The sequence below is a fragment of the Panthera uncia genome, chromosome B1 (assembly GCF_023721935.1).
Source record: "Panthera uncia isolate 11264 chromosome B1, Puncia_PCG_1.0, whole genome shotgun sequence".
Classification (NCBI taxonomy): Eukaryota; Metazoa; Chordata; class Mammalia; order Carnivora; family Felidae; genus Panthera; species Panthera uncia.
The window spans coordinates 197984062-198128240 of NC_064811.1; positions in this window are offsets into that span (position 1 = coordinate 197984062).

Consider the following 144179-nt stretch of genomic DNA (forward strand, 5'->3'; position numbering starts at 1 on the left):
ATTAGTGCCACCTTCTCAGATTTCAAAGGTGCAGCCACGGAGCCCGTCCATGCAGCTCGCTTGTTAGGCCAGCACAGAAGGTGGTCAAGACTCGGAGAAAAACTATGAACTGCCATAAGCTTCAGCAGGCGGGATTCAGTAGCAGGTGTCTTTCCATACATGACTTTACTGAAGCAAATCGACACAGCTCCTGGCACCTGGGGCAGCGTCGTGGATTTGGCAAACGTCACAGTTTGGCCTCTGCCCACCTCTGCAAGAACCAGCAGATGAAATTTTCTTCCACTTCGTGGAGACATTGGTGCTTCTTCACGGTTCACCCAGGAGGGCACAAACTCTTCCGCTCTGTGTCACAATCTAGACTAGGGGTCGACCAACCATTTCTTAAAGGACCAGATTGTAAGTATTTTGGGTTTGCCGTCTATACAACCTCTGTTCTAACTAATCAGCTCTGACACTGTAGCACAGAAGCAGCATAGACAATGAAGAGGCCTGGCTGCATTCTAATCAAACTTCATTTACAAAAGCAGGCAGCCGGAATGTCCGATAATTGGCAGACTCCTGACCTAGACCAGAGAAAGGTGATCATCTAATATCCTACAGGACACCAGTCTGACCTACCCATTGAAGATCTCAAACTGACTGGACCTCATAAACGGAAATTGGCACATTTTTAGAGGCTTTAGGAAGGCTTTTGTTTACAAGGATAGGAGATAAACCTCAAACACTCCTGGACTAGCTAGTTAATAAAGTTAATGGGGATCTAGTGTCTCGGAACGTGTTGGAATATCCACTCCAAAGTGAATCACATTTTATATGAATTTCTGGTAACAATACGTACCACATTTGGATGGCAGCTGATAATCTGTAAACACGTCCATGTTTTAGTAAGGTCCACAATAAGAAATTACTTTGTAGGTATCTGCTGGGAAAATAGTAGGAAACAGGATTTAGAAACAAAGGCTGTGCTCGATCTGTGCTTGAAAAAAACATAAATAATGTTTCTTCTCTACTTACTGGTGGAGGATTCTAATAATCTCTACTAGATCAAGTTTGATAATTGTGTTTTAAATACATCTTTGATATCAAAACTAAATATAGTTGGTCTATCACTGGTCTATCACTTAACGAGAGAAGCATAAATGTGTCAAAGTTGTTTAGACACCAGATTTATTTTTTAAATTCCATTTGTAACCATCAGGTTTATTGTCATGGATATTTCTTTGTACCACACATGAGAACGCCCTGTTGCATACTTTAAATTTTCTGATGCTTTGTGTCGTGTGTTTCTTTAACTCTGGCCCTGGCTAGTTTTGCATCTTTGGGCCAATCCAGTTTCTAACTTTTAATTGAATTTTCTTTTGTGAAATTAGGTCTTTACTCCAGTTCCATGTGTTCTTTTCATTTTAATCCATTTGAGAAATACTTTTAAAATACTGAGTTTTATGTGTTAAAAGCATGCGCTCTGTAGAGAAAGGATGCATTTACCACTGACATCTATGAAAAGTTGAAGCAAGTTTTAAAACCTTATTAAAACTCTCATCTTGACTGAAATGTGGTAGTCACATCATCACATGCTTTACCTCCATGATATATTAGTAGGAAAACTTTTAGAAGTACCAAATCGCACCAGGTGAAGTATTATATTTATATTTATGTTTATGTTTATATATACATAAATATAACAAAAAGAAGCACAGGGAGAAAAAAGTAGGAATTAAAAAAAGAGAGATGGAAAGAATTGCAAGCAACAAGCAAGGTGGGATTTTGATCCAACCATATAAATAATTCCATTAATTTTAAATGGTCAAAGCCTATCAATTAAAAGGCAGAAGTTGTCACTTTGATTAAACATGTAATATCCAATTATATACTGTGAAACTCACATTATGTTAAATATGTAGACATGTTAGAAATAAGTGGATGGGAAAATATTGCAGGTAAACACTAATTAAAAAAAACTGGTGTATCTATACTAATATGAGACAAAACAGATTTCAGAACAAGGAATTATCAAGGGTACAGAAAAATACTATGTAAGGAAAAAGATGGACGTTTACCAATAATTCTAAGTGTGAAAGCACTAAACAATACAGCTTTGAATAATTAAAGCAAAAACTAAGAACTCAAAGTAGAAAGAGATAAATCTATAATTAAATTTGGAGAATTCAGCAGATCCCTCTTAGTAATTAATAGAGCAGGTGGACAGGAAATCAATCTGAATAATCCTATTAACCAACTTTTCCTAATTAACATTTTTAGAACTGCTTACTGAACAAAAGCACAGTACACTATTTGTTTTCAACTGTACATGGAACTTGTAACAGAAGAGGGAAAAATGAAATAAAATAATGTATACTCTTTTTCCAAAAAGAATGAAATTGGCAATGAGTTATAAGGAAAAATCTGGAATATCACCAAATATTTATAAATTAAAAAGCACGAAGTACTTTTTTTGTTTTGAATTGTTTTGAAATGAGTAAAAAACTAAAATACAAAGTACCAAAATGTTTAGGACATAGTGCAGTGTTTAGAGGGAATTTAAAGCATTAAATTTAGATCATATGACTGTATTGGTCAGGGTTCTCTAGAAAAAAGAGATCAACAGGAGATAAATGTGAAGATATTAAATATAAAGAATTGGCTCCCACAATCATGGAGGCTGACAATCCCCCCAAACCGTCCTCTGCAATTGAAGAGGCCCAGGAATGCTGGAGGTGTGATTCAGTCCAAGACTAAACAAGAGTTCAATGCCTCATCACGAAATCAGGAAGGAAGTGCTGATTTTTTCCTTCTTCTGTCTTTTTGTTCTGTTCAGACCCTCAATGGATTGGAGGATACCACCCACACTGGGAAGGGCAATGTACTTTATTGAGCCATCAGCTCAAATGCTCCTCTCATCTGGCAACACCTTTACAGACACACCCAGAAATAAGGTTTATCCGAATATCTGGGCACCCTCTGATCCAGTCAAATTGACATAAAATTAACTGTCACATTATAAAGAAGAAAAGCCTTGAATCAATACTCTAAGCTTCTATATTGTGAAACTAGGTACAGAAAATTCAAGAAGAGCAGAAGTCAATGAGACAGGAATGAGAAAAACAATAGAAAAATCAATGAAAACAAAACCTAGTTATTCTAATAGAGAAAAAAGAGAAGAGATACACATTAACATTTAGCACTAGAGATGAGGCATCACTACACTTCCTACAGACATTCAATGATAGCATACTGTAAACCAATGAACAAAGTCCTGTAAACACTCATTCAAAAAGAAATAACCCAAGTCAACCATTAAAGAAATGAAATTTTAGTGAAAAACCTTTCAAAACAAACTCTAAGCTCAGGCGGCTTAGCTGGTGATTCTATCAACTACTTAAGGAGTAAATAATACCAACTCTATACAAATTCTTCCAGAAAATAAAATAGGAGGAAACACTTTGCAACTAATTTTATGAAACCAGGTAATTTGGCAGCTAATTTTATGAAAGGGTAATTATCCTTTTATGAAGACCAGACAAAGATATTCTGAAGAAAGAAGGCTTCAGATAATTTCCCTCATGAATATATATGCAAATTTCCTTAATAAAATATTATCAAATGAAATCCAGCAACATAAACTAGATACTATGTCGTAACCAAGGGGGAGGTTATTCTAGAAAGGTAAGCTTTCATTTAATATTCAAAAACCAACTGATACTTTTTTACCATATTAACAAACAATATAAATTGATTATTGCACATATGCATATATATTATCATCTCGATAGATGCTGAAGAAAACCTCTTAATAGAATCAACAACCATTCATATAAAAATTGTAGGGAATCATCCCAATTTAATACATGTATCCACATGAAATCTACGGCAAATATCATATTTAAATTAAAAGCTTTCCTCTGATACTGGGAATCTTGAGGATGCCCACTTTTGCCATTTCTATTCAACATTGTAGCAGATGTTCCAGACAGTAAAATAAGGAAAAAATAGACTAAAATTGCTTGCACTCTAAAGAAATAAATAAAATAAACCTTATTCAGAAATAACCTATTTTTCTTAATATTTCTTAATTCATTAGAATTAATGAATGAGTTAGCAAAGTTTCGGAATTTAAAAAATTCTATCTGAGAGACTCCAGAATTGGACCCAGAAAAGTATGGCCGACTAATCTTTGACAAAGCAGGAAGGAATATCCAATGGAAAAAAGACAGTCTCTTTAACAAATGGTGCTGGGAAAACTGGATGGCAACATGCAGAAGAATGAAACTAGACCACTTTCTTACACCATTCACAAAAATAAACTCAAAATGGATAAAGGACCTGCATGTGAGACAGGAAACCATCAAAACCCTAAAGGAGAAAGCAGGAAAAAACCTCTCTGACCTCAGCCGCAGCAATTTCTTACTCGGCACATCGCCAAAGGCAAGAAAATTAAAAGCAAAAATGAACTATGGGGACCTCATGAAGATAAAAAGCTTCTGCACTGTAAAGGAAACAATCAACAGAACTAAAAGGCAACTGACAGAATGGGAAAAGATATTTGCAAATGACATATTGGACAAAGGGCTAGTATCCAAAATCTATAAAGAGCTCACCAAACTCCACACCGGAAAAACAAATAATCCAGTGAAGAAATGGGCAGAAGACATGAATAGACACTTGTCTAAAGAAGGCATCCAGATGGCCAACAGGCACATGAAAAGATGCTCAATGTCACTCCTCATCAGGGAAATACAAATCAAAACCACACTCAGATATCACCTCGTGCCACTCAGAGTGGCTAAAATGAACAAATCAGGAGACTATAGATGCTGGAGAGGATGTGGAGAAACGGGAACCTTCTTGTGCTGTTGGTGGGAATGCAAACTGGTGCAGCCGCTCTGGAAAACAGTGTGGAGGTTCCTCAAAAAATTAAAAATAGATCTACACTGCTAGCAATTTACCCAGGGGATAGAGGAGTGCTGATGCATAGGGGCACTTGTACCCCAATGTTTATAGCAGCACTTTCAACAATAGCCAAATTATGGAAAGAGCCTAAATGTCCATCAACTGATGAATGGATAAAGAAATTGTGGTTTATATACACAATGGAATACTACTTCGCAATGAGAAAGAAGGAAATATGGCCTTTTGTAGCAACGTGGATGGAACTGGAGAGTGTTATGCTAAGTGAAATAAGTCATACAGAGAAAGACAGTTACCATATGTTTTCACTCTTATGTAGATCCTGAGAAACGTAACAGAAGACCATGGGGAGGGGAAAAAAAAGTTAGAAAGGGAGGGAGCCAAACCATAAGAGACTCTTAAGGACTGAGAACAAACTGAGGGTTGACGGGGGGTGGGAGGGAAGGGAAAGTGGGTGATGGGCATTGAAGAGGGCACCTGTTGAGATGAGCGCTGGATGTTGTATGGAAACCAATTTGACAATAAATTTCATGTTAAAAAATAAAAAATAAAACAAAAAAATAAAAATAATAAAAAATTCTATGTGTATAGTGGCATAAACATTTTTATATTGAACCCAAAAAATAATGACACTATATAATCAAATACATGATATGCATAGGGATAGATCTCAATAACTATATATGAGATTCATATGCTGAAAATTACAAAATATTGATGAGAGACATTAAATGCGACAGAAAAATCCAGAGATAAATTTTGTTTATGGATCTGAAGACTTCAAGCTTCTAGTAAGTAAGGTATCCTCAAGTTGCTCTATACTTCCCCATATTGTAATAAAAATTTCAGCAGGTATTTTGAGCAAATGACAAGTAAACTATAAAATTTATCTGGAAAAGTAAACATCCTGAATTAACCAAAATAGCCTGATTTTTAGATGGAACATGACGTGGAACATGTTAAGAGGAACATGACACTTACCGAGAGACAGTGTGACACCCGTGTTAGACGTGTAAATGGAACGAGATCAAAATTACAGAAATATACATAAAATCTCATTGAGTTCATTTTTGTTAATGTTGTCCAGGTAATTCAATAGAGAAAGGATAATCTTTGCAATAAATGAAAAACAAAAAGAAATTATCATAAGTGAAAACTCTATCCTTCTCTCACACCTTAGACAAAATTAACTTGACCTAGATCATCTCATGGATTATAAAGATTTGCAAATTAAAAATTCTCTCACAAAACATTTAAGAATGTATTTTTAACCTTTACTCTTGGGTTAAATATGCATTTCTTAGAGAGGACACAATAAACACATCATAAAACATCATGAAAAATTTAAATAGGACTAATAATTAAAATTTTCTGCCCCTTGAAAGACACTATTAAGAAAATAAAAAGACAAATGCATACTTGGATAAATTATTTTTAAAACTCATATCTGATAAGGTATTTAATAATTCAATAATTGATCAAAAGAAAAAGATTAATTAAGAAGAAAGTGGCATAATATTTGCAGGGATGTTGCACCAGAAAAAAAGTAGTGAATGACAAAAGAAGTACATGAAAAGAGGCTCACCATCTCTATTCAATAGGGAAACTCAAATTGAAATCTCAAAAAATTCCTACTTCATACCTACTGGAAGAGCTGATTAATCAGCTCAATGACAGTGAGCTGTTAATCAATAAACACAACAAAAAGGACAGTCATCACGTCACATGCTTGTACTAATTTTGAGCAACTGTAACTCATCCATTCATGGTGCTGTACAAGTGGTTTTTACCACATTGGAAAACAGTGTGACCGCTTTTTATGAAATTAGCAATCCTACTCCTGGGTATTTACCCAAAGGAAATAAACACCTTTCCACAGAGGTTTTGTATGCATATGTACAAAAGTTTAGGCATCTAAGTCCGATATTGAGGAGGCAAAGCTAATATCCAAACTAGTGAGTCGATGAGCAGGGTGCTGTCCGCCTACGCAGGAGAACCGGTCAACAGCATAAAGGAACAGACAATAGGAAGGATTATATAACATGCATTGACAACAAAAGGCTTGGTCCAAGTGGAAGATGGCAGACGCATACTATGTATAACATTCAGGAAAAAGCAAGTCTAAGCTCAGCAGCCGTTGCAACGGCCTGGGGGTTCTGACAGGGGATTAACTACAAGGGAGCAGAAGAGAACTTCTCGGAGGAATGGAAATGTCCAAATCTGCAGTAAAGCAGTAGTGATGCCTCCACGTACATATATCCTAATACCCTAAAGAAAGGATGTAAATTATACCTATGAGAATCTAGGTTATGAAAGTATAAGGCGATAGATGCAAAATATTAAAACCATGCCTTGCTGTCCCAATCTTCCATAATTATTTTATCCTTACCAAAAATAAATGTTATCTAATTACTAAATTCTTTGGAGGGTGATATTGTCATTATTATTATTATTATTTTTACTGCAGCAAGAAATTTTTGTGATTTTGGGGGCTGCAATATTATTAAGTGAATTCTAGAGATTAGTACACTGGCTGCTAGCTTGAAAAGAGTCTTTGTTTTGACATTCAAAGCCCTAATTTGCAGATCTATTATAAATATAATAGAAATATCATTTCTCTACCTACCTACCTGAATTCTCATCTCTAGTCTACACTGGTGTACTCATCATGTACTGAACCATATTCTTATTTCTGTGCTCCTAGTGATCCACAGTTTGGGAACTTATTCATTAGAAATAAAAGGAAAGGGGTCCCTGGGTGGCTCAGTCAGTTGAGTGTCCAACTTTGGCTCAGTCATGATCTCACGTTTCGTGAGCTCGAGCCCCACATTCGGCTCTGTGCTGACAGCTCAGAACCTGGAGCCCGCTTTGGATTCTGTGTCTCCCTCTCTCTCTGGATCTCCCCTGCTCACACTTTGTCTCTCTGTCTCTCAAAGATAAACTTAAAAAAAAAAAAATAGAAAGAAAAGTAATAAAAGGAAAAGCACACAAAATTAAGATCTATATTAAATTTTTGCTTTTTTACTTTTAAGTGTATAGGGAAGGGAAATAACATGAGCAAAGATGAATTAAACAAATGTGTCCTTAAGAAATTTACAATCTCGTGAGCAGATTGAGAGCCCAGAGCACAATGGCAGACTTCCAAAGGGATATGAACTTGGTGCCATGAAAATGAGAAGGAAAGATCAAGTTCAGCCAAACTGACTGGCCAGAGGTCAAAAAATAATAAAAATCAACGTGGCAGCATGAATGTGGTGGGGGAAAATGGAGGGCAGGGTCAAATAAAATCAGGTAGTGCTCCTACGAGAAAGGATATGTGATCAGTGATCGAAATGAAAATGCCAGCGTTCAAACGACACGTTGCTAACCTTTTGTCCAATGTTTTAATTTTCTGTTTGGATGGGAAGAAAGAAACAGGGGAAAATAAAGAGCAGAAAGAGGTGTTAGGAAGCCAGCAGTTTCCGTGGACCGCCGGGAAGGCTGGAAGGCGGTCACCGATAGAGCTATTAGCTATAAAGTACATTGAACTCCTAATTACAGTCTTGATGCCTGGAAGGAGCAGCTAGAAACGTGGGGCTTTCCAGCAGGGCACCAGCAGCCCCAGGGGGATAGGTGCTTTAAGCCTTTTAAGCCTCTCAGAGCAAAAACAGCTTGAAGCTGTGTTATCCTGAGCTACTCTGCTTGGCCAGTATAAGCTGCTGGAATCAATGAGCACAGCATTTCCCAGAGGCCTCTGACTTTGGAGAAAGGGGAGGGGGCAGCATCATACTTCTAAAAGTCTTAGAGTTTTGGGGAAAGTGATGCCACTTACTGTGAACGGTGAATCGTATATTTAAAGGTGAGGTTTTATACTCACGTATTTAGCAGCGATGAGTTGTCATATTCTCTGTGGCTTGGATCCTGGAAATCAGTATTTTTTCTGAGCCTGCTGTGTTACAGGTGGGAATACTGAGATTAGTCGTTTTGCCTAGAGTCCTACAAGTTTAAGGGTGGGATTGGTGGATCCCTAATTGCCAGGAGAATTTTCTTTCTTCTGCCTCATCGCTAAATATTGTTCTATTCAGGAATACAAATTAAACAGTGCTTGAAAAATTAACATCCCGGTCCAAGTTTCCCCAACCTTTGAAATCAGTCATCGTCTCCTGGGCATTTAAGCGAAGGGCAGTCTTAAAACAAGGACAAAAGATGGGATTTTAGCCCCAGCAAGCCAAACGGAGAAAGCATCATCCCATGAACTTGACCTTCATTTGCATGGAAGAGGCCTCTTCCTTACCCCTTTGGCAGAAATGGTCCTGGTCCATCTACCATGTGTCCCTCCAGCTGCACCCCGCCCCCCGCGTCATCCTGCTCTTTGTCCCTGGGGGGGCGGGGGAGTGGTCATCTCTGCATAGACCGGACCGCCAACCTCTGACACCGTCTTGAGTTCTGTGATCTCCCACAGACAGTGGCGGCAGGGAGTGGGTGCACTGATTTCCCCTGGCTCCCTTCTGAGGACTGGTTTTACCCTTGAGCAAAATCAAAGATTACTAGGGTGAAAAAAAAAATGGAAGTCTCTATCCGAGGAATTGGCCCATAAGCAAGAGAGGGAGAAATAATTTCTCAAGGGCATTGGTAAGCCACCAGCTTTTATGAAGTGGGTGTCTTGTAAACGGCACCAGAAAGAGGAGTTTCCCGTCCTGGAAGCATAATAGCTCTGCACATTGAGCCCCCGTCGTGCTGCACAGAACACACGGAGGGCCGGTGTGCAAATCCGGGTGTGACACAGCCCCGCCGTTTGTGCTGTGGAGCGGCGTGGCCGTGGTGTCGATTATTCGACGACCGGGCATACGTCGGCCTCGTTGGAAGAGTCAGTCCAAGAAACTCCACTTCGACCAAAGAGGAGGAAAAAGAAAAAGGAGAAAGGTGTCCTCATTCCCCACCCCGCCCCCCTCCAGACACAGAGTAACTCCCACGCACCTGCACCTTCTCCAAATCACAGTTTGCGAAAGAACTGGCTGAGCAGGCCGGGAGGAAAATTGCAGCGGAATGGTAAACTGGGCAGGCGAGCTCATTTCTTCTGCCATTTGATGGCATCTACGAGGAGACGGTGGCAGAGGGCCAGCTCTGTTTCCAGCCTCAGGTCAGAAGGCTGACCGGTGCGCCCTTGCATCCAGGCAGAGGTCAGCAGCTTGCCTGGCGGGCGCGGGTGATTAGTCAGAGTCCTATAGGAACAGGGCTGCGGCCGTGTTCCCCACCCTGCAACCGTCTGAACAACATTTCTCCGGTTCCTTCCAAAGTAAGGTGAGGCTTTCTGCCAGAGAAGAGAGAAAAAGCCTCCATGAAAACAAGAAGTCGGTGGATGTATGTGGGGAAAACAGTGCATGGTGAGCGAGTGAGTTGCGGGACTCTTAAAAGGCCCGTCAGAGACTACCAGCCCCTCAAGTCGTGATGCGACAGGTGCCCGACAGGCGTGCAGTGTGCGTTGTGTTTTGTTGTCAAGAAATCCAGGACGGCACGGGCTCTCTGAAGACCGCTCTACCCTGTCGTTCTCTTACCCGAATGTTCTCTTCTTGCAAGTGTTGATGCGCTGAATTTACTCTTTTTTGATCTCTGCTACCACGTAAACAGCTCCGTGTTTAAAGACATTTATGTTTACTGTACAGGAGAATAGGGGGAAATGCACACACACTAATCGATTGATGAACATTCTAATAAGGAAAACGACGTAGATGTCAACTAGCAGCCGGCCCCCTCCTGCAGGAGATATTCTACCATCATAGCCTGCGACCGCACGTCCCTAACTCTCCTACGAGTGTCTGGGCGCCCAGTCACTACATACCTCCCTGTATCCTGAGCCAGCTGGTGTCGAGGCAGAAGCAGTGCTATTCTTTGCATGCTGGGAGAATCTAAAGAATAGAAAAGGGACTCATTTCTGAAGGAGATGCCAGGGGCAGTGATAGTCTAATCACTATGGTGCCAGTCAGAGAAGGGACGATTAGTAAAACACACACCTAAGGATCCTATAATATCCTAGAGAACGGAGCACACGCTAATCTTAATAGGACACCAATCTCTCCCATAAATTTCCCCAGAGTCTAAACATTTGTGGATGAAACTGTCTCAATGCAGAACATTTCAGAGAAAGGGACGGCTTAGTCAGATGTGATGAAATTATCTTCCCGAAACGTTTCAGGTACAAATATGTTGGCATCCAATACAACTCCTACAATCTCCTTGGAGCCAATGAGATTAATTCCTTGGTGCTCGCTTTGCGCGATGATCACACAACCCATTTTCGGCTTGTCTCAGGACATCAGGGTGGAGATTTCCGAGGCAGACCGTCTGGATTTGATCCTGACTCTGCAATTTGCCTGTTTGTGCCTGTTCCCTAATCTCTCTCAGTGTCAGGTAGATAGTGAAAAATAAATGAGCTATCCTAGGAAGAACAAATGAGATATCCCAGGAAAAGAACCTCGTTGTATAGTTTTATTGGGTCAACAAATTCTCCATGTGCTTAGAACGCTATACAAATTTCAAGGCTTGGGAGTGATTTATGTCAAATACAATCAGAAGCCATTTATTACCCATGGGAAGAATATAATAAACATCCCTTACACTAAAATAAACTAAGAAAATTAATTTTTAATAGAGTCATTTTAACATTTTCATGGACAACCAGTGGGTTACAGACCTTAGAGAGAGTTAAGGAAGAAGAAAATAAATTAGCCTAACTCAGGAAAGCATACCTCGGTCACTATCAGCGTTATTATAAATTAAACTTAACAATAAACCTTGACTTCACAAGCTCTTATAAGTAATTTAAATTTCTATTCAACATTCATGGCTTAAAAATAAGTGTCCGACTTTAAATAACGTTACCCAGAAGGCAGACACCTGAAAATAGTTCTTAAAGATTGCAAAATGGAAATATATTGTGTAAGGATTGCAGAAGGACTAAGTATGCTTTCTTTTGTTTTAAAAGGCTTAAGTACAATACGGTATTCAGCACAGCAGCTGTGTCTGAAGTTGAGGCAGGCTGGCCTCTTTGTTCAACCCAAACCAACCCATGGATTCACCCGCATTTCTGTGGCGGATGCCGGATGCCAATGTGATTGCAGGGTTTGGGCAACCTGCAGGGATGGTGGGGGGTAACTTGCCCCAGTATATATATATATATATTCCATTGGGTGTGAAACATGATTCTATACAAGGCAAAATAATTGATGTAAATCTAAGAACGCTTCTCTGGGAGCTATCAGAAGGAAGCCTGTCTGAGCAGACTTACGTCCCAGTGACCTGGGACACCTGGCCCAGGCAGGTATGATGGCTTCGGAACATGCAATGTATATATTATATAATATTAAACCTGATTCGGGGTTCCTGGGTGGCTCAGTCGGTTGGGAGTCTGACTACAGCTCAGGTCATGATCTCGCAGTCAGCAGGTTCTAGCCCCGCGTCAGGCTCTGTGTTGACAGCTCAGGGCCTGGAGCCTGCTTGGGATTCTGTGTCTCCCTCTCTCTGCCCCTCCCCCACTCACGCCCCTCCCCCCCTTTCTGTGTCTCAAAAATAAATAAACATTACGGAAATATTTAAGCTGATGCAATGACTTGGGTGTGTCACAGGTGTTCTGAAAATCCTTACGAAGGGACACTAGACTAAACTCACAGTAGACACAAATCACAAATGACTGCTCAAGACTTGCCTTCCCAGTTCCCCTCTGGCCCTCCTCCGCAGGGACACTCACCCCGACTGCTCTATCACAGACCTCTCCCACCCCTACCACATCCACTTGTCACCACACTCCACAAGCTCCCCAAATACTGTGCCTTGTCCTCCCCTTCCCAGCATGCTAAGACTCTGGCAGGGTAGTGACCTCCTGTAACCTAACTGCTTATCAACATTCTATGCTGGTGGTATTGCCACCAGTGTGTATACTTCAGGCATTTGTGATGTACTCAAACCAAAGATACGCTGTGACACGCGTCCTCGTACAATATACCCTCGCATAGGTGCACGGATGAATATATACCGTAGTCGTTTATTAGCTGTGGGTTTTGTGCTGCCGATTCATCCACTCTCTACAATTTAGTTGTAATCCCCACGTCCGTCCTTGCAGTGTTTGTGTGGTCATTTGTGCACGCGTGCAGGAGCCGAAAAGTGGACGCGCCCCGGGCTCACGTTCCCAGCTGAGATGAAAAAGAAAAGTGAAGCTTCACCCTTTTGGTTTCAGCTCTCGCACCGTAAGCAAGTATCTTCGTTGTGGTATGTTTAGTGATGTGTTTTTTTCTCAATTTTGTGCCTTTTCAATTTTGCCGTGTCCAGTGACGCCCGGTGCAGTCTGAGGCGCCGTGTAGTTGCTCCAAAGTGCAAGAAGGCTGTGATGTGCCTCACGGAGAAAATGCACGGGACACAGGCCTCCTTCAGGCACGACTGGCAGTGCCCTTGGCTGTGAGTGAGCATGTCATGAAAACGTCCTCACCAGAGGCTTGCAGGAACCTAACCTTGGATTTCCCCTAAGAGCCCTGGTTCATATTCACTGAGTCAGTGTTTGTGGCAACTTTATAGAACAAAACCACCGCATCAAAGGAGAACCAACTGTACATACCTGTATATTTTCCTCTTCGTCGTAAATCCTTAGAGGCACCTTGGCTAGATCGAAAGCTATGCACCTGTTCAAGGTTTCTGAACTGCAACAAACTCATCCTCCAGAAAGATTGCAGCCCTCCTGGAAGAGGGCTGTTAGTGTCTGTGTTGCACCACGGGCTTCCCAGCACGACCACAGTCGTTTCATGTCTTTCTAATACTCTGTATAAATCTAATCTCCTAAATATGCGTTTTGGCCACATTCTTTAAGACATAAATCTGGGAAACTGGAAAGAGATGCTTAAATAACTTCATTCTAGTGATCAAGGAATACTGACCTAAGAAAACTGGATTGTTGAATTCTGCCTTCATCTATTATTTAATTCCTTACATGCAAGACGTGTGTTACATCGGGACGTAAGATAGCACAGGGAACCACTTCAGTACATTAAAAACGTTACGTACTCTTTAAGTTTAGATTTTAGAAATCATTTAACATTCTTGCCCTGTCAACTCATATGCTAGTTACAAAGTTCATGTTGCACAATGAAAACCCAAACCCAACTTCAAAATAGTTTATCGAATTTAAATCAATAATTTCAAAAAGGAGTGTCTCTACAGGGCATTAGAATACCCACGGTATTTTAACTCGTATATTCGTACAGGTCTCAACAATTTACAAATTGATGATGGCTGATGTCTAATCTCTTTTAAAAGGTCATCCTCCTATTTCCAAGGTTTTAGACATACAGTGCAGTATATCTGTCTATATAGTAGACAGAGTATTTTGTAGCAGATCTGTGGCATCCTATAGTAACCCTATAGTGACATTTTCTTCTAGAAGAGTCAACGGCTTCTGTAGCAATCACTCTTTCTTTCCCCAACCTGTTATCTACCTGGGGGCCGGTGGTGGGAGGGCAAGTCTCCAGGTGGATACTGTGATGCGAAAGTGACATACTGTCTTTTTCGAGAGAAACCGAATAGTGGCTACTGATTCCATAGATGTCTCTTGTGCAGGTGGAACAAAGGGTGTGGCCACTCACGGAGTCTGTGCAAAGCTATCGCTGGAAACGGATGTTCAGACAGGACACTTTCAGTTCAGAGTTTCTACTTGTGTTTGCTACTGGGAGACAGAAGCGTGTGGTGCAGGCAAGGCATGTGGAATTCTGCAAAAGTGCCCAGGGACTCTGTCAGGAAAAGGGACCCAGGACTGTCATAGATGAACAGGCTGGCAGCGTGGACTGAATGTTCTAGAAGAACAGAATACACCGGGTAAGCAGTAACATAAAATAAACAACAGAATAAACGTTCTGTGAAGTGCATTTTGGTCACTTGGTAGGGGGAGGACTGCGCGGAAAAGGTTCTTTTTGGCAAAACAGACTAAACTAAAATTTCGAGTGACGGCGGATGCTAAATTTTGCAGAAAGCCTACTTTAAATTTTCAATACGAAATATGAAGATGCATGTAACATTTTCATTTGGTTGCAAAATGTAGTGGACCTTTATTTCCTGACACAAACAACAGAAAGAGCTTGATTGCTCCGTGACATTGTAGGACGGTCGGTGGAAAAACAGCTCTGGCCTAGATACCTTTTTTCCTGCAGTCGTTCTGCATTTTAGCTAATCGGCCACTAGATGTCACTACTCCACATCAACCTGGACTACACTTTAATTATAGACGTTAAATGATTTTCGGATTCATCAATCCTTTAAAATGTCACCTTCCAGAGTGAAATTTTTGACATTATCTCAAGTTAAAATTGTTTAGCTATCCCTGGAGACATTTTTTTTTTGAAAAAGAATAAGAATAAGAACTGAGATAGGGGCGCCTGGGTGGGTCTGTCGGTTAAGCCTCGACTTTGACTCAGATCATGATCTCTTGGTTTGTGAGTTTGAGCCCCCCATCTGGATCTCTGCTGTCAGCACAGAGCCCGCTTGGGACCCTCTGTTCCTCTCTCTCTCTCTCTCTCTCTCTCTCTCTCTCAAAAATAACCATTAAGAAAAAGAATACCAACTGAGATAAACTGAGCCTGGAAAACAAACAAATTTGGGAGTTAATAGAGAATTGGGCTTACTGCTATCAATGATGGCAACATTGCCTCAATGTGTGGATATAATGACAAATGTGTAAGTTCAGTTTAGTCTAGCAAAAAAAAATGTAAGGCTTGGCTTCCAGAGTGGGTAGGTGTTGGTCAATACTCAATAGCACAGGTTCAAGGACTATTAGAGATGTGCAAAAGTGTCCTTTGACCCTCGTGAATGGCAGTGAGGCAGCGCAGAGAAGATAAATCACCCAACTCAGGTCACACAGCAAACTAGTGTCAGAACAGAGATGAGGCTCTCTTCCCTTTCTTATGAGCCCACCAAGGCAGGTGGTCACTGAAACATGTAAATAAACAAGTACTTCTTATTTCCTTTTCCCTGGCTCCCAACTGGTTTTCAGATGCTAATGATGGTCGCATAATTTGGGATGCTGGATTAAAACACAGACTTCTACAGCCAGATAAGTTTTGGATTCAGTTGCAGAAGAAGAGCCTGAAAATCTTTTTTTTTTTTTTTTTTTTAAGTGAGCATCCCAATTTATTCTGGTACCAGCAGCCTAAAATGACCACTTAGAACACAGAACTTTGGAACACCTGGAAGACGAAGGTCATTTGCGTATGATGTGTCTGTGGGCACAAGGGGGCCCGCGGGTGTGTCCCTCCTTTTAGAACAACACCACAGCGCTGGCCAAAGTGATGTCAGATGGCAATGGCCTTGAATCTTCGGCAATGTATGCACATGGAAATCATTTCAAAATTGTAGACTTTAAGAATGATTACAAAAGGTTCTGTATGTTTGAATAGGGTTTATTGAGGTAGGGTTTTATTATTGAAGTAAAATTTATTATTTATTATTGAAGTAAAATTCACTTTTCATGGTTTTGAATCTTGATGAGTTTTGAAAATATAAGCCATCATGTAACCACCAAGGCACAGCCACCTGGAGGGTTCCCTTGTGGTTAGAGTCTGTCTCCTCCGAGGATCCCCAGCTTATGGCCATCGCTGACCTGACTTCTGCCCCTATAGTCTTGTCTTGTCCAGGATACCATAAAATTTCCTTCAGTTTTTTTCTGTATAAATTTTAATATCAGCTCACCAATCTCTACAAAAAAAATTTGCTTGGATCAGGATTGTCAAGAATTGATGTGTGGCAATATTAATCTTTTCATCAATACACATGACATATTTCCCCATTTATTTAGGCTTTCTATATCTGCAGTATTTCAGCAATGTTTTGTGGAGTTTTCATCTTAAAGAGTATCTTATTAAACATAGCCTAAGTATTTCTTTTTGATGCTAATATATAATATTTAAAATTTCAGTTTTCAAATAGTCACTGCAATCATATAAAAATGCAATTGACTTTTCTACATTGATTTTGAAAACTGACACTCGCTTATTAGTTCTAGTGGCTTTTAAATTTTTTTAAGGTTTATTCACTTTTCAGAGAGAGAGAGACAGAGCATGAGCGGGGGAGGGGCAGAGAGAGAGGGAGACACAGAATCTGAAGCCAGCTCCAGGCTCTGAGCCATCAGCACAGAGCCCGATGCGGTGTTCGAACTCATGGACCGTGAGATCATGACCGGAGCCAAAGACAGACGCTTAACCCACTGAGCCACCCTAGTTCTAGTGGCTTTTAAAATAGTTTCCTCTAGGAGCACGTGGGTGGCTCATTTGGTTGTCTGATTCTTATTTCGTCTGGCTCAGATCATGATCTCCTGGCTCATGAGATTGAGCCCTCTGTCCGACTGTGCGTTGACCGTGAGGAGCCTGTCTGGGATTCTCTCTCTCCTTCTCTGTCTGCCCTCCCTCTCTCACTCTCTCTCCAAACAAATAAACTTAAAAAAAAAATAAAATAAAATAGGTTCCTCTAGATTTTCTGAATACACGGTTTGGTTTTATTTTGTCGTTTCCAATCAATGTGCCTTTCATTTTCTATACCCCCATTATGTCACAGGATAGAGTCTACAGAACAGGGTTTAACACAAGTGGTAGAAATGGATGACCTTCTCTGTTTCCGATCATAAGGAAAGCACAGAGCCTTTCCCAAGTAAACGTGAGGCTAATGTCAGTGTCCCAGATGTATTTTATGAAGTTGAGGAAAAGAAGTCACTTACTGTTCCTACTTTACAGAACATTTTGTTCAGGAATGCATGATGGGTCTCGCTAAGTCCTAATCAGCATCTCTTTAGAGAATAACGTATTATTATTTATTATTTAGTTGGTTAATGTGAATTACCTCAGCAATTTTCTAATGTTCAATCAATCTTGAATTCCGTGGTAAGCACTGCTTGATCATGGCATATTATCGTTGTCTGTACTGTTGGATTCAATTTGTTAAAATTTAGCTTAGAATTCTTAATTCTATCCTTATGAGATACACTGGTTTGTAGTTTTCTTTTCTTGTAATACCTTTGCATGACTTTGGTAGCAGGCAAGTATGCTCACATCTTCAATTTTCCAGAAGAATTTATGTAGAATTGGTATTATTTCTTCATTAAAACTTTGGAAAATTTCACCAAAGATACTGTAGGAATTTGAAGTAACTGCCAATTGTTGAGGAAATATTTTTAAGTACAAATTCAATTTAATAGCCATAGGACTATTCTGTTTATCCATTATTTCTTAAATAAACTTCGAAAGCCTATGTCTCTTATGATATTTGTTCATTCATCTAAGTTGTTGAATTTAACTTTTTTTAAGTTTTTATTTACTTTTAAGTACTCTCTACACCCAACGTGGGGCTCGAACTCACAACCTTGCGATCAAGAGTTGCACACTCTGGGGCACCTAACTTCCTTAGTTGGTAGAGTATGTGCCTCTTAATCTTGGGGTTTTAAGTCCGAGCCCCACGTTGGGTGTAGAGATTACTTAAAAAATACAATCTTAGGGGCACATGGGTGGCTCGGTCAGTGAAGCATCTGACTCTTGATTTCAGCTCAGGTCACAATCTCACATTTCATGAGTTCGAGCCCTGCATCAGGCTCTGTGCTTTCAGCACGGAGCCTGCTTGGGATTCTCTCTCTCCCTCTCTCTCTGACCATCCCCAGCTCTCTTTCTCTCTCCCTCTCTCTCTCTCTGTCTGTCTCTCTTTTTCAAAATAAATAAATAAACATTAAAACATTAAAAAAAGCAGTAAAATAAAATCTTAAAAAAAAACCCAAACTGCATGTGACTGAGCTAGTCAGACACCCCTAAGTTGTTGCATTTATTCCCTTAAATGTCCTGTCATATTTTCTTATTATTCTTTGAATATCTGTAGGTAAGTTCTCTAATGATGTCATCTTCCTAATATTTAAACAATATGGCTAAGAAAGCACAGTATATTAAAATAAATGCAATAACACTAAAGAAGTTGAGTAAAAGTTGTATCTACCACTATTAGAAAAAGAGAATATCCTTGATTTAATGACTCCTTTTTCCACCTTAAAACACGAGGAGAATGAGACAAGCAGATCAACCCAAATTTAGTAAATGAAAGGAAATAATCATCACAGTGGAAACCGAAATAGGAAACAATAGAGAAAATCAGTGAAACCAATGCTGAGTGTTTGAGAAGGAAAAAAAAAAAAATACAGAGCTAAGACTCTGGTCACACTAATTAGGAAGAAAAAAAAAAGAGAGAGAGAGAGTGAGAATATCTGAAGTCGATGAAAAACCGAAGACATGCTTTATTTTAAAAACTCTCTGTTCACAAGACAAAGGACAGATAAACAAAGCGTAAGAATATACATCGAATGTGTTAGAGGTAAGGCTTGACATAGCAACCGCGAACAGTCATGGTGCACAAACCACCCTCAGTCCTCTCAAGTAACCCGCTAGAATATTTTATTGAACCACATCAAGAGCAAAACAGCCACTCTTTGCTGATTCGGGGACGTACAAAGACACTGAAGACAGCTTCAACATATATTCCAGAGGAGTAGATACCAAGATCATAACTGAATTAATTTCCAATGTAGACTTTGAAATTACGCGTGGCGAGCTATGCCCTTCGACTTGACCCGGTGCCGGGCCTCGGCCTCTGGGATCTGTGCCGCTTGTCTGTAAGGTGAGTCTCTGAGAATATTAGTCTCCAGAGAAAGCTAATTATTTGAGGGTCGCATTGTGCAAACACCTTGATGCCGCATAAGAAGCAGCCAAGAAACTGCGACTCCCTCTTGGTCGTCTTTACTTGACAGCTTGAAGTAAATGAACAAACAAGTAAATGAAATTGTTCACCTTGAAGCTGAGCAGAAAAGTCCCTTGTGCCCCTCGCCACTACAGTAGGTACCACCGTGCATGGCATTCGCTGTTGTCCTCAGCCTCCTTCAATCCCGTATTCCCACCCTCTGCGTGTAACCTGCACTTGCCTTCGCTGGCATCTACTAAATACACGGAACCAACTCCACAGCACCGTCCCAAGCACACAGAAGGGTCTCCTTCTCCCTCGACCTCCCTGTGACATCGGTTTGGCCCCGTTTCCTGCCATCGGGTGCCTCGGGGGCTCCTTTGAAGCTCGTATTTCTGCGGTCTCTTGTGGATCCTAGTCTCTGCAGCAAGAAACTCACTTCACGGGTGTCTCTCCCTCCAGGGGACCCGCTGGCTTCCCAGGGCTGATCTGCGTTCACTCCCTCAGGGTCACAGAGGGCAGCGGTGTGTGCGATGCTCCCTCGCTGCTGGGTGCTGGCGGGGAGGTGGTGTCAGAGTGATGCAAACGTGTTAATCGTCCCCAAGCACATCCTCTCCGGAGACATTTTTATTTGACTGCTTTTATTCACCTCATCTTGTTTGTCTTTTTCTCCTTCTCGTTTCTTCTCCTTTTACATGGTCATCTCTGGATTCTCCTTCATCTTTTTTCTTTTTTCTTTTCTTTTTTTTTTATGTGGAACCATGTCATCGATTTTGTTCAGTTGGATCTGCAGACCCATTTCCTCAGCGTCTAACATTTCCTCTCTCTTACCTCTAAGATCCTTTCCAGCGTTTTCTTTCAAACCGTTATTTTAAGAGGGTTTTTGTTTTTCCCGTTAATGTTTTTAAAATCTTAAAATAATCTGTTTCTAAGAAAAAAATAAAGAAGACTGCACCACTCCTGATTCTCATTCAAGATAATATCTTCTCAGTTTTAAGTTTATCTACTTATTTTGAGAGAGAGAGAGAGAGCAGGGGCAGGGCAGAGAGAGAGAGAGAGAGAGAGAGAGAATCCCAAGCACACCTTTAGCACAGAGCCCAACGTGGGGCTCCGTCCCAGGAACTCTGAGATCCTGACCTGAGCCAAAGTGGGACGCTCAACCGACTGAGCCCCCCAGCCACCCCTCAGACCATGATTCCTGATCCTTTGTGGTTATTCTTCCTTCTATTCCGCATCCCTCTCCTCCCCGACTCTAAGCACCAAGGCTGCCAACATGTCCACCTCTCTTCTCCATCTCTCGTGTGTTGGCCCGCACTCCCGCCCAAACTTCTCCTCTCTTTGTGGGCTCGGCAATGGTGTCCTGCTACCTTCCTTCCCCGGGATTACCTTCCTGCTCATCTCCCACCTCCACTGCTGGTGTGAAGTCTCACCGCACTCCCAAGTGAACACATGCTGATGCATGCACGTATGGACACTACTATCCCTCGTGAGCGTGCCCCCCTTCTTGGCACCCACAGGGTGTTTAGTGGTTCTCAGAAAGGATCCTATGGCTTGAATCTCAGGGTCTGTTTTCTTTCTCTCCACTTCTCTCTTCCCTGGAAAGGTGACATATTGGTTCTGCCTGCTCAACATCAAGATCTACTAACCTCTCTTTCCCATTTACCACTGCCATCTAGCCAACTCACAAGCTGCCTCATATTTCCTCGGATGGTGACAACTGCTTTGCATATGGCTCTGGCATCCATAGCTGCCATAAATCGTTCTCCACTGCAGATAACCTACAACTTTATTCACGTTCCTCTGCTACTTGAAAACTTCCATATGCCTTAATGTTTAATAAATAACATATGTACCCTTAGAACAAAAACTCAAGGCACTTCTAGGTACAACATATATTTCCAGTAATGCCACCCTATTTCCCTACTGGGGCCCATGCCTCATGTACATTGGATTATTGAGTTTTTTATCAAACATGCCTGCCACTTTTCATAATGCTCATGCTTTGAACCTTCCCTCCCAAACATTTTACTTTTTATTCAGGTTCATGATTTTTCACTTTGTGCAGTCTTCACGTCCCCTAAGGGATTGAGATTTTAAATACAGACCATATCTTTTATTTTCTTGTTTATTTAAATTAAAAAAAATATTTATTTATTTTGGGGAGACAAAGAGACAGAGTGCAAGCAGGGGAGGGACAGAGAGAGAGAGGGAGACACAGAATCCGAAGCAGGCTCCAGGTTCTGAGCTGTCAGCACAGAGCCTGACACGGGGCTCGAAACCACAAAGTGCAGGATCATGACCGGGGCCAAAGTCGGACGCTTAACCGACTGAGCCACCTGGGCGCCCCTAAATACAGACCGTATCTTAAACATCGATGTGTCTCAGACTGTGTGGTCTGAACTATCTTATGTGTGGCTAATGCTTAAAAATATTTAATCTAACTGATTGGACTCAGTTACTATCTGTTTGATATTATTTTGGTAGTTACTGCTTATATTTACAATGAGGTAGAATATATACAAGTTTCAACTAGTTTAATCGTTCCTTTCATTTAGCCTTGCTGTTCACCTTATCCGTATTTTTCAAAAAATTAATGGTGTTGCAGATGTGAATTTCAAATTTTGTAGACTCATACATAATTCTACTTAAGAATCCCTTATCTCTTTGCTCATTCTTACTTTCCTTTCTCTTTCTTTTATTTCTCCTCCTCCTCCTCCTCCTCCTTCCCCTCCTTCAATATCCTCTTCACATTAGCATTAGTCTTGCCAAATACATGTATTAAGGACTTAATCCACACAGTCAAGAAATGTTTGGAAATAACGATTTTCACACTACTGACACATCCCTCCACTTTTACTATTATTATTTAAGAATTTCTCGAGGCATGCATATTTGGTAAACAATGTTTTGATATGTTCAGAATTCTGAGAGGTAAAGCTGGAACTAGTTAGGAAACACAAGCAGGAACACAGCTGTCAAAGGTTCTTGGAGGCAAGAAGGGAGTGTTTTCCATCCTGTCTCCATCCGCCATCTCCCACACTGAGGACTCTCTCTCTCTCTCTCTCTCTCTCTCACACACACACACACACACACACCACTCAAGAAAGATTACTTAAATTGAACTGCTCAAGACATTTAAAAAAATCTATACTGTTGGCTTATAGTACCCTGATTTGCAGAGCGCTCAACTCAACCTGGTTGAACATTCCATGCCTGGTTTATAGCACCTGCTTCAATGAACAGAAGCAGCGTAATGACTTGTCAAAATGTCAGTTGAATTAGAAAGCATAGAATCACTGGATTCTACCAATTTTATGCTAAAGGGTTTTAAGAAAACCAAAGCCCAGCACACAACTGCTTTTATGACATAAATTAATAAGCTTAGTGCAGAAGAGTACAGAAGCATTGTAAGTAAATTTTTGCTTGTACAGTGGTAATGTCCTAAGTAATTATGAAGTCTGCAGGTCTGAAATCATGTCATTTTTTTATCAGAGATGTTAATTTATAACTCATATAGAGGTGTAAATAGAGATGTAATAGAGAAGTAAATTCAAAAGTTATGAAACATAGGTTGAAATTACTAAATAATATTTTGGTTACAAAAAGAACACATTAGGAAAATAATAAAAAAGAAAAATCAACATATCAATTATAATCTATATTAACAACCATACATTGTACCTCACCGTGTGAGTCCATGAATTAAGCTCAATGTCATTGCTAAAAATATGTACCCTTCTCAAGGTAGCTAAAATGATGCAAAAATTGTATAACTGACCTTTTTAACAAAGCTCTTCTGAACGTTTTCTTGAAGATGTAGGATAAAGAATAGCTTCAAAGGAGCTTACACTTGAACTTCAAAGTATCCTAAATCACACATTCTGCTTTATTTTCTGAAATCTACAGCCTTTATTACTCTCATAGACTGTATTTTTCAATTACTTCCCTTATCTGCTCTCCCCAAAGCATCCCCTCAAAAGAAAGTGCTCCCTTATCATGTCCCTGTAAAGGAAACATTTGTGCCCATTCTGAAATTCTTATTTCCAATAAGGCAACATGGAGAGCAAAACAAACACAGTCTTGGAAAGCGGTCCACCTAGATGCTAACCACGACTCTGCTATCATCTATCTGAGTAAACCTCGTCGATGGATTAAACAAGGTTCTTGGAGGCAAGAAGGGGGGTGCTGTCCACATGTGGCACAGATGGATTAAACAATTCCTGATGTTCTGCAGCTCAAAAGTTATGATTGCTTTCAATCTCCCAAAACCTGGAAAGGGATATATAGAAGTAGTACTTAATCAAAATACCGACTTCAATCGGTATTGACGAAGAAAGAGTTACGCATGGAGTTGCATTGAGAAGGTTCATTTAACCTCGGAAATGCAAGCTTTTTAGAGATGACTACATTTCCACTAATCTCCACCCCTGCGAGTGTGAGCTTAGGATATGCCCAAGCTGGAGACCATGCACTGTGGTCTGTACGGCAACTGGGTGTGGGCATGTGACAAAGTTCTAGTCAATGAAACTGGAATAGAAGAGATTGACCACAGGCTCTGGGTTAGACCACTAGGAAAGGGATGTATCTGCATGACCACCACTTTCTCCTTTCAACTGACTGGTAGTCAGTGAGAATTTTTTGGGGCAGCTGCCTCGAACACAGTGAAGAGAATCTGTAGCCTGAATATCCTTCCTCCAATCCTTGCCTTGAGAGAAAAAATATTCTGTAGTTTTTAAGCAACTGAGTATTGATTTTTTTTTTCTTGTTTTACATCAGTTAAGCTGCTATACTAATACATGCACTCACAAGGAAAAAATGATAATAGAAATATTTAGTTTCTAATCAAAATTCAGTATTCAAATGTAGTAATTTATTATGTTATGGCTATCTATCTACGGATCTATCATCTATCTATTCCTTTTATGAGGAACAAACTTGTTACACTAAAGCTAAGGTGAACAGAATTAACAGAATGCCCTAGAAAGCGTGGGGATTCTGGGTGAGCGCTGGGCTTATGCCAGACTCCATGAGGATTTTGCTACCTATTCCTACAAGCCTGTGATTTATAACACTGAGGACAATGGCCCAGCAGATACAGCTTCAGCCAGAATCCTCACTAGTCCATCTGAGCATGGCACCAAACCACAGAGCCCCAGTGCTGTCACTTACAAACTGGAAACTCTAGAAGACTCATTGTCCTCTTGCGGTAATAAGTATGAAACGAACTCACATCTGGTAACATTAATTGGAAGTTGTTATGTTAGAGCAGACCTACTCAGGTGTGAGAGCCGGGGAATCACCTGGAAGTCTTGCTGAGACTCACGCTGTTGGACTCAAGGGGTCTGGGGTGGGCCTGAGATCTTGCATTTCCAAACCTTCCTTCTTCTTGCTTTGGTTTTAGCTTGTTCCCTTCTTCTAGTTTCTTAAGGTGGAAGGTTAGGTTATTGATTTTAGGTCTTCCTTGTTTAATATAGTTTATAGTTACACATTTCCCTCTCAGCACTGCATATGTGTTTATAATTGTTATATCTATCTTTTTATCATTGTACAATTTCTGTCTTTGTCTATAGTATTGGTTTTTGTCTGAAAGTCTAGTCTAAAGTGGCTGGTATTAACACAACCTTCTCCAGTTCTTTCTAAGTTCCCATTTGTCCTGTATCTTTTTCTATCTTAGTCTTTCAATCTATCTGTGTCTTTGAAACTAAAATTTCTCTCGTACACAGCTTATAGATGAATCATGTTATTCTTTGTTTGTTTGTTTTTATCCATCTGCATATCTCTGTCTTTTGTTGTGGACTTTAGTCCATTTGCATTGAATGTAATTACTGATAAGCTGGGTTTACATTTGCCATTTTGCTATTTGTGTTTTATATGTTCCATACTATGATGGTTCCTCTGCTCTTCCGTTGCTGCTTTCTTAATGCTAAATTAATTTTTCTCTAGTATGCCAATTTAATATCCTTATTTTTATTTTATTATATTTTTGAGTTATTTTTCTTACTGGTCACTTTGGGTTTATACCTCACATTTTACTTTTTTTCCAGATTTTTTAACAAGTAAAGCAGTCTCTATGCCCAACATGGGGCTTGAACGTATGACCCTAAGATCAAGAGTTGCATGCTTTACTAACTGAGCTAGCCAGGCACCCTTATACCTAACGTTTTAATTTATAACAATTCAGTTTGGATTAATGCCAAATAAATTTCAGTAGTATACAAACACTGTTGTTATATGCCTCCACCTTCCTTCCTGCCATTTTTATCACACAAATTACACCCTTATACGCTGTATGCATAGGATTGTAGTTTTATAATTATAATATGCAATATTGTATGCAATATCTCAAATCAAATAGAAGAAAAAAAGTTTTATAAAGAAAAAATATATTTGCAATGCTTTTTATGTTTACCTATGTAGTTACCTTTACTACTGTTCTTTATTTGTTCATGTGGATTTGAATTGCTGTCTCCTGTCCTGTTTTTTTTTCCCAAAGAGCTGTCTTTCGTATTTCTTGGAGGCAGATATTCTAGTGACAAATTCTCTCAGTTTTTGTTGATCTGGGAATGCCTTTATATCTCCTTTATTTTTAAAGAGCTGTTCTGCTGGGTATAGAATTCTTGGTTGACTAGTGTTTTTGTTTTAGTTCTTTGAATATGTCACTCTACTGCCTCCTGGTTTCCACAGCTATTAAACTTTGGAATATCCTTTATACATAATGACTTGCTTGTTGCTTGCTATTTCTAATATTCTTTATGTGTTTTGACAATTTGATTATGATGCCTCTAGATGTGGACCTCTTTAAGTTTATCCACCTGGAGTTATAAACTCCTTACAGGTAATACTGTAAGGCTCCTTACAGGTAATACTAATGTGTTTCTTTGTTTGTTTGTTTGTTTTTAATTGGGAAATGTTGGTCTTTTCTTCAAATATTTGTTCTGCCTCTTTCTCTCCTCTTTTTCGGGAACTTCTATTGTGCTTATGTTGGTACATCTGATGTCACACAGGCCTTTGAGCTCTATTCCTTTCTTGTTTCATTCTTTTTTTTCTCCTGGTCCATAGACTAGAGAGTCTCCACTGACTCATCTCCCAGTTCACTTGTTTTTTCTTCTACCTGCTCAAATTTGCTGTTGAGTCCTTTCAGTGAATTTTTCATTTCAGATGAAAAACAGTGGAATTTTCAGTTGGATCTTTTTTTCATAATATCTCTACCCCTTTATTAATGTACTTAGATGTGCTTTCCTTGAGTTTTTAAGAGATATTTCAAAGAGCTGATTTAAAATTTCGCTTTGTAAATATGGGATCTGGGCTTCTTTAAATGCCATTTTCACAGAATATTTTTGGTTCTGTAAACACTTCACTTTCTTTGCATGTCTCATAATATTCCATTGGGAAGTGAACATTTGAAATAATATAGCAACTCAAGAAGTTAGATTCACCTCCCTCCCCAGGGTTTGTTATCCTTCCGATTAGTTAGTGGTTTTCTGAGCCAATTCTGCAAAGTCTGCATTCTTTGTTGTATGTGAGCCCTAAAGACTCTTCTTCATTAGCTAATGATGGGATAGTTCTCACACAGCTGGAACCATGTAGGGTCTCAGTCTGTACCACACAGCCAGGTGTGCACGTTGGGCTGTGCCTTCAACACTCAGCATTCAAGTCAGAACTTTTCAAAGTTCCTATGCACGTTTCATTCCCTGGATTTTTCTTTAAAGTCGTAGGTTGAGCTTATTTCTTGCTCCCAAAGGTCACCTCATTGTCTGGCAACTGCAATGTTAAACAACTGGCGCTAATTGTTTTGAACAATGACCATGAGGAAGAAGCTGTTCACACTGGGTGATCACCAGGTCAGGCCAAATAACTGACAGGCCTTGAAAGTGGGCTTTTCAGAGACTAGTGGACAGGTCAAATGATAGCAATGTTCTGAGAATGGGACTTTAAAAGGGTTTCAGCTCTCATATTACCCTTCCAGAGGGAGCTTGGTTTCTGATTTTCCTCATGGCTGAGGAATGCTTATTCTCAAGGATACCATGGGCTGGAATGGGGCAGGGATAACATAGGTTAAAATGTTGCAAAACTCAGGTTTTAGAGACATTCAGCTGTTCTTGAATAAATGCTCCCCAGAGTAATGTAAGCCTTTGGTTCATTTGCTGGTTTGTCAAGTTTTGCCAGTATTCTCAATTCTTTTCTGGAAGAGAAAATGCTCATGGGTCCTTTCTCAGACATTACCAATGACATCATTTAACAAGTAAAATGTGTATGTCCGTGTTCACAAATTAGCTTTCAAAATCAGTAGTTTCAGATACAAAAACAAAATATCATTTAACATAGGTATATCAATTTGAACACAAATACAAGGAATGTGAAAATAAAAGACAGATTTTCTCCTCATAAGACATCACGCTTAGCACCTTCCTTCATGAAACTATGATTTCGGAAACGAACTACACTCTAGCAGCATAGTTACCTAGGTTAAATTTCCGAGAAGCATCTCTCAACCATGACTCGTATTCCACATTTGAATATTTCAAGATTGCATTCTATCCACGAGTTTAAACGTCCACCAAGGAAATCATAAATAAATGCAGATAACATACCCGAGTTGAGAAATTGCATTTTAAGTCTAAAATGACACCATCTTCTATTTAACCTGAACATCTTACTTTTCCCAAGAACTTACCCCTTGTGTTGTTCGATATACCTTTCGAAGAGTAGTGACTTTCTATAAAGGGAAGACTTGATTTCACTTCCAATTTCACAGCCACATTACTGCTTCAAGTTATTTCCCAACAATGGCAGTATTTGGACAAGAGAGGCATAACTTTGAGATACTTGAACCTTATCCTATACTCCCGAATTTTGTTAGTTCCCCTATTACATCAACCTTATTTTCTAAATTCCTCTGCATCTACATTCTAAAATAATTTTCTTATGATGTGCTGACATAGTTTGAGATTTTATATTGTGTTCAATTTAAATAGTTCATATTCCCTGGAACCACTTTTAGCTGTATGGAACTCATTGTCCTTCTTATCAGCAAGCTGCAGACTTGCTCCCAACGTTCCTGTTGAAAATTATATTCTCTGGTTGAGAAATATTCTATCTCCTTTAGAAGTTAGAGGATACCTGTGAGGTTTTGGACTTTTTTTTTAACTCTAAAATATCTTAGTTGTTTCAGTCCCTACTGAAAATGACAAAATTTCAATTACAGCCTAAAACTATATATTTTACTTCTTTATACTACTCCGTTAAAGAATGACTGTTGAACATAATTCTTTACTATTGTCTTTTTTACAATTTATTTCGTATTTCTACATCACAATATCAGATATATAAAACAATTTGACTCTCTTGTGTTTTAAAATATTTCTATGGGATTTTAAGAAAGGCAAATACACTGAACTGTTAAGCCGTATAGGAATTTCCACATTTGCAGACTATGTGAAATATAGGGTCAATCATAGTCACCGAAAGTAGGTGACAGAGGTTTCACACAGGCAATTTATTACACCTTATGCTCTTCTGTAATTTACACTTTTCCCGCTTCCCTTCATACGGATGGTTTGAATTAGGTTTGAGCCAGACTCCATTCCCTCCCAGCTTTGAAAGATAGTAATAGATAAGTGATAAAGAGAACCCTTTGTTGTACTACATTCACACACTCCAACCCCAGAAGCTGTGTCTTCACTGTCATCTCCAGAGCCAGACTTTGTAAACATTGTCCCCAGCCAGTATCTTCATGCATTCTTTGCCCACAGTTAGGAACAAAAACTGAAGTCTGGCTGTCTCCAGCACTCCACAGAAATCGCTTTCACGAAGATCATCTTTTATTTCCCTTAATCACTCCAACTTCCTGAAAGCAATCCCCCCCCCCCCCCGGGGCATCTTGGACAACATACTTCTGGCTTCCTCTGCTTCTCCAATCCCCTCTGCTTCACCCGCTTTGTGAAATTCCCTTCGTTGACTGTGTATTAAGGATTTACATCGTCATAACTGTGCCCAGTGTCTCCTTACGGCCTCATTTTCAACGAAAAATCCCAGCTAATCTGATGCCTTCTGTCACTCTTTGTATGAAGATGGAAACAAAGACTGTGAGGGAAGCCCAGATCCTGGGACAGCATGTCCATCGTCACTTGGGTAGCATCTTGGGGAACTATTTTATTTTCTCTCTCTGCTTTAACACATCCTAACCAATCATGGAGTCTTGTTTTATATTAACTCCAAAAGGGCTCCTGAATTAATCCATGTCTCATACCCATTTCCATTTCCTAGTTCGTGATCTTTCTTTTCTTAATTAGATTACAACCAGTCTCTTACCTGCCTTCCACTTTTTCAGTATGCTTCTTCCAACATGGTAAGTAATAAAAAGCTTTTTTTTTTTTTTTTTAACACTGAACCTATTATTCTCTGAATACCATTTGAGGTGTTTGTAATTATCTTCCATGTGTCAAAAGGCTTAACCCCAATTTTCAGGTCTACCCAAACTTACTTGCCTTTTTTTTTTTCCTTCTTTTCCAGTGATTTGGAAATTCTTTCATGTCTGGGAGGCCAGCCTGTCTTTTTACAGTTTCTTCGTCCTCCTGGACTGTCTCCTATGCCCACAGATACATGCAGGTCTGTGTCAGTAAGTACATTTTGTAATAAGCAACAGATGCTCCTGGAATCATGTGCAAAGTGGAGACACGGGCCCAAGGTTATGCTCCGGGACAAAGGTCCCAGACTACACCACAGAGATGCCCGATGAAGATGCTGGGTGTTACCCCTGTTGCTGCTGTCTTGGGAACCAGATGCTCTGCTCTGTGGGGCTCTTACAGATTTAACTTTGCTGCTGTCACTGTCCCTGCTCGCTCGCACTTCAGAAGATCTAGGCCAGGAACTTCCTCTGCAACTGCTCCTACATCTGAGTGTGGGAGGTCCCTGCCCCTCTCCACGCCGGCACCATGAGTTCCAGGGAAAGTGTCCTTCTCTGCTTGCACTCTTCCAACCTTGTAATATTGTTCTGATCAACCGAACCTGAAATAAGTCTCAAGGTTCTACCTGGGGCAGTTGGGACTCATGAAGCTGAAACTTCTCCCTAAATCTTAAGGGTGCTCAAAGGTTCTGGTCAACCAGAAGGCATGTTTGGTATTCACTATAATTGACACTTTCCCTCTCAAAGAACGGTGCTCATTGTCTTATACCCCACCATTTACTTACCTGGTCTTCACGTTGCTTGGCATACCCAACGAGACCAAGGATCAGGACCACCATATGCACGGCATTAGCCACATTTCCCCCTCAACTCCCCCCTTCGCTCTTGCAGGAGACCACAGAGAATGCCTGCAGAGGAGAACAAGCATGAATCTGCAGAACATTCATGCTTAGAAGGGCTGTTTCCTCACACTGCTCTGGGACAGAGACGAAGGAAAGGAAATCTTGAAATACCCTCATCATTCTCTGTGGTGAAGAGCACAGAGCCCAGCCATGTCTTGTGGAAAACTGTCCCCATGAAAATGTGACACCAGGAGCATGGATGTTCCCCCTTCCCATCAGAGCAAATCCCTACCACTTAGCAGGTTCCTCAGTATGATCTTTGCCGTGCACTCAGGTATTGTTTCAAATTAGTGGTTGTCAGCCACATTATCCAAATTATTCAATGTGCGGTTTTATACAACCGATCATCGAGAAAGACAAATAGATCTATTTACCTTTCGCCAAGACTCAGAAATGAAAGCTTATCTTCAAAGTGTCTATCCCATTTTAGTAGATAGTAATACCTTACCACGCTCAGGTCACTAAGTTATGCTACAATGTTTAAGAAGTTACTCATTTCTGGTCTGTGTGCCACCCATCTCCCCGAAACACGGCCTTCTGAAACACGTCCCACTTCCTTTCTTCCCATTACCTGGTTTTATCTTGATTCTGGTGCACAGCTCTTCCTGTTTTTCCAGGCATTGTGGTTCTTTCCAAATTGCCTGCTGTGCTTTTGCCCATCATTTAAACTCGACAGCTTGAACGTGTCACTGATGTTTGTAATTTGCAGCGACCATCACCACCACTGTACCCTGCCGTCACCTGTGTTCTCTCCAGGCCGGTATCCCGACGCAGGGGGGTGGAAGGGGCACATGTGTTGGGCTTATCTATCAGAAGGATTCACAGGTCCCTAAGCCCAGTCCTTTCCTACACAAGCACTTCCATTTTCTCCTCACAACCCTCCTCGGCCTCCTTGCGGTCGCCTCGTTGCCGGTGAGCGCGACTACTGAGTCGTTCTACTCAATAATTCAGCGTGATTTTGCTAAAACACACATACATCTCTGCTATTTCTCTGAATAAAACAGTCCAATGGCTGCCTGTTGCTTATATTAAAAAAAAAGTTTAGAGTCCACCGGTGTCCCTGCTCCCCTCCTTCCAGAGGAAGAGTACTTGCGGAAGTTTGCAGAGTTCACAATGAAGAGGCCATTTCAAGCCCTCCTTCCCCGTGAGCCCACAGAACCAATTTCTGGTCAAGGGGACATACAAGGGAGAGATTGGCAGGAAGGGTCTGGGAAGTGTCTTTAATGGGAGAGGACTTGCCCCATGCTTTGGCCACTGCACGGGTCCCTGTGAACAAATAGTCTGGGTTCTGTCCCCAAAAGGAACAGCTGTGTCCTCAAAGAAGGAACCCTGAAAGTCTCATAAGTCGTTACACACAACACAGATCACGTGGGGTCTCGGCGACACGCTCCTCTGACGTCCTCCAGTCTGGCTGTGGCTATTAAGGGTCTAAAAATCAGAACCTCAGCCACCGATTTCGTGGGCCCCAGTCGTGCGTGGGGTCTGCAGAAATACAGAGGCCACTTCTCTGTGTGGACATGAAGCTACACGAGGCTGACAGCCACCCCTGTGGGCACGCATTCGGGCACTGGCTGGACATAGAGCGCAGCTCGGGGCCACCCGCCCTCATGCCCTCCCCACCACTCTGCCCCAGGCACCTGCTGCTGGTCACCTGCCATCACCCCCCCTGCCCCAGGCACCTGCTCCCGCCCCCCCCCCCATGCAATCTGCCATCCCGAAGCAGGGGACACCCAGAATGACAGCCACTGTGGAGGGGAGGGCGCCTCCAGCGGCCGGGGTGAGGACTTGTGTGGCCGCTTGCTGGGAGGGGTCGCCCTCACCTCCGGCCCTGGTCCCCAGCTGGGAGTCCCGGCTACCTCGCGCCTCTCCCACCTGTTGCAGGGACCTCATCCTCACATGCCGGAGGGAAGGCGCCGCTAGGCAGGTGGCAGGCCTTTCCAGGGCGCAGTCCCGCGGGGGCGCCGGGCCTGGGGCTGCCCTTGGCGCTAACCCCCACGGCGCCACCAGCTTCCTGCCCTGCTGGGGACGTCCCTGCCTTGCTCCCCTGGACTCTGATCTCTCCGCCCTGCCCAGGGTCGTGACCCAGGTGTGACCCCGTAGGCTGGGGCCGTCCTTGCCGTGGTCCCCTAGACCCTAACCTTGCTTCCCTGCCCTGGGTAGTGACCCGGGTGTGACCCCAGGTGCTGGAGCCACCCCCGTCGTGGTTCCGTGGACCCTGACCTTGCCGCCCTGCCTTAGGCGCTGCTCAGCCATCCAAGGAACACGGTGGCCCAGGGCCGGGTCTCCACAGGCCGCTGGCGGAGCCCCGAGGGGGAAGCATGGCCCCTCAGCGCGCGGCTGTGCATCCTCGCAGGCACCCGCTTCCCCTGCACCCGCTTGACTTCACTCTGAGCGCAGCAAACGCGCTCACTGACTAGTGGTTTGGATTAACATAAACTGGGACCCCAAATAGCGCGATGAAACAACAGAGCGTCTCTTCCGGTGAGCACGTGGACGCGGCGGCCTAGAGCAGGTGCCCGGGGGCACCCGCGGCTGGAGGTCCCGCCTCAGCGAGTGGCGAGGGAGGTGGCCTGGGCCCGGAGTTGGGGGTGGGGGTGGGGACCACAAGGTTAGCCCTCTCCCTTTGAAGGCGCTTCCGGGAACGTGCAATCCACTTGCGGTCACGCGAAAGCAGCATTCTCGAAGATTCCTCCCTCCAGAAGTGCGGTGATGCCTCCTCCTTCCGCCCCCGAGGCCTGCACGTCTGAATATGGCTTTATTCCTGAAATATCAAGACATTTTCCAGTTAGTAATTCTGTATGGAATTTTCATAAACATCGTTTTCCTTTAATTTAATCTTTGCATAGCCAATCTAAATTCTTTATTTTGTTCTTTCTATTGGGAACGGTAATTTTCCTGTCCTCTGTAAAGCAACTTTTGACCTTTTTTTTAATACGTGCTCTAATTTATTTGGCTTTTCTTCTGCATTCAGTGCTTGCCCCAAAGTTTTACTATTTATTAATAATTCAGTCATCCGCTGTATTTATTATGCTTTTATGCTTTTTTCTAATTTACTTAGGAGTTCTATAACGATGCTGTTTTGATCTTATTTCCTTAGCTTCATGTTCTCTCCTTTCAGTAGTTAAAGTTTCTCATTTTTTGTAGTTTCTGTTTCACTAAATGAAATTCTTTTAAGTTCCTTGCTAAAATAAATCAGAGAGATTTAATTTTTTTTTTCCTCATGGGTTATGTTTTTGGCTAGACTGGATTTTCTGGGTTTTGCTAAGATCTTTCATTACCTTTTAATTACATCATTTTTCATATGTGCTATGCCACTTAAAACAAACATCCATACTATGGAATATCATTCAGTGCTAAAAAGATACGAGCTATCAGACCACAAAAAGACGCGGAGGAACTTTAAATGCACTAAGTGAAAGAAGTCAGTCTGAAAAGGCTACCTAGCGTATGACATTCTAGAAAATGTAAAATATGGAGACAGTAAAGTATCAGTGGTTGCCAGGGATTCGAGGGGAGGGAAGGATGAATATATGACATAGAAAGGATTTTCAGGGCATTGGAATTACTCATCGTGATACTGTAATGATGGAGACAGGTCCTTATACATTTGTCCAAACTACAGAATGTCCACCCCCAAGAGTGACCATCATGTAAATGACAGGCATTAGTTAATGTGATATATTGATGCCGGCTAAGAGATTTAATATTACCCACGCTGCTGGCTCATCTCTTTGGCACGGAGGGATGCCCCATTTTGTTCACCTGCCCCGCAGCTCCCGTGGCTCGGGTTTTCTGGAAGCAGCAGCAGAAGTCAAGCTGGGATTGAGGTCCAATAAGAACCTTAGACAAACCCATGGGAAGTTCTGGAACTATGATGGCCTTCAGAATTTCCTCTAGTTGCACCATGCCCAAGCCTCTCTATTTCCACATTGGTTGGGAGCAGCTACGAACCGCTCTGGGACAGGATGTGATCTTGGGAAAGGTGCATCTGAAAGGTGAGGCCATATCTAGGGGCTAGAAGCTGAAAGTGATCTCCTGCCTGTATCGCCAGCAGCCGTCCTTGTGGACGAGACGTCCAGGTGGAATACCACAGGTGGTAGCACGTCCTGTCCTTTGAAGAAAGGTTTAAGGAAGGAAGAAAGAGTTGAAGAAGGTTAGGAAAAAGAAAGGGACAATAGTGAGTCCCTTTCAACACTGTGAAGATGAGTCATGTAGCAAGAAGATGGCATTTTTCTATGAATGTGTAAGTAAGTATATCTCAAGTTTTAGGTCTAAAAAATACAATTCCAAACCAAAGGGTGTGTGTGTGTGTGTGTGTGTGTGTGTGTGTGTCAGGACCACAGCACAGACTCAGCCGCTTGACCAACTCCCATTACGTGAATGCTGAGAGCACTTGGAAGTTGGCCTTCAGCCCATTTCTGGCCCTGGGATCACCATGTCCATTTTTCGGGTTCATTTTCCCACACGTCCTGTGCTCTATTCCTTCTGGGATCCTGTAATCTTTACCTAGCAGTGTGTAAAGATTTATGTAGGTAGGTAAAAATGTGCCAACTTGTTACTCCCTCCACTGAATTAAGGCAAGTTTCCAGGTCTTTTATTGTTCCTTGAGCAACATCAGCTATTTCTTGCTATGTTTCTTACCCAGTCATTAATACTCTTACTGCAAACATGCCTGGAGGCGATGTCGAATCCCCCTGCAATTAAATCTCTCTCTGTGTGAATTCTTTTGCTTCCACCTGCTTTGTTTTGACACATATATTTCCCTTTGGGAGCCATATTCAAGAAAAACTAGAAAATCCTAGGTTTAAAAATATTGCCTCAAGCCCCTTGTACAATGCTGCCTGCTTTTCACTCTATACCCAAAGATAAATTTATAATGTTCTTAATGGTTGTCACTGGGCTCTGGCATTCTTGAAAGAAAGCATTGAGGCACACCTCTAAAACACATGCACCGTATTTTTCTGTTTGTAAGTCACTAATCATTCTAAGGAGCTGGATAAACCAGTCCTCCCTCATTTGTTTCCAGTGAAATACTTGGAGACGGCTTACAAAATGGCAGGCGTCGTTTCCAAGAAAAGCTTGTGTTTCACAATATATGCAATGGTATTTTAAGACTTCGGGGATTCTCGATCATTGACTTCCTAAATTTGAGCAAAAGAAACATTCTCTTGAATGTTTCTTTTTTTATGTAAGCCATTTTCCCTAAATATTGCTGAACTGTAACTTTGCGTCTTAAAGTAGTTTTGTTTCAGGATCTATCAGGAAAAAAAACTGAGCAGAAAGTCTTGTCGTCGAATAAAGCAAGGCCCTACTGTGGAAATGCCATTAAATACGGCATGTTGGAATCACGGCAGACTGAAGACGAGTTGTGAGGTATTGCGCTAAAATTTAAAAAGTCTCTGCTCCCCAAAAGGAGCGCATAAAGATTTCCCAGGCTTTGCAAACGAAATCTGGTTTTGTAAATACAGTCAAGGCATCTTTTTTGGAACATGGCATTCCACACACCCATCCCCACACACACACTCATACTCTTTATCCAAAAGGAATATATTGTACGTGGTTCTCCTTTTATTTGTTAGGGGACATATCTGCTAGTTTCTGGGGAAAATGATGCACAGACACTTACATCTTCAGCAGTGCGTGCTCCTCGTCACAGAGAAATTTCCTGGAGAACTTAGCACAGGTGTACTGCATATCTGATACTTTTCCCATATTTTTGGGAAATTCAGAGAACAGAGATTTCATTGCTTTTCCCTAGTAAGAGCAGATCTTGTCTCACGTGGATGCTATAATCTTGAACTTTGCAGCATTCCGTGATGATTGAACCCATCCATTTTGTTCTTTGGGGGAATATTTGTGTCGTTCCAGTGTTCATCACAGTTAAATGCATCTCATAACAATTTAAATTCTTGAGCTATGTCATATTTATCCAGTGCATTCTCTGTGACTTGTACTAATCTAGCTACAAGAGAAGGGACAATAATAATCAGATTACTTAGTTAGACACACAAGAAATCTACCCATTTTTCTTGCTCTGATATGTTCATTTCCTTGATGATGGAATCAAGGCTTGGATGTATTGCAGATGTTTATAATTCATACGCAGCTCAACCAAGTATAGACTCTGTATAGGCAAAGATATTGGCAGTAAGGAAGGGGGATGCTCAGTAATTTATTGTGGGTAACCACAGTGCTTTGGTCTGTGGCAATGTTAATATTCAGAGACTTTAAACATCTTTATGGTTCCTTGTTAAATTGGGAGCACATGGTGACCAGGTAAGAAATGAAGTCCTAACAGAAGTCTGTCTATGGCAGGCCCACTCCATCCATAGACCCACCCAGTGGCTATGCCTGCAGTTCTTAAATAAATAGAGTAGGCATGTCTGAATCTGTCACCTTTCCCATTGTGGGGCCTTACCTAGTGGCTTAGAAGCTGTCGTGTACAAATTCCCAAGTGGAAGCCTCGAAAGCTGTCTCCTCCCCATGTGGCCAAGACTCAGCATCAACAGCAACAGCCCAGCCCGTGGGGACTGAGAGACACTCTTACAAAGGGAGACGGTACAAAGGGGGCACCTGTCCTATCACCGTTTCAACTGCCAGTCGGCATCCTGCCCAGCACATGTGGGCCTTGGAACATGAGAAGGGCCTTCTGCACACTTCACCAGGCATGAGTGTCCCTGTCTGGTGCTCTGCCCGCACCAGAGTGGGCAAGTACCCATTGTCTGGCTACGGTGGAAAACGGATCAGAACAAGCTCATATCCACATGGATAAAACAACACTGTGCATGTAGAGCTTTGCCCCAAGGCTGGGTTAAATATCCCACCCTCTGCGGTCATGTCCTCCAGAGGGACCTGAATTGTCTGAACATCCTGCTGATATCTCATTAACCCGCTAAATCAGTGACATCATGCTGGTAAGTCATACACCCATACTGGAGACAGACATGTTCCATAAGCTGGAGATCTACTCTTGTGCACATTCAGAGTCCCGCCATGTCAGTAAGATAATTATATATCCAGTGGTGAGGGGGATGCTGGAGCACATGATTAAAATTAAGGGAGAAAGTATCGAATTGCACACCTCTCCAAAGAAGGACAACGATGCCTATGATGGTTAATTCTGTGCACCAGCTCGGGTGGGTTATCATGACCAGCTGTTTGGTCAAACACCAGTCTAGATGCTGCGAGGAGGGCATATTGGAGGTACGATTAATATTTAGAATCAGTAAACTCTGAGTATCTTCCATAACGTGGGTGAGCCTCGTCCAATCAGTCGAAGGTCTTAAGAGTAAGGTCTTTTGGGATATCCCAAAGAAGAGGGAATCCTGCCACAAGATGGTAACAGGAATTCTGCTTCAGTTTCTAAAGAATCCTGACCAACACAGTGTCTCTTAGGCCAGGCCCTATTCTTCAGCTCAGATAGCAGCCGACTTCAGAAGCAGCCGCTTTGGGGAGGCTCAGAGCAGGAAGGATTCTGCTGCAGTCAGACAGGGGCTGAAAAGTGGCCATATAGTCACAGTCGCCCTCCATGAACTAGGCTTTCCGGTAACCACTGAGTCATCAGTTTGGGGGGCCCAGATACGACCTACTGAAGACAGATTAAGAGAAATCACGGCGCAGTGGCACGTGTCACACTCAGATAACCAGGCCCCCGTATCACCCACCACTAATGGCACCCAACCCGCCTGTCCGCATACACCTGGCTGGATGATCCTTCTGACAAGCCCACCCAGGAGGAGAAAGCTTGAACTTGGGTCTGCATGGGTCAGCCCGGTCTGCGGATGTGACTTAGAAATGACTGTCGGTTCAGAAATGAATGACAGGCACCTCAGGGGTATTGAAAGAGAGTGGGAGAGTGGCGAGGATCCATCGCTCTAAACAGTGAACACGGTCCATTCACACAAGTAGCCTGAGGTTGGTGTGTGATCAGCGTTGAGTGGCTTGGCTGGCGCGTTAGGAGACTAGAAGGAGAACAACACCAGGAAGTCTTGGTGTGGGTGAGATGACGGACACGTGGGGGTTGACATGGAGGGCAGAGATCTTCACCATGCCTGGCACCTGCCATGGAACGTATCCACCCTGGAAGCACGAGACAACAAGTTGGGCAGAATTACTCAGGTGACACTGGCCACCCCAATGCTAGCCCGATGGTCACATGATGTGCACGGGCGGAACCCAGCAGAGGTCACATCGCTACCTCGCACGGGTCACATAGCTGCTGCAACTGTGGAGTCCCTTGTCCAGTAACAGAGACAATCCTTTGAAGCGTTTCTTTAAGAGATGGCCCGACCACTTGATGGCGAGCTGATTGAATCAACCCCCTTTAAGATCAGAAGGGGCCGTGGTCCAACCTGAACAGAAACAACGCACATTCTGAAGGCACGCTTACCTTTCTTACCTACCGGGGTTTCGTCGTCTCCACCTTCTGAAGGTCACAGGCGATACTGCCTTTATAAGGACGGGACACCGTCCTCCAGCACGAAGTACACATTTTGGCGTCGTGTCTCCAACAGGAAGGTGATGTGAGTCCAAGGTGCAGTTCTGGGGGTGGGGGGGGCTCTTTTATTGTCATCCCTAGAGACCCACTTAGGGAGTCTTACCTCCTGTCCCTGAAACTCTGGGTTTTGTAGACTTGGAGGTCTTCACTCCCAAAGACAGAACACTTCCTGCAGAGGCCCCTAGGGGCAAATGTCACCTCCCTCAGGTTCTATGCCGATAGGGCCGTGGCACAAAGAATCGCTATTCCAGCAGGGGTAATAACGAGACCAAAGGGAAGATACGGGGGTGCTGTCACAGAATGGCAGATGCCACACTTGGACGCATCTCGGTACTTGGTGCCCCACATTTGACGGTGAGCAAGCACACACAGCAGCCTCCGTGTCCGCAGCTCGTAGCTCGGAGGGATGAGAGTCTGGGTCAGGCTTAGGAGCCTACGGCAAGGTGCTGGTGAACGGTGGGGACGCTCCAGTGGAGGGGGCAGGTGGGAGATGAGGGCTGTCGGCCACGTTCCCCAAATAGCCTCACCGCTGGGGCTGCTGTGCGCACCTTAGAGCCCCCACCCCCGCTTCCTGCCAGGAAGAGACTGTCACTGGAATCTCGGGGTGGGGGGGCTTCTCAGAACAGGAAGGGCTTCCTTCAAGGCCACTATCTGTGCTTTTGAGCAGATGCCCCTTCGGCTATCCCCCGGGGTGAAAATAAGCACCTGTCCCCAGACTGTGGTCCTGCCTGAAGCTCCTGTGTTCCCTGAATGGCTAGCGGGGACCTGAAGAACCTGACTGAGCTGGCCTAGCCTGGGCCCCTGCTGGAGGGGCGTGTGCACAGACCCCTCCGCCATGGTCAGCCTGCACAGCGCCCTGGTCTCCCCGCGGCCCAGCCCCGCACCAGCTCTGTTTCATGTGTGTCGAGCCAGACTCACGCTGGTAGACATCTGTCCAATAGCCTCTGTGTCGGAGGCTGGGACCTCAAACTCTGATTTATTTATTTTTAATGTGTAGGGTTTTTTCCCCCCTAAAGTAAGTAAGTTCCAAAATAAGGCAGGGAGACTCCCAAAGAAAAATAAAAAAAAATAAAATAGTTTAATACCCTTTCTTGTTCCACACTGTAGGCTATTTCAATCCATTCTCTTTCCACTAGGGTCATTTTTCACCAAGGTGGGGCTCCAAGTTCATCAGTATTAAAAGTGATAATATATTGTTCTTCCTTGTTGTCACATCCTTCTTAACATGAAAGCATCATTGGAGTTCTGAGCACTTGCGTAGGGCCAGGTAGTTTTCTCTCCAATACAAATACCTGCTAAGCCGCTCTCTGAAAAAGTCCTTATAAAACTATATGTCCAAGCAGGAACAGGTTCAGCAGTTTCCAGCGATGATAAATGATAAAACGGTGAAAACCAGATGCCCTGTAATATACACGTTCATATCCACGAATAAATCTAAACGTAGGAGTACACTTTGAGCCCCTTTCTGAAGAGCTCTTTTAAAAAGGCTGTGTTCCCATTAGATCTCGGATTTCCTTTGTGTTAAGAGGCACGGTTACTAATGATCAGACGGGCATGGCTGGAGGTCCCTTTGCACTTTAATAAAATTGGCCATTTAAATGGAAATGCATTAAAGGAGACCACTTATACAGCTTTTCACTTCTCTATATTTTTTCAAATAATATATCTCATTTGCAACACCACGTCTCCAAGACCTTCTGTGAAAATTAGAAGTAAAATAGTGGCTCCATTAATGATGAGGTTTGTCTCTTAAGGGCTGTCAGGGTAAGTAAAATAATGGTGCGAATAGAAGACGTACGGGCTTGAGGAAGTCTCCTTTATAACCCCAGAGCTACAGTCTTGCAACATTTTGACAAAAAGTAATTACTTCCTTTATTTTGCCCAAGGGCTATCTTCTAACAACAACAAAAATAAAAAATAAAAATTACAGAATACATGTTGAGTTAAATGTGTAAATGGATGGGAAGGCATGACTACTGAACAGTCATATAAACTCAAACCGAGATTAATTGCTTACTTATATGCGAAAATGAAGAATAAAGAGAAGTGTTTTCTTTCCATCTAAATTGCTACTTTAAATTATAGCAAACATGTCCAAATATTATGTTGTTTTAAGAATTATGAATAATTCAGTTTGACTCACAATGATTAAAGATTTGAAATGAAAAAGAGAGAAGTTATATTTACTGATAAGTAGATTTTTATTGCAGCAAATGTTATTATCTGAAATAAAATTGTACACCGTGCATGGGATTTCTAGTTCAGGAGCTGATGAAAAAATTCTAACTGCTGATTGCAGATAGGGTTTGTTTACAGATCTGGTTCAGGATTTTATGAAAAATTCTAACTTCTGATCGCAACTAGGGAGTGTTTGGGGATCTGGTACCCATGTGTGGTCCCAACGGTCGGTAGCTCTACTGAGACAGAGAAGCATAGTCCTCACAAACAGACGTGTGGGGACAGGAAACGTGTGTTACTCTGCTTGCTTTAGTGGACGCCTGTGTCACACACCAATGATTAGGAGGTCACAGCTATGTAACCCTGAGCTTCACTGATACCCCAATGGGACACACGGATAATTTCATCCACTAATAGTCCAGGATCTTGGATTTCAGAGACAGGGGTTAAGAAGGGTCTCCTTACATAAACAAATGCGAAATTATACATGTTTATACGCATATATAGCACAGTATTTTCTATAAAGGAGTTAATTCTATGCATCCTATTTGAAATCTGCCTGGTAGTGATTCAGAAATATATCCTGACTGTATTTCCACACGATGTAAAGAAATAGAGTTGCCACGTTATTATACACAGTTGCATTGTATTCTGCTATATGTGTGGAGCCAGTTTCTTGCTAACAGTATCTCTTTATTTCTAACTTTTCCTATTATTACAATCATGAGATATCTGTAAGTATTTTGTGCACATATCAGATTTTTTTTCTCTCGCGTTAGATGTCAGGAAATGGAGTTATTGGGTCGAAGTGTTTGGATGCTTTTGTTTGTGAATAAATACTCTCTACTTGGACTTCCAGGAAGATGGGGTCAATGTGCTTTTCTTATTTCCTCCCTCAAAGGATGACTAAATCTCCTCTACATTGTCTGTAAAACAGACATAAGACAACCATGAAGGGGGGGGGGGGGGGGGAAGGCAGACCAGTTAAGAATCTCAGGACCCAAGGAACAGCACAGCAATGAGTTCTCCAGATCTTATTTTTGTCCTTTACATCTGCATTTGGAGCTGAAGGCAATCTTTGGAGGTGGCCACATCCTGATGCGATATTGATGGAAGGCCGGTAGGCGAAACAAGAACTGATCTTTGCAACCGAATGACACGATGCCCGGAGATTGTTCACGTCCCTGGCTATAAATGTTTGCACGTTGGGGGTGCGGCAAAAGTGCAATTGCAGAGGCACCAGGAGAAAATGGAAGGTGAACACACAGGGACTGGGGTAAGTCTTGAGGACTTTTGTAGAATATGGAGGTTGGGATACAGACCAATCAGTTATAGAAGTGAATGGATCTGGTATATGGAGGAAAACTGAACCTGAGGAAAGGGAGCAACTTCTGGAACAATCTGGAGGAGGTGAAAGAGCACAGGACCCTGTGGGGAACAAAATAACGGAGGGGAAGTAGCAACAGTTGACTGCGAGGCGGGGGAAGCCCCTTGGACAAACGGGACAGTGTCGGTGGACAGAGGACGGACTTCCAGCCCACCTGGCAGTAACAAGCAACTCAGTATTGTCACCATTATCCAGCAGTAACGACCGCCCTGCAGCGTCCGTGTCAGTGGGGACCACCTGGGCGGCCGAGAATCCCAACCGCACCCAGCAGTAATGAGGCACACACTTGTTGGGTGTCACTGGAAGCCAGCTGGAACATCAGGTCTACCGTCTCCGCTGGCCAGGAATGAGGTGTTGTCCTCGACACCCCTGCAGAGAAGTGTCAGAGGAAGCCCATGGAAACACAAGATTGTAATAAGGTCCAGAGATTCCTAACGAAATTTTTCCATGTCCAAGATACAACGAGACATCTTTATCCGAAAAAGAAGGAAGATCTTCACCTGAATAATTAAAAAAGATAACGAATAGATGACCCACCATGATGAGAGAGATGTTAGAACTATCTAACAAAGATTTTAAAGCAATCATGAAACAATGCTGTTATAAACAAACGCTCTTATATAAACACCTGAAACAAACAAAAAATAGAAAACCGCAGCAAAGAAACAGAAAGTCTCAACAAAGAAATGTAAAAATGAACCAAATGGAAAATTTAGAGGTGGAAAATAGAGTAATCAAAAGACAAAGCTTGGTAGATGAGCTCCGCATCAGAACTGAAGGGACGGAGGAAAGAATCAGTGAACTGGAACATAGAACAATAGAAACCACCTAATGTGAACAGCAGAGAGAAAACAGACTTCAAAACAAAATGAAACAAAACAAAAAAACAAACCCCAAACTAATAGAACAGAGCCTCAGGACTATGTGAGACTATAAAAAAGATCTAATATTTGTGTCACTGTAGTTCTGGAAGAACAGGAAGTAGAAGATGGGCCTTGAAACAGTAATGGCTGAAAACGTCTCCATTTTGACAAGATACGTAAACGTACACATTCAAGAGCCGTGCGCACCCCAAGCGGGAAAGATCCATGCCAAGGTATCATGACTTAATTTCTGAAAACTAAAGAAAACTTAAAAATCTTGAAAGCAATCACAGAAAAATCCCATCTTTCCTGTAGGTGAAAATCCATTCAAATGACAATAGCTGTCTGATCAGAGCCTAAATAATCACGGGTCAAAGAAGAAATCTCAAGGTAAATTTAAAATATACATTAGATTGAATGAAAATTAAAAATGCAACATTTAAAACTTGTGGATGACAGACAAGAGAGTGGTGAGAGGAAATTTTAGGGTATGAAATGTGGCGCTCAATACTTATGGAAGAAAAGAGAAAAAGACCAAACTAAACTCAAAGCAGCCATAAATGATAAATCCTAAAGATAAAAATGGAAGTCAGTGACATTGATAACACAAAAACAACAGAGGAAAATCAAATCGTTGGCTCTTGAAAAGATCAAGAAATGGAACAAACTTCTAGTAAGACATACAAGGAAAAAAGAAGAAACAATTTCCTGCTATAAGGAATTCAAAAGGATACCAATAGAATATATTCTATGATCGACCCTACACAAATAAATCTGCCAACTTAGATGAAATGCCCCACTTCCTTGAAAAACACAGATCATCCAAACACATTTAATGTGAAATAGATATTATAAATAACCCCATCAATCTTTTAAAAACGAATTTGTAATTTAACAACTGCAATAAAGGAAATCTTTAGGCCCGGATGATTTCAGTGGAAAATACTACCAAGCATTTACAGAAAAATTAACACTGGCTCTGCACAGTCTCTTCCGTGTAATAGAAGAGGTGGGAATACATCCATTTTATTTCATGAAGCTCATGTTACCTTGACACCAAAACCAGACAGAGTTTAAAAAGTAAAATTACAGACTGGCATTCTCCATGAATATCCGTGCAGAAAATATTTTAAACTTAAACAAAATATTAACAATGAAACTTCACTAATATACAAAAAGAATTAAATATTGTGGCCAAATTTACTCCAGGGATGCAAAGCTGGATATGTATTTAAAACATTCAGTGTAATCTGCTGAATTAATAGGTTGAAGAAGAAAAGTCACACGATCATATCAATTAGTGCAGAAAAAAAAAGCAATTGATGAAGTTGAACATTCATTTAGGATAAAAATACTCAGAAAAAAAGTAAGAAAAGAGGGCTATTTCCTCAACCTGAAAAACAGCCTCTTCAAAACCCGCAGCTAACTGTGTACATAAATGTCAAAGACTAAATGATCCCCCATCAGAGCAGGAATTAGGTGATGGTGTTCACTCTCATATCTCATCTTCTGCTTAGTCCAGGAAGTTCTGGCTCATTCGATAAGGCAAGGAAATAAAATGGACACATGTTAGAAAGGAAGTAATAAAACTGTCACTATTTGCAAATATGTCTACATAGAAAATTCCAATAAAAAATACGGGTAGAAAATCCTAACAGAACATAGAAGTAGAAATCTTCAGGTGTGTCTACACAGAAGATTGTCTACATATATTCTAAGTAATATACAAATAAAAACAAAACAAAACAAACCCCCCAGGACCAATGAGTGTGTTCAGCCCGTTGCAGAGAGAAGTATAAACATACGGTGTTATCTGTATTTCTCTACATTAGCAATGAACATTGCTAATTGATGTAGTTTTCATTTTATTGTATTAAAAAATAGAATACTATTTACAATTGCTTTAAAAACAATACTTATGCGTAAGCCTAAGAAATATGATGCACCGGAGTTGTATAATAGAAACTGTGCAGAGCTGACAAATCAGAGAAAATCTGGATAAATGGAGGCATATGCTATATATTTTGGATCGGAAGACTCAAGATTCTAGAAATATTAACTCTCCACAAAATGACGTGCAAGTTCAAGACAATTCCCCTGAAAACCCCGGCAAGAATTTTCTGTAGACACAGACAAGATAGTGCTAACCTCTACCTAGACTGAAATAGAATAGGTAAAGCCATTTTGAAAAAGGATTGGTTTACCCGATTCCAAGATGTATTATGTGGCACAGTAATGGAGACTGCGGCATTCCTGGAGGGTCTGATACATAGAGCAGAGGAACAGAATAAACCCTGACAAATGTGTGTGTTTTTGAAAAAAAAAAAAGTGTAAAAACAGTTCAGTGAAGGAAAGACAGTCTTTTTGATGATAGTGTTGAACAACTGATTGAACATCTATAACCAAATATCGGGGCAAGGGATGGAAGAAATGATTTGAAATCTAGGAGAGAGGCAGGGATGTTAAAATTGACTAAAAACACAATCTATAAGAGACAACATCAATCGATTGCACTTCATCAAAGTCAAACATTTTTACTCTACAAAAGACTGTTGATGACATACAAAGATGTGTTACAGGAGGAAGCACCTGGAACTCATATGCTGGGAAAGGATTGGTATCTAAAGTGTATCAAGAATCTCGAAACAGCAAAACAAGGGCCAACTAGGAGACCAGTGAGAGACATGAATAGACAGTTTACTACACTCACACAAAACTCTGCACAAATATTTATGGCAGGTTTGTTCCCAAAGGCAAAAACTGGAAACAACTTGGTTATCTTTCAATGACGAATGGTTAAGTAGACTTTTGTACTTCAACTCCATGGAACACTTCTTAGCAAGATACAGGCATGAATTATTGAGGCATGCCATCCTATGGGTGGGTCTTCAGAGAATTGTTCTGAGGGGAGGAAAAAAGAAAAAGCCAATCCCAAAACGTCACAGGTCTCCTGATCCCATTAAGGTTCATAATGACAGGATTGTGGAAACGGAGATAAGATTCAGTGGCTGCCAGGGGTTAAGGCGAGGGCAGGGAAGGAAGGGAAGGAGGTGATGATGATGTCCTGTTTCTTGGCCATGTCAGTATTAATGGCCTCCGTGGGACATCACGCTGTAGGCTTGCAAGATGTTACCAGTGGGGGAAACGCGTCAAGAACACACGAACCTGCGTGTATCGTTTCTTGTAAGTCGATGGGATTCTGTAATTATCTCAAAATAGGAAGTTTAATTAAAAAAGAAAAAAGTCCCGTAAATCTGTTCTCTGGTAGCAATTTAAACTCGCACTAAGAAGAAGATGAAGGTCTTCATCCACAGTGGGCATCGCCAATCGCACCTTACTTTTTACCAACTACCAGTATCTATTGTTACCCATTCATATTTCTCCTTCATTTGCTTTTCCTTGCTTTTGTCCCTTATTTAAAAAAATCTTAATGTTTAACATGTTTGTGCATCTGATTTTTTTTGTTGTAATGGATTTATAAAATATTTTTCTTGGTAGGATTTGATTTTTAAATCAAACCTTTTCTGCTTGAAATTGTATGTAAAAATGTGTACATAGATACCTGGTTACTGGCTCTAAGTCATGTTTGGAAATAATTCTGTTAGAAACATGAACAATCTCAGTTTAAAACATTTTAGGGGCACCTGGGTGGCTCAGTTGGTTGAGGTCCTGATCTCGGGGTTCATGAAATGGAACCCCGCGTCAGGCTCTGCGCTGGCAGCTTGGAACCTGCTTGGGATTCTCTCCCTCTCCCTCTCTTCCGGCCCCTCCCCTGCTCCTGCTCTGTCTCTCTCCCTCTGTCTCTGTCCCTTCCCCACTTGTGTGATCTCTCTCTCTCTCTCTCTCTCAAAAAATAAATAAACAAAAAAATTTTAAACAATCGCTTTTTATTGCAGTAGCATTATGGTCTTTTCAACAAAAATGTCTGTCATTGGGATACCAAACATAACCCTTTGCTGATCTACCATATGGTTTAAAAAAATGCATTTTTATTTAAACTCTGTGTCTTAATGTCCATAAACAAAAACTGAAAATAAGAACAGTACCTGTTCCAAGGGGCGCCTGGGTGACTCAGTCGGTAAGGCGTCCGACTTCGGCTCTGGTCATGATCTCACGGCCCGTGAGTTCGAGCCCCACGTCGGGCTCTTGTGACAGCTCGGAGCCTGGAGACTGCTTCGGATTCTGTGTCTCCATCTCTCTCTCTCTGCCCCTCCCCTGCTCACGCTCTGTCTCTCCTGTCTGTCAAAAATAAATAAACATTAAAAAAATTGAAAAAAACAAGAACAGTACCTGTTCCTTACGTTTGTGAGAAGATTAAATGAGAAAAATCTCCACAATACTTAAGATCATGCTTCACACTTACAAAGACTTCAGTAAATATTTGTTGCCATTGATCCAAACATAACAAGCAAAACAAGGATCCTTTCCTTACTTAAAGATCTGTGATTTCCATTGAACGAAGTATTACTACCTTAACAACCTTTTTTTTTTTTTTTTCACGTCTTCTCTGCAAAGCTGTGTTTCTTCAGCCTCCCTTTCACACCGAGGGGACTGGTGTCAGGGCAATCTGTCTGTCCTACTGTTTCCTGATTTCTCACCCCGGAACCTGCTCATTACTGGGGACACTCTACAGACCCTCATTGCCTTCCTTGGATTTGGATTTCCGTGGCTGATTGCCTATGCCTGCTACGTGCTTCCTATTGATTGCCAATTCATTCGCAGTTTGACTACAACTGATTGCCTTGTGATTTCATCGGATTCACTATTTGGTTCTTTTGATTGCTCGTTCAACTACCTCCCATTTCGCTGCTGGAAATCAGCCCACACTATACTCAGCCTCTACTCAACCCGTGTCCTCGTCCTGACCCGGCTGTTCATGATGACACCTCATCTTTACTCTTCTTTCCGCGTCGAAGAGACCTACTGACCGGTCACAGGGCTCGTCCTTGGAAGGCTGCTCTGTCTTGTTATCACCTCACCGTGTCCTGTACCCTCCTCCACGACAGATGTTGGCTTCTGGCCATTGGGGCTGGTGAGTAATGGTACCATGCTTTCTCACCATCTCCTGTCCAACATCAGCCCAGTGTGTTCTGTCCTGTTTCCATGCCCCACGTGCTAAATATGATTTATTTCTATGTTCTGAGTGGTCTCTATGAAAATAAACATTTAGGTAACTTCAGAGAATCTTTCTGAATTCATAGCTCTCTTTTATAATACTTTTTTATTTTTTATCTTCTCTCCCATCGCTACTTAATGTCCCAATAATATTTATTTCTGTGTCTATAGAATTGTTTCTAGTTAAGATTTGCTCATTAAAGAGTTCTCCTTTTCTTGTCCCTATTCAGTGAACTATAAATTTAATGGCTTCTTATACATAATCTCTCTATATTTTCCTTCCACTTACCTTTTCTTTTTCTTCTTTCTTTTCCAATTTTTGGGCAATTTTATAACTTATATTAGCTAAATTCTGTTTTATTTCATCTTTATAGCATGATACTTAAGCTCTGCTCTCATTAAATTGATTACTTTCCAAGTTATCCTTTCCTATTCTCCACGGTCTTAACTTTTTACTTTACTTATCCACTGTCTTACCTTTTTACTTTATTTCTTTATCCACTGTCTTACCTTTTCAAATGTGATCAAAATATTACTCACATTTTCTATATCAAAAATCATTTCATATTCTGCTAATAGTAGTTTTAGAATTTAGTGGTAAATAATCATAATTAAAGGGAACCCGATGCCTTTATTGGAATCAAATTTGTAAGATTCAGTTTATAGTAGCTTAGAAATGAATGAGTCATTATTACTAGCATATGGACGTTCTTTTCTGCATTTTGAGCCTATTAAATAACGCTAAGTATGATCAGCTACATTAGATGGTCAAAAATGCCTTTAAATTTAATTCTGAGAAGCAAGTGAGACACTGCATATAACTAACAGCCCTAAAACATGGGTACTTTCAATCCATATATTTTATATTAGAAAGACAGAAACTCTTTGTATCATTAACAAATGATGAGTGTTTTGCATTACGACAAATGACCAAGTACGATATAGTTTCTAAACAATGGCATCCAAAGGTGGTGTTTTGCATTACAACAAACGACCAAGTACAATATAGTTTCTAAACAATGGCATCCAAAGGTAATTCTAGAAGAATGAATCTGGAATTGAGTTCCCAATAAAGATTCAAACATGTTCAAGACTGACTCTTAAACAGGCTTTGGTGCTCTCAGTCAAAGTCATACTTTCTTTTTGTATAGGACCTTGAAATTGTAAACTATATGTTATTCTTTCATCCTTTGTGAGTGGTTTTGAATAAACATCTCAGTTTTTTCTTGTCATATACTATTTATTAACTAATTTCATACGGTATTTTAAATTGTGATAAAACGTGCATGACATAAAATTTACCAGGTTAACCACCTTAAATATACAATCCTGCAACGTTAATTACATTTGCATTGTTATGCAACCATCACCACCACCCATCTCTAGAAACTTCTCATCTTCCCCAGACAAAACTCCGTGCCTATTAAAGACAATCTCCCCAACGCCCAGACCCCCCAGCCTCTGGCAACCACTATTCTCCTTTCTGTCTCTATGATGGGACGATTCTAGGAACTGCATGAAGTGGATTCATGTTACCTGTCCTTTCATGACGGATTATTCACTTCGTTCGATGTCCCCAGTGTTTGTCCGTTTTGTAGCATGCGTCAGGCTTTGGGGGGCTTATAAGGCTGACTGTTATTCTATTGCAAGTGTTTACCACGTTTTGCGACCCCTTCTTCTGTTGATGGACGCTGTGAATAATACGATCATGGGAAAATAAATATCTCTTTGAGCCCTTTCACTTCTCTTAGGGATATGCCCAGAAGACGAATTGCTGGATCATATAATAATTCTATGTTTCGTATTTTGAGGACTCTCCAACCCATTTTCCACGGCAGCAGCACCATTCATTTTACTTCCCACCAACAGTACACACAGCCTTACAGTTTTTCTGCATCCATACCAATACTTGTTCTGTTCTTGTTGTTATTTTGTCTGTTTCAGTAATGCACATCCCAGTGGGTGTGAAGTGGTATCTCACTGTGGTTTTCTATTTATTTTTTAATGTGTATTTAATTTTTTGAGGCAGAGACAGAGCGAGCAGTGGAGGGGCAGAGAGAGAGACACACACAGAATCCAAAGTAGACTCCAGGCTCCAGGCTGTCAGCACAGAGCCCGACGCGGGGCTTCGAACCCATGACTGTGAGATTGTGACCTGAGCCACAGTCAGATGCTTCACCGACTGTGCCACTCAGGTGCCCAAGATTCTATTTTAAAAAATTTTTCAAATTCTTATTTAGTTTTGTGAAGGACACAGAGACAGAGCATGAGCAGGGGAGGGGCAGACAGAGAGGGAGACACACAATCCAAAGCAGGAGCAGGCTCAAGGCTCCAAGCTGTCAGTGCAGAGCTCGACGTGGGGCCCAAATTCACAAACAGTGAGATCATGACCTGAGCTGAAGTCAGATGCTTAATGATCTGAGCCACCCAGGTGTCCCTTCTCATTGTGGTTTTGATGTGGAAATTCCCTAATGAACAGTTCTGTTGAGCAACTTCATATGCGATTATTGCTCATTTGTACATCTTGTTTGGAGAAATGTCTATTCAAGTCCTTGGCCCATATTTAAATTGAGCTCTTGTTGAATATAGGATGGATATAACCTTTTATCATATATACAATTTGAAAATAGTTTCTTCTGGTATGCCTGGGTGGCTCAGTCAGTTAAGTGTTTGAGCCCAGCGTCAGGCTCTGTGCGGACAGCTGGGAGCTTGGAGCCTGGAGCCTGCTCCAGATTTTGTGTCTCCCTGTCTCTCCGCCCCTCCCCTGCTCATACTGTCTCCTCTCTGTCTCTCAAAAATGAATAAAAACATTTAAAAATTTTTAAGAAAAGAACATGTTTTCTCCCATCCCGTGCATTGTCTTTTACTCTGTTGACGGTGTCCTTTGGTGTGTGTAAGATTTGAATTTTGATGAACACCAACGCATACATTTTTCCTTTTGTCATTTGTGCTTTAGAGGTCATATGGGAGCAATCACTGACAAATTCGACGTCTTAAAGCTTTTCCTCCATATTTTCTTCTAAGATCGTTAGCTCTCACAGGGAGATCTTTACTGCATTGTGAAGTCGTTTTTTGTACCTGTTATCAGGTAAAGGGACAACTTCGTTGTGGATATCCAGTTTTCTCAATATTGTTGAAAAGACTCTCATATTCTTGCCCCATTAGACGCTTCCGGCATTTGTCACAAATTGTTTGGTCACGATGTGAGAGTGTATTCCTGGGCTCAGCATTCCATTGGTCTGTATGTCTGTTTGGGGGCCAATACCACACTGTTTTAAGTGCTGTAGCTTTATAATATGTCTTGAAATCAGGAAGTGTAAGACCTCTAACTTTTTCTTTCTCAAGATTGTTTTGGCCATTCTGAGGCCTTTGAGGTGCCATATGAACTTTAGGATGAAATGTTCTCTTCTGGGGGAAAAAGGCCATTGGGATTTTGCTAGAGATTACCTTGAATCTATAAACTGCTTTGAGAAGAATTTACATCTTAACGTCATTAATTTTTCCAATCCATGAACAGGTGATTTCTTTCCAGTTAGTTGTGTCTTCTTGGATTGATTTTAGCAATGATTTTATAGCACTCAGTGTACAAGTCTGTCACCACCTTGGTTAAATTCATTCCTAAGTTTGTATTCTTTTTTGATGCTATTGTATAAATGGGATTGTTTTCTTAATTCTCCTTCTGGATTGTTTCTTCTGAGGATATAGAAACACAAGGGAAAATTTTTGTGGGTTGATTTTGTACTGCAACTTTGTTAAATTTGTATATTCATTCTAACACTTTTTTTTTTTTTAACGGAATTCCCCTGGTTCTTGAACAAGCCAAAACTTTTCCCGGCCTCCAAAGACAGTAAAATCAGCATTTTGCTCTATAGATGCTAAAGTGCCATCTGGCAACTACCAGATATAGTTAGCCAATATTATATTTAGGTTCAAGTCAGTTGTATTTTAATATTATGTTTTCTACATGGTTTAGAGGACTACATTGCAGGGGAAAAGAATTAAATCGTTTATTCCTAGCTGGATAAAAACTATTTAAGAGTGTGAAACATCCACAGCAGTGAAATTGTAGAACTTTTACCTAATTTTATATTATCATCCACATACATCTTTTCTATGCCTGAGTAGGGACAATGTAATCCCCAGCTGGAGATACAATTCAAGAGTTAATGGGATGCTAGGACAACGTTGCTTACCTTGAAATACTTGGGTTAAAAGACAGGAATAATATTCAAAATATTTAAGGTGGCATGGCGTGAGATTCAAAGCACTGGAAACATTTTGACCAACAGGAACGGCTATGGAACACCAGCAACCGGTGCATCACAATCTACCTTGAAGGCAACGAGTTTAGGGCTTTGAAAACAAATAAAGAAGCCCCTCTAAGGACAGACTCAGAAAGCATTTAATATAAGAGTGATGGAAACCTGGGACATATGCTGTGTTTTCAGCCTCCCCAACTTTGCTTTTTACAGTCGCATTAAACAAAAGCGATGTCTTCAAATAACAGAGTCATGTGGCAAAAGGAATACACACCTTCTTTCCGCATTAGTAACTGTCTTCCGAAGAGAGTTGTGGGTATAGTTTTATAAGATGGTCGTAATGTCAATTCAATGTTCTCTATCAATTTATTTCCATCCCAAGTCTCATTCGGTCTGTCCATACATCGCTCTGTGCTGTCACTTCCCAAAACCTGGTAATTTCAGTGCTTTTTTGGTCTCCGGTTACATCCAGCCTTCCAGAGTTTTCTTCTCACCCACCCTCTCCCCAGGGGCACGTACTTTTCTAGCTACATGAAAATACTGTTGGAGATGGGATGTCTGGAATGTGCATGGGCTCTTTCTGCTCCACTACCACGCCGAACAGGAGCCTTCCCGGACTTGTCTGACCTCCGTCCCTTCTGGTGCCTGGGGAGGTGTTCAAGTTACCATCTCTCTTGTCCTCAGGAACGTGCAGTCTTTGTCCATTCCGCTCGCCCTGAACACTCAGCTCTGGCAGGTCACGGCTACCTGTCTGAACTCCTTGCTGATGCACAAACTCTCACTTGCCTTTTGATGAAAATACGCAGCTTCAGAAGGCTGTCCCAAACCCCGTGTCGTGAACACACTGACCTTATGCAGGAAGATTTCTTCCTCCGCACCCAGCCCCGTGTCCCAGGCATCACCGGAAAGCAACATACACGTCTTCTCTGTGCTTCGCCCCACCTGTGTGTAGGCATCCTGTGACCCACTGCTGCCCCTCCTGCCACTCAAAGTGTCCCCACGGGAGTGGGTAGGCTGCAGATCCCTCGCAAGTGCTCAGCAGTACCTGAGCTGTAGAGCAGGAGAAAACGTGGACCCACGCTGAGCACTGAGCTGTGACCCAGGATTCTGTGATGAAACTCGGGGTCTCGAATTTGCCTCATTGTTTTCTGTATTCGCCCCTGAAAGCACGATGCATTTAGTAGGGCTCAGTTTCAAAATCTGTATTGCTAAAGGACAATGGCTGCCTCTAGAATTATAAAAAACTCTCTCTCTCTTTTTCTCTTTATTTCATTCAACTTCTTGGTCCTTGACTCATGATAGCTTGAGAAAGTTTAGCTGTTCTGTAAAGCTGCCCGTTACCTAAAATGAGAGAGTCTGGGAATGATGTAACCATATCAGCGGACAAACAACATAAGCCAGACATCTCTAAAAATAGAAAGAAACAAGAGAAGAAGAAGGGCCCGGGGAAGGGGAGGGAAAACCAGATCCCAATTAAGAACACTGAACAGAGGGCTCCCACGTTCTAAGCGAGGAGAATGAGAAAGGGGCCGAGAGAGGATCCCATGAGCAAAGACGGAAGGGGCTGGTGGAGGACTGGGGAGCTAAGCAGATGGCTTGAGGGAAGCAAATGCAGGCAGGGGGAAGCAACATAATGTATAAGCACAATTGTGCATGTATTCCATCTGTATAGAGATTTTAAAATTGTATTTGATCGACGTATTCAATTCAGTGGGGGAATGAGAGAGATCAAAAAATACATAGGTTTATTGTCAATTCTGAAGGGTAAGACATTGGAAGGACCTTTTAATGGGGAGGATAGCTGCCAGAGAAATATTTGGGAGTATTTTGTATTCCCTTCTGATTCATGACATTGGGTGATGGGGGCCTAGAGGTTAACTAACAGAAAAATGGAGACGTTTCTTGAAGAGGCTGCTGCAAAACTAACAAAATGCTTGTTGTCCTACAAAAAAAAAGAAGGTAAAATAAACTGTATATACGTATACATACACATTTTCTCAATAAGAAAATTTAAAGCAAAGAGATGATTGATTTGACCATGACTGGAACTCTTTATTTTTGTTCTTTATTGGAGAACCTGGGTGGCTCAGTGGGTGAAGTGTTCTACTCTTGATCTCGGCTCAGGTCATCATCTCACAGTTCATGGGTTCAAGCCCCACATCTGGCTCCATGCTGACAGCGTGGAGCCTACTTGGGATTCTCTCTCTCCCTTTCTCTCTCTGCCCCTCCCCTGCCTGCTCTCTCCCTCTCCAAAATAAATAGACTTAAAAAATTATTTTTCTTGTATATAAAAGCATGTCACAAAATGGTTTGCTAAGTTTAACTTAATCATTGGCAAAGCTTGAGGAGTTTCTTGTACTGTTCCACGAAATTTGATCTCTTGATATAGGTAACAAGCCCTTCTACTAGAATTTTCCAGGGACTGAGTGTGCATTGGCATGAAAGACATCATATATTTAAGGCATTTTGGGCAGATTAAAGAATTCTGTGGCATGTGTAAAGATGTTTCTAGAGATTGCAGCCTAGAAAATAGAGTTCATAACTCCATAGACAGGCACCATGATCATGTTGGAAATATGGTATTACACGTATATTCTCACTTAATGTTCAACAGTATAAATGACCTTTATTTGATTCTAAACAGAAATGTCCATTTATTTTTTTAAATCTTATTTGAGAGACAGAGAGAGAGTGAGAGTGGGGAGAGGGATAGAGGGAACAAGAGAAACAATTTTGAGTAGGCTCCACACTCAACACAGAGCCCATTGTGGGGCTCAATCCCATGACGCTGGGATTGTGACCTGAGCTCAAATGTAGAGTTGGATGCCCAACCAACTGAGCCACCCAGGCGCCCTGCAAAGTAACTCTTTGTGGACAAGTAAAATCTACTGGCAACAAAATGGAATAGGGTGAGGACCATGTGGGATCAATAATCACCGGGTTTTACATGGCAGGCACTCTTCCATTTTGTTATTTATTAGCTCCTCTAACCTTCAAAACTATATCAACCAGTTCACCATCTATTTGCCCATTTTACAAATGAAGAAAGTGAGGTATAGAAGTTTTACCGACTTGGCCCAACATTATATAGCTGGATTTTGAATCCACAGTGGATTCTGGGGCCCATGAATACTACTGGGGCCCGCTAAATACTACTGTCTCCTGCCTCCAACTTTTGTAGGACTTTATCCTATTGATATGCTAGTTCTTTCTGAAATCAATGTTCTAAGTAAACCCTAAAGTACTTTCCGATCACATACATAGTATAGTTACAGAATTCTATTAATTTAGAATAATAATGAGCGGTGCCTGGGTGGCTCAGTCGGTTAAGTGTACGACTCTTGGTTTCAACTCAGTTCACAGTCTCATAGTTTATGGGATCAAGCCCCACACCAGGCTCTGTACTGACAGCCTGGAGCCTGGTGGGATTCTCTCTCTCTCCCTCTCTCTCTGCCCCTCCCCTGCTCGTTCTCTCTCTCTCTCTCTCAAAATGGAATGAAATAAGGGACTGGGGGTAGATATCACTGGAGCAAATATTTTTTTGCAGAAATTGGACCTCTAAAGAAATATAAAGAAGAACAATGTTAAAAATAATGTGAGATAAACAGATCGTTTAGTTAAGAGCTTTTGCAAAGTGTATTTACAATTCATACATTTCCAGAAAATTAATTTTCCCCTAAATATAGTCCATTTATAAAAGTAAGAAAATAGTTGGCTAACTACAGTTATTGGTACAAATAAATATGTAGACTTTTATATACTTGCAATTAGGGTAAGTCATTTTTGCTTTAACCGTGTCTATTCAAAGGGTCTTGTATTTTGCTGTTGTTCAAAAAATTTATTTGTGACAGAAATGATATTGAAAAGGTTGATAAAAATCCATTTTGACTCATGGAGTTTAAAACTACCATATATTCACATACGGTAAAACATATTGGCACTCAAAATAACATGTCGGAGAGAAAAATGGCCATTGCCCACAAAATCAATCTCTGGTGCAATCAATTGTTTTTACTATTATGATTTATTGAAAGCATGGTGTCCCGACCTCAATACCAACTTAGATTTAGAGTCTTAGAACTTACAAAAACAAAAGAAATTCAGCTGAATTTGAAGGAAAAACCCAACTCTCTTCTACTTATCACATTGGAATGACCTAATGCAATTAAGTATCAAGTAGGATATTTACACCATGAGGTGTGTGTATATACCCAGAAGATGGTTTCTTTCGATGTTACATTTTAATGAGCATCTAGTCTCATAGGGCCAAGTAATTGCTTTAAGGAATAATGACTGCTTCTGGAAATGCTTTTGTTTTCAAAGTTCATATTTTTGACGGGTATTTTTAAAATTTTTTTTTCAACGTTTTTATTTATTTTTGGGACAGAGAGAGACAGAGCATGAACGGGGGAGGGGCAGAGAGAGAGGGAGACACAGAATCGGAAACAGGCTCCAGGCTCCGAGCCGTCAGCCCAGAGCCTGACGCGGGGCTCGAACTCACGGACCGCGAGATCGTGACCTGGCTGAAGTCGGACGCTTAACCGACTGCGCCACCCAGGCGCCCCTGACGGGTATTTTTAAAGGTTAAGTTGACGATGTGGAATTTTCATTGGGTGTCTTCCTTTGAAGCTTGAATATTGTTCACTATGTGAGTTTTTTTGTCTTTGGAGAATTCTATTGCCCTACACTGGGAGACCGTGAGTATCTTAACGTTTGCCTGAGTAATTGATTCACACTTCCTAGAGAATGCCTTGTTATGTTATATCTCAAAATATTAAATTTTGGTTGTTTTTCATTCATGACATGACAACTATATTCTTGAAGTACCATCCAACCTTGTTATTTTTCAAAGTGTTTTGGACATTAGGATAATTACTGTTGTTATTCCATAAAACAAGGAAGATCAGACACAATGATTTCTATTTTGACGGAGGAGATGACTCTAATTCCAATTCGGGTAAAGGCGGGCATGGGGCACGCATTCAGGCTATCGTACGTATAAATGTCTTTGAGCACTTGAACATACAAAGAGATTGAGCATATAAACCCTGGACAGGTCAGAAAACGAAACAGCTCTAGGAATCCAGAGAGAAGGACATATGAACGTCCCATCAGGGAGAACAGTGGGGGGAATCAGTGGCACACAGTTTTAGTCTATGATGGTCTTTGGTCTGGAGTCCAATGTCAGGGGGAGAAGGGCTGGTCCTCGGAGCCAGGGGCCCATCTCTTTCCAAGTAAAGAGCGAGGGCGGCTACGTGGCTATTCTAACAAGATTGCGTGGCACGGGGCAGGGATGATTCCCTAAAGCCAAACCAAATCACTATAATAGAAAGAAGGAGACCTGGATAAGTCAAGAAACAAAATGCAGTGACAACCATTAAAACATCATTATTCCTATTGTTGGCACAGCCTCTCCCTAAAGCTTGGAAAGAATCAAAGTCCCTGTCACAAACAGAACAAAAAGCAACAACCATTATTCTGCTAATCCCTAGCATTATAACACCGATCTGGAAATCCACACTTAGATGATAAATCATATCAAATATCCTGGGAACAATCTGAGGACAATAGTTGGAGAGGACTTTTTAAAAGAGACCTGTGCCACTGATTCCACAGTAGGCGACAGGACAGAGTCAGGACAGGTTTTCAGGGAACAGTATTTTGCAGAAAGCATTTTTTGATCCAAAACAGTGAAGGACTGGCAGATTCTGCTCATGCGTGGTAAAGGCTTGGAGATTGCCACTCGCGTCCTTGCAACAAGAAAAAGCTGGGCAAACTGATAATCGGTTTCTTTTCTTGCCCATCAGGGAACTGCATATGGCACAGAAGCTGCCACAGAACATTTAAGTGCAATTCTGAATTCTGATGGGTGGAAACTCGAGGCATTCCAGGGCTGCTCGAATTCCGAGAACTGTCCATGGCACAGCTACCCAGGTTAAGTTGCTCTCAAGGAGGGTTGACTACCCAGGTTGACTTTTCTCTCAAGGAGGGCCAGTCTATGCGGGGGCACGTTCATATGCAGCAAACACTCCGTGAGACCCACGTGCAGATTCCTGGACCTCTTTTTTTCCATAGAGCCGTCTCCACTCCAGAGCTCTGCCCTGTCTGCTCACTGTAGGTAGCCCGCTTTGCTCCGATTGCCATGGGCCTCCCCTGTGCGGCCCGGAACGTGCCCCCTGCAGGAAGCCAGGGTGGCCCGAAGGCTCCTATCCCTTGTGTCTCATCTCTCAGAGTTCACAGTACTGAGGCGCCTGCTGTCCGTTGTTTGCAAAGTGCTGTCTTGCGTGTATCTTTCGCTTTTCTGGGTGTTTCCGGCAGTTCCCTTACCCCAGTTCGTTACAATTCAAAGTCTTCCTCTCTATCATTTGCTTTTTGGTGAGAATCTTTTAAGTATCAAGGCTTAAGAGTATTTTTTAAATTTGTATATTACTCAATGGAGTTTTGACTCTTTTCTCCCCCCAGATTTATTGGGATATTATTGCCATAGGACATTGAGTTTAAGGTGTGCAGTGTGGTAACTTGATGCACAGCCTATTCATCCTTTTCTCCCCCCCTCCCCCAAACCAATGATCTTTTTCCCATTGGCTTTCTAGAATGATGCAGCGTGTAGACTTTTCAGACAGCCTTCTTTCACTGAGGGAGACGCATTGATGGTTCCTGCGTGCCTTCTCATGGCTTGAAGCCTCATTTCTTTTTGGGTAACGGATAATGGATAATATCCCATTGTCCGGATGGACCACAGGTTGTTTATCCCTCTCCCACTGAAGGGCATCCTGGTTACTTACAGGTTTTGGCAATTGTGGGTAAAGCTGCTATAAATATTCTTGTGCAGGTCTGTGTGTGAACGCAAATTTTTCATTTTTAATTCACTTGGGTAAGTACTAAGGTGTGTGGTAAGAAAATGTCTGGTTTTATTCCTGGCTTTTTAAAAATCTTCCTTATTTTTTTAGGTTTTGCAGAACCATGATAAGGTTCTCCGGTGTTTCAAAAGGGGGGAATTTCCGAAGGCAGACACCCCTTCCAGTTAAAACCCTTTCTCTGAACCATTGCAGGTGTGCCCCGAAGAGACAGTGCATCTCGTTTTCCCTGGAATAACCCAAGTTTTGCCTCCCGATCAGGTGTCCCTCCCGGTTTCCCAGGTGTGTCAGATGTGTTCCGGTCGGACAGTGAGCTGTGTCACTGACTCAGGTCGTGTGCACATCTGTAGGCGGTCGTGTGGTTGGGTCAAGGCACGCGGACTTTGAGTCGGACACCCTGCGCTTTTAGCACACCTCAGCCACCTGGTATCTGTAGGACTTCATGCCAATGACTTGTCGTTAGCTGCTAGTGTCTTCATCTGTGAAGCGGGGATGGTAATAATTGAAGTCTCAAAGCAATGTTGTAAACACACAATGAGCTCACGTATGGAAAGTGCTTCCCTCACGTGCAGCACATCGGTAGCTGTCAGTGAAGGTCTGCTAACGTCCGTCACCCTCAACGCTAGGTTCATGGCTGTACCTCGTGCTTAATACCATTTTGTTTTGAAATTACTCATAGTATGCCGTGCCTTTAAAAACAAAACAAAACAAAACAAAACAAAACAAAACAAAACAAAACTGGGGCGCCTGGGTGGCGGTCCGTTAAGTGTCCGACTTCGGCTCAGGTCACGATCTCACGGTTCGTGGGTTCGAGCCCTGTGTCGGGCTCTGTGCCGACAGCCCGGAGCCTGGAGCCTGCTTCGGATTCTGTGTCTCCCTCTCTCTCTGGCCCTCCCCTGCTTGTACTCTGTCTCTCTCTTTCTCTCAAAAATAAATAAAATGTTGAAAAGTAGTAACATAATTTAAAAAGCCATCTACATGGAGCTTACTAGGTGAAGTCAGTGTAGATGGTCCATGTATGCATGCACGTGCACATATGTATGACTACGAGCACACGAGTGAATGGGCCATGTGCCAAGGGGGAGTTCATACATTTCTAGAAATTCAACTTCTAGCAAGAGAGTAAGATTCATGCATGAGCAAATATTTGTTTAGAGCCCATTACATGCAGGAATGGGTTAGGCTACAGTAGAAAAGTACAAGGTTTTTGCACTTAAGGGGCTTCTAACATAGGGAGGGAGATAGACAGTAACCAAGTAAATGTGCTGTCATGTATTGTCTCCAAGTCTAGAAAATCCTACAGACACATGGAATAGAACTAGAGGAGATAATACCAGTGTGGGGAAATGAAGGCAAAGGGACTTATGTGCTGATCAGGAGAGATCGTTCCTTGGACAAGCTGAGCCTCCTTGAGTCAGCAGGTGAAGTCCCAGCAGTCCCGCCTTTAAGGACTGGGAAGAGATAGGTCTTGGCCTACGCAAGGAGCAAAGGCCTTCGGCATTGGTGGCGTGGGCTAATGCAAATGGTGGTGAGGCATGGCACCCGCAAAGCAGCTGCCGGTAACAGGTACGGCAGGCCGTTGAGGATGCTTAAGACACTCTGCCCTTCTTTCTCCCTCTTTGAATCTGGACCCAGTGTGACTTTGCCGTGGTTGGCAGGACCCTTGCTTTGGGAAGGCCCGAGCTGCCATGGAAGAAACGTGTTCACCCTGCCACGCTCTGGGGAAGCTTAGGTCACGCTTCCCCAGATATGTGGTACCCGGTTAAAATCCCCAGATACGCACCCAATGCCAGACGTGCGGCTGGAGCCCCGTCCAGTTGTTTACAATCTCTGTTGGGTCTTGTTTTCTCTCCTCTCTGATACTCACATTTCCGCCTTGCATCACGTGCCTTCCATATTTAATGTATTTCCAATCTTCCTAATCTCTGGAAGCTTTCTACCCAAACTGGATAGGTGTGTGTCTGCTAAAAAAAACTTGCCTATGTCATTAAGATCCTGACCACAAAGAACATTTTAGTTCCAGAAGGCTTCGCCAGTAAATTTTCAAAACACTTCAAGGAAGAAACATTAACAATATGAAAGGAAATTAAAGGGGAGGACATTTTCCTAATTCATTATGTGTAGCCAGGATAATTTTGAAATCCAAACCCGACAAAACCATTAGAAGGAAGGGAAACTGCAGGCTAATCCCCCATATAAACACAGATTCAATAATCCCCACCAAAGCATTAACAGACGAATCAGTACAGAAAAATAATCATTCATTATGACAAATGCAGTTTATTCCGGGAAAGTGAGGTTACCTTTCCATTCAAAACGCAGTCCATGTAAAATGGTGCAGCAATTTTGGAAAACAATCTGGCCGTTTCCTACAAAACTAAATATACTCTCACCGTATGATCCAGTGACCATTATCCTTGGTGCTTATCCACAGGAGTTGAAAACTCACGTCCACACAGAAACCAGTATACAGATGTTCATCGACACGTTAAATGAGTTACCGAGCAATGACACAGAAGAAACTTGCATGCATATTAGCGAAAGAAGCCACTCAGCAGAGGCCAAATACTGTACGATTCCAACCCTATGGCGTTCTGGAAAAGACAAAACTATGGAGACAGTAGAAAGATCAGTGGTTGGCAGAGATCAAGGGGACGGAAGACAAAGTAGGTGGAGAACAGAGGACTTTTAGGGCAGTGAGACGATTCTATGTGATATTATAACGGTGGATATATGTCATCATACCTTTGTCCCAACCCATAGAAAGGACGCCACCAAGAGTGAACCCTAATGTCAGCCGCGGATTCTGGGTGAGGACGATGTGTCAGTGGGGGTTCATCTGCCGTAACAGATGTGCTATCTGTTGGGAGATGTTGATAATGGGGCAGGCTCTGTTTGCGTGAGGGGTATATGAAAAATCTCTGTACCTTCAGCTCAGCTTTGCTATATATCTCAAACTGCTCTAGAAAACTTAAAACTCTTAAAAAAACCCATCAATGTAATATACTACGTTAACATAGAAAAAGGTGAAAAGTCACATGCATTTTCTAAATGGATATAGAAAAGCATTAGGTAGTATTCAATATCTATTCATGAAAAAAGACACAGCAAGCCAGGAATGGAGGGGAAGATCCTTTTAAAAAACAAAAAAACAAAAAAACAAAAAGACTAGGGGCACCTGGGTGGCTCAGTCAGTTAAGCATCCAACTTCGGCTCAGGTCATGATCTCGCAGCTCATGAGTTCAAGACCCACGTCCGGCTCTGTTCTGACAAGCTCAGAGCCTGGAGCCTGCTAAGGATTCTGTGTCTCATTCTCTCTCTGCACCTCCCCCACTTGCACTCTGTCTCTCTCTCTCTCTCAAAAATACATAAAAATGTAAAAAATAAGAAAAAGAATTAAAAGAAATTCTGAGCACTCTACAATTAAACTGTTACTCTTCGTGCATGATTCAAAAAGTTAGGTAGATACAAGGTCAATGCGCAAAAGCCTATTCTTTTCAATATAACAGTAACAGAAGACATGAGAATGAAATAATTTTTTTAAGTTTATTTATTTATTTTGAGATAAGAGAGCACACAAGGCAGGGGAGGAGCAGAGAGAGAGAGGGAGAGAGAAAATCCCAAACAGGCTCCACACTCAACATGGAGCCCGACACAGGGACTCAATCCCATGACCCTGGGCTCACGACCTGAGCTGAAATCAAGAGTCAAACTTTCAATGACTGAGCCACCCAGGAGCCTCAAAACTCAATAGACTTTTATACCCTTTTGTGATGAAGTTTAACGCTGGTTCATTATTACAGACAAACAAGCTAACAAACTCTTACAAAAATCAGGAATGGAAAACTCCACTTAGTGTAATAGACATTATCTTAAACTAATAGCCAGATCCAAACTTGAAATGGCAGTAGACAACTGTGTCCCAAATTGTTCTTTTGTGTACTAGCCTTGCACATTTTTGCCTTGCACAAAGGAGGCTGCATGCTCAATAATTTGGGGAAAGGCAGCCTTTTATTGGTGTTCTACAATTTCTTGTATTTTAAAGACTTCAGGAAGTCCATCACTAAATACATCAGACTACCTTGTTTAAATCAGCATTTTTCTAACTAATGGGCCATAGGATCCATTTTTCTCAGCCACTTATTAGAACTCCATTAATGATATTCCACAGCACTTGCTTTCGGAAATACTGTGCCAGATACATACTCCTTGGTTCATCTCTGAGGAGCAAAGTTTTATTGTATTTTAAATAAATAAATAAATAAATAAATAACAAAAAGCATTTAAAACATTAAAATTGTTTTTAAATTTTAAGATAAAACTAATAATTTTATATTGAAATAGATAACTCTAACAAAATATGTAATAAACCTCCACACAGAAAGCTGTAAATCATAGTGAGGAAACATTGTAAGATTTAATTGAAGGAGGTGAGAGAGAATGTCATATTAATGAATTGAAAGATTAGATATGATCTAATGTGAAATATATTCACCGATTCCCTGTGGCTCATTAAAGATCACAGCAGGACACTTTTTGTAGATATTGACAATGTGATTTAAAATTTATATGACAATTCTTAGGGCTAAGGATAACAAGGTGATCTTAAAGAAAAAAAAACCTGTTGGATTCATAGCACTGGATATGAACATTTATAAATTTAAAGGCATTAAGAGAGTGATTTGGTACAGGATGGCCACGTAGACCAGTGGTTCTCAAAGTGAGAACCAAAGGGGTAGTTAGAAGTGAGTTCTTAGCCACGCCCTCTCAATCCCCCAAGCTCCCGAGTCAGATACTGTTGTGATAAGCCCCCCAAAGCGTTTCTGAGGCATCCTGAAGTCTGAAAATCCCTGATGTAGACCAATGGGGACACAAGAGCAGAATATACACATATATGGATGTAGTAGGTTTTGGCAGAGTTGTGACACTAAGGCTTTTTTTTTTCTTTTTTCTTTTGTTTTTCTGGAAGCAACTTTATTTGTGCCAGCATAGCTCAGTTGGGTTTGCACCTGAAGAGCTGGGCACCAAATGCCACGTGGCTTAGTTTATTATCCATTTTAATTTTTTTTTTTGTTTCCCATGTAACACACAAACACGCAGTCTGATTAAGTGGTCTCATGTTACAAGGTTGTGAGGGATGTTGTCACGTACGTGTATAGTTACGTTGTCTTGAGGTTTTGTTTTGTTTTGTTTTGTTTTGTTTTGTTTTGTTTTAAGGTAGGGACCCTACTGCATGGACACTTTGCTTATCACAAGGTGACCCGCCAAAACAATAGGGAAAAAGACAGAGTTTCATGAAATAGGGCTGGTATCATTGCAAACTCAAAGGGCCAAAAAGTGACCTGTTCATACCACATAGAAATTACATTCACCTAGTTGGTAGAGCTAAATGTGCGGGCTAAACAAGAAAAGTATAGATTTTCTAGCAGTAAAATGTCCTCATTACCTGAGATACGGAGATATTTTACAAAAGGATGAAAAAGCATGAACCACAAAAGATAGTGTTGGTAAATGTGGTTTTAGTAATTTCACTTATCAAAGCACATACTTAAGAGCATGACAACTGAAAGGCAAGACCCAGAGTGTAATTCGAGTCTTTGTGTGTGTGTGTGTGTGTGTGTATGCAGAACGTCTGAAGAGCTCCTAGCTCTTTTGAATCAATAAGGAAAATATGGGAGGAGGAAGTGTAAGTGACCAATGATTGTGAAGAGATTTTCAACCCAATTAATTATCACGGAAGTGAAAAATGTAAACCCGATATGATATCATGCCATACACGCACACTTGTGTGGGCACACACACTCACACACACACACACACACACACACACAGTCACAGCCACACAAGGGATAGCTGACATGAGAATGACTGACGGTTTCAGGAGTCGCTGAGAGTATGTGGCCACTGTACCCCCTCTTGTGCTGTTCTTGGGAGAACGATGAGGTACAAGAATGCTGGGGGACCCTTTGCCAGTGTTTACCAGAGCTCACTGTCCCCTCTTCCTCGATCATTCTGCTCTGGAGTGCACGTACCACAGAAATGTGCACAAATGTCCACCAAAACGTCTCTCATGCAATGTTTTTAAAGGGAATTTATTTTGTAAATTTTTTTTTAAGTTTACCTATTTGTTGTGAGAGAGACAGAGACAGCGCGAGCAGGGAGGGGCAGAGAGAGAGAGAGAGAGAGCATCTCAAGCAGGCTCCGCGTCGCCGTCTGCAGAGTCCAGCTCAGGGCTCGAACCCATGAACTGTGTGCTCATGACCTGAGTGGAAACCAGGAGTCAGATGCTTAACCAGCTGAGCCACCCAGGCGCCCCTTATGCAATGTTCCTAAACAAAACCTGGAAACGCCCAATCTCCTCATCAGTGGCGAAACGGACAGATAAACTAAGATTCCTTCCAAAGAGTGGAATGTTCCTCAGTGGAAAGGAGGAAGGACTGCTGTGTCGGAGCCCAGATCCCTCTCTTAAACCTAAGGTTGAGTGAAAGAAGCCTCAGAGAAAAGCTTGCATACCACATGACAGCATTCCGTGAAATTCACCAACAGACAACATCGCCTCCTATCAGAAGTCAGGACAGTGATCATGGTGAGAAAGCCGGTAGGGCTGGTGTAGAGCTGGAAAAATTGTGTGGCTTTGATGGAAAACGTTTTGTTCTTCGTGGTGGTCACCGGGGTGCGTACCATTTCCGAGACTGGATCCATCCAGAAGCATGTGGGCTGTGCACTTTTTGTAGGAACGTTATGCTTCATTGAAGTTTACCTCAAGTATGTATCATGCCAGGAGATTGTAATCTAATAATCTACTCGTTTATGTGATCACACACACACAGATTTGTTATTGGCGGGGGGGGGGGGTTGTTCCACTTATATAACTCGATCACCTTTAGGAATAATCTTACCCAACATTCCCATATTTATCTCCTTTGGAGCCTTTTTGCTTCATGGCCAAAACTCGCTACCAAACCCTACCAGCTTATCATTGCTCACTTTTTGCCTCCTCATCTGAGAAAAGATTGACCAGGATGACTCCAAACTACGCCAGAAGAGATTCAACCACCGCTCCGTACGTAACGGGTTTGCCCCACGGTGCCTCCTTGTCCAGGAAGGTGCATCTCACTACAAGTAACGAACCAGGGCAAATTTCTCTTCGGTGTCAAAGCTTCCCACTTCTGTGGAGAGGATCCGCTCTCTTCTCGCCTTTTGCCACCTACTCCGGTTGAAGCTTCTTTACTCCGTGTGAGGCCAGCTGCTGGAGAGGGGTGGAACTTGACCTCCAGATGTGCATGCTTTTTTGTTGATGTCAGTTGTTATTTATTTAGTTTTTCTGCAAAACGTATTTTGAAACAAATTCATGAACACGATGAAAATAGTGGAGTTTTAAAAGATCCCTGATTACTAAACGATACCATGACTCCAACTCAAGTTTCTGATGCAATGACTCCAACCGAAGCTTCGGCGCCTTTGGGATGGGTTTGGGTGGATGTGAGGGCTACATCTGACACAGCTTTGAGGAATGAGCTTCGTAAATTCAATCACATACAAATATTCAGCTTCTGTGACTCCGATAAATTTTGTGAATTTGGGGTTGTACATTTCGCTGTATATCTTATGCTATAACCCATCACTTGAATTTTGAATTATAACCACTTTTCAATTTATGAGTAGTTTTTTGCCAACATTAATGTTACAATAAATATTCATGACATGATTTGTTCACTGCAATCTGTCTAAATCATGAATTTTCATTTTGAAAGTGAAATGTTTTCTGTCTTCTAAAAACAAACTTACTTTGCATTAAACATTCAAGAAGATCTCTAAGGATGCTGGGCCTCGTTTTATTTTTTTTTTTTTATCGTTTTTTACATAATTGAAGATAGAATGTAAAACTTAGTTAATCATTTTTTTCCTCCCAGCTTCAGCAACTTTATAAATTATGCCACTGAGGTTTGATGTAGGACAAGATTAACACGCTAGGTGTCTGGACGTCTATGAGGTCGTGCCCCAGATATATGAACTTCTGGTGGCCATCGTAAATTGAAGCAGCCTCACGTTTCAGATTAATTTCCAATTTATTACTGCCAATAATAGCTCCAGACATAATAGAACTCCCCCTGCTTTGTCAGCAAAGAGGAAAGGGTATCACCCTGCCTCTGGCTCTGTGTGCCATACCAGTGACTCCATGACTGTGTCTTCTGTGAAGTAAGTTTCTGTACAGCAAGGCCCTTTTTGAGGTTTTACATTTCCTCACATGTTGAACACCAACAAAAGCATCCTCAGCCTTTCTGTTGTTTTTGTGTCTCAAAATCAAAGAATTCACCTTTTACTCTAAGCTTAGATTAATGTTGTCTTTTCAATCTTTATTTGACGTAGCATTGGATTCTTGAAATGTCTTGTGTCTAAATGTATGGTTACTTCATTTTGATATTTTCTGTAAACATCATTGCCATAAAAAGAAAAACTCCTTCACTCGGGATATTTCTGTATAATACACACAGAGCAAGGTCTGGAAAGGTCCAGAGCATGGGAGATTTTGTCTCCATGAAGCTGTGGTGTGCCACCCTTCTGTGGGAGATGTCTCCCCAAGAGATGTCTGCACCCCCATGTTCACAACACTCAGTACATGGAAGCAGCCCAGGTGTCCAGCAATAAAGATAATGTGTCCACGTGCACCCACATATACATGCACACATGCACACACATGCACACACACAATGGAATATTACTCAGCCCTCCAAAAAAGGGACTCCTACCATCTGAAACAACATGGACAGGGGGAACCTGGGTGGCTCAGCTGGTTAAGTGGCCAACTTCAGCTCAGGTCATGATCTCCCAGTTCATGGGTTCGAGCCCTGCATCAGGCTCTCTGCTGTCAGCACAGAGCCCGGAACCTGCTTCGGATTCTGTGTCTCCCTCTCTCTCTGCCCCTCCCCCTACTCTCACTCTCCCTGTGTCTCTCAAAAACAATAAATAAACATTTGATACAACACGAATGGACCTTGAGGTCATCGTGCTAAGTGAGATAGGTCAGACAGAGAAAGGCAGACGCTGTATGTTCTCACTTATATGTGGAATCTGGAAACATTGGGGCTCATGGGGACGGAGTAGAACGGTGGTTGCAGGAGGCAGACGGGCTGGAGAAATGGGGAGACCTCGGTCAACGGGTGTAAACTTCTAGTTTACGATGAGTTCTGGGGATCTGCCACGTGGCGAGTGTAGTTAAACCGTGTGGTGCACTTGAAAGCTGGGCGTAGAATTTTGACATTCTCACGAGAGGAACAAAGACGACACGCTGGTAGCTGTGTGAGATGACAGTTGTGTTCACTAACCTCCCAGTGATAGACATCCCAATGGATGTCTATCTAAAATCATGGCATCAAAAAAATAAAAATAAAATCATGGCATCATGCAGCGAAAACTCACACGACGTCATGTGTCAAACGTGTTTCTGTAAAGGTGATAAAACTAATGCACATTTTTTGTGCATTCTAATGTTCTAGTGTGAAAAGCTCTATATTTTAGAGGAAACATCTGACGCTTGATCAGAAAAATGTCCTATTTGCTTTCGTTTTGCTTCACACACTAGACCAACGTCAGACATGAACCTCATTAAAACTAGTAGAGGGCGTCAGGAGGAAGAGAATTTGGCCATCAGTCACTAGCGTCCAAGATGTTTTGTTTTGTTTTGAAACGGTCGAGCAGTAACATGGGATATAACACAACAGTAGCCCAGGGAGCTCAAGACGCAGCAGGAAGGGGTCCCCACAACAGGTCCTGTGAGTAAAGATGACACCTTCAAGTTCCATCCCCTGCCGGCCCCAGCCCTTCTCCATGGCTCTGCAAGGTCCAGAGCTTAGGCGGGTGGAGCCGTGCTTATGTCGCAGACACACAAAATATTCGCCTGCAGGAGATGAGCCCGTATGTAATACATACTGAGAGGAAACAACCCTTTGGCTATGGGCTAAGGGTTATTTGCACAGTTAAAACTGGCTTCAGAAAGAAAGAAAAGCTTCGGGGTTTTAAAGAGGCAGAACTGTCGGGAAAACATCCGACGTATCGACAGCCAGCCGTGTCCTGTGTACAGAGCTCATCAAACCAAACTTCACCGCGTCCGCTTTAATATCCTTCATCTGAAAGTGGATCTTTCGCCTTAAAGTTCAATGTTCACTCTGATATGGATGCACCTTGGTAACAGTCAGTTTATATACTTTTATGGCCCTCAGTTATGTGTTTAAAATAGAGGCAGACACGCCTGTAAAGATAGATCCGAGGTGTCTCAAAAAGATATGGGCTCAAACAAGCTCATCTCAAGAAAATGATCCCTAAACATCTTTTTATCTGAGCCACAGACCTCTTGGTTTGTTTAAACCAATCTTGGTCTTGGAAAGTTCCCCCACCTCCCTCTACCTACTCTGCTGGAACATGGTATCCCTCTCTGTCCTTGTTCTGTTAGCCACCCCTTGTCACTGCCCCAAATCAACCTCATCCAATAATTTAGATTGCAGACCTGCCCATACATCGTACTGTCTTCTACTCTGCAGATTATCCACTTGTTTTTATTGGGATTTTAATACAATAGATGTTTTATATATTTTTTACTGTTTATTTACTTTTGAGAGAGACAGAGCATGAGCAGAGGAGGGGCAGAGAGAGGGAGACACAGAATCCGAAGCAGGCCCCAGGCTCCGAGCTGTCAGCACAGACCTGACGTAGGGCTCGAACTCACAGACTGTGAGACCCTGACCTGAGGCGGAGTCGGACACTTAACCGACTGAGCCACCCAGGCGCCCCTAAAATAGATCTTTTAAGTGGAGACTATCTTGAAAGCTATACTTGCCAAGAATGAGTCTTGAAGACAACGATACTGATCTTGATGGAAGTGACGGCTTCACCTCTGGCCCCCCCACCGTCGTCAGAAGTGGGTTCAAGCTCTAGCTCATACCGCAGCTCGTCCTCCACGAGACGACGCACGCTGAGCTCAGACTTCGCCTTCACTGCCATGCAGGCCGCCAGGCTTGTCTGAAGCCCGAGACTTGCCTCCCGAGACTTCTGCACCCGACTCCTTGTGTTCCTTTTTACATCATCTACGCTAACCCTTCCCGCTCAGACGTGGGCTCTCCTGAGGAAGCTTCCTGACCCGCAGGTGCTTATGTGGCCAGCTGGCTCTCAGCTGACCTTTATCTCTGCGCTCACCTCCCTCAGCTAATGTGTCTACACTCCAGCCTCTCCCCCAGCCGAGTCCTCGAGGGAAGACACCTCCTCCCTACTTGTTCGGATCCCCACTGGCAGGCACAGCGCCTGCCCCCGACATGGGCTTAATTCATTTGCTGAATGAATTCCCCACAAGCCCAGTCTATCCAACGGAAAAGGCTGCGTGGCTGCGATAATTACACTACATTTCTCTTTTCATATGCATAATTAAGCAATGCTGATATCTATGCTCATAAAGACCCCACATCCGTTTTAGGGTGTCATTTAGCTTTGAATTTATTTTCTTTCTGTTCACGTTTTATTTTCTTACCGTTTCCCGCGTCTATAACGTATGTGAGGAAAGTACTTTCTGAACCGGAGGGCTCACCTCCATAACCAGTCCCCAGTCTTATTTGTTAAACATCTTCAGCCAGAAAAGAGGTTGCAAATTGCCAATTGCTCTCGCCAGCTGCAGCTAAGCCGTGACACATACTTGCAGCAGGGGACCGTCTTTCCATTAGTTCATCACATCCTATCATTATAGTCTGAATGATATGATTCAGTATCATTATGTCACTTGCAATGCAATACGATGATGAGCGCCGAATGAGAAAACACCACTGCCCAACAAAACTGCGAATTGGAAACATGCGTTTCTCTTTGACCTCAGCTCCCTGATGTACTTAACGTAAGAAAATTCATATTTTAAAAGAGTTTTCCCCAACTTTGAGAATGTTCCAGAATATAGGGACACTAGCATGTTAGATTAAGTTATAACTTGCTCGATAAAATGTTAACAGTTTTTCCAATGGGTGGATTCAGAGATTAGCAACACAAAACCAAAAGAAACTAAACAGAAAAACGAACAGTCTTCTGGTAATTCTCACACCTCAAGGTACACAGGTTCCATGATTGTGAGACCAGAGCCCCATCATAAATTCTGCCCTATAAGCGTTCATAACGCTTGATGAGGAGTTCCATTTCCTGTGCCCGATGGACATTTTTAACGAATGGAAAGAAAGCCCTGTCTTTTGCTGTAGGCATTTTCATTTTTGGTACATCCATTCCCCAGGTGACCAAAGTGCAAGAGGAAACTAATTCCCACGCGAGCTACTCAGTAATGGAATAAGAATAAACAGGATTACAGCAAGGTCTTGCCCGGGAAGTCTTCAGAAAGGAGAGAGGTGCTGTTTCTAAAAGTAAAGACCCCATTTTAATTCAAGTCCCAAAGAGTCTTCTATCGACCTATTGATTTCTGGTGGTCAGACAAGCTTCTTCTCAAGAAAGCTCATTGCTTCCCTGGTCAGGTTTACACAAACACAGAGAGTTGTGCCCTGAGTCTTGAATAAACACCCAGGATTCATATGTATACTCAGGATATGATGTGTGTCTTTTCCAAATATCTAACTTCTTAAAACATGTCTACTTTATTTTTTTATTTTTTTAAATTTTATTTTAGAAAGAGAGAGAGACAGAGAATCTCAAGCAGGCTTCACACTGTCAGCACAGAGACTGATATGGGGCTCGATCCCACCACCCTGGGATCATGACCTGAGCCAAAATCAAGAGCCAGACACTCAACTGGCTGCACGACTCAGGTGCCCCCAAACTTGTCTACTTCGTTAAGTGAACATCCCGAAAAACTCAGTGCCACCTTAGGCCCTACCAATAACTTACGTAGACAGTTACGCAAGCTTGGGGGGGGGGGGGATGGTAAAAATGGCAGCTTGAACTATTCCAGAGTATCACCGTGGAACGAAATAACAGAACAAAATAACAAATGTGACAAATACCAATGCCAAAAATTTTTTTAGCATTGAAACATCACCATCTTTAGACTCTTCACAAATCTTACTATTAGTACTGGCTAAGGCAATAAGAGATCGTGTCTCCAATCCAGTCTCTGGCTTCCAGGGTGACTAACGTACAGACCAAAACCTAAGAATGAGACTTTGGAATATCTGGAGCAGTAGCTGTATGATCCCTCCATGGTGTTCCAGCCTCAGAGAAGCGGGAAAGGTGATGGATCCCAAGATACCGATCTCCCGGGGAGAAAACTAGAAAGGGACTTTTCTCTGCGCTCAGTCAAACCTCGGTTCAAACACACGTTCCATTTCTTTGTACCCGCATAATACAAGCTCGGTTTTTCCTTCTGTAAGGCGAGATAACAACTCCCCTTGGAAAATGTCTGTGAGGATTATGAAGGAGAATGTATATAAAACATTGGACACACATGTACTCTACTTGTGTGTGTTTTCTCCTCCTCTGGCAGAATGTTCTTAAGGCTTCTCGCTGACTTGGGAGCTAATATGCAGATACTGTAAACGAGACCAGACCTAACATTGGTAGGAAATGCAGAGTATCTGTGCTCTAGTCTTACACACACCCTTCTGTCCCCCAGTGGCAAAGGGGGAGTGTTTACCACAACAGGAAACTCAACACTCTTGGGATTTGCAACCCTCTTCTAAGTCAGTTTAAGAATTATTTAAAAGTATGTAACATTGTAATGGGGTATCTTATCCTTGCCTCACAAAGTTGTTTTCAGCAATGAAGGTTACTCAGGTTTCAGTGAATAAACAAGCATTTTTCCCCCTCTGGGTCTGATGTTAAAGGGAAATGTGATGGCTGGGAAGGATTTTCTCAGATGCTCTGGTGACACCAGGCCCAGCACGCCCAGCTTTCACGTCTGTTTCTTTACCTAAATTCACTAGAAACGTCACCCTTCTGCAAACATTTATTTGTCCTGTTATAAATAAAGGGAGTTGTAGTACCCTCAAGAGAAACGCTAAGGTTAGTTCACTGCATCAGAAGAGCATCTTTATCACGGAAGCAAAATCATAACCCCAGAATGGTTTCCTACAAATCTCTCCACAAAGGAAAATAAATCCTCATATGATGAGAGAGCCTACTTTCAGCACAAGTTTCACAATATAAGAAAGTTTTGGAGAACGCTCAGTGCAACATTTTTCTTCTGTTTTATATTCTTTATAGAATGGGGGAAAAAGAGACTTTTGTAGGTCTGAAATTTATTACTGGCATCTACTGAGCATGTTTTGAGGGGCTAGTTGAAGTGTAATTACCTTATTTTCCATTTTATCCATTGCATCATTTTGGGGGGTATTTTTTAGTCAACTAATTTAATCACTAAATTTTTAAAATTTGTATATATCATAAAATTTGCCATTTTTAACCATTTCTAGTTGTCAGAATTGCCTTCCTTTTCTCCGTGGTGTGGATAGACCACATTTTGTTTATCCAGTCATCCATTTACGGACAGAGTCTTGAGTCACGTGTATTTTGGCTACCGTCAATGATATATAGTTACTTTTTAATGTCGCTGCACAGTCCAAGTCCTGAGAAAATAAGGAGCTCAAGAAACTGTATTATATTAATTCACTCCCACGATCTATGTGAACTCTTTGCGCGGAGTCCGTTGCCCACACTGCGCTCACCCAATGGGGGAGCGCGGGACGGGCTTCTGGCCTGCTCGGCACACGAGGCCACCTCATCCTCCTGGAACATTCTATTTCCTTCACCCAAAGTTCCTGTCACCTCACAGCACCAGCACTGCATACCCGTTGGATCCTATTTCCCGAGGGCTTCCATGAACTGCCGTTCTCAGGATTCGTCTCTACATATGAAGAGGCAGAGAGAGTCAATGGCTTGTTTGGGGCTTGGGTGGAGAGCGGACCGGGTTCTCTCTCTGCCTCTCTTGCCAGGAGGCCGCTCAAGCTGTTTCCTCTGGGACGTCTTCCCAACTCCTCGCCGTGACACGCCAGGCAATGCGGACCTCACTTTTCCTGCCCATTTGGAAAACACCATCAACCTCTTGAAAAGCAGAACCCAGGCATTCAGCCACCTTTTAAACTGACCACAGAAAGGGACACACCTGCGCATTGCAAACAAGTGATATCAAAAGAAATGTTTCTACTCAGACAAGTGCAATAGAATGGAAACGGGACAGGCTGTCAGCATTTAGCAAAAAGCCCTTTACACGCACGCATTGCACGTGTGTGCGCACACACACACAGATAAATGTTCAGTAAGGTAAGCTGTCAAATGAAACAAAGTCATAAATCTATAAAAAATAGTTTCCGTCTTCGTTTCTAACCCACAGGAATGACTAAGTACAGAGTGCACAGCCCAGTTCAAAAGGAACGAAACCCCCTAAAAGCAGCACGGAAAGGTTCTAATTGGGGACACGATGAAGCCCTGCATCCTGCTTCCTTGTAAAGAGGGTGTATTTGTGTCCCCCAGAAGGTGACGCTCGCCTTTCTGTGTTTCTGTGGACCACCAAAAAGGGAACCAATGGAAGGTCATAAATAGTGGGGAACACCGGGTTACAAAAGGGTGTGCCATGTTGGTGGGGCCATGCTGTGAAAATATAGCGACCCTTTCCAAGGCAAATCACATAACATCACATAACCTGCGTTCTAGGACATGTGTGGTGCTGTTCCATAATTCTGGTTAACCAGCAATGAAATGCTCCTGTGATCCTTGGGATAGCTGACCACACGTGGGGAGGGGGGTGGAGCCAGACATGGCTGAGCGTGAAGTTTCACATGCTGTGCGACGGTTTAGTGTCCCTTTTCGTACCCCAGTTTAATGGAAGATATCACATAGTTGAAAAAGACACCCTGAGTTTAAACAAACGTGGAAAACAAAACAAAGGCGTGACATTCATTTGCCTTTCTTTGGGTGATAAATACAGCAGGCAGTCAAGACTTTTGCTAATTCAACTAAGCCAAAAAAAAAAAAATCAATAATATAGTAAAAAGCATACTTGCTACTAATGACTGGGAGCTGAAATTATTCTTCATAGAGCCCTAGCTGTCCCAAATCAAGGCAGTACCCACTCCTACGCAGACCCGGACAGAGAAAGAGACATATGAGTCGAGCCCAGGACAAGAACCCAGGACCAGAAAGAATAATCTAGGTCAACCAATTAATTAATCTATTAATTAAAATTGTATTATTATTTAAGACTTTTAGTACTTCTTTCCTTTCTGTGACATACAAATTGATACTAGAAACTCTTTGAACCATATTTAACGATTTATACTCCAGATTCCTATATGTAAGCACTTAGCACACTGATTTTAATGGATATGCCTAATTGTCCTCGTTGGCTTATTGTGAATCAGCGAAGGAATCATGTTTACCGTTGTGTCTCTTGGGCTTTGCACGGTGCCCAGGAGGAGATTGGTAAACATTACCGAATAACAGAACGCATCTTAGTGGACCTCACACATAAGGTTCACGCCACCTTTCTCCTCAATTTTTTGTGATAATTAAATGACATAACGTACACGAAAATACTTTTTGTGCCCAGCCAAGGATTGGGCACAGAAAAGGTCATTTTGCTCAGAAGTGCTCAGAACCTAGGTTAAGTGTCAGGTGCACGTACCGAAGGTGTAAGCCAATGACACTGGGTCTTTCTTCTGGATCCGACAGCAGTCAGCTCCGGGAGGCTGTTAGAAACTGCTGCGTACTTTGGTCTTTGTGAAGAAGAACAAGATGGCAGGTGTGAAGGCTCGCTGGGGAAGTAGGACAGCCCCCGCAAAGCAAGGCCTTGTCATTTAAGGCGTGGAAGAAATTTGCATGCGTTCGTGTGTCGACTTTAGAAGCCTCATCTCCACGACTTCTATCAGCAGCACATACCGATTCAAAGAAAAGGGGTCTGGTCCACGTGGGATATTAAGTATTGATGAAAGACATTCTTCCTCTTGAAAGCCAATCAAAATCATTGCTGCTTATTTTCTTGTTGACTTCAAAATAACCGCACTCCTTTGTGGGCTTAATGTATATGTCAGTGCACTTTTAGCTTTTTCCTAAGAAAAGTCTTCTTTTGTAGAAGAAGGTATATTTATCATGTTTCAGTTAGTTTTGTCTTCTGTGAATAAAAAATTACTTTGTTCTCATTTAAACTCAGTGAGACGGTTTCAGGAGAGTCTTCCCAAAGCAAATGGCTGAACCTGAGATTTGAAAGATTAGTTGCAGCTAACTAGATCAAAGGGTACATTATGGAGAAGGGGTGAGAGAACCGTCCAAAGGGAACAGCACCTGCAAAGAGTCTATGGTAGGAAACGGTGTAACTCATTCAAGAGATAGAGACAAGGACCATATGACTGTACCTGGAGAGCCAAGTCCACAAGAGTAAGAGGCTGAAATGAGGCTGGACAGATGTTCTGGGTCTACGTAGAGCACTGTGGGACATACCAAAGACTTTAGTGTTGATCTGGTGGCCAAGCAGGGCGACTGAAGGGTACAGAGTGTAAAATGGCAAGATCTTCATGGTGATGTGGACTGTGGCAAGCGTGAATAGAAAACCAAGTTAGGGGGTGGATGGTAGAGACACAGAGAAATAAATGCTGTGAACGGTCTGTTGCTAACGGTTTGTCGTTGACACTTTGTTGACTACTTCATGGAAATGGAGAGAATAGAATGCATCAGAAAGTTAGAACATAAAACTGAAAGTCATTCATAATGGGGCACCTGGGTGGCTCAGTCGCTTAAGCATCTGATTCTTGATTTTGGCTCAGATCAGAATCTCACGGTTCCTGGGATTGAGCCCAACTTTGGGCTCTGCACTAACAACCTGGAGCCTGCTTGGGATTCTCACTCTCCCTCTCTCCTCCCCCCACCCCTCACACCATTCCCCTTCTCTGTTTCTCAACATAAATTTTTTAAAAAAAGAGTAGTCTGTAATAAGCTAGATATGGTGGCAGGCATGGTGGAGAATTGTTTGTCACCTCTGATGTATAGAAGTGACTCAACAAAACAGAAAACCCTCAAGAGGACCTGAGATGGGAGGGAAAATCAGGCACTTGACTCTGGAGAGAGTGCACCGAAATTAAGTTTCGGACTAAATGAGTGATGTCAATGAGTGAATTCCCTTTCTCTTAATCCAGCTTGAATTACATGCTCAGTACTTTTCCGCATACATAACACCCCCCAAATCAGTGTAACAGAACAGCAGCCACTGGCTGTGCTCATGGATCCAGGATCACGGACACAGGCCAGGGGTGGCTTGTTTCAACACCTCAATGCCTAGGGTCTCAGAAGACCCCAAAGCTGGGGGACTGACGCCCTCTACGGACCGACTGCACCCATCTCTGGACATTGGGCTGGAAAGACTCAAGAACGGCCTCATGCCTTTATAGATGGCTTGCGTTCCCCACGTGGGGGTGACCTCAGGACAGTTGGACGTCTTTTACTCTGGCTTTGAGGGCACGTGCTAGGATTCTAGGAAACAAGTGGAACTTTGCATCCCCTTCTCTGGGGTGAGTCAGGAATCATACAGAATCTCGTAACACTCTTTTCAAGAGATTCACCCTCCCGTCTCCAATGGAAGAGAAAGAGCCCTCACTTCTGGGTTGGAGGAGAATAAGGTCACATCGTAGAGGACCATGAATGATGGAAGACACCTGTGGAAGCCATAATCTGCCTCTTGGCTTCTCTGCCTCTTGCAACCAGAGTCTTGGGCAGACAAGGACAGTGTCCCCTCTTACACATCTTTTGTCTGGAGCCATGTAGGCAATTCATGTAACACAAATCAAGAGGATGCTTGCAGAATTGTCTAGCCTATCCTCTCTTCTCTTTCTGATTTGTTTGTGCTTTATATTTTGAAACACTTCAACTGTTGATAACACCATGTAATTTATATAAAATAAATATAGAACAAAACACTGGCAAAGAAATAAAAATGCAAAGAAGCGCATAAAATATTTCTATCTAGAACGAATCACTGTTAATAATTTGATAGATATTTGGTGTTTGAAAGGTACCTTCCCCAGGCTTCTCAGGTTCCTTAAGTGATTATATCCTTAACATAATTAAATTTTTATTCTCTCCTTTAATATTGCACAAGTATTCATCCATATTATTAAAATCTCATCATGAGTGTACTTTTTAATTTTATTTTTTACAAGTATTTTAATGTTTGTTTTAGAGAGAGAGAGAGAGAGTGCACATGAGCAAGGGGGAGAGGCAGAAGGAGAGAGAGGCGCAAAGGGAAAGAGAATCTTAAGCAGGCTCCATGCTGAGCCCCGACACAGGGTCTATCCCACAACTCTGGGACCATGACCTGAGCCAAAATGAATGTTCAACCAGCTGAGCCACCCAGGTGCCCATGAATATAATTTTTAAATAACATTTCATCAAAGATCTATAACAAGAAGAGTTGTCTACACCACATTAAAACCATGAAGAGGTAAATAGTGGAATGCAGAGACAAGTATTTATTGAGCACAATGTATGAAAGGAGAGAGCTGTCCAATGAAGGTAGTTTGGGGACAATATCATGGGGGGACAGGAATTAAACTTGCTTCCTGTCCTACAGGTATAAAAAGTGGTCGCCTTATTTTCAAAGGCTCGTAATGGGATTTGGGGATACTGAAGGGGTATCCCTTCTCCTTTCCTTTTTTTAATGTTCATTTATTTTAAGAGAAAAAGAGCATGAGCAGGGGAGAGGCAGGGAGAGAGGGAGACAGAGGATCCCAAGCAGGCTCTGAGCTGTCAGCGCAGATCCTGAGCGGGGCTCAAACTCATGAACCCTGAGATCATGACCTGAGCCGAAATCAAGTGTCAGACACTAACCGACTGAGCTACCCAGGCGCCCCAAGGGCATCCCTTCTGTTTCCCTACTCTAACCGCCAGAAATATACACATTAAGTGCTTTTGTTTTCTGAAAGAAGCTATAAAGTGAATATATATGTGTGTATACATACATACATACATATATATATATTAGTAAAAATCATACATAGTCATGAAATGGTTCCACGAGGCAAATGTATGCCACTGATGTACTTTTCTTGCATCTGATTTCTCTCCCAAGATGTGCCTCTGAGTGTAATACAAACACAAAGCCTGAGTTGTGCAGGTGTGAAAGCGTGCATGGCCTCAAGGCGAATGTGGTAAAATCCGTCAGAGGTGTGGTTTTCATCTCGCTCTAAAAAACAAACATTGCATTTTTCAAATCTTTAGGAAATACATTAGATAAAAAAATCTCTAAATATAAGCAGGGGAAGGAGAGAGCTCTTGATCACACACAGAAATTTGCTCTGGAGAATTTATTTTCACTAGAAGAAAGTTAATTTATTTTCATTAGAAGAAAAAAAAAAGTGTTCGTTTTATTTCAAATAACCTTCAAAAAATTTGATGATGCTTATAACACAGAAACACAAGAAACAGAATTATTTTCAAACTTTACATGGTTGTTAGGGGTGGAGTTGTGTCCTCCCCAAATCTTTATGTTGTGGTTCTACCCCCCACGCCTGATACCTCACAGTAAGAAGTTACCTGGAAATAGGGTCACGGCAGATACAGTCAGTGAAGTTGAGGTTATAGGAGAGTGATCCAATATAGTGAGTGTCGTTTTAAGAGGGGAATTTGGGGGCACCTGGGTGGCTCGGTCGGTTAAGCGTCCGACTTCAGCTCAGGTCATGATCTCACAGTCCGTGAGTTCGAGCCCTACGTCAGGCTCTGGGCTGATGGCCTGCTTCCGATTCTGTGTCTCCCTCTCTCTCTGCCCCTCCCCTGTTCATGCTCTGCTTCTCTCTGTCTCAAAAATAAATAAAAACGTTAAAAAAAAAAGAGGGGAATTTGGGGGCTCCTGGGTGGCTCAGTCAGGTAAGCGTCTGGCTCTTGACTTTGGCTCAGGTCATTATCTCATGGTTTCAGGAGTTCAAGCCCGGCGTTGGGCTCCATGCCGACAGCACGAGCCTGCTTGGGATTCTCTGTCTCTTTTCCCCACCTCTCCCCTTCTCTCTCTCTCTCTCTCAAAATTAATAAATAAACTTAAAACAAATTAAAAACATTTTAAAAGGGGGAATCTGGGCCCAGACACCCACACAGGAGGCTCATGGGAAGACGAAAGCAGCTTGTGTCTACAAGGAACGCCAAAGACCCCAGGAAACAGCGGAAGCTGGGGGGACGGAGAACCCACTGTCCCTCACAGCCTCAGAGCCCACCCTGCCGACACCTTGACCTCGGGCGTCTGACCTCCAGAACTCAGAAAACAGCTTCCTGTTGTTGGAGGCACTCAGGATATGACACCTTGTCACGGCAGACGTGATCGTCAACGGTCACTTCATCTGTGTCTCTCGGAAAGGGTTTTCCTCGGTGAGAACCAGAGACCCTGCAGGGAAGAGTGCACCGTCACATCATCTCCGAGAAGCGAGCGAATGGAGGGGAATTAACAAATGCGTTGATTTGTGGCCGGATCCGGACAAGACCCCAGGCCCCACTGGGCCTTCCTCCTGAGCTCTCAAGCTCTCAGCTTGCCTGTTCTGAACCCTTTCCAGTTGAAGGACAGCAGTGGGAACAGTCAGAGAGACACAGAGGATTCGGGGAGGTGTTTCCCCTGGATCCAGGCTTGGACGCCTTCTCGTCCTTGTTCCTCACTCCTGCCTCGCACGTCTCTTGTGCCGCTTAGTGGTGATGGGCGGAAAGAAACACCGGTTTTCTGTTCTCAGTAGGTGCTATGCACACCTGGAAAACAGTTTCCGAACTTTCACTTGCCCCAGTTTTCCGAGTACCCGAGAGTCTGACCTTAACAAATATTTGTATCTCGCTGACCATTACCGAAGCAAAACAAAACCTGTGCTTTCCTCCTTGAAGCCTGGGACCACGAACAGCAGAGGTGACTCACGAGCTCTGAGGGAGAGGAGACGGGACTGAAAATCACACAGATGGGGGTCAGGTCAGCACCCCCTTCACCCTGCAATGGCCCCGTCTGCTCCGGCACAGATTGGTAATGAATCACAGAATTCCATCCAAGGTTCCGCTGACCTTTCCGACGACCAGAGCCGTTTTCTGTGGGAATAGAGGTGCGGTGTGAGGGAAGCACGGACCTAAAATAAATGCAGTTACTGATTTGGAGCCCACGTCCGTGCCAGCAGAGGGCAATGGCCTTGTGAGAAATCTCTACCGAAGACCACAGCTTTGGAGACTCACTTTTGCCAAGGGCCAGAGGACGCACAGCCAACTCGTCAGCAGCTGCCTCGAAGCCACCGTCGGTGCCCACAGCGTGGTCACTGCTCAGCAAGTCACGGGCGAGACTGCCAGGGAAGGAAGGCCGCTTGAAACTAATCGTAACGCTTCCCCAAAATGAACAGCGTTAGTCATCAGGTCTGTGAACAGGAGATTCGGTGCAAACCAAGTAAAAGGTTGAGTAGCCGCCGTGTCATCTGTGCTGGCTGGTGGGGAAATCTGTGAAGCCGAGTTCTAGGTCACACCGACTCCTCCCAACACGAGCCCGTCCTCCGCTGGGAGCCATCCCTGTCCTCGGGACACTGCTGAGCCGTGTGCATGTGACCTCTTCCAGATGTGGGTCAGGGAGCAAACAAAATCCAGAGGGGGCGGGGGGCGCACAGCAGTGGCTGGAGACCAGGATCCAGGCGGCGCCTTCCTTCCCGGGGCCGTGGCCGTGACTGTGGCCGAGGTATGTGTTCCCCGAACCCCTGGGAAGGAGGGAGCGTGGCCATCAGCCGTGGACCCCGTCTGCAGCCGGGATTAAGAGACTACAGTGGTCAAAACGGAAGGTGGATTGGGAACCAAGTACAGTCACCTGCCGTCCTGCCGTGGGACAGGCGGCCACCTTCCCACACAGAGAACACGCTCACTCACACCTGTCTTTGCCGACTGCCCCAAAGCCCCTCCCAGGGCAGCATCCGATGCCAGCCCGGGGTGTCGCCGGGCCTCCTTGTCATGCTGGGTGCCGGCCGGTCCGCTAAAACACACACTGGTGTCTACAGAGGCCACGGGTGAATCCAGAGGCCCGCTCAGGGGGGAGACAGCAGAGAGATGGGGCCAGAATCTGCGTGCGACAAGTCTGACCTTGTCCAGTGGGCGCCCACAGGAGAGGCAGCACAGCAGCACTGGAGAACATGATCCGGGAGGCTTTCCCTGTCTGTGGTGCTGCCCCTGGGAGAGCTGGAAGTCCCGCCCTGCCCCTGAAGCCAGGCCAACAAGAGTCCGAAATAGAAGGCGGGGCACGGGGACACGTGTGGAGGTGATGGGTACGTTCGTGACCTTGACGGTGGCGACAGTTTCCCCCGTGTGGGCACACGTCCCAGCTCACCAAATGGCATGCCCTAAACACAAGCCGTGTTTTCTGTATCGATTAAATCTCGGTAAAGAGCTGAACTAAAATAAGAAGCATATCCTGAGCCCAGCACCTGACATGCGGCAATAGGGACAACTTCGAAACGGGCCACTTCTCTCAATATTTATTAACGGCTGGGACGACGAGGCATCTCGGTGGTTATGCCATCTGTCCGAACTGACTTACAATTACTTGGTTGGGGTTTAGGGGGGAGATGCCATATTTCTTCCGTATTTCTGATTGAGAAGTAACTGTTTGAGACTGATTTATAGTAAATACAGCATAAGGTAATAATCACACTGGGTAAATGTATTGAATTTGGAACAAGTGCTTCATTTCCTTGCTCTGTTTCACTGGAAAAAAAAAATCTATCCCCCCAACGACAAACAAAGCCTGTCATGTGTTTCAAAATACGTGACGGAACACCCGAAATCTCCCTGGATAAGGCAGTGATTGCAGCAGGGAGGGTTCGCAGATGCCAGCAACCGGGTGGCGTGTGATCAGAATTAGCGATCACCGTGTTCCTCATATGCTCTCTCCCATTAAAATGCAATTTGCCAAATTGGAGAATTTCTAATGCCTTAAATTACATTTTGTTGCTGCAGGTTTTGTTGCAGCTGTTTATTCAGATTCCCTCCTGTCTTGACAACAGTAGGGAAATCCACGTTTTTGTCAAATCGTCCCCCCGAAAACTACCGGGTATCTGCTGGTTGTGGTGTTGATTTATAGTTCACAATTAATATGGGTCGTATTTTACGTGCGTTTAAGCAGGCATCCTTTTTGCTGCCTGGACATTCAGAATTAGCTAACAGGCCTTTTGCCGTTCACATCACTTTAAAACCTGGACGGTTTGATTATTGCAAGAATTAATTGCCTTTCTAAATCAGTCTGCACTGTATTTAAAAAAACGATACTGGTCAACCACAGGTTAAAAATGATCCGGTGTCAGTAAAACATTCAGTGCCTTTACGTAGTATCGTGGTTTATATTCTGGACTGATACAAATAGGGTTCCAACGGAAATACTTCACCTCCGTCTATCCGAAAACTACACTCAATTTCCCCGACCAGAATGTCTGATTCGAGGAGAGCACGTGCCTTAAGATGTGGAAAGGTGTCGGCGAACCCTCCCATCTGTCAGAGATAGCACCCCAGGGCGAGCACCGCCGTAAAAATCACTTAAATTTGGAATACGAGTCTAAACTCTGAGGCGTTGATACAGAAACACAACCGCTTATGAGTTTCGAGCAAGGGTCTCTCGTGACTCAGTGGCAGTTCTAAAGCATCAGCCCTGCTGCGGTTGTAGGCAATGCACTGGGGCGGATGTGAACGCAGAGGAGCCACTTGGAAACACACGCGTCAGGCCGCGAGAGGGTCGTGGCTCAGACGCTAGCGTTGGCGACGAGGAGAGAGATGTAAACATCTTTTGGGTGTAGGACAAGGTGTGGTGATCCATGTTGTGAGGAGAGAGGCAGGGTTCGGGGATAACTCCACGGCGGTGTTCGTTACAGCAAGCTTAAAGAGGAAGTATTTGTGGCGGGGGGATGTTACACGCGCACACACACACACACACACACACACACTCATATATCCACAGGAGGCTTAAGGATCTTTAAAACTCTTGAGCTAAGATGTCTGTAACAGAACCATATAGATTTGGGGACCACAAGGGAGAATGGAAGAGACTCATACGATTCCCTTTTACGTCCATCACGTCTAAATTCTGAACTTAGGACACGTCGTCATGTCCTTTCATGTTTTATGTATTCACGTATTAAGATGCTACTGTGTTTATCAACTCAAAAACTCCTGAGATAAACCTTGATGAAAGACCAGAGCCCCTGCTCTGTAGAGCTGGCCGTGTGGGAGAGACACAGCAAAAGCAATTAAACTAGCAGATAGGGGATGAGTGACAAACGCCAGATGAGTCACGTTGCCCAAATTCAAGGTCCGGAGACAGACACAAGGACGGAACGAAAGCAGCCATAGGCTAGAGGAGGATTCTATTTAAAACTGTTGTTTCCTCAAAGTGTGTAAGAGAACCACCATGTGGGGTAAAGTAAGAATTCGGAAATGCCTATTGGCAGTTGGAGGCAACGGTGAGTATTTTGGAGAGAGTGTGGAGAACAGGGCAAGGCGATTCACCATGTCTGAGAGTACAGGAGTTGATGATAAAACAGCTTAGGGTTGGGGCAAACTACCCGTGTCGCCACAAAGGTGGCAAAGAATATATTACAATACAGGGCGCACCTGAGTGGCTCGGTCGGCTAGGCGTCCGACTTGGGCTCAGGTCACGATCTCAGGGCTTGTGAGTTTGAGCCCCACATCGGGCTCTCTGCCCCCCCCCACCCTCTGCCCATCCCCTACTAGTTCTCTCTCTCTCTCTCTCTCTCTCTCTCTCAAAAGAAGTAAATAAAGATACACTTTAATAAGTTATTGCAATACAATGATTCCTTTGGTGTGTGGTTTCGTGTGCATACAAACCACTACTTGGGAACGGCAGATTCTCCGAAGTCTGTTTCCAAAATGTAACTCTTTGCTCTACCAACATCATACCAGTTGAAATGGTCCCTTCCTGTTTATATGCTCCTGAAAACGTAACTTGCAGAAGAAACCTAATTCTAGAAACCTAAGCCCCGCAGTCCCATGTGAGAAATCCCGTGTGCTGTAGCTCACTTAGTGGCCTGGCTCCATCAAGAATTCATCCAAAAAAAAAAAAAAAGAATTCATCCAGCAGGCCAAGCAGAAATTATAAACTACACGCCTAAGTCCTACATGTCTTAGGAATCGTTTGGGGACTGAAGATAATTCTCATCTGTAAACACAGCAACATTCACTGAGGTCTTGTCACACACTGGACCTCAGATGCTGTGAAGATGTTGGGGAACTAGCACAAGAAAGGTTTAGGACCCTGGAGAATGGGGGATCCTACAAACGTCCAAGTTCCTGCAATAAATTGTGGCTCTTGAAAGGGAGGGGCACAGTGTCTGAACATTTCCCGTAATTAAGGGATGACATAAATCATCAGATTTTTTAAAAGGCCACCGAGACCTAGGTGGGATAAAACAATAACAAGAGCAAAACAAACTGACAATCTAGGTACATGATGAAATTTCAGTATGTAAAATACAAAGAAATATACATATGTATATTATGTATACTATATATGCATAGCTACATATAGTGTATTTAATTCAGCATTTATATCATTGTCAGAATTGTACTCATACAAAGAGATATTCTGTATCCCGTGAGTCTAGAAGACAGAGCATAAATCCTTCATTATACTATACAGATTTCTCTACATTGGTTAACAAACAGTGATACACAAATACATCAGAATGTTTCTCATCAAATACATCAGAATGTTTCTCATCACCGTGAAACTTACAGGTTGTAAGTCAATGAAACACATCATTAAAGGTTGAAACCATTTTTTCCCCTCATATAGGCAAAATTCCAATCTATGAAAATAAAATGTTGAGGACGCCAGACGCATCACACCCTCCAGCTTGCCGTGGAAAATGCATAGCCTAGCTCAAATGAAACATGCACACGCGCACCCCAAGAAAGCGGGTTCTAAGTACATGCCCAAGAGGAAGACTTTACTTCTGCACAGGAAGACAGACACAAGACTGTTATTAAAGTGCTCCTTTTACAGATGAGACTTTGGAAAAAGAGCAAAATGTCTTCTGCAATGGTAAGTGATGTATAAAATATGACAGGTTCATATGGGAAATTTCAACGCATGGCAATTAAAAAAATATGGAATGACTCCATAAATATCACTCTAGAAAATATCAAGATGACAGGGCGCCTGGGTGGCTCAGTGGGTTAAATGTTTGACTTTAGGTCAGGTCATGATCTCACAGTTTGTGGTTCCAGCCCTGCCTCGGGCTCTGTGCTGACAGCTCAGGGCCCGGAGCCTGCTTTGGATTCTGTGTCTCCCTCTCTCTGTGCCCCTCCCCTGCTTGTGCTCTATCTCTGTCTCAAAAATAAAAATAAACATCAAAAAAAAAATCAAGATGCTATTATGCATTGGTCCATAAAATGGCTCATTCCATTAAGACATTTATAGATGATAACACCTTAATAATATTTTCATAAAATATACCAACTATTACAGACCCATACATATGTACGTAAACATATAGATATGTAGATGGATGCACTCAAGATAATTAAGTGTGTCATCTTCTTCCAAAGAAATACACTACACAAGTGAAATTTTGGCTGTAATTGTGTGAGTGCTATTCAAGCAACATGGGATATTATCTTTTTCTATCATCTATCTATCTGTCTATCTATCTCTATCTATCATGTCTTAAAAGAGACATCACCTGTTATTGTTTGGTGTCCATCCAAAATCCCAGTGAGGGAAAACCTCCATTATTTTTTCTTTCAAGCTCAGACACTGTCATTTCAATTGAAGTAACATGATGAAGTTCAGAGAACCCAGGAGCGTCCCAGCATTTAGCATTGATCCAACACAATATATATGCGAGGTCATGTACACCGTGGGCCAAGCCATATCCACAAAAATTGGAAAATTGGACACCTGAGGAGATTGTTGAAACAGAAGTTACTCTTCTCCTGGGTTCGGAGAACAACAAAGACAGGATTTGATGATAAACTTTCAGTCAGGTAATCCAAGATCCATCTCTAAATTTTCTTTCTAGTGCTCTCATTCCTGGTACTGAAAAAAACTCTAAGGAAATCCTATTTCTGGAGGAAATTTGGATTTCAAAAAGTATTTTAAAAATACATGTAAATAATCTCTAAGAAATATTTTATTTTATCTTAGACTAGTAAATGGTATTGTAAACTTTAGGATATTCTGGTTTGTAAAAACATATATTCTTGGATATCATGTAACGCACATGTGATCCAAGATTTGTTTTAATGAGTTATCAGAATGATCTTAAAGGGAATAATTGCTTGGGAGCAATGATTTTCCTTGTCTATGCGAGATAAATTGCCATCTGCTGAATTCTGATCTATTTGCATATCACAGTTTGACGAGCAATGTCGTGAAATTGATATAACACAATGCAGGACTTATGCATTTTTCTTCTAGGTTTATGGGATACAAAATATCTCCTCCTATGAGTAGTAAAATGACTAGATTATAGCACATAAATTGAATATGAACTATTCTTGGCAGAAAAGAAATTTATATTGTTGAATATATCTTTTGGAAATTTTCTGATCAAAGCAAATCATTTTTGAAAGGGTTTTTTCCCCACTTTATCGATTACAACATCATTTCTCCTACACTTTTATGTTTATTATACCTATAAAATACATAATTGTGGTAAAAGTCTCAAATTGATAGTTATGCGTAAAGTAAGAGCTGAAAGGCCCTTTTCTTCCTGCACCCAGTTCTACTTCACAGAGACTGTCAGTGTTAACTCCTAGGATATATTCTTCAAATATTTTGTCTTTACAAATAAATTTATATTCCAATAATGTACATATCCGTACAAGTACGTATGCCTACATTTTGTAAAAAGCCACATAAATAAGTGAGACAGACAGGGTCTAGGATGGCCTCCCATGAGCCCCAACTCCTGGAGTGATCACCTGCTGGGATCTGCTGTCCTGTAGGGTGGACACAGCTGGTCACTCCCCTCCGGCCAACAGCATATGGTAGAGGCCACAGGCCGTGTATGGTGGCCTGGAGGTGGTCATGTGGTTGCATTACCTAAGTTGACAGCCCCTGCTTTGTTGAAGTCACTCTGTGCTCTCCTGACTTTCAAGAAACTACCCACAAAGTCGGGAGCCCTGTGACCCAAGGAGATGTGGGTGTCCCATAGACGAAAGGGTGGCCTCGGAGAGGGAACAGAAGCCCTCAGCTCTACAACGGCAGAGAACCGGGAAGCAGACCCCTCCCCAGTCAGGTCTGATGAGCACACAGTCCCCAGGAGGGTTGCAGCTGAGCTGTGCTCACTTGAAGCTAAATTTGCCATAATATTGCTGTTTTGTTACAAAACGGATACGGTAGTATCGCTCTTATTCAATATGTTGTTCCACAATTTGCCTTTTCACCAAGCAATATATTATTAAGATTTATATGTGTGTGTGTGTGTGTGTGTGTGTGTGTGTGTGTATACAATTAGATGAATATACATCCAACTATGGGTGAAAATTAAGCACAATTATAAAGGTTTCTACATAAATTATAAAGGTTTCTACATATATATATATATAGAGAGAGAGAGAGAGAGAAGAGAGAGAGAGAGAGAGAGAGAGAGAGAGAGAGAGAGGCGAGGCAGAGAGAAAGGGAGAAAGAGAGAATCCCAAGCAGACTCTGTGCTGTCAGCATAGAGCCTCATGTGGGGCTCGATCTCAGAACATGACCTGAGTTGGAATTAAGAGTTGGATGCTTAACTGGCTGAGCCACCCAGGTGCCCCTGATCATAATTTTAAATAATTTACATATGCTTCTGTTTCTCGATTATTTTTTTCCTGTATATTTTTAACGAAAGATGAGCTATTTGGCCAACATTCTTTGCCTCTTGCTTCTTCCTCCACTCTCACATTTCCAACAAATCCTAATTAATGTTCCATTCCTGCATTCCAGTCCCCGGACTTCAGCTACGTAAGAAGGAAATGGGGTATTTGTCACAATTCTGAGTTACACTCCAGGGGCTGATATGAAAAGTCATGGCATGAGTGTGGACATCAGCCAAGGAAAGACCCATCAGAGGCATCTTGCTTTGAGGTAAGGGCCGGGGTACATCCCCAGTGTTCTACCTCTGGCTTTTTCAACTTACAAGCTTCACATCACAAAGTGGTCCACACTGGTGCTTGTACCCGATAAGATTTCCATGTGCCAGAGATTGGCAACCGATTTCCATAAAAATTCAAGAGGCTGCCATCTGAGTGAAATTTCTAGGGTCTGTGACATGTTTCAACATGGTTCCTAAGGCAAAATACAAGTTGCTGCGTTCGGACTCTCGTATGAGCAGGAAAGAAGCATAATGCCTAACAGAAATATTTGACTGCTAGAGACAAAAAAAAAAACACACTCATATGGGTGTCCTGTTTCAAACCAATAAAAAGGTAGCACTATTTTAAGTTTATTTATTTATTTTATTTTCAGAGAGAGAAAGTAAAAGAGAGCAGGGGAGGGGCAGAGAGAGAGGAAGAGAGAGAATCCCAAGCAGGCTCCAGCAGGTTCTATGCTGTCAGCCTGGAGCCCCATGAGCTGAAATCACGAGTTGGTTGCTTAACCAACTGACCCACCCACGTGCCCCAAAAGGCTAGCATTTTTGAGTGAGGTTCAGCACAGGAGATTATACCCATTCCTGGGAATAATCTGGACCCCGTTTAAGGATAATCTGGACTCCTGGGTATAAAGCTGGACCCCCTTTAAGGACATGCAGTCTCATATTGTACTTGGCACAGTAGATCCAATGGCTATTGAAGTGTCTGTTGCTGATGGGAAAGCTTATGCTATAGGTGAATCATGGTGCAGACCTTTATAATTTTTGAGCAAAGTCGTGCCATTCTATGCAGAAAACCATTCTCTTTTTAATAAACAGCATCTGTCTTGTTTCGGGCTCCTAATAGACACTGAGTGCTTGACCATGGGCCGCCAAGTCGCCATGCAACCTAAGCTGCCCATCATGAATTAGATCTTGCCTGACCCACTGTGGTAGACAGTGTAACGCCCCACCCCCAAAGATGCCCATCTTCTAATGTCCCAGTCTGTGGAAATATTAACTTCCATCCCAAAGGAGACACTGCAGATAAGGCTAAGATGAGGATTTAAAGATGAGAAGATTATCCTAGATTCTCTAAGTAAAACCTAAATAATCACAAGCGTACCTATAAAAAAAAGAGCCAGCAGTGACAATCAAGGAAGGAGCTGTAGAGTGAAAGCAGCTTAGAGAGTACAGGCGGGCTTGAAGGTGATGAGCCTCTGGCTTTGAAGATGGGGAAAGTGGCCTCAAGCCACCATATTGCATATTGCAATTGGCCAGTAGTCTCTCTCCCTCCCCACCTCCCCCAGCACCGTGTGAAATAATTTCCCTTTAGGTCCAGTTATACATATGATGCACATTAAACCCCTTTTACTTTCCCAGGCTATCCAAATTCTCCCTTTAAAATAATAGCTGCCACTAAACTGCGTTAACAAAATGGATGACTAAATCGAAGGAAGAGTTCAATATTTATTCAGATTGTTAGGGATGAAGAGTTGAAAAAGTGGCACTTGCCCCGGTCCATGGTCCATCAAATTTGGGCATTAAATGGTTTGGGAACTTGTGTACTTGCCCAATTTTTCAAAACGAGTATACTTCTTTAAGTCCATCAGAAAAGTTATTGCAGAACACAAATGTAGACAACTTTTTTTTTTTAATTTTTGTAATGTTTATTTGTTTTTGAGAGACAGAGAGACAGTATGCAAGGAGGGGAGGGGCAGAGAGAGAGAGAGACACAGAATCGGAAGAAGGCTCCAGGCTCCGAGCTGTCAGCACAGAGCCCAATGCAGGGCTCGAACCCATGAACCACGAGATCACGACCTGAGCCAAAGTCAGACACTTAACCGACTGAGGCACCCAGGCGTCCCAAATGTAGACAATTTTCAACTTGAAAAGAATGTAATATAGCATCAATAGATAGGAAGAGGGTGTTTTCCAGGGAAAAGAAAATGATCTATGATGATTCAATCCTGTACCAAACAGCATTTTCACGATTTCTGTCTTAAAGTTGAGTGTCATTTATCAGAGCAGTGCTGGTAATGACGTTTCTCTTGTTGGTGAGATAACCCTCACCATCATGGTCCCTGTAGTGTACTGTGGGCACCAAGCGACTCACCATGGATTACCATTGTTGGCTCACATAGGACCACCTTTCCCAGAGGGCATACTCTTTAATATTCATGAAATTGTAGTTAGCTCCAATTTTCTTCAGATCCCAGCACTTAAAGGCACGTGCTTTTGGCAGTCGGTATCATTTCCAACATCAAGAGAGTCCTGATGGTTTCCTGGAATTCTGTGTGATCAAAATGCCCTTGAGCTATTTTTCCCCCATTAGGGTAATTGTAATACAATTCAAGTTAAAAGTTAATAGATCATTTTCTCCACTTAGACTCCTTAAGAATTCAGGATTCTCAGGTAGGTATTTTATGATGAGACAGCATCCAAAGATTTTAAGATAGCCCTGAGATACAAAAGTTTCACTTTAATGCATTTATATAACCATGACCTAAACCCCGGAAGTGGGAATAACTGTCTTCGTTGTGCACACAAGGAAACTGAATCTGGGGGAGAATTCTGGAAGGATCATACCTAGGGAGTGGGAGAGCTCCATCAAATCAGGTAATTCTGACTACGTACGTGTTCTTTCATAAAATAATGGATTCTGCAGTTGCTGTGGTTAGCCTTCAAAGTGCACAATTCCTTTCTCTTGTGTTTTTATCTGCTATCATTTCACTTTTTAGTGCAAGTTCAACTTTACCTCTGCGCCAAGACCTTGCTGGTTTTGTGTACTCAGAATAGGGAGGAGTGACGTCACGGGATCAAATGTTAGAAAAACTGGTTGGTATAATATATTTATCTGGCAAAACACTTGGAACTGTAATTCCAACTGGCAGTAAAAGAAGTATTGATTAAAATTTTAAATCATCGACGCTGTGAATATATTGTTGTATCTATTTCCCTCATTTTGGACCTTTGAACACCTCATTCTAGGTTATTTTGCATGTTAGGCAATAAAATTTAAATGAAGAAGGTGCTTGGATTCCAGAGAAACTGAGATGAGGTACATAAAAATGCAATTGATTAGTACCTATGATATTGCTTAATGCCGGGGTGGGGGGGGTGTTTCATCAATATTTGCTGGATGGTTTAAGGAGTATGCAGAAGAAACTATAAATGCATCCAGAAAATTAAGAGTAAATGTAATGATGTGATGAAAGATAATCCCGGTGGAAAATTTCAGAGATCCTATCATAATATTTCTTATTATCAAAGTCACTTATTTGTCATTGATTTTCTCCCCAAATTCCTTTTTGGAAAGTTACTTTTAGGCTCTATTTCTCTTTTCAGCACGTTCTAGGGCCCAATGGAAAAACTAAGGCTCGATCCGGCACTCCGCCACTGAAATGCTTTGCTTCTGAAGGCAAACAATGGGCTCTTTGCCAGGTAAGATGTGTGCACCAGTTGAGTCTATCCCTGAACGAATCGATGGAAAGTTACATTTCTTAGCAATATTAGTTCTATCGACTCTTACCCTGTAGCAATAATGCAATTACTGAGAAAGGAGGTGGTTTTATTTTGGAGTCGTGTCAGTGTTACGCAAGACAAATTAAGGGGTCTTCACTCCGAAGGTAATATAAATATATTTTAGAGCGAAAGCTTCAAAGCAGCTTTGTCGTATTTCAATTAGATGAAAACGTCTGGGGGATAATTTGTTGCGGTCCGTATCTGCCCGTCTTGCTTCCCGGGCTGGTAGACACAGACGGCTGCCGTGTGTGTGCTGTGGGCTTTCCCGAAGCTTACAGATGCCCAATAACCCATTGCACAGGCATTCTGGGATGTCTAGATGGACCCGGTAGCCGGGAATCTGCATGAAGAGTGGCAATCCCACCCTTGCAGAAAAGCTGGACCCCCTTTAAGGACATGCCCGTTCACGTGGAAAAAATTTAGAGAAGGACAAAATATCTCGCCGAATGACATCCGCCTGGGAGATGCCGGCCCACCGTCATAGTTTACTTGACCTCCTCTTGGTGAACACTGAGCCCGTTGATATATACTCATGATTTCTTTTTTTTTTTTTTTTTTAACGTTTATTTAGTTTTGAGACAGAGAGAGACAGAGCATGAACGAGGGAGGGGCAGAGAGAGAGGAAGACACAGAATCTGAAGCAGGCTCCAGGCTCTGAGCCATCAGCCCAGAGCCCGACGTGGGGCTCGAACCCACGGACCGTGAGATCATGACCTGAGCTGAAGTCAGACGCTTAACCGACTGAGCCACCCAGGCGCCCCAACTCGTGATTTCTTCTTAGGCTCCAGAAAGGAATGGGATTCTTGGCAAAACATTCTAAAATACAGACTTCCTAAAATTTCATAGTGGAGGTCTCTGTTGTAGCTACTCAAATATTGTATCCTACGAACTCATTTGAATAACTGCTCGTTCCAAACAGCCGGGTGCAATAATCATGACAGAACCACTACAGACAGGCGAGCTGACCGTTTCTTTTTGTAAAGTCGGTTTTCAGCGCACACAGAGGCTGGACCTGATGACTGTGTTCCTTGAGAGCTGACCAGCCCCGTCCCCCTGGGGGTGTGCAGGGGCACAGGGCTGCCGTCTGGACGACCACTAGATGGCACTCCGTACATGTCTGAGAGATAAACTGCACCCCAGGGCCTCACTCAAGCCCAAGAGGCATGAGCTCCATGATTTCCTTGTCCAAAGTAGAGGCAAGATGGACAGACGGAATGCTGTGTAAGTAAAATGGTTAATGCTGTATCAGTCCCTAGGTAATCACAATGTTTTATACAAATGCCTTATTTATTTAACTTATGAATAAGCCTTAGCGTATTCAAGCAGGCACAGGGACACTGTTTTCTTTGCCCCTTACCTCTTCATAGGCTCTGCTCCAAACCGTGCCCGCCCGTGGTGAGTGCACCTGCTGGGCCTCTTTGCCAGCTCATACAGTCCTGGGAGGATCAAAGCCATTTCTCTCTATTCTGGCATGTTTCTTGGCATTTTAATAATCTCTCTTTGAGAAATCAGCAAGCACAGTATTTTCGCTGACTTGAATGTGTTTCAGGGAAATGAACCTATCGTTTCTGTGATTCTTAGGATGCAGTTGGGATCTCGGCTCCTTGGGAGGCTCCCTTCTAGGCTGATCCCTGGGTTCTCAGCCAACCGCAGGCCCTGATTATTGCCCTCACGGTGGACTCCCCCTGCCTTGGGAGGCACTTCCAATGTGAAAGATCTAACATAGGCCACGGGGACTGTCATCGCTGGGAAATCAAAGTTTCCGGCCATTCGTATTTTTAGTTGAATTCCTTACCTATCAGGAACCTTACCAACAAATTGGCAGATGTGCTAATTTTCCAGATGAAGGACAGTACGTTCCAGAGTAAGCTACTTAGTTAAAAATATATACTGGAAAATGGCCTTTTGAAGATGAATTCTACATGGAGAAATCTTTCTCTTTATTATCTTCACAGGGCCTTGTCTTATTGGGAATCTATTAAATATTTTATGAGACAGTTAATTAAAAAAATCAATAGCCAAATATGTATATATGTAAAGTATATATATATATATATATATACACACACACACACATATATCTACGTGTATATATTTTAAGTACCTCTCTCTATATATGTAACATATATACATAGATATAGAAAGTATATATACATGTAGATATATAAAGTATGTAGTCTTCACTTAGGATCAGGAACAATTATTTTAAATTACTTAATTTCACATTTCCCCAATAAGAAAAGTGCAAACAGTTTTCTCTTTGAAAATGTCACTTCAATTTTCGTACGAAATTGAACTGTATATCTCACGACAGGACGAGTCGCAAATGTTGACTTGGCTACTAAATTCCTGGCCTATCACAATGAATATGCTACGGACCTATAAAAGTATTGCCATACAGCCTTTAAATGCATATGCCAAAAGAATAAAAGAGCTTTACAGGTGTGTACGTGTCTCTGGGTTCCTAAAATACATGAGCCAACAGCAACGTGCGAGGTTTAAAATGAATTATTCCAGAGCAATAACTTAATATTTTTTGTTCTTCCTTCATCAAGGCCTATTTTGTACTTTCTTGCATAAAGTGCCTAAGTGGTAAGTGTCTTCATCACGGGAACACACAATGGGCTGACAAGACCCTGGGACAATGCAGGCAGAATTGAAGTGAGACTAATCAACACAAAATTGAGAAATCAAAATTACATTTGAACCCTAAATTACACGCCCTTTTCATCGCACAATTATTCCGCTTTTCTCGCATCCGGAGACGGACGCGGACGGCAAAGTAGTCTTGAGGAATTTGGGATCTGTTAGAGTGCTACTTTAAAACGTCTTTATTACCACGAGCAAAGCACATTTGGAGAATTTCACTGCTTCTAATAGCTATTTTTATATGACAGAATTTACCTGTTTAATTTGTTCTTGTACATCTATTGCCTATTTTAAAATGCCACAAAGGAAAAATAAATGAGATTTGTGAGGGTTTAAAAGAAGGATCAATTAAGATTCATCGTAAACATATTTTTAAAAGTTGAAGGTTTCAGGATTTCTGAGTAACACATTGATTCAGACTCCAAATTTCCTCTATCGACACAGAGAATATTATTGAGAGAGCAAGACATTCTCTCGACAGAGAATAGGCAGGCAAGAACATCTGGCCGGGACCTTGTTTGCTCAGTGATTCCCCTGTGAGCCTGTACCTACCTACTCTAGGCCTGGCTTTTGGAAAAATCCGCGCGTTTGCATTAAAATAGAGGGAATTAGAACACTGAAGATTCAGCTCTCACATTAAAGCTTCCTGTATCAAATATATGAGTGTAAAAATAAAGTGTGTTACATTTTCAACTGCTTTCTTGGCTGGTCTGGGAAAAGTGGGAGTGGGTTCTCTAAAATTAATGGCAGCAGAAATTATTACTTTGGTGTTTTTCTTAGAACTCAATCAACTTGATTTATTTGTTTGTTTTTGAGGAAGATACAACCACCAGTACGTATCAACAAAATGAAGTTCAAAGGCCCTAGATGACATCTGAGTCAAATTCTGTGTCCTAAGGACACAAGGACAACAGCAACAAACAGCAGTGTCTGTGTGCCCGGTTCCCCAGGGAGGCACCCTGGTGCCCTCCGTGCATCCATTTCAGGTGCCCTCCGTGCATCCATTTATCTGGGTGGAGGCCCAGAAAGGGGGCCAGAGGGTCTGGAGAAGGATTCCTATTTTTGGGCGCAAAAATGCCTGAGACCCTCATCACGAGATCTAAGACTGAGGAAGTCCAGGCTGGGTGATAACAGGGCTGGAGGGAGAGGGTGAGATTCAAGCCCCACAAAGGGACGGGCTGAAAGTCACGGCATCACCTTCCGTGGAATAGTGTTTAAAGGAATCCTGATGCAAACCATCTGCTTGGTTTTCCTCAGCCACACCTCTCTTTCCACCTTGTCCCTTGTGATTTCAGTTCAAATGACTGTGATCTACAAATGATGACCGTCACCGATCTCTCTGCCAGCTTCCAAATCAGGGCGTAGGGGGGTGATTTGGGAACACAGCTCGATCAAGTCGCCATTCCGTAATGTAAACATAATTGAATAGCTTATACTTTCATGGTCGTTCATGCTTCCACATCCTGGGTCTTCCCAAACATATGACAGGTAACCACTTACACCTTCCTTGGGCGTCATTCTTCACGAAGTCACGAACACAGGTGGAGACATAATATTATCTCCCACCTCTCCTGAATGAAATATAGTCGGTCGTGTTAAATGGTTCTGCAACCTTCACATGTACACCTGCCAAAACATATAAAATGTATTAACACGTGTGCGATAGTGACTAATGAATTAGTGAAAGAGAATTTGATCAGTGCTCTACGTTTGACTTTGCCTTTGGAAATTTTACTGGCAAATATCAGGCGAACCGTCCTCTAATAACACCCCGAGGGTCCGGCGCACTGACAAAATAGAAAATGTACAGTATTTTGCTGTTAAAATCGACACAACGAATGCGCGAAGCTTCCTTTAACATGAGGGCCTTAACTTGAAAGTTGAGACTCAAATCACTTTCCCCGAAAGCACGTACTTTGCCCGTGCTAAGTTCTGTAGAGCTGGTTTTCAATTTAGTTGGGGGAACTGAGTCTCCAAGGCACCGTTTACAACTCTGCTTTCAATTTCCCGCAGAGCTAGGACCACTTCAGAGGGCACAATGCCTTCATCTTTCATGCAAAATTTTAAATATCATATAGGACTATACTTAGGGAGAGGATGTCCGTGCCAGAATGAATAAAATGATTTTGTTGGGGCAAACTCACCTGAACGACTCTGTTTGTGGTTTGCTTATGTTTGTGTGTAGCTGTTTTCCTTTCCTATGCTATGTCATAAGCATATAGGGCATCGATGAATACAAATGTGAAGATTAATGAATTATAAAATATGATCGGTTTAATGAATTGCAAAATAAATACCTATACCCCTCAGGTAAAGACAGACCAAGAACTTCATCACAGAAACCTCCCAAATGCCTCATCTCCCAACGTAAGTTACCATTACCTTGACTTTAATGTTATCCCATTTCTTGATTTTTTCCTTCTTTGGTTTATGCCTAATTAAGCATCCCTAATAATAAAAGTCATTTTAAAATAGATCTTAGGGGTGCCTGGTTGGGTCAGTCGGTTCAGCATCCGGACTCTTGATTTTGGCTCGGGTCAGGATCTCCCAGTTCATGAGATCAAGCCCCACATTGGGCTCTGTGCTGGCAGGGCAGACCCTGCTTGGGATTCTCTGTCTATCTCTTTGCTCCTCCCTCGCTTTCTCTCTCTCTCTTTCAAAACTAAATAAACATTTAAAAAACAAAATAGACTTTATCTTGTAAAGCAATTTTAGATGCACAGCAGAATTGAGCAGAAAATAGAGAGATTACCCATGGGCTCTCTGTGCCCACACACGCACAGCCTCCCCAACCACCCTCTACCCAGATGCATTCATCACAGTCAACAACCCTACATTCATGCATCGTTATCACCACGGTTTACGTTAGGTTCACTTTTGATGCTGCTCGGGCTATGGTCTTGACACACGTATCATGACATACATTCGCCATCACAGGAAAACACAGAAGTTCAGCTGCCTGAAAAGTCCCCTGAGCTCTTTCCATCTCTTCTCCTTACCCCTGAAACCCTGCAAGCATTGATCCCTTTGCTGTCTCTGTAGTTGTATTTCTTCCAGAAGGTCATACACTTGGAGCCATATGGCACGTAGCCTTGTCAGACTGGCTTCTTTCACATAGTCACATCCATTTAAGGTTCCTCCGTGTCCTCTCATGGCTTTGATGGCTCATTTTTTTTTCCAGTGCTGAATAATATTCCATCCTTACGGATGTGGGTGAGTCCCAGTTTACTTACCCAACCTGCTGAAGGACTCCATGGTTGCTTCCAAATTTGGGCAACTCCGAGTAAAACTGCTTACAAAAACCTATGTGCACATTTTCGTGTGAACGTAACTTTTAAACTCGCTTGGTTAAACACCAAGGAACTTGATGGCGGAATTTTCTGCTAAGACCATGTTTAAATTTGTAAGAAACTATTAAACTGTCTTCCAAAAGGGCTGCACCAGTTGGCAGTCCCACCAGCAACAGATGAGGGTTCCTCTTGCTTGCATCCTTGTTAGCACCTGGTGTTGGTGCTACAGATTTTGGCCACTGTCATAGGTGCGTGGTGACATCTCTCTAATTTGTGCATTATACTTTTATTCAGTATTTTATAGAAGCGTTACGTATTCTGTAATGCTTGGTATCCTTTGTTCAGTATTAAATCTTTAAAATTCATTCACGTGTGTCTCCTCTGTTCAATTTTCACCTCTATCTAGGACACATGATATAAATGTCATAGGATGTGTTTATCGAGTCCACTGATAGACATTTGGTTCATTTTCATTTGGAGGCATCACTCACCGTGCAACTGTGAGTAGCCTTGTACAAGTTCAGGAGCACACAAGCACACACGATGGGAGTTACGTTCCTTGGAGTTGATGTGGGTTTTCAGCTTTACCAGAAATATTTTTTCTTAAACTAATTATGTTGTGTAATTTATTCTGCCACCAACAGCGAATCAGAGTCCCACTGTTCCATATAATCGCCCACACTCAGTGTCATTAGCTTTGATGTATTTGCCAGGCTGGTGGTTATGTCGTGCTATCTTACTGAGGTAAATTTTTCCACTTAGAATTTGTCATTTAGATTTGCCCTTTGCGCAGCGCCTGGGCACGGCTCTTTTCCATTTTTCTAATATATTGTTCTTTTAATTTAGGCACTTTTCTAAAAATGAGCTCTTCGCTAATTAATAGATGGCATGTATCTTCTCCCGTGAGGTGGCTTGCCTTTTCTGGATCACAGTCCTCTAGGTTACTATTTAAAGTTTTATTGATTTGTTTACTTCTGTGCGTGCGTGTGTGTTTTTTTTTCCCCCTTGGCAAATATTCCCTGCACGTCCGCATATGTGTTTTCATTTTGGAGCAACTTTCTGTTATAGATTTTCTGTTTTACTTTTCGTACTTACCAGTCTTTGCTTTTCTGCTTCCCTGTTCTTGTCTTTCTTATATTCTTGAGTATGCACTCAGCTGTCTATTGCGTTACTGTCTCGATATTGCGTTATTTAATGATCTGTTATGGAATCTGCACTCCCCACCAACTCTTTTTCCTTCTCAGGACTGTTTTTAATGCTTTTCTGCTTTAATTTCCCACCTGCATTTCAGGATCAATTTGTCCTAATGGGATGTTGATTAAAATGTCGGTGAGCTTTTAGTTACTTCCAGGAGAATACAGAAAACCTGTGATACTAAGTGTTCTCATCAACAGAACCAAATTCTGTGTCATATTTTCAGATTTTTCTGTAAAATGGTTTTGCTTATATTGTTAGTAACCACGCTCTGCATTACCAGAGTTGAGGAAGACCTACTTTTTTTTTTTTTTTTTAAATCTATCTGTTATCAGTGAGTCCCATTCCCAGCCTCGGTTCTTAAGTTTGGCCAAGAACGAAATCAGAACCAAAATCGTAAGCAAGCAAGCAAATGTTTAATAGTGTTCACAGCGAAAATACACCCCCAAGGTGGGGGAGTGGGAGGCCCGGTGGTGGCGACCGCACGGGGGAGGGGGTGAGGGGTGTCTTGTTTCTTATGCTTTCATGGGTTAAAGGTCTTGGCTAAGGGGGTCTGTGACTGAGGTTGTCTCTAGTCATGGAAGGGAGTCTTCTTACCCACTGGGAGGGCAAGTTTGGGGCCCCATATGGTCCTTGTAGGAACAGTCACGGCCGCCTCCCCGACAAGGAGGTTAAAACCACAATGGAAATGTATTGTAATGAAGCTATAGGTTGCCTCAGAGCAGTGGTTAACACTGGAGGTGGTTGGCAGTTTCTGTCTCTCTCCAAGGTTGGACGGTCCCCCTCTCTCCTCGTATCTAGCTAACTGTCTGTCTATCATTTCCTCCAACGTTTTTTTTTAATGCCGATGTGTGAAAGTACGATTTTTTGGCATGCCGATTCTATACAAAATGTTTACTTATTCTTGCCACAAACTTTGTTAAAAAATTTCTTTCCTTCTTGAAAGACGTCAAAACAGATTATCGGATGTCCTGTCTAGCACATGCTTTGGCTATCTGTGTCTTTCCTTGTCTTGGAGCTATTTTACAACTTACTCTATTGTAAGAATACAATGAATGAATACATATGACATATAAAATATGCGTTGTTTTTGTCATCAGCAAGGCTTCTGATCAACAGTAGCCTGTTAGTAATTAAGATTTTGGGAACCAAATGTTATAGGGGAAATTCCCACTGCATGGAGGGGTCAGCACACCTAATCTTCATGTGGTTCAAGGTCAACCGTATTTCCTTGCACTTTGTATAGATACACTTCAGAGCTATGCTTGGAGGCCATTTTAAAGCGTGAAACCACCAGCAAAAAGTACAAAAAAAGTGAGGAACATGATAGGAGAATTCAGGGAAGACGCTTCTGGACCCTTCATCTATGAGCTGAAACAAGAAAATGAAATGTTGCCCTTACCGGAAACATGCACGTAGGGAGACTCCAATTCGTCACTTGCGCACGTCCACAAGTGAGGGCGAAAGCACCCTGAGTGTTGACTTGGAGCCACAGGTACATTTTAGCCAGTAGGCCAAGTCACCGACACGGAACCCACGCAAAATCAAAGTGGAGGCACACCTCCCATCCCCGAGGAGCTCGCCGTCTTGGTCCTGAAGACGGGCACCCACTTGGTTCTCCTTGTTTTTCTCTGAGTCTAATGCCAATGACTTACAGTTGTACTGTGCCCACCAGAACACAGTCTTCAGCAGGTTGTCTGAGCTCACATCTATTCCTAGTTCATTCGTCCTGAAGAAATGTTCATTTTTGAAAAACGTTTTGCATCAACTCAGCACAGCCTGTTGTCTTCCTCTTTATCCTTTGAATGTAGTGACACGTTAGCTTTCCGCGACCTGAACCATTCTTCCACTTTTAGAATAAATCTTAACTTATTCATATATATGCATACATTTTGCTAGATCCTACACCTGGCGTTTTAACAACATCGTACGTGTATATTCGTAACTGAGTTTGCTTATATTTCCTTTTCTTCTCTCGGAAGTGCAGTTCTGCTAGCAACGTTTGCCACAAAAAACACCCCCTGAGATTCGATTTGGGAGGTTTTCCCAAATTTCCACATTTGCAACTGTTTAGGAAAACAACTGTCCCGGAAGTGTTTGCCACCACCTGTTTATAAGAATGTTTAGTAGGTTTATTTGGGGAGCCAGTAAGTATAACACACTGGGTTCACTGTTCAACTTCCTTTCGCTTTTTGAATTTAGGTTTTTCGATTTCATCTGTTTAATTTTCAGTAATGAACATTAACCTAGAAAATCTATTTGTGTGTGTTTTCTATTTATAGGAATAAAGTTGTTATTCTTACTCTAAGGCTCTACTGTATCTATAGTTTGCCTCGTTTCCTTTTAACCTGGTTTATTTTAGTATTTTTGCCTGATATTCTAAAAGAATATTTCACAGGTGTTTCAAAGAAGGTAGTTTTAAAAATCTTACTGTTTGTTCTTGTTTTGTTCACTTCCACTCATATGCGTGTTAGTTTCCTTATTCAACTCCTGTGTTACTCTATTTTTTCCCCGGCATTTTTAAGAGAACACTTGACTTATTTTACCTTTTTCCTTGATATAAAGGATGTATTTTAGGTTCTATTTCCTTCTACTCAACTCTATTTCACTTGACATATAATTGTTTCCTCGACGCTTTGTGTCACTTCTTCCGTCAATTCTGAAGTGTTTTCCTTTTTAATAACTGTTTTGACTATTCTGAAGAAGCAAAGTGGGTCCCCACCCAGGACTGGCTTTTATGTCAAGAAGCCACACAACCACCAAGGAATGAAAAAAGTATATCATTAAAATGATGAGGCTTTTGGGGAAAAGCAAGGTAGGCTTCTCAAGAGGGTCCAAAAACGGTTTGAAAGGGCAAAGAAAGAAGATATTTGGGTTTTGGTTTTTTGGGTTTTTTTTGGCTGATGGACTGACTCTCCCGCAGTGTCAAAGGAGGGGGCTTCGAGGCTCATTACCAACTTGCTCAGCAGTGGGACCAAGGGTGACAGGGAAACCGGTCTGCGGGCAAAACAAGCACAATGACCCGTGGCTTGTGTAGAAGTCTGTTTTTAGTTTATGAAAGTAATGTGGCTTTCAACTGTATATTAATTGCTCATTTAAATTTAATTGCATTATAATCAGGAAATTTTATCCATATTACATTATCTGGAATACATTGAGACTTCCCATGTGGCCTTTACACGATCAACTTTCATCAACGTTCCAAGAGCGCTTTAAAAATAAGATATCCGTTTATCTTCATTCAGTGATCATCTGCAAATTTCCAGCATAAATATTTAATCTAGATATCTCCCCAAATATAGGAAATTAAGAATGCATTAATTTTTTATCTCCCCACTGCCATCAACCATGATATGTTTTTAGTATTGTAAGTTTAACTTGTTTTAAGTACCTCCTTTTACCACCTTTGAAAAAAGTCTACACTTAAATGTAATAAACATTTGTACCCGTTTCTTTATTTCTCTGCTCAGAAATACTTCTGGTATACTAGTTCATCTGGCTTTGATTGTCTTGAATCATTCAGTAGATCTTTCCGCCGGCATTTGCACACAGAATCTCTTAGTTCTTATGCATCTAGAATGGAAAGAAATGCATTCTTCCTAAAGAGATGGTCCCCAGAAAGAGGGCCAGCAGATATGCTGAACCGTGGAGTCTGTCACTTTATTCCTCTGTGTTGTTACTGATGCTTTGATGAGAAGTCTGGTGGGGTTGGGCATTGTCTCCTGGTTTAGATGCCTGATTTTGTGTGTGCATGGGTGTACGTATCTGTCAACATTTTTCCTTTGTCTCTGACATTCAGTAATGCCATTATAATGTCTCTAAAAGTAGATTTTTGTTGTTGTTCTTTATCTGTTTGGGGCTTTGTATAACTTTCGATATGAAGACTTACTTTTTCTCTTCATTTTCAACGACTGCCACGAAGTGTCTCTTACAATATTACTTTTCGCCCTGATCTTCCTAGAATTGTTATAAAATCCATGTTGGATTTCCTTGTTCTCTCCTTTCTGTAACTTTATATGCTTTCGTATTTTTCTTTTTTTTCCCCTCATCTACATTTATTAATTTTTTCTGGTCTGTCTTACAAATTGCTAATGCTTTCCAACAACAATATTGGTCCGCACTTTAAGCTGTTCACTGAGTTAATAATGTCTATGATTTATTTTTCCATTCCAAAAGTTTGTATAACTTTTAATAACCCTTAAATTATTTTGATCTTGCCCTGTTTATTTTTTAAGATCTATTTGAACACTGGAGATGCCTATTTTGACTTTTCATTCCTATATATTTTGAGGGGGGGGCGATGGTATTTTAGACTACTTCACGGTGGTTTATGACTTGGGTAGTTGGCATTCTGTGACAGGCACACCTTTGCACGAGCCCCCTGTGGCACCTGAGAGATTGGGGTATGCGGGCATTCCTCCAAAGCAATGTCCACTTGTCTTCTCAGGCTGTTAGCAGTACATGGAGGGAACATGGAGCCCCCGATGGGTCAATGATGACTTCTTTTTCCACTTGCGACCCTGGGCATTTGGCAAGATGTCCTTACATTTCTAAGACTCACTAGGAGCAATTATTTTCTAGTCCATATTTCCTACTCACTTCATAGATAATAGAGAACTGTATCATTCTTGTCTTCATGTAAATAACAGCTTATGAAGAGAACAAACCAGACTACTCCTTAGAGAGGATCTCAGAACTGCAGCATGAAACCAACAGGAAACTCCAGTTCTGGAAACCCAGGAGGCATTTTTAGGCTTGGATATTCCCTCCAGCTTTGACGTTAGAATACTTTTGTTTGTTTGTTTCTAGTCGTGAATATATCCACATTTTGAGGTCAAGGTCTTGTCTTAAAAACCAGCATAATACATTTTTATTATGTAAAATAAATACATTTTTATTTAAAAATGTATTTAATTAAAAAGGTATTTAATTAAAATTTATTAAAAATAAATACATTTTTATTTTGTATTACCCAGCATTGGCAATTGTCAGATGCCTGTGAGAGAAAAGTAGAGAAATTCTTTATTAAGCGTTAGTCTGTCATTTCAGGAAGATACTCTCTTCCTTTTTTTTTTTCTTAATTTTTTTTAACGTTTATTTATTTTTGAGACAGGGAGAGATGGCATGAACGGGGGAGGGGCAGAGAGAGAGGGAGACACAGAATCTGAAACAGGCTCCAGGCTCTGAGCTGTCAGCACAGAGCCTGACATGGGGCTCGAACCCACGGACCGAGAGATCATGACCTGAGCCAAAGTCGGACGCTTAACCGACTGAGCCACCCAGGCACCCCAAGATACTCTCTTCTTGATCTGATATCTTACTAATTTGTTCTTGTGCCGATTCTAAATCTAAGCCCATGGCACTACCACATGTTACCCCATGTACGTTACAAATGTAGAGATAACTCTTATTTTACTTTGGGCCCCTCGTAATCCTGAAAAAAAGTGTCTGTTCCAATATTTTCTTTGACCATTCTTCTGTCATCGTTTTAGCCCTTTAAGTATCAGTCGGTTGACTTAATGTGGCCCTGCTTGTCCGCATGTTACATTGATTTGACTTTATTTAGCATAAGTAAGTCATACAATTACACCGAAACCCAGTTGATATAGAGGAAATAGTATTGCAGATAAAATGAAACTCTCTCAGCGTCTCCCGATATAACTGGAAGTTGGGTTAATAAGTAATTAGCGTGCCTTGAAGTTACCTCATAAAATGAATCCTCTTAAAGTAAGATTTCTCTGTGTTAACACAAGAAATAGACTATTTGAAAGTTCCATCTGAAAAAAGTCCATCTTTTGGTTTGGTAGAAATTGAATTTGATTTCCTGTTTCAAATCCATGTAGCACAGTGAAAATGATGAACTTTCTGTCAATTTCAAACAATTTCAAATGTGATTCATTTCAAAGAAAAAATATCATCTCCTGTCCAGAAGACATAATAAACACCCAATAAAATTTAGTGAAATACATTATTTCCTATCACCATGTGATAATTGCCAAATTAACTGGCATTACCACTAAAATCATTTTCTTCATTTTCTTTTTACATGTTTTTATGGCTGATACTTGTAGGGACTTGACAATTTGTCGTTCAGATTCCAATCACAGGAATTAGTTGACAGAAATTCAATTTTAGTTTAAAATAGTTCAAACTGAGCTTGTATATTACCAGAGCGGTAGAGATTATAAAGTTAGGTCTCAAACTTTTTTGACCTACAAAATGATTTATGCCAACATGTGAATTATAAATAATAGTGTTTGGGGAAAAGCCTTTATAAATCAAATGCTGGAAGAGGTTTATTAAATCGCGTTCACATGTACAGTTAGTGTGAGAAAAAAGGTAATGTTTTTCACCAAGACGAATATATATCTGAGCAAATAATTTGAAGAGTTAGTCTGCCTAATAGTTCACAGAGAGATATAAGCTGGAGCCGAATGGACAGAGGTTGAGAGAGCGTGAGTTTAAGTTCATCTGACTTCCACCTAAGAAGTGCACGTAGATCTCAGCTAAGCTTCTGGGCCCTTTGCAATTCAAGGATTCTCTTCACCCACTCGCCCTGGTTCTTCTAAGCCCGAGGCTCCACGCTTCCTGTGAGACTTGTTAGACTGAATGCCAGCCTCAGCATTTGCTAGAGCAAGATCTCTTACAAGCAGATAAATAGCTGTGTCTTCATTTCATTTTTGGCTTGTATGTTTCCACGTCTGCTCCTTTAGGTCTAAGAAAAAATCTTGTCCTCTCTCAATCTCAGATAACTATTTTTTTCTTTCCTTTTTTTTTTTTTTGTTTTTAATCCTCAAACTTTATTTTTCAGCCTTTGGCTTCTAGCCCTTCCAACATGATGTCAACCAGAACCTAGATTAAAAATCCTCTCACTGACATCTAGCGTGGTCTTGCTTTATCTTGACTGGACCCTTTCTGATGTAGAAATCTGTAATGGAAGTGGTTTCAGGAACAGGACCTTCAGAACAGGATTCTGGTCTGGGCTTGCTTATTGTTTGAAACTGCTTGGCATTGGACAGAGGGGAACCTGGTCAGTGCTGGCCGGCAGTGGCCTCACGGTGGCATAAAATATTGCCTGTCGTTGCTTAGTTGGAGTGGTCTATTGAGGGCTTTGGGAGGCCAGGGGTATGGGGTTTACAACTGTCAGGGCTGTGGGGGTGATTTGTATCCAAAGGCGCTAAAGCAACTATAGACGCCCATGAGAAACACTAGCACGATCTGAACCAGAGAGAGTTTCTTTGGAGGGGCTAAAAGAAATCGTTTATTTCTTTCAACTGTGGGGTTGATAAGCATGAAAACAAGACCCCAGATCTAACTGTGTGTTTTGCACAATTACAATGACATTGAATTTGCTGTGTCTCAAGTATGTCCTCTAACAATTCTGATACTATTTGAGAAGGGACCACCTAGCTTCGGGATGAGCTGTTGGGTGACGTGTCCCCAAATTCTTCCCCGGGTCTCCCTCAGCTGCAGTAACCACTCTTCCCCTCTGTTTCAGAAGACAATCCCCACCCCCCACTGCTGGAAGACACCTGGTCACCTACCTGAAGTAGTTTGTCATGATGGTTGCTGAGTCAGAAACACCAGCCGTGTAGAATTCATTCCCAAGGTTCTGTGGGCAGGAAGGTGGACAGACCTCTTGGACCATGGGCTCATGTCCCAGGTGAGTGTTCCCCATAGTCCCCACAGAAGAGGAAGTAAACGGGTGTGTCTGCTATTTCATATGCCAGGGGAGCTGGACGAGTCCTTAGCTTTTTATGCCAGCAAAACCCTCCTACCCAAAACAAGGTAAAATAACTAAAAAGCAAAACAAACTAAACTTGAAGGGGTGGACTGACACCCACAATAAGACGGCCTTTTAGACATTTCTCCTGATCTGCATTTTTTAATCATCCCATGAGCTTTTATTACCAATATACTATATGCTCACTTATGTGCTGTGTGTATATCTGTGCTTTGTGCTTTCCACCCTTCGTAGGAGGTAGAAAATCACCATAGTCACTAGCCTTCAGAATCCAGTGGTTGAACGTTCAAGGATTTTGCAGTTCCTGCACCAAAACATCTGGGCAAGAGGGACCACTGGGTGGTCCTTAAGGTATCTTCAGAAGTGCAAGGTGGGAGTTGCCCATGATAATCCATCCCAGTGTTCCTATCTATTTATATTTTGGGGGCACCAGGGTGGTTCAGTCGGTTAAGCGTGTGACTTCAGCTCAGGTCATGATCTCGCTGATCACGAGTTTGAGCCTCTCATCGGGCTCTGGTGCTGACAGCTCAGAGTCTGGAGCCTGCTTCGGATTCTGTGTCTCCTCTCTCTGCCCCTCCTCCACTCGAGCTCTGTCTCTCTCTCTCTCAAAATTAAAAAAAAAAATTAAAAAAAATAAAAAAACACATTTGTATCTTTAAATTTCATTCTTGATCTTATGTCAAGGATGTTCAAGAGTCTCAAATGTATTTGATATAAGTCACCAGTTAGACCTGAATTCATTCATTCAGTAGACACCTTACTGGACCACCTTTCAGCTATTGAAGCTAACGTACTTGATTGAGAATTTTTGATAAATATATTCTTTTTTTTCTATTTTTTTTTTAATTTTAGAGAGAGATATGAGCTGGGCAGAGGAGCAGAGGGAGAGAGAGACAATCTTAAGCAGGCATCATGCTCAGCACAGAGCTTGACATGTGACTCGATCCCACAACTCTGGGATCATGACCTGAGCCAAAATCAAGAAATCAAGAGTCAGACCCTCAACTGACTGAGCCACCCAGGCGCCCCTCTGATCAATCCATTTAAACTGATAAATTGTATCCAGTTAAATATGACCTTCTTTTGCCTTATATGGCACCCATACAATCTACATGTATTTCTAGTTTCCTACCCCTTTTCCAGCATCGTGTCTCAGCACAGTGTCCCCTGTGAAGTAAGTTGCATCCACAATCCAGCTGACAAGGAATTTGGTGGAATGGAATTCCATACATCAAACTAATTCAACAGAGAGGGCCACATGGAAAGCGGTGCACAGGGCAGAGTGCCACGGAAACGTTCACCACAGGTATGACTTCCATAGCTTAGAACTTCAGACGGGATGTCGTCTCTAGGACAATCGTGACAGCTCTAATAAATCTCACAGCTCAAGGAATGGGTCAGGTGCTGTACCTGACATCTTACAAGTAACAAAAATAATGTCTTAGCTATATGTTATCTAAAAAGTCTCAGGACACACTCTGTATGCTCACTTCATGTTCTTTGATCATCATGTGGACAAAGTAAATTCATCTTCCGTCACGTGTTTGTCGTTATTGGCACAGAACGTTTCTCAGGCTCCGAGTTAGGTATGTGGAATGCAGTGACTTACAGGGCAGATTTGGGCACTAGCCTCATGGTGATCCCATTCTAGAGGGATCTGACAGGCAAATAAGTAAACAGTAGGCTCAGCATGATGTGTATTATCACGTGTGTAATGCAGTGCATTATGAAGGAGATCCCGGGGCTTGTGATTTAGATGTTGGGGAACGTTAGGACTAATTTGAAATGTGAAGGATGTAAAACCTGAAAGCAACATAATTTTCTGCTCCTGAGTTAAACAGTTATGAGACTTGGAATAATTTCCTGTCTCTATAAATGTAATTTCTTGAGTCTGTGTTAAAACAAAACAAAACGAAAAGCCCCACTGAGGCCAATCAAAATGAGCTGAGCTGCTTTCTCTGTAAAATATTTCATCCAGGAGGATAAGATGGCAGGAAAAAACGAAAGCAGCTTATATAAAGAGCTTGTTCATCTGGTCCGATCTTGGAGGAGGAGGGATTGAGAGAAGGACTGAGAATCAAAACCTCCTCAGGCAGTTTTGCTGTGGGACTTGATGTCTGATTGTATGTTTGGGGCGAGGACAGCAGGCTTGTTTGCATTTGACCCACCACCTGGCATACAGGCCAATCTCTCACAGTGAAGTATTTGGGGGACACTCTCAGGAACCCCATGAGCAACCCCTTCCTCACAGATTCGCCCCTGATGACGCCAGTGCCGATCTCACCTTGCGTTTTCCCCAGATTTGCAGCTCATGCAAGTTCTCTCTGTCGTCGGACTTTTATATATCTGCAGAGTAACAGTGGCTCCTTCTTTTAATCAAAGATCGTGAATTCAGCAAAGAACACCTTGCACAGCTTCGGAGAAAAACAAAAGCGATGAATACTATTCCCGAGTTCAATTTCTTACCGAACGGCTGTATTTCTCTGCAAGGTTAAGGTGTGCAATTTAAAAATCACTTTAAACCACTTTAAACATGTTATCTCATTAAACTCTCCCACAACTGATTCACATGCTCAAACCCACTCCACTACCGTTATACCTGATGTGGTCATCAAGCCAGAATTTCTCAGGATTTTTATCACTAATGCAATCAGCTGGAGTTGCCTCATGACGGCTTCTCATTTTATCTGCTAAGTTGGGCTAGGATACTTGAGAACAATCTCTGTACAATTTGATGATGAGGTTTCCTTTTTGTAAGGTACACACTGTGCATTACGTGAACATGTGTTGTCTGGCACGTTTGTATAGTTTGCTACTAATTACATTTAGCGCTTGCCTGAAATAAAGATGGAATTCACTGGCATCATTCCCACAGACTTTGCATCTCTGCCTGGATTTCAAAATGGCAACCCAGGGAATTCCAACAGAAGGTAATGACGTTCTGTAAGAATATTCAGGTCAGCTTGTACAGGCGTCTGGTATAAGTAATGGAAACAGATGAGAGATTCTTGCTTTGTCTATTAAAAATTGTAATTACAGTAAAACCTCGGATTGCGAGTAACTTGTTCTGCCAGGGTTCCACAAGACGAGGAAACATTTCTAGTAAATTTTAACTTGATAAACGAGCGATGTCTTGCCATACGAGTTGTGCACGATGCTGAACATCGCACGACCACAACTGAGCCAATGGTTCTTGAAGTTCGCTTTGATATACGAGTGCTTTGGATGACAAGCGTGTTTCCAGAAGGAATCGTGCTTGCAAACCAAGGTGTTAGTGTATTTTAAAATACAGACACGGACAACCAATTGTCCTTTCTAAGAGATAAATCGCCTGAAAGTAGTTTCTATGATAGTAACTGTGCGTGGCACGTATATTTTCTACTAAGAACTTTTTAACATTTTGCGTTTAAATGAAGATGAAATGTGATATATGCATACCTGTGTTCTGGTGCCAGCACATTTTAAGTACTTGCTTAATGTTTGAGGTTTTGATGCATATAATGGATGAAACCATTTAATCTCGTGAGAAGTCTATGAAAGAAGACTTTGAATGCCTCTGTTTTACAGCTGGAAGGGACGGGGCTGAGCATTCCCAGGGGTGACCTGGGGACGGTGCGGGAGCAAGTTGAGAGGACGAACCCCCGGTGGCTCGCTGTAGGGGCTACTCTTGTCCTCTATTCCAGGGGGAGAAACAGGGAGAAGGGCCGGAATGTCGTCACTCTCTCTGTCTCTCACCTCTTCTCTCCCTTCCTGCTTTCTCTGTCTGGAGTGGATGCCCTGTGATGGAGACCATCAAGGCACAGGACATCTTGCTGCAAGCACACGCTTCTCTCTACTTGGTGCCATTCGCTAAGACTGCTCTCCTTTTCTTTGTTTTCTGTGTCTTATTTTTTTTGTCTCCTTCCTCCTCTTCCTCCACCAACCCCTTCATTTTTAAGTTCCCAAAGGTCAGTACATAGTAAGGATTCACTTTTTTAAATTAACTAAATTAGGGGCGCCTGGGTGGCTCAGTCAGTTGAATGTCTGACTTTGGCTCAGGTCATGATCTCATGGTTTGTGGGTTCGAGCCCCACATCAGGCTCTGTGCTGGCAGCTTGGAGCCTGGAGCCTGCTTCGGATTTTGTGTCTCCTTCTCTCTCTGCCCTTCCCTGCTCACTCTCTCTCTCTCTCTCTCTCTCTCAAACATAAATAAATATTTAAAAAATAAAAAATAATAAAATAAAATGAACTAAATTAGTTTTACCAAGAATTTGGACAGAGGCTTGCAATTCTCAGTTCTATTGTCCCCAAGGACTGCATAGACACATGCCTTCTGGAATCTTAAATTTTTTAACGTTTATTCATTTTTGAGAGGTGGAGAGAGACAGAGTACGAAGAGGTAAGGGCAAGAGAGAGAGGGAGACACAGAATCTGAAATAGGCTCCAGGCTCTGAGCTGTCAGCACAGAGCCCGATGTGGGGCTCAAATTCACGGACCTCGAGATCATGACCTGAGTTGAAGTTGGACGCTTAACTGACTGAGCCACACAGGCGCCCCTTTTCTTTCTGGAATATTGCCACAGGTCATGGAGTATTGGAGCTGGGCACTGAAATATAATTCAGGAAGGAGAAGTGTGCATATAACATGGCAAGTATTCTGGCCAAAATGACCCACCTGGTCTTTAGATTCAATAAGCTTCCATAAGATAACAGGAACATCAGTATTTCAGAAAATCAGAGAGAGGAGTGGAATGGGATTTAAAAACAACAACAAAAAACAAACAACTCTTTACAGAAAAATACCAGCACATAAATATACCAGGAATAAAATAACGAGAAATATTGCCATTTTGCAGTCATTACCATATTTGAGTCTTTTGAAGATCATCGATTAAGTCTAAAGCTATTAAGCAAAAGAGAGTTTGCTTGAGAATGAACCATCTCTCCAATATCAAAATACCACCCAGCAGAGTACTTGTTACCTACAAATGGAAAAGCTAACTTCGGAATAGATAAATGTGGCAGAGTACATGTTAACCAAGCCATCAAAGGGACAAACTGACGTATGTGTCTCCCGATATGATGCACTGAGGAAGCGATAATATTATACCTGTGCAGTTTTATTGATAGAATGTTTATGAGAAGATAATCAGATAAATGCAAATGTGTACACATTATAAAAGACAGACTTGCCTGGTCTGCTTAGAAACACCAATTCACAAAAGACAAGGAGGGAGAGGGATGATCTGTAGACAAAAGTTTAGGAGAAGCAATAACACAGCTAAGATGAGATGCTTCATTTAAAGAAAACAAAAAGCACATGCAACCGGGGCAATTCCATGATAAATTTTATATTTTGTAATATTAATATTAAATTTGTAATTAATATTTGTGTTATAGAAAATAAATCAATTAATATTCATGTTGGCATTAATGTTACTACGTTTGATAATAATGTTGAGACTACGTAGAATGTTTGACCTTAGAAAATACAAGCTACAATGTTTGGGAATAGAATGTCGTGATATTCGTACATATTTTCAAATGGTTGAGCAAAAGTTGCAAAATGATAACTGTTGACCCAGGTGAGACTAGATGCATGTTCACCACACCATTATTTCAGTATGGACGTAGGCTGGAAATTTTAATCATAAAATGATGCAAGCATTTACTAAGGAATTTTGCGAGAAAATTTATAAGAAACGTTACAAGAACATTTACAAGAAAAAGCCATGTTCTTGGTAAAGAGAAAAAAATTAAAGTAGAATTCAGTAAACATTATCTTGATAAATTTCAAAATGAAAAAGTAAAGAGGAGCGCGTGGGTGGCTCAGTTGGTTAAGCCTCTGACTTCAGCTCAGGTCATGATCCACAGTCCATGGGTTCGAGCCCTGCGTTGGTCTCTGTGCTGACAGCTTGGAGCCTGGATCCTGCTTCGGATTCTGTCTCCTTCTCTCTCTGTCCCTCCCTGGCTCACACTCTATCTCTCTCTCTCTCTCAATAATAAATAAACATTTTAAAAAAAAGTAAAGAAAAAGTTCTGTATCTATCCTATATCTATATCTATATCTATATCAAGTGTGCAAAAATATTCAAGATATATGTTAAAGTAAACAGCGAAAAAAGAATGGTGTAGTCAACATGCTTATATTTATTTTAATAAAAATAAACAATATATGCAAAGTTAACAAAGGAGTGACAGAAGGAAAGCAGGTGTGTGAGCAAGACTGTCTTCGAAGTGTATAGGGAAGATATGGAAAAACAAGAGTTTTATAACTAAACTACTTTTCAAGAAAGACGGCAACATGCCGACATTTGTAGACCAATGGAGACTTTAAATAAGACACGCCCACTCCGGTAAAAAGAATGTCTTGTGGCACCAAGAAGAGATGTAAACCCGAAATATGCGGGTACAAAATCGAAGGAAGTGCCTAAAACTGGACCAGAAAAGCTTGTCAATGTAACTAACATCGACCATAAAAATGACGAAAGAGGTCGTAGAACTAAAAAAGGACACGATGGGAAACACACAGAACCAGATAAATCAGACATTTCAATAAATAAAGCAAGCAAACCAGCCCTTGCACTTGTCCTGATATAAATGCTTAATACCCGTATATGTGTGAAGATAACGTGCGAAAAAGTTTTTTCTTTGTTGAAAAATTAAATGGAATCAAAGTAGTGTTACGTGATCTATGGGTACACTTGTTCAGTACAACGGCCAGTAGCCACCAATGATCATATGAGTACTTAGAATGTGGCCTGCCCAAATCAAGAGGTGCCTTAAATATAAAATACACACAGATTTCAAAAACTTAGCAACATGAAAATAGCAAACTGGGAGATGCATATTATAAGATGAATTTGTCTTTGCTTTCTTGGAATAGATCAAATATTCTTTCCTTCACGTGGAGAACATAGCTACTCATAGATTGAAGCAACGTGTCTTAAATTGTTTGAATTCAAGACCTCTTTTCAATTTTAAAAATTATTGAGGACTTCAAAGAGTTTTGATTATGTTGCTAATCTCTTTCAACATTTACTCTATGGGAAATTAAGAACATTTGAAAAAACTTGTTTATGCATTATGTATTTATATATAAATGCTACATATTAGTGCCACTATCCGAGCTTTGTAAAAACCATTTCATAAAATCCATCTTTCCAAAATAAAGAAAATGGTGCTGGTTGACAATTTGGAAATTCTCTTGAACTCCCGGTTTAAGAGAAGGCAGCGGAATCCCCGTTATCAGCTCTGCCTTCTGTGTGCACTACATGCCAGGCAAGCTCTGGAAAGCTCTGCTGTACCTTGTGAAAACGTGAGGTGAAAAGAGCAAATCATATCTTAGTTTTGTCATGGAAACTGTTTGACTTCACTACCCCCTGGAAGGAGTAGAGTGACCCCCGAGAATCTCTGAGCCAGTTGGAGGATCACTGACCGTTAAAGTTAAAATTTATATGTATTTGGAAGCCCTTTGGTGAGAAGCCAGTCCTTGTGCAGAACAACCATAAAAAACAACAGGTTGCCTTTATTGGTGTTTATCGTATTTCTTTCGTTCTTATAGGGATTTGACAGATAAAATTGCCACCAAAGATTGGTTTCTTCTACTATTGAAATATGATTGGTTATCATATAGCAACAGATAATTGGTCGACTTATTCCTGTGAGAAATTCTCAGAAGATTTGAAGGTGAGTATTTTTTGAAAATTCCTATGGAAGGGAGGCAAACCGTATGAGCCTCTTGGATACGGAGAACAAACTGAGGGTTGATGGGGGGTGGGAGGGAGGGGAGGGTGGGTGGTGGGTATTGAGGAGGGCACCTGTTGGGATGAGCACTGGGTATTGTATGGAAACCAATTTGACAATAAATTATATTTAATATAAAAAAATCAAAGAAAATTCCTATGGAAAGACTGCCTATCAAGAGGAGGAATTAATTTTATTAGGAGATACAATAATGAGACATAATAACATAATATATTATTATTATTATATATTATTACATAATATTATAATATAATAGTATAATATTATTAGAGCATTATAGGAAAAGAAGACAGGAAGTTAACTTTTAATATGAAATAGACCACTTATCAAAAAGAGTTCCTTTCTACATGTTATGTTCCCTAAAATTTAAAAGGCATTTTTCTTCATATTATGCATTTCTAAGAAACCAATAGTAAGTTTGTATAAACTGCATATTCTTGAACACAGGCGAGCGCACAAACAATTAAAAGTGACGAAAATCATTGAGGAGAACTTACAAGACATTTGTAACTCATAGTTCCAATTTATGTTTCTTTTTTTCTTTTCTTTTTTTTTAATTTGAAAACGTATTAAGGAGGAGGTGCCGGGAGCTCAGTCAGTGAAGCATTGGATTCTTGGTTTTAGCTCAGGTCGGGATCTCACAGTCCTGAGATCAAGCCCCACATCGCGCTCTGCACTGACAGCACAGAGCCTGCTTGGGATTCTCTCTCTCCCTCTTTCTCTGCCCCTCCCCTGCTTGTTCTCTCCCCTCCCCTCTCTCTCGAAATAAATAAATAAACTTCCGAAAATCATATTGGAGAAGAAAGAAAGGAACACTGTAAGATCTTCGGGTCTGACACGGGAGCTAACCTGCTCTTAGCCCTTCGCTAAGCACGAGGACGGCACAAAGAATAGTTCATCCGTGTTAAAAATGAAACGCGTTTCCTAGTCCATTGGATCTTAATCAAGTCACTACCAACACCTAGCGGTACATAACCATCTTCATTCAAAACAAGAGCCTCCTTTTCCAGCCTTCCTTTGCGTCAAATTTCCACAAGGTCGTGGAATTTCTGTCGTAGAAATATCTTGCCTTGCTGATAATACGGCTTAAGAAACCACAGACAGTGGAGTAATGGTTTGAACAAAGAATAAAGGCTGGGTGCCGCTAGCTGTTTCTAGTTCAGTGGCTTCTCCACAAAGATTTATGCGTGTGTCTTCAAACAGCACACAGCTCTTAGAATATTTAAACCATGATTCCTTTCGTTAACACCCTGTTTAAAATTGCTTTTGTGCTGTATTAAGTTTCAAATAATACTGTATGGCCCCATGAAAATATTAGTAGAGACTCCTTTTTACAAGTGATGGAGCCTAGGTAACTAGAATGCTTTCCAAATGAAGTTTTCTTTTTTTTATTATTATTTTAATTTTTTTTTTTTTCATTTGCATCCCAGTAAGCCAGCATATAGTGCAACAATGATTTCAGGAGTGGATTCCTTACTGTCCCTTACACATTGAGCCCATCCCCCCTCCCACGACCCCTCCCGTAACCCTCTGTTCTCTATATTTAGGAGTCTCTCAAATGAAGTTGTTGTGTTTTGTTTTTGTTTTTGTTTTTGTTTTGTCTCTTCTTCTGTTCTATTCGGAGTTTACCAGAATATTCGCTGCGTATTTTTGAAAGAGGCATCTAAATGTATTATGTGAAAAAAGGTCACATTGGAGTGAAAATGATTGATACATATTGCTGACAGAGCTGGAGTGCTGCTCTGAACGAGCGTGGTTTCTGTGACAAGGTAATCCCGAGTTTGAATCCCAACTGGCGACACTGGAGTGCCTGGTGTGCACACGTAGCTTCCGATGCCTCACGAGTGAAGGAAAGATCATTGTAATAATCTCCTAGGAGGGATGGAACTAAATGAGGAGGTCACGTCAGGGGTCCAGGATACACTCAGCAGTGAACAAAAATTGCCCCCCCCTTCTTTTTTTTCTCCGGAGTTGATTCACACGCAGCTGAGTAAGGATGGAGAAGTAGTGGGTATAGACCGTCTCTTTTTGCTAATTAGCACGATTGCAAGGAAAGGGTTTTTGGCTTGCATAGGATTACTAAGAATTCAACTTAAGCTGTACTTCTGAAATGCCTGAACTTGCTCTAGCCTGAAAACAGATTTTCCTCGGGAACTGGGGGAATTCCACAGCCCCCGGACCTCACAGGAGATTGGCATCTCTGCCTTCGATTCTGGAAGCACGCTGCTGCCCTGTCATCGCTGCTGAGGGACAGGGGGGCCCGGGGTCCCGGTGGCCGACAGGGCTGAGGGACATCCACGTGGGCCAAGTAGCATCGGGATGAGCACTGGGGTCTCTCTGAGAAATCTGGTCCCCTTGGGACAAAAGAGAAAGTGCCACAGAGAGAACACAGGGACAAGAATGAAGGGTTAGGTGAAAGTTCATTTCCAAGGATTCACAGACATCTTGGTTGCATGATCACTTTGTCCTGCTCGAACTCATAGTCTTGAGCCAATAAAGTGTGTAAGTATGAGTGTGTACATGTGCCTGAGTGCATGAAAGTGTGAGTGCGTGAGAGTAGGTGTCTGGATGTGAAATTGTGAGCAAGGGCACAACTGTGCGTGTGTGTGTAAGTGAGTGAGTGTGTGTGTGTGTGTGTGTGTGTGTGTGTGTGGCTTAGGGTGTCTGCGGTGGTTCCATGTTGGGCACCAGGCAAAGAGCCATCTTTGTGTGATGGATGACCCTCTTTGTCACCTGGCTGCCACCTGGCCAGTCCCACGTCCTGCCCCCTCTCTTCATTCTTCAGGACCCACTAATGGTTGTGTCTGTCCACACCGTTCCCCTCTAAACTCACGAGCCTGGTTCACACCTCATGTCCAGCAGCTGGCCCCGGTCTCCAGGTTAGGTTTTTGTTTTTATTTGTTAACCACTTTGTGCACACTGATCGTATCAGAGCTGTGACTTCAGTCGGCCCATACTTCTCATGGGACTGTCATTTCTTTAAGGGTGGAGGGGCATAGATTGCTTGATTTCTGTGTCTTCAGTCATATGGTAGGCGCTCAGGTTTTGTCAAAGAATCAATCTCATTGAACTGAAAAGGTAAGTATCAAAACAAGAAACACACTCTGTTTCCTTTGACTGTCCCTCAGGTTGAGAAAATTGAATTTGTGTAAGTTTGAGGGCCCATGGAGGGACTGGTACTGAGCAAACGTGGAGCCCAGTGCTCTACAAACCATACATCAAGGTCATCACAGACGGCCGAGGAAGTGGGCATGTCTGCCTTCAATTTACACACACACACACACACACACACACACACACTCACACACACAGGCAGGATCTGAGGCAGAGACAAGGAAACTTGTCAAAAGTTCTATAATCTGTAAAATGGCTGAAATCACATGAACACCCAGATCTGCAAGCCTCTAATGCCTTTGCTCAGACCAATTAGTCCCTAGTGCATGAGTGTCGCCATTTTGAAAGCCTCTGTTTTACTCCTAAATCTGCACGGTCACTGCCTTTGTAGCACCGAGTTCCGTTAAAAAATTAGGAAGACTGAGAAAATGCCCACAGCATTGAGTCCTTCCTTCCTTCCCTTGGTTGTAAATTTGTTTTTGCTGTAACTAAAAAGTCTCTTCCAGCTGTGAACTGTCTTGAAAGGGGCTTTCAAAGATGTGCTCACTGTGCTGTTAAGGGCTGAGGAACAGCTGTCCTACTGAGAAATCTCAGTGCTCACATCCGCTCCTGAAATTCACTGGGACACCCGTGTGTAAAGGTCTCAAAGACAAAGCCATACTAAAAGTGATTAGGGTAATAGAATGCATCTTGTTTACGTACGTACTCCTCACTCAGCACAAAAGACAAATCCTCATCGTCACAAACATTACCAAAAAGAGAAAGTATACACAAACGATACATTCATCTGTGAGGAAGGACATCTTAAGGTATATAACGTTATCAAAGATTTTTGTCAGACCATTTCTACCCTGCTTAAAATAGTACTTGTGAGATTAATTCTGAGTGAAAAAAAAAAGTCTCACAAAAATAGTTTCTTAGCACTGCCATGCTTCGCATACTTGGATGCTAAGTGTTTTTGTACATTATAGAAAGCCAAGAATAATTTACCATATCATTCTTGCTTACTTTTCCCTATATTGTGGTTTTTCATTTTTGTGGGATTAGACGTTGCCAAAGAATACAAAGAAGAATATATTTCATGTGAAAGTATTTATTTTTAGTTCCTGGATCTGTCTTTTGAAGATGAGCTAATCTGTTTTTCTGTTCCTACTAGCCAAGGAGACATGGAGGAAGAAGGAAACATTCAACCTGGCAAGGGCAGCGATGAATTCCGAGACCTTCCCATTTGCAACTCCTACCCGACTACTTTTGATATATCATCGCAATTAACCCACGTGGCAACACCATTAAATAAACAAAATTAACTATTCTTTCAAGAAATAGGGCAGATTCAAAAAAGCCAATAAAATTTGCTCAGGTGCTGTATTAGCCTGAAAACCAACGCTCATGCTCTTAACCACTACTTAACGTTAACCTCAGTTCTGCCTCATGAGTTCTACTGAAGAAACTGAACATGTCCGGTTAGGTTTCTGTGAGGGAAAAAATAGAAGTAAACAGACCAGCCAGATGACTTGTAAAATGTGTATTGGTTCCAGTTAGGACAGTAGTCTTTTCTATAGTTTAGTCAGATTTAACTCTTTCCCAAATTTCGTCAAATTTGCGATAGTTTAGTTAAATTAGACTGGTAAAATAATACCTGATGGGTTCTGATTGTCCAACTTTGCTACACCACTTTTGAATGGATTCATTGCTTGTCCTGAAACCCTTCCAGTTCTCAGGCACACACTCTTGGATCACGCTGACCCAACTCTCTTGCCTGATGCAGGTCCCTCCAGCCGAGTGCCATGACGCTCTCTGTTAACTCTCTGAAATCCTCCCAGGCTGCCTTCAGGAAGCTGGGTCTTTGCCCCCTTGGACCTCAGGCTGTAGCATCTTGCATGGCCCACCGTGGTACCCACCTGCTGAGACTGGAATCATTGGCGTCTTCCCCCCTTTGTGGCCAATCATGGACATCATGTTTGACTTTGAGTTCTCCGTGCCCATTGGATGGTTAGACCAAAGGATCTCACCAAAAACATTTCTTTCACGGAACTATTCAAAGGAACATTCATTTGGAGATTTCTGGGGATCTGGAGAAATGGGTTCTATCTCCAAATTTTCCACACTCTTTATGTGAATTTAAATGAGCCAATTTATTTAAACAGCATAAGTTCTTGTTTTAATGTTTATCGAACGAATACATGCCTAATGTTAAGAACTCAATTAGTAGTAAAATTGATTTATCACTTAAAAAATACAGCTGTATTTTTCCTACTATTTCTTGCCCCTTCTGCTCTCAAGATGCAACTGTGTTTAACACTTTCCCCTGAATGCTGTAGTGGTTACCTCCATATTTATTAGGGAAAAAGAAAACTACTTCTACTATTCATTATAGATTTATCAAGTTTGGGACCTACTGAATCTCTTTTCACAGAGTGTTACCCTTTATTCTCACACATGCCCTTGACTTTCCTCCCCCTCCTCAGAGAATGGTCTCACTGCACTGGTTCGATGAAAGCCAGCATTACTGGCTTTACTTTCCCCTGCAGAGCCCAGTAGTATACTATAATTGCATTCACTCTCCTGCAGCTGTTTTCCTTGCATTAACAACTACCTTATTTTACTTGGCAATTTGTTTTCTGGGGATTCTACTTCATCCACCACAGTTTCTGTTCTATCAGAACTATGCAGTCTTTCTCCTGACTCCCCATCTCCCCTTTTTTGTCCTGAATGGTTATGCCATAGACCCTCTAGCACACCCAGCACTGCTCGGCTGGGTCCAAATCTCCTGGAGCCAGTGTCCTCATCTTCCTTGGATTATATCTTTGTCTTGAGAAAGCACAGCCTCCAGGGGTTTGCAAATTGCCCATACTCAGTCCAGAATTTTACTGGAAAATCCTATTCATTTCTATTTTTATGGATCTGAACAGATCACAATATACATCTCTGGGAAAATGAAGATTTATCCACCTTTCTCCACAGGATCATCACTTTTGGACCCAGTTGACGATACCTACCTCAAAAGTGTGACAAGGATCACATGACAGTAATATAGTGTATTATATTCAGCACTTGCTACCTGCCAGGAACATGCAGGAAGCCTGTGCATTGCTGTTAGTTCATTAGAATGGAAGTCAATGAAGACAGGTGCTCTTTGTGTCCTTAATTACTCTTATCTCCAGCACCAAAAAACATTGTTCAGATTATGAATTTTATTTTTTGTCAAATGAATGAATTCTTTTCACTCTCCTCAGCTTTTTTAATCTGTAAAAGATTACATTAGAATATCTCTAATGGCAATCTTTCAGGTTTTCCAAGGCAGAACTTTCTTTACACTCCTGGGATAATTATTTTAGAATATTGTTTCTCTCATTGGGTTTTCATGGAATTATTTAAATTTAAATGTCATGCAATTTTAAATCAGTTAGCTCTTGGAATAACTAGGACAACTGCTATGATTGTTAAAACAAAACAAAAAAATAATCAATGAACCAGGGTCATGGGCCAGCAAAAAGAAATTATTCTTCACAGACTGTCAACGATGACAAAAACAAAACCCATGCCCTTGCTCTCAACATATTTGGAACTCATTCAGGAAGTCAGGCGTTTCTCTGCTGTTGGGAAATAATTGTGGAGTTGTGATAGAAAATGAGAATACACACAAATTTCTAACAGAAGCTGGGTAAGCTTGAGCATTGCTGTGGCGATAGGCTTTCCTCGTCACTTGTTGAGTGCCTAAACATCCTTTTCTAAATTATTCTGTCACTTTCAGTTCTGTGGTGGTTACAGTAGGGAACAATGACTCTTCACTCCGTGAGGTTGGAGATTAACCATGGATCTCTGTGGTTCGTAACCCTTCAGGCCCACCAGTGACTAATAGTAAGCCTTCTAGCCCCTGCTAACAGTTATGAGGAATATTAAAAAAGTACATAAGAAAAGGAATTGTGGGGTGCCTGGGTGGCTCAGTCTGTTAAGTGTCCCACTTTGGCTCTGGTCATGATCTCACAGTTCATGAGTTCGAGCCCCGTGTAGGGATCTCTGCAGACAGCTCGGAGCCCAGAGCCTGCTTTGGATTCTGTGTCTCCCTCTCTCTCTATTCCTCCCCTGCTCACACTCTGTCTGTCCCTCTCTCAAAAATAAATAAAAAGATTTGGGGCACCTGGGTAACTCAGTTGGTTGAGCATCCAACTTCAGCGCAGGTCATGATTTTGCAGTTGATGAGTTCGAGCCCCACGTCGGGCTCTGTGCTTACAGCTCAGAGCCTGGAGCCTGCTTCTGATTCTGTGTCTCCCTCTTTCTCTACTCTCCCCCGCTCATGCTCTGTCTCTCTCTGTCTCAAAAATAAAGATAAACATTTAAAAAAATAAAAAATAAATAAATAAAAAAGATGTTTAAAAATTTTAAAAAAAGAGAGAGAAAGAAAGAAAAGGAATCACAGTGCAAAGCTCTGGTGTTCAGCACAAGCCAGATATAGCCACTCTCTTGGGACACAAGCCACAGAAGAATGTCAGAAACCCAGTGCTCAGAAGCAGGAAGTGTGAGTCAGGGGCCTACTGAACTCTGGGAGAAAGGAGAGAAACTTTCAGGGTAAAATAACTGAAGGGACTCCGGAGGGAATGCATTGAGAAAGGTCAACCCGCAGGGGTCTGGTAGAAACATCTGTAAAGACCACTGGTCACCTAGGAGGTTCTGCATGATGCCTGCCGCATCTGGTTTAAAATCTTCCGGAACTAAAGTGGATTAGCCTTTCCCAAGGCAGCCCCACGTGTGAAACACGCAGACTGTGTGTGCGAGCCCTGTGTGCTTCTGACTGCAGGACTGAGCCGAAGGCCACCCCAGCCACGGGCAAGCGCTCAGATGAGGCAGGGGCTGTGAGGCAGGCGTCTTCTGTGAGCGTGTTATGTTGGAACTTGGAACACTTAGATGCACCATTTCAGGGTCTATGCTATTGTTTGTCCTGTTTTGCTTCCAAAACGCTGCTTGCCACCCCCACAGTTGTTTGGAAAGCAGTGCTGTAAAAACTGGCATCCAAACACCCTCCCCGAGGGGTGCCAAGGGATTGAACACAGTCCTACTTGGCTTAGGGGAGAAGACCTAAAAAAGTTCCCATCAGGCTCTGGATATCAGCTTTCGATGTGGCCAACTTCTGACTTAGAGCTATTTCTTTTTTTCAAATCCTCTCAAATATCTTGTCAGGTATCAGCGAGGACAAACAGTAAATATTTTTGTCAGGATTCAACAATCTCTTGGATGCGCGATGCGTCCCCAAAGAGGGTACAAAAGACACTACCTTTCCAAGATCCAGAGCCGCTCCCAAAGAGCACCAAAGACAGACTCAAGGTAAGTCCCTTGAGGGCTGACCTTTGGTAGGACCCTAGGGAGCGCAACCCGAAATTCTGGCCAGCCGCATCTAGCAGCAAGTGGCCTGCAACCCACAATTTTGCTCAGTCATATTTTGGGGACCCCCGATCTGACTGTTACGAAGCCTCAGGACACAAAACAGGAGAAACAAAACACAATAGCTGTCCCTGGGAGAGAAAGGACTCACAACCAGTGGGCATCTAAAAGCAAACTCACATGTCACAACTCAAAGATCTAACTCTTACAAATGCTTTTTGTTTGTTTGTTTGTTTGTTTGTTTCATTGTTTTTGTTGTTTTTTTCCAGAGATCTGAATTTGGAAAGGGACAACATAAAAATTTCCCTCCCTCTCTTGACCAGGTACCACAGATCCAGTACCGGGAGAGCTGACTTTGGTAAAATCCTCACCATTTTCTGGTTTCTGCCAGTTTTCCCAGGATCCCATCCACTGGCTCTGGAGCAAGTGTCCTACCAGGTCTCATCCTGGTCCCCAGAAACTGTAGAGGAGGAAAAGTAACTTTTCCTCTCTCCTTTATGGCGATGCTTGGCTCAGACCCTTTTTCCTCTGGGGTACTTCCTGAGTGAATATGAGTCCCTAGGTGAGTTCTCCACTGTGGCCACTGTAATTCAAGATTATCTTTGGTAAGATTCATCTCCTTGTTCAGCTTAAACAAAACAAAACAAAACAAAAAAACCAAAACTCTTATTCATTGGAAGCCTCACCCTGGACCCAGTGCAGCTTAAGTCAGACCCAGTTTGACCCAAGAGCCAGTTGAGTTTCTAGATCAGGAGCAGTCCAGCCAGGACGTAGTCCACTTTCTAAGTTTAGCTCAGCGTGGTTGGACCCGGTCCAGAAAAACAAATGCTCAGTTGAAGTCTGAAAGCCTTAATGCCAAAGCTGCAGAATTAGGATGTGAGGGAGCACCACTCAGCTCCTCTAGAGGTGGTGGGAGAAATCAACTCATGGGGCTCACAGGTGCCTTCACCTGGTTGCTCCTCAGTCCTTCTGTTCTCTCTGGCACCAGAACTGTTAAAAGACAAACTAGGGCCTATTAACATTTTTTATGAGTTTATTTGAGCAAAAAATGATTCAAATCCGGCAGCATCGACTCTAGAAGGTAGGAGGGCGCCCCAAGGAGTTGCACAAAATGAAAGGCTTTTATAGGGACAAGGGAATGGGGACGAGGGAGTGATCTTAGGCAAAAAATGAGTTGGTTCTTACAAGATCACTTTCCTTGAGGGGATGGTTGGAGTCCATCAGGCAGATAACTTGGCTCATGCTCATCCTGAGATCCTGATCGGCTGGTTTCTGGTTCCATTCTGGGGACAGCCAAAGTATCACGAAGTTAAGTCTTGGTTTGGTAACAGGGCTTAGCGTAAGTGACTCCATTTTGGGCCTGTTGTCTTGATTTTAACACTACCTTATGGATGGAGATATATATATATATATATATATATATATATATATATATATCATATGTATGATTTTCATAATGAGGACCCTCTTCTAGATAATCATAAGCACAACTGTGTTAGTTTTCTAGGACTACCAAAACAAACTTCTGCAAAGCGGGTGGCTTGGGATAGAAGTGTATTGTCTCACACTTCTGGGGCTGGAAGTCTGGAGTGTTGACGGGGCCAAGATCCCCTGAAATTTCCGGAGGAAGGAAGGCTTTCTCCTGCCCCTTCTAGCTACCGATATCCCAGACGTCCCTCGACGGCTCGTGGCCGCATCACCCAGTGCCACATGGCCTTCTCCATGTGTCCATTCACAGTCTCCCTATGGTTGATGCCTGAGTCCACATTCCTCTCTTAAAAAGGATTTCAGCCCTATTGAGTTACAGCCCACCTAGTGATCCCATGTGTAACTTGATTATCTTTGTAAAGACCCTATTCCCGAAAAGGTCACGTCCTCGGGTGCTGGGGGTTAGGATTCCAACAAATCGCTTTTTGGTGGGACGCCCCTGAACCCAAAGAGCAAGGATTCTTAATTCTGAAAACAGGAACTTAAAGGTTAAGTTGCACATCTTTTGCCTGAGACATCTCTGCAAGTGAAAAATAAACGTCTCCTACAAACATTTTAATTTAATGAACACTTTTCTAACCTTTGTTTGTGTTAAATGGCTGGAAGCAAGAATTATCACTTCTTTCCTAAGATGTACCTGATAACAATTATCCAATTGCTAAATGTTTCTAGCTATCCCCGTTTTCTCTCCCTGCTTTCATTTAACATGAAACAGTTAGCCAACACATTTGCCTCACTGATGTGCCAGGACTTTTATAATTCGTGGCATAAAATTATCCTACTAAATTACCGAAAGTTAAATATGACAGCTTAAACAAAGATGCATAATTGGCTAAGAAAAGGCCCACCAAAGCATTTTGTCATCCCGTTAATTAAAAGCATGTTTCTGTTCTCTTCAACGCTGCTCTTCTGCCTTCGAGCTACCTAAACTCTTTCTTAGGCTTTTCCACCAGGGCCATATTTCAAAACCTATTATCTGAAAATTACAGTTGAAATGGCCTGTTCCGCCCGCATCCGTTCCCTTCTCCTTGTCTGTATTTAACTCTCTCTCCAGTCTGATTATCCAATTCTGTCAAGCTCTGTGCTTCACAAAACTATATTTATACCTTCAAGGTTATTAAGGCTTATTTTATGTGTCCTCATTTAAACTGACTTTCCCCGACATCCTAGAGGCAAATGTTCTCCGGAGAATGACTCACTTCCAGACACCTGTCTGGCACCCAGATGGGGACAGAGGCACGCTCCGGCGACGGTGCCTCTGGACGGGAGGGACAGGGAGAAGGTGTCTGTTGCCTAGCAACGCTGTCCTCGGGACCACGGGAGGAACGCTTTGGTGCGCGAGGGCGGTTTTAGTCATTCTGCAGTCCCAGGGACACAGGAAGCAAAGTCGATTCTAGATGCCTGAGGCAAATCCCAGAAACGCGGGTATGTTTGTAGCTGCAGTGGCTTCGACGGTCGTGTGACTTGTAAGTGGTGTTGGGCTTGTAGATTGAAAGAACCTGCAAATGGTCAATTGAGTTACGATGGAAACGATCAGACCTGTCTCCCCCTAGCTCTGCAACGTCAAGCCATTTCGCGAGATACTAACGCACCCTGAGTAGGTGAGGGAGGAGTAGTGAAATAGAAGTGTATTTCTCTTATTGAAAGATGGTCTGCAAAGAAAACTAATAGGATCCCCAGTGCTGAGACCGGCTGAGGATTTGCATGGTCCCTGGGTGTGATTCAGCTGTCACCGGCAGCTGGCGCTTCTCACAATGCCTCAAGATGGCTAAACAGATGAGACGTGGGCCACCACGCCCATTGCCCCGTTCACACTTGACTCAAGAACGTGAGTTGAAAGCGAGCACATCAAAATTCTAGAAAGGAATGTAATCACATCAGCCGGTACAGACATAAGCCTTGAAACCCACTGGCTATAAAACTTTTGGTTAATTGTTACATGTCTACGTGTGTGTATACATATGTGCATACGTGTATATACATATGTGTGTATATATTTGTGTGTATGTGTGCATACATATGTATGTGTACATGCATACGTGTGTGTGTGTTCCATAAAAGAGTTCATTTATGCAAAGTTTGTTTTCACACCTCAAGAATGGCTTTAGCACGAAAGTGGAGTTTACTTCAAAACGGTTCACGAATATTTTTCAGATAAACAAATGTCGCTGAATTTGCCTAATTTTTTCCAAGAATGATGGAGTCTGTTTCGCCTTTCCTTTGTAGTGTGTGATGAAATTAAGTGACGCGTTAGGATTTGAATAAATTGAACTTATTCAACTGTCCCCAGTACAGATGGGTTACCTCCTCTCTTTTTCGTAAGAAGCTAATTTAGCAGTGACAAGAGTGACCTGGCCTTCCCATCCGTTTCAAAGAAAGTTAGAGTTCTCCGCAGCCGGTCACGTCCAGTGGCAGGGAGGGCCTTCATCCAGGAGCGCCATTTCACCCTTCGGCGGTCAAAACGCTACACAGGTGGCTCAGCCGTGTAATCCCCACCTTATAAGCTCGCAGCAACCCCTTAATTCTCTTTGGGGCCCAATGGAGGAAGGGAGGCAGGAGAGCGTCCCTGTGACGAGGACGGCAGCCAGAGCTAACTGGGAAGAAGAGGGCAAAAGGGTAAACTGAGGCTGTGGACCAAACCGCACCCTACCCATCAGGTCCTCTGGTTCTGAGGGTCCATGTACCTTAGCAGGGATCTCAACTCTTCCCTTTTTTCTTCCTGGCCTGTATCTTCTTCTCTTTGGCTTCAGGATATCCTGGTACAATAAGATGATGTGGACACCGGAGGCATCTCTGGGCTTTTCAGATCTTTCCACGGCTTTCCTTTCCTTTCCCAAGAAGACAATCTTCTGCTTTTCCTCCTGATTCCCTCTCTAATGGTAGCTAACTAAGGATCCCTTGGGCATGAGGCCATCTGATGTAGAAAATTTAGAAGGCTCCTTTTTTCTCTATTAGGGACCTTCACCTACACATGCACTTCTGAAACAGGCTTTTTTTAAATATACATATAGGCAGAAAATATTCATCGGAAATATGGTTTACCAAGGTTGGCCTATTTTACTGTACAGTATTTTCTTACAATAAAGTGGGAAAAAAAATGCCTGTGGTCACCTGAAATTCTTCCCAAGCACTAAAATAAAGTGTCCACTATCCTTCTACCATAAACTTGGTATTTTCACAAAATTGTACAACCCGTCCAACCTCAAGGATAGATACAAATTAAAAACAGGGGCCTAATTCTCCAGGTTGAAAATAAGGGAAAAGATTTCCGACCTCTACCTTTTCCTCGGGGCTTTATTTTAGAAACCGTGCAGTTGTCGCCACTTTCTACTGCCTTTGAAATCTGGCTAAGTGCTTTTGATAGGTCTCTTCTCCGCTGTAAGAGCCCGGAATGTCTTTCTCAAGGGCCTGAACCATCTCTGAAAAGTAACCGGGTGGGGAGATGCCCGCTTCTGGGCGAGACCAGAGCAGGACATCTGTGGGCCCCTGGCTGTTCATCATACAGATGAACGAGGATCTCCTTCTCTTTTGGGTAGGGCCAGTTAACTACATAGCTGGTCACCCCAGTTACTAGGGTGATCACTAGGTGATTGTAAAATGAACCACATGTGGTACACGGTGCTGTCCTCCTCCTGGAAGGCCTGTTGGTGTTCATCTTGGGAAGGCAGACTCGGCGTGTTTATCTTGAGAACACGCTGTGTCCATCTGCCAAATAAAAGCATGAGATTTCCTTTTGTCTTTGAAATCTCTTAGCGAGTTGCCTACGATGCGCACGGCATCCTGGTTGAATGCTCACTCGATAAGACGGTTTCGTTTCTCCTCTTCGTGGAGATTGCTGGGCTGGGAGGAAATCTCGTGCTGAACTATATTTCCCCAACAAACCTCAAATCCTTTGTGGAACAGGTGAAATACAGAAACCTAGCTACTCTATGTAAATATTGACTGTATCTGCATATGCTCAGATGCTCGGTGAGTCAAAACCGCATTTCTTGTTGTTAACTTCATTTTTTACCTATTGCCATAAAAATACACTAAAATTTTATGGCATATACTCTTTCATAAATTTCCACTGGCTGTATCAACTACTCTCTGAGCTCCAGAAGGAATTCTGTGGTAATTTATCGACAAATAAACGATGTGGAGCAAATGTATCATGTATTTGAAACGAACAGGCCCTTTGCACCATACAGTTGTGTCTCTTAGGAAATCGACCATCTGAATTCGAGGGCAACCAGAAGCAGAGCCTGGTGAATCACATTTACCAATCGTGCATTTAACATACATTTAGAAGAGGTAGCTCTGTTTTAAATCTCCGAAACTTGGCTTTTTATTTTCTTCGCATGAAATGCTGTGTGTGGCAAAAGAGAAGTGCCTTCAGAATGACGGAGTTAATCCATCTGTTTGTCGATTTCGCGTAAAATATGTGCAAAGTTTACTAGGTATTAGGGATAAAGAGAGGAAAAGGATCCTGTCCTCAGGGTGACCACAGTTTCTTAGGGGCAAGAAGCAGCCTCTAAAGTGTCCCTTAAAATTGACATGAGGGTCGCCTGGGGGGCTCAGTCGTTCAGGCGTCCAACTTCGGCTCAGGTCATGATCTCCCGGTTCGTGGGTTCGAGCATCGGGCTCTGTGCTGACAGCTCGGAGCCTGGAACCTGCTTCGGATTCTGTGTCTCCCTCTCTCTCTGCCCCTCCCCCACTCATGCTCTATCTCTCTCTCTCTCTCTCTCTCAAAAATAAATAAACATTACAAAAATTTTAAACGATGTGAGAAGTGAGGAAGAAACTCATCCTCGTTAAGTGTGAGGGGAGTGTGCAGAATTGCACACAGAATAATTTTGAGATGACCTATTTATAGTACGAAGTGGTTTTATGCAACAAAAGAGAGGGATGATCCTCTCCACTGAAACTCTGATCTTTTAAAAATACGGTAGAAATAAAACTGTGGCATGAGTAGGGTGTGCTCTGCAAAATAACCTTCATCTGAGTTTTCCACGTGGACTTGCACCTCATGGGGGGCTCTCAAGGGACCCAGGGATGCATCCAGGGGCAGAATCATCTTCCCACGTTGCCATCTTGCTCGGGAAAGATTGGCTTCCTCCTCAGAAGCCCACCTTGTTCAGAGACGTTGTGTTCCTTCATTTCTTATTCTTGTTCCATTCTATTAATGGAAAACAGTTTCACTTAATTATTATTCTGAAAGCCCAATTAAGAGTTTTATCATTTCTAATCAAATCATTGAAATACTAATGGGAATAAAAAGTGGTCTAGCACTTAGGCATTATGTGATCTCTCTAGGCAGGAATGTTCTTTTGTCAAAATTGGGCAGTTCTTTCTCTCAACCTGCTTTCTCTTAAACAATAATGGGCTTAAAATTCTGATTTTATTAGGTAGTTTACCATTGTGGATGGCGTTACAACAGCCGCTTTCTAAATTCAGCGTCTGAGGTCTTCTCCACACTTCTCAACTCTGAGACTCAGAGTTAGGGCTTGTAGGTATGCGTAAGATTGTGCTCTGAGCATTTCATTTTATTTTATTTTATTTTTTTAAATGTTTTATTTATTTTTGGGAGAGAGAGAAAGACCATGAGGGAGGGAGGGGCAGAGAGAGAGGGAGACACAGAATTCAAAGCGGGCTCCGGGCTCCGAGCTGTCGGCACAGAGCCCCACGTGGGGCTCGAACTCACGAACAGTGAGATCGTGACCTGAGATCATGACCCGAAGTCTGACTCTCAACCAACTGAGCCCCCCAGGTGCCCCGTTTTCTGAGTATTTTAGAGAGACAGCTGTCCAGTTCATCAGATTTTTATCAGAGTGAAGTATCCCTGTTTCTTTTGACAACTGGAACTGCCCTGCTCTACTTGTGACAAGGACCACATCTTATTAATTGTATGTTTTCTTCAATTTCCTCCTGTAAAGAATGTTAGTTGGGAGATCAGAAAGTTGCTCCCCATTTAGGGAAAGGAAATATTCTAATCCTATTCAGCACACTCTGACATGTCCTAAATTTTTAAATCTCTTTATCTATTTGCCTTTCTACCTATCTACCCATTTATCTGTCTTTAATTCTCCTCCCTCCTCCTTCTCCTCTCTCCCTCCCTCCCTCTCTGTCTGTCTGTCTGTCTGTCTCTCAATCTCTGTGTGTCTCTGTCTCTCTGTCTCCCTCTCTCTCACACATACACAGCTCACGTATGTGTCAGAAGATGTTGATGAGATTGCTATTCTATATTATATCATCCCTAAATCTCTGGAGACATCAATCTCGCAAAGATGTGAGATTTAAGTCCTTAAATTGCTCTCTTCTTTGAGAGCTTGTAACCCTTCTGGGAAGGCAAGTTGCTTGCTGTTTGGCAGGAATGAGATGTCCCAGGAGCTACTAAAACATAACCACTGTTTTTTCTTGAGAAATTTAATCATCAACAAATTGGTTGGTTCAAACCCAGCCACTTGTAGTTCACGTTACAAAATGTTCAAAACCAATAAATTAAAGTCACAAATGCTCCAGTCTAGGAGTTATTACATAGTGTCACGTCCCCTGGGTGTTTCTGCATCCACTATACCAAGTTCTTGCTTGCCTTCCTGGGAATTGAGGGAAAAATTGTGTGGATTGATGGGCTTGGATTGATGTGTCTGTGTCATTTAGCTGATAGAAAACCAATCCTGTCTTTAAAATTCCAGTATCTGTCATTACGTGTTTCCCAAATGTGATACAACAAATGGGACAAACCTCATAGGTTCGTACTTCCGGTTTCCTGAGATGGAGTCACAGTATTAAAAAGAAGACTAGGAAATGAGCCCAATAATTTAGACTTCTGTAGTATCTCGTCTCTTAGTTCTAAGCTTATTCCTATATATCATTTCGTTTTGTCCTCACAATGAACTTAGGGGATTTAAATCACAGGGAAGGGGACAAAACTGACCGAGAGATTCTGATCGACACAAGATCACCAAAACGCAGCTTGAATTTAAGTTTTCTGTATCTGAGTCTGTTGCTATTTCAACTGTGCTGCCCCATGGTGTTTTGCTTAAAACTATGTTCATTTCAGTGGCTGCTTTAATGACCTAAAACGTTTTAATAGTAGGAACCTTTCTAGTACATGCCAGACATTGTTCTAAATCCTTAAATATATTATTGGTTCTGTTGACCATCACAGATTTCCTATACACTAGGAGCTGTCGTTTTCCTGTTTTTATTGAGGTGTAATTGACAGGTAACATTAGATTAGCTTCAGGTATACAAGGTGATGGGCTCGATATTGGTATATGCTGCAAGTTATCACCACAATAAGTCTAGTTAACATCTGTTCCCAACCGTTTTTGTTCTTGGATGAGAACTTTTGAGATCTACTCTCTTGGCAACTGTCCGACGTGCGACACAGTGTTATTAATTATAGCTGCCACACTGTGCCTCACGTCTCCGTGACTTACTCACTTTATAAACTACAAGTCTGCAGCTTTTGACTTCCTGCACACCTTTCGCCCACCCAAAAAGCCCTGCCTCCGGCAGCCACCAATCCATCCTCGTACCCGTGAAATTGGTTTTTTGTTTTGCAGACTCCACATAGAAGTGAGATCATACGGCTTTTGTCTTTCTGTGCCAGACTTATCCCACTCACCGCGACACTCCCAACGTCCAGCTATGTTGTTGTAAATGGCAGAATACTTTTTTTGATGCCTGTAGTGTTTCCACACTTCATCTCTATGGGGTTCCTCTTCTGTAGCGGGATCTCCTTCTGTCCTCCAAGGACACTTGTGATTATGGTTGGTCCACCTGAATAATCCAGGACACTCGGCTGGTTCATGATCCTTAACTTAGTTAATCTGCAAATTCCCTTGTACCAGGTAACACCATGTATTCACAGGTTCCAGAGACTTGGGCGTCGGTGTCTTTGGGGGCCATTATTCAGTCTACCACGTGGTAAGTAGCATATCAAAACTAACTGCTTCCTAATATCATTACGCTACGCTAATAAAGAAGTTGTAATCTAATATGCTAAAGTTAGTGTCACATACACTCCAATGAACAAGACGGCAATGGTGTTTTACCTTGGAAGACCCAGTGAGAAGAAAACACTCTAGTTTCTCATAATAATTAAAATGTTTTCATTGGAGACTAAATTGGAACTGCCCGTTGTTCGAGTGGGCTACCACAAGGATCTTTTAATTTCACAATGACTTAAAATTACATGGTGCACAAATGAGGGCTTACAAACCCTGAGTCTGGTTAGTCACTTTGATACCTCTTGTGAAATCTCTGTGGTCTGGTTCATGCTTCCCTGAGGGTATTGACGAAATGGCCACTCTCTGTGCACAGTCCCTCCTCTAATAGGGGGTGTATTTGGGAAGCATGGCTTGGAATTCATGTTGGAGGTATTTCTTGGGTATGCTAAATACTCTGCACCCACTTTCCTTTGAATTATGAGCCAATTCTTCCCTCTTCGAAGTTAGGGTGCTGGTGAGTCTATCAAACTCTGTCTTCTCCCTAAGAGTCACAAAAAGAAAGATCTCTGCTTAGGTTGGGGAACAACTTTTGGGGAATTTCACTAAGATATAAGTGGTGAAGGAGACTACAAAGGGTGGGAGGGCTGGCCATCTGTCAACTGGAAAAATGAGTTAGTCCTTAAGACCTTAATGCTTTCAAAAGATAACCATTAGCTACCTGTAACTATAAGAGTTCGAGACCAATTTCAGGGAACCTCATATGTGCTCCCTTCCTTTTGAAAATCTGCACTCTGGGGCTCCTGTGTGGTTCAGTGGATAAAGTGTCTGAGTCTTAATTTCTGCGCGGGTCATGATACCAGGGCCATGAGATCGAGCCCCACATCAGGCTCCATGCTAAGTCTAGAGACTGCTTGGAATTCTCTCTCCCTCTCTCTCTCTCTCTCTGTCTCTCCCCCAACTTTGCCCGTCTCCCTTCCCTAAAATAAATAATAAAAAAAACACCTTTTAAAAAATCTGCACTCTGATCTGCACTCCCTAGGACCACAGAATGAAGTTGACACTTGTTGGTTTTCATCCAAGGTCCTTTCCAACTAGTTCTTTTTTTATTGTATTTTTTTATTAAATTTTTTTTAAGTTTTTTTCATTTTTGAGTGACAGAGACAGATCATGAGTGGGGAAGGGACAGAGAGAGAGGGAGAGAATCTGAAGCAGGCTCCAGGCTCCGAGCCGTCAGCACAGAGCCTGACGCAGGGCTCAAACCCACGAACCATGAGATCATGACCTGAGCCGAAGTCGGACGCTCAACCGGCTGAGCCACCTAGGCACCCCTCTAACTAGTTCTTAAACAAGTATCAGATTAAGAACCAAATGGTTTACCTTCTATTGATCCTCCCTTTGCCCCCACCCCCTGCTCTATGGTCTCCTGGAAGCCTTCATGATATTCCAAGCTCATCCTTTCTCTTCATGTTTAGGAAAATTCTAGATTAGTTCTAGTGCCCAGATTTTTAAACTAAGATTTCTTCTGTCTATCTCACTCCCAAGTACTCAAATATTCTCCACACAGAGTTGATATACAAACAAATATCCATGGTCAACTTTTTTAGAGTATTAAGTGGTAAAGTAAACATCAGATAACTCTCTATAAGTTTTCTTTCATGTCTATGATCCTGGGACCTTGCCCTGGATCACAAGTCATCTGGCCTCCCACGCCTCGTACTGACTTCACCTCTGCCCTCCAGAAAGAACTATTTACATTAGCTGTCAAAAGTGATTTAGCTCTAAGAGATAACCAGGGTGATCAGTGCTGATAGATACATTCTTTTTTCGAACATTCCAAGTCTCATTCTGAAAAGGTGCAGTAAATAATTCGGGTCACAGAGTTAATGTTGAGAGGCAACAAATAACAAGGAATGTTAATGTTGAGAGGCAACCAATATCTGGAGGCTTTAAGTTGGGTGAATAATGCTTGAAGAGAAATACAATTTCGTTAGCATAATTATGTAGTGATTATTTATCTGAAGATCTATTTGCAGCTAAACATGACAAGACCCTCTGGTTAGTGTCCACAGGAAGGTACATGTAGAATCACAAAATCTGTTCTGAAGTGCTCATCCCTAACTGCGTGCAACCAGTTGGCAGCAGCAGAAATAGGATGTGTGTTCCTTTCCTGTTCTTTCCTGTGTTTGAGGTGCCTTTCATGGCAAGTAATCTACAGACGTCTAATGTCTTCTCGGGCTCCGTCCTTTGTTCTCGTAACAAAGTACGTGATTCTAGTAAATTGTGTTGCACAGCTGATGTTCGTCACTGGTGGCGGTCATGTTGTGTGAAGTCACTGCAAAAGTTAGATTAGCAAAGCCTGGACTCCTGGGGTCGATCAAGGCTCCTTTCCTGCAACCTTCTGGCCACATATTTTCATCGGTGGATTAGTCCACACCCTTGTCTTATGTGTGTTTCTGTTTAAGGACAACTTCCTTAAGGTATATCATTGATTCCTTAACACTGAACTGTATAGCTACCAGACTGTAGCTAGTGCCTGATAAAACTTACCTCGCTCAATTATTTTCCCCTTGAGCCACACTGCAGGCTCCTTGAACTTCAGGAAAGTAGAGCTACGGCGCTCTGCTTGGAGGACATTTTAAGCAAAGAATGAAAAAAAACCAACGTAAGACCACATAGACCACGAAAACACACTTGTTTGCAGTAGGACAGCTGAAACAAGAAAACAAAGCACTGTCACCTTTTCAACCTTGGCTGGAAACACTTACATCTTGTGACTCAAATCTGTCCTCTCTTGACACGTGTCGAGGGATGGCTACAAAGCCATGGCAGTATTGGTTTTAGGGTTACGAATCCATTGCAGATCAGGTGAATTCACAAAGAGGCAACCTATGAATAACGAGCATCAGCTGTAACTAGGGAACGTCTGTGACCAGATTTTCTATTTGCCCTTGTTCATGCTTCTATATCCATTTTGATCGGGGTTGTCATTGACCATTAGGACAAAATAACGGTGCTGAAACTGTGAATACAGAAGAGTAAGGAGGAAAACTTGGAAGGCGTCCATATAACACAGAATTAGCAAGAAGTCATTCAGATGAACAGTTAGGATAGTGACTGGGGTCTCAGCAAGCTGGTGAGGAATGAGTTGAAAAACTGCACTTTCCGCAAAGTATGGCTACAAGTTGTCTATCAGACTTTAAAGTCAAGATGCCTAGCTGGTGCATTTAGAGCTTCTTAAATACACAAAGTCTGGAGATTAAACGACGATTTTTTTTTCCAGTACAATTTTGTGGGCTACCAGTCTGGGCAGCTCTCAGCCAGGCACTTCTGCGCCACTTGGCATTGAATGAGGTCTCACAATGGTATTCAGATGGCAAGAAAGGGTCTGCAGGGTAAATTCTGGTGCCATGGTAAGAATGGATGGGCATCTGGGTTCAGCCAGAAGGGCTTCCCAGAGAGAATTCCTAGAGGCGCACAGACAAATGATACAGATTTCTTATCGTGTAGCCTTGGAAGACCCGGAATGTACTGGACTTAGTCAAGTAGCTCAGAGCAGAAAATAAGAACGAGTTTCTAAGGGAGGAGGGACAATTCAAATCTATCTCTCAAATGCAGGAGTAGCAAAAGTACAACACCTTATTTGGTTGCCCTTTCTACCTACGATTTAAAATACCTGTAGTTAGCATATCGTGCTTCTGTTGACTTATACACCTGAAGCTAATTGTTGGGCAATACATTTATTTTAATGTTTTTAAATTAGCTCACACTTGTTTGCTGACTTGTGTTTATTCACTTAATCTAGTCACCTAGTATAAAATAGAAACTATAAAAAGAAGGGAAATACACTTTGTGATATGCAAATACATTACCATTTCCTTAGAAAAGCCTAGAAAGAATACATAACATAACAGCCTTGGCACCAATTAGAGAAGATTTTTAATTCACACATGTTATTTTTCACTATTGTAATTGATAGTTGATTGAATTTCAATATTTTATTTATTGATATAAAGGTGAAAGTCAGATCAAAACATTTAGACCACATTTTGTTTTTTTGTTTTGTTTTGTTTTTGTTTTTAACTCCTACTACCAATTCAAGTTGTGAATACTAAAAAAAAAAAAATCAATGTTTTAAGTGGAATGGGTTACTCTAGACACTAACTTCTTTAAAAATGTTTGGTGTCATATATTTTTTATAAACTATATTGTGTTAACAACTCAATATCTGGAGGCTTTAATAATTAGATCTGATATATTCAGCTGAATTTTAAATTATTGTCAATATTAGATCACTACATGTTGTAGTAACAATGAATTAACTGGGAGGAATTCTTGAATCTTCTAAAGGGTTTTCAGGCATGGAGGGAAAAGTAATAAATTAACTGCATGAGAAAAGATTAAGTTAACCGAAAGAGAAGTAAGCAAGCAAGACCAATTTTTACTGCAAAACAGTGTGTTTGCTGCAATCCGGGAGCATCCGCAAGTAGCAACCAGATCCATGAGTTGTTGTTGTTTTTTTCTTCATCGTTCAACTTTCTCCCATCGATAGATGCCAGGTATGGAGGATACTTCAGTTTGAAACCCTAGGAATACACTTCAATAAAGGATTCATAAAACATTAATAGAAAGATAGTCAAAACAGTAGAGAATAACTATTTGGTTTCTATCATGACTATCTCTCTCACCACCACAAGTTTTCCTATTTTGTCTTTCTAGTTTTGGGTGTTTGGAAAAGCAATCTACTCTTACTGAAAATGCAAACCTTTTAGAATTATGGAATATGCAAAGTGTATGATATCTGTCCTTCTCTGATTGACTTGTTTCACTTAGCATGTTACCCTCCGGTTCCATCCACATTGTCGCAAATGGCAAGATTCCATTCTTTCTCGTTGCCAAGTAATATTCCATTTATACATAAACCACATCTTTATGCATTCATCAGTTGATGGACATTTGGGCTCTTTCCATAACTTGGCTATTGTTGAAAATGCTGCTGTAAACACTGGAGTTGACAACTCAAGAAACAACAGGTACTGGCGAGGATGTGGAGAAACGGGAACCCTCTTGCACTGTTTGGTGGGAATGCAAACGGGTGCAGCCGCTCTGGAAAAGAGTGGGGAGGTTCCTCAAAAGATCAAAAATAGAATTACCCTACGACCCAGCAATAGCCCTGCTAGGAATTTACCCAAAGGATACAGGAGTGCTGATGCATAGGGGCACATGTATCCCCAAATTGCTTTTTAAAGCTCATTTTGTTATTTTTGGACAGTCAATGGAGGAGGGGCAGAGAGAGAGGAAGAGAGAGACAATCCCGACAGGCTCCATGCTCATAGCACAGAGCCCGACACGGGGCTTGAACTCACGAACCATGAGATCATGACCTGAGCCGAAGTCGGACAGTTAACCGGCTGAGCCACCCACGCGTCCCCAAATTTTTCAGGAAAAACTGTTGTGTCATACTTCTTACAGCCTTAACTTTACATGAAGGTCTAAAATAGACATAACCTAAGTTCCGTGTTTTAAGGATAAACGTAGCGGTGATAAAAGTATCTTTATTAAAAAGCAAAGAACAGACTTAAAAGTCAGGATATCAGTCACGTTTAAGGGGAGAGAAATGAGAGATCAGAATGAAGACCGATGTAGGGTATTCACACTTTTTATGAATACGTAAGTGCTTGTAATTATTCGTTATGCTCTATAGGTATGCACTCTTCTGCATGTGGGTTGCATGTCGTATCTTCTTAAATTCCATGCTCCCCATCAGGTTACAAGCTTCTAGGTTTTTTTCTACTTTTAGCCCTTGGCTCAAGCATCTTAAACTATTGCCTGATTTTCACATCTAAACAACACACTGTATCAGAATCACTGAAGCCTCGGTCGTCTGGAAAGGGAAAAAGATGCTCCTGACCCTCTAGGTAAAAACCCAAAGAAACGAAACACACCCTTGGTGTGTGTGTCGGGTTGAAGCCTAAGCAGTTAGTAGACAATAGCTACTCAGACTGAATACAGACGGACGGAAGCTTCCATTTCTTTCCATTTCTAAAGTTCCCTTTTACGTTGAACGTCAATAGTATTTTTCTTCTGTCAGGAGAGATTTACTTTGGAACTCCCATTTGTAAAACGCTTTGCACAGAAATTTCCGTTACCTCCACAACGCACAGTCTGGCTTTCCGAGAGGCAATGAAGAATCTCAGAAGACACAGTCAAATCAACGACACGACTTTATCGATCTTTTATCCTTTACCCGAAAAGATCCAGCTGAAATATTTTGACAGATGGGGGAGCTCTGCACAGCAGTCTCTGTGCTGCACCAGGTGTTGACTCAGGGAACACACTAGCACATTTTAAACAGAGCACACGAATGCTGACTGGGCACCTGGGGGGGGTGGGGGGTGGGCCAGTCGGTTAAGCGTCTCACTCTTGGTTCCAGCTCAGGTCATGATCTCACGGTGTGTGAGTTCGAGCCCGGCGGCGGGCTCTGCGCTGACCTTAGGAAGCCTGCTTGGGATTCGCTCTTTCGCTCTCTGTCTGCCTCTCCTCTGCTCTCTCTCTCTCTTTCTCTCTCAAAAAGAAATAAAAACTTAAAAAATTTGAGAAAAAGAGCACACTGACGTTGATTATTTAAGTACACGTTACCTTTCGATGCCCACCCCAGGGTGTGATATGCTCAAAAGAGAAGAGGAACAGAGTGAGCATGTATTTTTGCCTCAGGTGGGCCTAAGCCACACCACGTGCCAGCAACATAATCCTGAAGAAGCCACGTGGTCCCTCTTTTTCTCTCTGTTAAAGTGACATATTGCCACTTGATTTACAACATTGTCGCCAACTTTCACGCAAGCATGCCTGTAAAGTACACAGTGCTTTGGGCACGTGTGAAGTGACGGAGGACAGGGGGACACGCGTAAGCTCATATTCCTTCCGTGTTGGGTCCCATTGGCAAGGCAGGTGCGATGCAACCCGTGTTTTCCCGTAAGCGAAGTTCTTGGGCGTACCCAAGCCTTCTAGTTGCTTCGCAAAACCGTGACCAAATTCAACCGTGCCTCGTTAGGCTACAAGTAGATTATCAACCCAGGGCCTGAGAGGATGTAATTATTTCAGAAACGCAATATGCTGTTTTACTAAAGCATCCTAAAAAGTGTTCCAGACATGGAGGAAACGGCACATAAAATGGATTCTTGTCCTTGTTATTTAATGCACTGGTGTTGACAGGTGGGCGTTGGGAGTTAGATGTTTAAGTGGGTCACTGATTCACCCCATGGTAATAAAAAAATAAAGTAGACCTTCTTAGTTTCATACTGAGAATAATGACTCCCTTATCTTACCAGCTAGATTAAACATATCCTGCCGTCAGCTTGTCAATTATAATGTGTGTATTGGAGAATGAGAGATCCTTCAGGGCATTGTTTTTTATGGTACAAAAATTGAACTTGATTTTACTTGCTAATTATCTGCCTCTCTGACTAGTATGTAAGATCCATGAGTCCGTGACCCTCGTCTGTTTTGTTTACTTAAACGGTGCTTGGTACATAATAAATATGCAATCAATTTATTTTAAAACATTTGAATGAATGAAGGCTTTCACCTGGAAAGTGAATGGGATATTTGATCTTTGAGAGTGCATATCCCCGCGGCATGCATTGGAAAGAAAATGTATTGAATCCTTTCTCTTCAGATAGATTAAATTTTTTCTGTGAATATAGAACAGTTTTCTTTTCCAGTTATTCATTGCTGTTGGTAGTTTAAAGGAGACCCTTCTGCAGAGAGCTTTTCAATTATAACCTACGCAGGAAACTCCTTTTATACTAGGGATTAAAATAGATGAAACAAGGGATAGAATAAAGCATAACTGAGAGTTTTCTCTAGGTTGGATAGTCGGAGAATATTCAGAGGTTCCTGGGTGATGAGGAGAAGGTGCTAGATGAGGGGAAATGAGGTGAGGGAGGGGCTGGTGTAAATGTATGACCTTACGTTCACAGAAGAAAACCCACTTACTCGTCTGGGAGTGCAGTCAGTAAAAGAGGAGAGTGTTTTACAAGGGGTCAAATTTTATTTATTTTTTGTTTTTGTTTTTGCTTTGGCAATCGAGGCCCAGAAATGTTATCCTTCATCTTAAGTCTTTGGAGTATTTTAAACAGGGTACTGCCACTATCACTTTTAAATACTTTTAAAGAGATCGCTCTGGCCCCTTGTGCGGAGAACGGATTTCAAAGAGGATATAGTGGGTGTAAGATGAGGATTTAGGGGACTGTTGGATCAGTTCAGGGATTATAAGGATCTGAAGCAGTGTGGAGTTCAAGAAAGTAAACATATCGGGATGCGTTTTGTAGGTGGAATGGACAGGAATCAGTGGGTTGAATGAGGAAATACAAAACTCAGAGCTGACTCTGTAATTTTTAGCTTAAGCCATTGAATTGCTTCTCTGGCAACATTATAGGTCTGGAGAAGAATGGAGACAACACGGGATTCAAGAGTGGTGGGAATTAAGTCTGTGTTGAGACCTCCTAGTGTTGATGCGGCCACTGGAGGAGCGTGAGGTGACAGCACATCTGGATGTAAGGAGTCACCGGCATGGGTGGCATCTAAGTGATTCCACCACGCAGGTCGCACTGCGGGCAACATGCAAGTTAGAGTGAGAAAGCGCCCTGAAGGCCCCAGGGACTCTAGCATTTCATTGTTGAGCTGCCAGGCAGGGGCTCGGAAGGCAGGCGGAGAAGGAAAAAGGAAAGCCAAGAAAAGCAGAGCATTAAAAAAGCAGAGTGGTTACCCGGTGGGGTGCCACTCTGCCTCCCGGGTAGAAGCAGCCACCCATCGTCTGATCTGAAGATGAGAAGGGAGTCCGGGACCTGAGAGGTTTGGTCTTACCAGGGTGGTGAGAGGCGAAGCCAGATTTGGATGGTTTGAGGGGAAAATATGGAGTAAGGAAGGAAAACAGACCAAAGATAACTCTTCTAATACGTTTTGATTGGAGGAGAACAAAAGATGAGACCCCTCTCGGCAGCAAGATGAGGTGGCAAAGGGGGCGCCTGGGAGGCTCGGTCGGTGAAGTGTCCCACTTCAGCTCAGGCCATGATCTCACGGTCTGTGGGTTCGAGCCCCGTATCGGGCTCTGTGCTGACAGCTCAGGGCCTGGGACCTGCTTCGGATTCTGTGTCTCCCTCTCTCTCTGCCCCTCCCCCGCTCACACTCTGCCTCTCCCTGTCTCTCAAAAGTAAATGAACATTAAAACATTTTTTTTAAAAGACAGGGTGGTAAGGGTCTGGTTGCACAAGGTAGCTGGTGATGGGGCTGCAGCACCTCGGGTTTTGCCGCGCCATTAAAACGGGCAGAGCTCATCCAGAAACGTACCTAGAAACAAGGTGCAATCTGGGCACCCCGCGGCCAGCCCAGCTGGCGGGTAGACATCACGGATCTGCTCCTTCCTCTTTCACCGCTTGCTTTACCGAGCCATCCGTTGAATCTGCCTCATCCGACACTCCACCTTCCCCTCGCAGCATGGTGTCCCAACGGTGATTCAACTTGAAATCTGCCAGAGACATGGGATGCGGTACCTCCGGGAGCAAGCGAGGCCGTCCTCCATGCGACTGCCATCAAGTTCTTACTATGAAGCTCAAGTCACCCTCAGGACCTTTCATTTCTGCACCGGACTGAGTGACTCAGAACACAGGGAATCCCTGTCCGACATGACCGCCCTTCAGATATTAGGACGCTGCCATTTTATCTTCTGGACGTTACTTTTCTTCCAGTTTGTGTATTCCATCTTACAAATACACACTCCTGCACAGCGCGACTCCTCTCGGCTCTTCTGTCAGGGTGCTGGCCTCGCTCCTGCCGGCCTCCTCAGCGGGTGTGACGCTCATGGCAAACTTTAGAAACCTCAAGGCACCAACCAGTGTGCTTCGGATGTCCCCCTACAAACCCTACACACAACAGAAGCCGTAGAAACGGAGGGAACGCAGCTTTTTAAAATATTTATAAGCAATAGATGCATTAATTTCTAGAAAGGTCTGGCATGTCTTTCAAGGTTTAGAA